This window comes from Crinia signifera, chromosome 5 (assembly GCF_055691185.1).
Source record: "Crinia signifera chromosome 5, ASM5569118v1, whole genome shotgun sequence".
NCBI lineage: Eukaryota > Metazoa > Chordata > Amphibia > Anura > Myobatrachidae > Crinia > Crinia signifera.
The window spans coordinates 99,267,612-99,411,790 of record NC_139221.1 but is presented as its reverse complement, the minus strand read 5'-3'; the positions used below and the strand labels follow the sequence as shown (position 1 = coordinate 99,411,790).

Below are 144,179 nucleotides of genomic sequence, written 5' to 3'. Positions count from 1 at the left end.
GTGAAAACGGGGGTCAGTCCCTGGCATTTTAATGCCGGGTAAAAGCCGTGTATTTCTCACTGGCAGTGAGAACACGGTATAAGAGGGAAGTCCAGGAACAGAGCAATGTGTCCCTCCTGGAGAGGGTCATGTTGGGAGGTATGATTAAAGTATGATTGCCATCACCTGCATTGAACAGGTTATTGATAAGAAAGGTGTTCAACACAGGTGATGGCAATCATAAATTAAGAGGGAAGCCCAGGAGCAGAGCATTGTGTCACTCCTGGAGAGGGTCCTGCTGGGAGGTATGCAAAGGGCAGTATGTGCTTGTTAAGTAATCAGATCTTGAGATCTTTTACAAACACAGGAAAGTGTGTATTTAACACAAATAATTAAATCTTAGCAGGAAAACTCAAATTTAAAAGAAAGTTAAATAATAGATTGTTAAAATCACAATAGCCTGTTAAACTTGTCTGCTGCATTGTATTGGAAATTCCAGAACATAAGGATTAAAGAAAAAAATACATCTTTCAGGTTGATCTGACCCTCTCATGTTTCTCATGATAAGCTGGATACACACCATGAAGTAATTGGGCTCCTTAGTCTAATCATTGCAACAACACCCAGGGTCAATTGGTTAAAAACCTGCTGAATGTGCTTAACTGATTTAGTCTGCTACACAACATTTGTCCACCCCAAACAGCAAATATCTTGTGTCGTGTTTGAGATCTGATTGATAAATGTAATTAAAACTAAATTTTTGGTACTCTTTACCTAGAAGGGCGCCAGCGATTGAAATCGCGGTCGTCGGGGGTAAAAATCGCGGTCATCGCGGGCATCGCGGGTAAATCGGGATGGCCGCGATGACCGCGATCACCGCGATTTTCCCATAGGGAACAATGTTAAAACGGCAGATTGACCGCGATTTTACTGTTAAATGCCTCAATGGACCCGATTTGGGGCCAAATAGGCCAAATTAACCCTTAAATGTCCCCCCAAATTTTTAACGCCACCCCACGATCCACGCCAACCCGAAGCGTGGCGAGCGCAGCGAGCCCGCGAGGGGCGGCGGTACGCGTCCTCCGACCTTTTCATGCCCTACTATCCACTAGGGCGTGGTGTGAGAATATAATAGTGTGGCGAGCGCAGCGAGCCACCGAGCCCGAAGCGTGGCGAGCGCAGCGAGCCCCGCGAGGGGACGCGGATACCTTCACAGGTAGACGCGTCCCCTCGCGGGCTTCACAGGTGTCCGCCTCGCCACGGACACCTGTGAAGCCCGCGAGGGGACGCGCATAACTGTGAAGGTATCCGCGTCCCCTCGCGGGGCTCGCTGCGCTCGCCACGCTTCGGGCTCGGTGGCTCGCTGCGCTCGCCACACTATTATATTCTCACACCACGCCCTAGTGGATAGTAGGGCATGAAAAGGTCGGAGGACGCGTACCGCCGCCCCTCGCGGGCTCGCTGCGCTCGCCACGCTTCGGGTTGGCATGGATCGTGGGGTGGCGTTAAAAATTTGGGGGGACATTTAAGGGTTAATGGGCTCTGTGGCCCATTTAACATTGATTCCTATGGCCAAATCGGGTGGATTGAGCCATTTAACAGTAAAATCGGGTCCATCGCGCCTTTTAACATTGATTCCTATGGGAAATCGGGAGCATCGCGTCGCGGGCATCGCGGGTACATTTATGGCCGGCCGCGACGCGACCGACACGATTTCCATGTTTAACATTGGTTTCAATGGGAAATCGCGGGCATCGCGTCGGTCGCGTCGCGGCCATACATAAATGTACCCGCGATGCCCGCGACGGGCGCCCTTCTAGGTAAAGAGTACCAAATTTTTTGATAATCCTATAGCATATCTCCCAACATGACCCACTCCATGAGGGACAGCATGCTCTATTCCTGGACTTCCTTCTTAATTTATGATGACCATCACCTGTGTTGAAACACCTTTTCTATCACTTTACCTGTTTAGGACAGGTGAAGGCAATCAGAAATTAAGAAGGAAATCCAGGAACAGACCATGGTGTCCCTCCTAGAGAGGGTCATTTTGGGAGGTATGCTATCGCAGCAGTGGCCAAACTGTGGCTCTTGAGCCTCATGTGGCTCTTTTCATAAATATATGTGGCCCCTGAACCCGTGGCACTGCTGCATGCCTTCTCTGACTGTGCACTACTTTGCTATGTGCGCGACGTGATGTCATGATGTCACATCGCGTGAGGAGCATGCTACACACAGCCTTATGGAGCGGGAACAGGGTCCACGAGGGGTGAGAGGCTCACAAAAATGGGGCATGGCCTTATGCCAGCTAGGCCACAACCCATTTAAAAATTGGGCATGGTCTTGTGGGAGCTAGGCCACACCCATTTTTTGGAAGGGATGCTCTCAGAATCATTTCAAAGCCATTTACGCAGTGAGTTTAGTCCAGAAAATGCTCAGCACCTCCCCCCAGCATCACTCACTTCAATCCCCACAGAGCCTTAAGGTGGCCATATACACGCAGATTTATCTGCAGATCTGTCTGGTTGGAACAAAAACATGGTTATGGATGAGAGCAAATGACAGTTGACCATTTTCTTGGAAATGCTGGAAAACTGTCACTCATCCATAACCATGTTTTTGTTCCAACCAGCCAGATCTGCAGATAAATCTTACTAGTGTATAGGCATCTTTAGAGTTCAGTGCAAACAGCTCTGCATCTCCCCCCTCCATCAGCCTCTGTTCCTTCATTGGCACTTCTAAGGCCACAACGCATACTGTATACAGTACAGTGCTATAGTGTAGTGTCATGAATACACAGCTACAGTACATCAGGTGTGAATGAGATGACAGGCCTGTGGAACAGTAGTCATAATGGCCTAGTGGTTAAGGCTACAGCATGCTGTGCTTGGGTTTGGATTCTATTTAGGAGCAACTCATTTTATGTAATTCCCAGTTGTTGTTTTTTTTTTGGGAGGGGGGACAATACAATTTGTACAGTATATACAGTATTTATATATGGCTTCCACTTTACTTGTGCACATAATTTGGGGTGTGAAAAAAGCTTGTTTAGCTTTAAACAAAATATAACTCATATACAGTTATATAGGCGATAAAATGACACCCCAGGAGCAGGGCTGATGCTAGGATGATGCAATGTCAACAAAAGAAGTGCCCCTTCAAATAATGCTCACAATGGTAGTGCCCTTTACACATATATTGCACACAGAAGTAGACACATAATGCCCACCGGAGAGGAGAGGGAGTGGTGGTGATGAAGTCCTTCAGTGCCTTCAGTAATGCTGACTAGCCTGCCGCTGCTGCCTGTCTGGACCGGGCTTACCTCTTGCTTACACATCCCCTCGCATGTGGCCCCATGAGTAACAAATCATTCATTGGTTGCTGATCATCAAATTATTTTTTTCCCGCCTGCAAATAAAAATCAGTCTAAACTGACTTTAATTTCTGCCAGAGATGGCCGAAAAGGGGGTGGGTGCTGATGTCATGTGATGTCAGCCAAGCGCCCCAAGCAGACATCGACCCCCCACGATCCCGGGGGAACGCCCAGCATTTTCAGGAGTACATGCTGCCACGCCCCTCTCCCTTGAACCCTCCTGCAGGCATCAGCAAATGTGTATGCACTTGCCGATGCTAACACTGCACACGGACCCTGCTTCCACAATATCACCAGGTACACACATAGGGGGTTATTCTACTTCAAACGGATCAATGTTTGGCTACTGCGCATGTGCATAATGTTGCGTGGGATGGCGGACCCGGATGTCGCCCATGGGAATGCGCAGTGTTTCATGGGCGTCCTCATGAAAATGGGAATTCGAGCATGATGCGGGGTGCCGGGGACAAATGACGTCAGCCGACCACCCTGTATTTGGCGGAATGGCCGCAAGTATAAGTCAGCCTCCAACTACTTATACTTGCGTTGCCTGAATAAATCATTAGATCATGGGTCCTCAAACTGCGGCCCTCCAGATGTTGTGAAACTACAAATCCCAGCATGCCTTGCCACAGTTTTGCTATAAGTGAGTGTTAAAACTGTGGCAAGGCATGCTGGGATTTGTAGTTTCACAACATCTGGAGGGCCGCAGTTTGAGGACCCATGCATTAGATGGTCGGCGGATGTGTCTTCATGACAGGGTGGTGGGGAAGATCCCTTGGGACTCTGTGAGCTGTGAGCTTCGCAGCTTACCGAGCAAGCAGAATCAGGGCCACTGTGTCATGTGTACCCTGCTACACTTTCATAACTTTATTTCATGCCACTTTCTGTGATTAAATACTTTTTACTTTTACATTACTTACTTTTACATACCTCAGACCAAAATCACCAACTACAGCCTAATCACTTTCCTCAGCCCCACGTCACCATCCTTTGTCACAGACCCTCATTACTTTCCTCTGTCCTCAGCACCTCATCAGCTTTTTGAGCACCTAGTAACCTTTTTACCCCTCATCACCATGCTCAGTCCTATCATCAGTCCAACATTCACATCCCCTTATTACCTTCCTCAGCACCTCAACACTATATTTAGCTGTAGTCCCTCATCTCCTTCCTCAGCCCTAAGCACCACTCTCAACCCTCATTACTTTCCTCAGTACCTCAGACCCTAGCTTAGTCCATCATCACCTTTATCAGCCTCTCATCGGCTTTTAGGCTGCCTCAATGACGTGTCTTTGCTCTGACGAGGATGATGTATGGTGAATGGACCTATGATGTTAACTGTAGGGTCACTCCTGGCAAGGGTCGCATCTGAGCCACCGGGAAGAGCTGAGCACTATACCATTGCTCCATATAAGTTCCATAGTAAGGAGTCTTGGGAACCCTGTTTGGTTAGTCTACCTCTTATGGTGGCCCTGCATGGGGGACCAAATTAATCCACATGCAATTAAGTATTTAGATTTATCTAAAAGCAAATACGTTTACAATATATGCTCAATATGTATATGTGACTTCAGTATGTATGTATGTATGTATGTATGTATGTATGTATGTATGTATGTATGTATGTATGTATGTAGTAATAGAGCTCTTGTAAAATGTTTTATAAATGTAATCACTGACATTTACAGCAGCAATATCACACATTCCTTCATGGAAATTAACAGACTTTAGAGCTGAAGTCTTAATCAGCTTTTCCTAACCAATAAATGTCTTATTTATAATGTTAAGCTGTTTAGCCACTTAAATTGTGAGGTATTTCACATTGTGGTGGATTTTAATCCTGTGTTTTATTCATTTTTATTTATCCTGATAAACCATCAGTATTTCATTTTTAGGTGTTGTTTTTTTTTAAGTACAGTATATTGCTCATAAAATCATAAATTAGAGCATTTACTGTATCAGAATATAGCAGTTTTCAAATATAATTATATTATTGTATGAGGGGGTACCCAACAGAAAGAGAAATTGTGTTTTAGAGGGTGGGACACTTGTGGTACAGGCATTCGCTGCTGGGGGAATGTTTGTGGAACCCGTCTGGTCCTTATGCATGCTGACTTTGTCGGGGAAGGTAGCGTTTTACTTCAGTGATCTTTTTGAATAAATCCTTTATCTACTTTTGTAATGGTTTATTTACACAAACAACGTGCTGATGTGAACTTTTATTTTCTTTTGCAAAAAAAAAAGGGCCGGAAACTGTTGTTATGTTTAGGGATGTGCACCGGGCACTTTTTGTGTTCCGTGAAACACGTTTTGGGTCTGTATCTTGGTCAGTGTTTTGGATCTGGATCTGTTCAAAAACACCACCATTTTCCTGTTTCTTGTTTTGTATATCATGTTTTGGGTTCTGTTTATTTTTTAAAAAGCATAAAAACTGCTAAAATTGCAGAATTTTTTTTATTTTGCTCCTACACTATTACTAATCTCAACATCATTAATTTCCACTCATTTCCAGTCTATTCTGAACACTGCACACCTCACAATATTGTTTTTAGCCACACAAGTAGGCAGCACAAACACGTGGCTCATCTAGGAGTGGCACTGCAGCAGCAGACAGGATGGCTGTTTGAAACACTAGGCCCCAAAAAGCACATAATGGCAAAAAAAGTGCAAGATGGAATAGTCCTTGGGCCCTCCCACCCACCCTTATGTTGCTTAAATAGGACATGCACACTTTAACAAACCAATCATTTCAGCAACAGGGTCTGCCACACGACTGTGGCTGAAATGATTGGTTTGTTTGGGCCCCACAAGAAAAGAAGCAAGTCACCTCTCCCTGCACAAACTGGCTCTATAGAGATAAGATGTCATCCTCATGCTTATCCAATTCATTTAGATGAAAATCATCTTCTCCACATTTTGCGGAAGCAATCTTCTACACTGCTCACTGACCAGGTTCCCCGCTGCACTAAAAACTCTTTCAGAGTACACACTGGAGGGGGGACAACTCAGGTAAAATAGGGTCAGTTTGACTTTGTACAAGGGCTTCCAAACTTCCTTTTTTGTCCTACCAGTACAGGTAAGGACTGTCTGACATGTCTACTTGGATGCTGTCACCAAAGTAATCCTCCACCACAGTGATGGGAAGGTCCGGCATCGCAACCACCAACACCCTTTGACTCTCCTTGGGGATTTGTAATAAAATGTCTTTAGGAGGGTGCGGTTGTTTGCAGTTGCTGCCGGCAGTATGTGCTGTGCTCGGTCCTGTGCCCGTAATGCATGGACATACAGTACAGTAGTAACTGTATACCAGCTTCTTAATGAAGAAGAATATCAAATTTACAACCATCAATGGATGCTTTTTGGGGGCGTGCCAATGAGTATTGATGCGAGCCGTACAATCACTTTAAGAAAAGTTAAGGATTTAGCAGCTCGGAAAGAAGTGCCTGGAACAAAAATCCTTTGGGCATACCATTCTGAAAGTGTAAACAAGAAGAATCGTCTGGTCCTTCAAGTGAATAGCCAGAAAATACAGCTAATGAAAGAGATAAAACCTTATCACAAGAGATCGTTGAAGATGCTGGGAAAACTGCTGGGGAAGTGAGAGAGCCTGATCTACGTGCACTGCATGGGATGCATGACAGTATCCTACAGGCCATTAAATGGGCAGTTGAGGATGAAGATGCAGACTATGTTGTGATAGACCAGTTTCAGCCTATGCTTGGTCCTGCAATTCGACATCTACAGAGCCAGAAAATCCTGAGCTTAGGTGCAGTGGGACTGAACTTGTGTCGCCATGGAAAGTTGTGCTGGCTGTAGGTGGCTACGAAAAGATGCGTTTATCTTTTGATGTACTACTCTTGGGGCCTGGAGTTTTCTGAAACGGGCTACAAATGGTGCTTAAAGACAAAAGCCTTCTAAATGTGGTCCATGACTGTCACTGGCTGGGGGATGTCTCGTCCCACCAATATGGGGTGGTTCTGCAATGTCTTTGATACACAGGTAGGAGTATACCTGTTCTTCATGGAAACCGGGGGCTTCCTTCCTAATCGTATATGTTCACTTAAGGAATGTTTGACTTGGCATCTCAACATGCCGTCTTCACAAGTTTCATTCCTGACTTACAAGCAAACTTTAATAAAGGATGACCCCAATATATGGCTATGGAAGTCTTACACCACTTGGCTCTGCACCTAGCACTGTTGGATGCCATGGTATTTAAGTACATATAGCCAAGGAGCAGCGGATGATTTGGGCCGCACTGAGAACTGCTCGGAGCTTCCAAAAGAAATTCAGCAACTTTGTGTTTTCTATCAAGTTAGGCAGACTTACAAGCTGACTTACAAGCAGTTTAATAAACGATAACCTGACTATATAGCTTGATCGTCCAATGTCTACACATTTGCTCAAAAAATTGGCTCTGGAAGTCTTACACTGGTTGGCTCTGTGCCTAGCACTGTTGGATGCCATTTTAGCTGATTTTACATCATTGGTTGATGGGTATTTAAATATGTATAGCCAAGTAGCAGCAGATGATTTGGGCATCACTGAGATCTGCTCCAAGCTTCCAAAAGAAATAGTTTTCCATCAAGTTAGGCGAGCGGAAGCAATACACAAATACATTGTCAATGGCCAAGGGTTTCTTACATGGGTCGAAAAGAGAAGCCAATGAATGGAATAGCTGCACTGCAGAGCTGCAAAGGAGCGGAACCTAGTGGCCATAATCCCCTTCCTTATTATATCCCCTTTAGTATATGCACTTGCACTTGAGTCAGGTGCATCCCCGCTCCTTTTCCTATGTCGTTGGTGGCTGTGTAGGCTTGAATGGCCTTTTGCTGCTCCTCCCTCCTCTGCAGCATATAGAGGGTGGAGTTCCAGCGTGTCACAACCTCTTGTTTGAGGTGATGGCAGGGCAGGTTGAGAAGTTTTTGCTGCCACTTCAGCCTTCGGCAGGCAGTGGCAGAATGGCAAAAGTTTCATGCCAAACACGTGGCTCATCTAGGAGTGGCACTGCAGCAGCAGACAGGATGGCTGTTTGAAACACTAGGCCCCAAAAAGCACATAATGGCAAAAAAAAGTGCAAGATGGAATAGTCCTTGGGCCCTCCCACCCACCCTTATGTTGCTTAAATAGGACATGCACACTTTAACAAACCAATCATTTCAGCGACAGGGTCTGCCACACGACTGTGGCTGAAATGATTGGTTTGTTTGGGCCCCACAAGAAAAGAAGCAAGTCACCTCTCCCTGCACAAACTGGCTCTATAGAGATAAGATGTCATCTTCATGCTTATCCAATTCATTTAGATGAAAATCATCTTCTCCACATTTTGCGGAAGCAATCTTCTACACTGCTCACTGACCAGGTTCCCCGCTGCACTAAAAACTCTTTCAGAGTACACACTGGAGGGGGGACAACTCAGGTAAAATAGGGTCAGTTTGACTTTGTACAAGGGCTTCCAAACTTCCTTTTTTGTCCTACCAGTACAGGTAAGGACTGTCTGACATGTCTACTTGGATGCTGTCACCAAAGAAATCCTCCACCACAGTGATGGGAAGGTCCGGCATCGCAACCACCAACACCCTTTGACTCTCCTTGGGGATTTGTAATAAAATGTCTTTAGGAGGGTGCGGTTGTTTGCAGTTGCTGCCGGCAGTATGTGCTGTGCTCGGTCCTGTGCCCGTAATGCATGGACATACAGTACAGTAGTAACTGTATACCAGCTTCTTAATGAAGAAGAATATCAAATTTACAACCATCAATGGATGCTTTTTGGGGGCGTGCCAATGAGTATTGATGCGAGCCATACAATCACTTTAAGAAAAGTTAAGGATTTAGCAGCTCGGAAAGAAGTGCCTGGAACAAAAATCCTTTGGGCATACCATTCTGAAAGTGTAAACAAGAAGAATCGTCTGGTCCTTCAAGTGAATAGCCAGAAAATACAGCTAATGAAAGAGATAAAACCTTATCACAAGAGATCGTTGAAGATGCTGGGAAAACTGCTGGGGAAGTGAGAGAGCCTGATCTACGTGCACTGCATGGGATGCATGACAGTATCCTACAGGCCATTAAATGGGCAGTTGAGGATGAAGATGCAGACTATGTTGTGATAGACCAGTTTCAGCCTATGCTTGGTCCTGCAATTCGACATCTACAGAGCCAGAAAATCCTGAGCTTAGGTGCAGTGGGACTGAACTTGTGTCGCCATGGAAAGTTGTGCTGGCTGTAGGTGGCTACGAAAAGATGCGTTTATCTTTTGATGTACTACTCTTGGGGCCTGGAGTTTTCTGAAACGGGCTACAAATGGTGCTTAAAGACAAAAGCATTCTAAATGTGGTCCATGACTGTCACTGGCTGGGGGATGTCTCGTCCCACCAATATGGGGTGGTTCTGCAATGTCTTTGATACACAGGTAGGAGTATACCTGTTCTTCATGGAAACTGGGGGCTTCCTTCCTAATCGTATATGTTCACTTAAGGAATGTTTGACTTGGCATCTCAACATGCCGTCTTCACAAGTTTCATTCCTGACTTACAAGCAAACTTTAATAAAGGATGACCCCAATATATGGCTATGGAAGTCTTACACCACTTGGCTCTGCACCTAGCACTGTTGGATGCCATGGTATTTAAGTACATATAGCCAAGGAGCAGCGGATGATTTGGGCCGCACTGAGAACTGCTCGGAGCTTCCAAAAGAAATTCAGCAACTTTGTGTTTTCTATCAAGTTAGGCAGACTTACAAGCTGACTTACAAGCAGTTTAATAAACGATAACCTGACTATATAGCTTGATCGTCCAATGTCTACACATTTGCTCAAAAAATTGGCTCTGGAAGTCTTACACTGGTTGGCTCTGTGCCTAGCACTGTTGGATGCCATTTTAGCTGATTTTACATCATTGGTTGATGGGTATTTAAATATGTATAGCCAAGTAGCAGCAGATGATTTGGGCATCACTGAGATCTGCTCCAAGCTTCCAAAAGAAATAGTTTTCCATCAAGTTAGGCGAGCGGAAGCAATACACAAATACATTGTCAATGGCCAAGGGTTTCTTACATGGGTCGAAAAGAGAAGCCAATGAATGGAATAGCTGCACTGCAGAGCTGCAAAGGAGCGGAACCTAGTGGCCATAATCCCCTTCCTTATTATATCCCCTTTAGTATATGCACTTGCACTTGAGTCAGGTGCATCCCCGCTCCTTTTCCTATGTCGTTGGTGGCTGTGTAGGCTTGAATGGCCTTTTGCTGCTCCTCCCTCCTCCGCAGCATATAGAGGGTGGAGTTCCAGCGTGTCACAACCTCTTGTTTGAGGTGATGGCAGGGCAGGTTGAGAAGTTTTTGCTGCCACTTCAGCCTTCGGCAGGCAGTGGCAGAATGGCAAAAGTGTCATGCCAAACACGTGGCTCATCTAGGAGTGGCACTGCAGCAGCAGACAGGATGGCTGTTTGAAACACTAGGCCCCAAAAAGCACATAATGGCAAAAAAAAGTGCAAGATGGAATAGTCCTTGGGCCCTCCCACCCACCCTTATGTTGCTTAAATAGGACATGCACACTTTAACAAACCAATCATTTCAGCGACAGGGTCTGCCACACGACTGTGGCTGAAATGATTGGTTTGTTTGGGCCCCACAAGAAAAGAAGCAAGTCACCTCTCCCTGCACAAACTGGCTCTATAGAGATAAGATGTCATCCTCATGCTTATCCAATTCATTTAGATGAAAATCATCTTCTCCACATTTTGCGGAAGCAATCTTCTACACTGCTCACTGACCAGGTTCCCCGCTGCACTAAAAACTCTTTCAGAGTACACACTGGAGGGGGGACAACTCAGGTAAAATAGGGTCAGTTTGACTTTGTACAAGGGCTTCCAAACTTCCTTTTTTGTCCTACCAGTACAGGTAAGGACTGTCTGACATGTCTACTTGGATGCTGTCACCAAAGTAATCCTCCACCACAGTGATGGGAAGGTCCGGCATCGCAACCACCAACACCCTTTGACTCTCCTTGGGGATTTGTAATAAAATGTCTTTAGGAGGGTGCGGTTGTTTGCAGTTGCTGCCGGCAGTATGTGCTGTGCTCGGTCCTGTGCCCGTAATGCATGGACATACAGTACAGTAGTAACTGTATACCAGCTTCTTAATGAAGAAGAATATCAAATTTACAACCATCAATGGATGCTTTTTGGGGGCGTGCCAATGAGTATTGATGCGAGCCGTACAATCACTTTAAGAAAAGTTAAGGATTTAGCAGCTCGGAAAGAAGTGCCTGGAACAAAAATCCTTTGGGCATACCATTCTGAAAGTGTAAACAAGAAGAATCGTCTGGTCCTTCAAGTGAATAGCCAGAAAATACAGCTAATGAAAGAGATAAAACCTTATCACAAGAGATCGTTGAAGATGCTGGGAAAACTGCTGGGGAAGTGAGAGAGCCTGATCTACGTGCACTGCATGGGATGCATGACAGTATCCTACAGGCCATTAAATGGGCAGTTGAGGATGAAGATGCAGACTATGTTGTGATAGACCAGTTTCAGCCTATGCTTGGTCCTGCAATTCGACATCTACAGAGCCAGAAAATCCTGAGCTTAGGTGCAGTGGGACTGAACTTGTGTCGCCATGGAAAGTTGTGCTGGCTGTAGGTGGCTACGAAAAGATGCGTTTATCTTTTGATGTACTACTCTTGGGGCCTGGAGTTTTCTGAAACGGGCTACAAATGGTGCTTAAAGACAAAAGCCTTCTAAATGTGGTCCATGACTGTCACTGGCTGGGGGATGTCTCGTCCCACCAATATGGGGTGGTTCTGCAATGTCTTTGATACACAGGTAGGAGTATACCTGTTCTTCATGGAAACCGGGGGCTTCCTTCCTAATCGTATATGTTCACTTAAGGAATGTTTGACTTGGCATCTCAACATGCCGTCTTCACAAGTTTCATTCCTGACTTACAAGCAAACTTTAATAAAGGATGACCCTAATATATGGCTATGGAAGTCTTACACCACTTGGCTCTGCACCTAGCACTGTTTGATGCCATGGTATTTAAGTACATATAGCCAAGGAGCAGCGGATGATTTGGGCCGCACTGAGAACTGCTCGGAGCTTCCAAAAGAAATTCAGCAACTTTGTGTTTTCTATCAAGTTAGGCAGACTTACAAGCTGACTTACAAGCAGTTTAATAAACGATAACCTGACTATATAGCTTGATCGTCCAATGTCTACACATTTGCTCAAAAAATTGGCTCTGGAAGTCTTACACTGGTTGGCTCTGTGCCTAGCACTGTTGGATGCCATTTTAGCTGATTTTACATCATTGGTTGATGGGTATTTAAATATGTATAGCCAAGTAGCAGCAGATGATTTGGGCATCACTGAGATCTGCTCCAAGCTTCCAAAAGAAATAGTTTTCCATCAAGTTAGGCGAGCGGAAGCAATACACAAATACATTGTCAATGGCCAAGGGTTTCTTACATGGGTCGAAAAGAGAAGCCAATGAATGGAATAGCTGCACTGCAGAGCTGCAAAGGAGCGGAACCTAGTGGCCATAATCCCCTTCCTTATTATATCCCCTTTAGTATATGCACTTGCACTTGAGTCAGGTGCATCCCCGCTCCTTTTCCTATGTCGTTGGTGGCTGTGTAGGCTTGAATGGCCTTTTGCTGCTCCTCCCTCCTCCGCAGCATATAGAGGGTGGAGTTCCAGCGTGTCACAACCTCTTGTTTGAGGTGATGGCAGGGCAGGTTGAGAAGTTTTTGCTGCCACTTCAGCCTTCGGCAGGCAGTGGCAGAATGGCAAAAGTGTCCAGCAATTTTGCGGGCCACCACTAGCATCTCCTGTATGCTCCTGTCACTTTTTAGGTTGTCTTCTGACGGCGTCTGGTTGTGTGATGCAGGGTGAGAGCGGCAGGCTCCTGGAATAATATTCGGAATATCTTCATCTGCATTACAGTGTCTGTGAATGTGACACAGTCATGTACATGTTATCTGTGTTTAAGGTACAGTGCTTCCATTAACAGGGCAGAATGGCTTCCCGGAGACACCTGGAACACCCTGTGATTCAGTAGCAGGACAGGTGTGAGAAGCAGCCACCATTTTTAATCTTTGTCTGGCACTTGTGATTTCAGTATATAGTGCAATATTTAGATTAGCGCAGGGTTCCATTAAAATAAAATTGGCCTTGCCTTAGTTTAAATCTGGGTCTGCTATTGTGATATGTCATTACCATCAGCAGCATCCTCCTCCTCATCAACTTCCTCCTCAGCACCAGCTACATCAATTTCCTCCTCCTGGTGTACAACATTGACAACTTCAACATCAGGAACTGGACTGTAGGTGATCCTTCCAGCATATTCAGTAATGGGAAGGTCAGGCTTCGCAACCACCAACACCCTTGGACTCTCCTTGGGGATTTGTGATACCGTGTCTTTTAGAAGGCTGAGTTGTTTGCTGTCTTTTTGTTGACAGCTTAACTCTTTTACAGGTTATGGATTTTGGTTAGTAACCTGCGCACTGAATCACAATGTGTTAGGTTAGCAGCCGCACTTAACGGATGACTGTCTCCGTTTTGTTCATACAATTTCTGGGTGGTTTTGTTGCACTCAACCTTGGTTTGATTGGTGATCTTTACCACATGGAGAGGCCCTTAGCCGTTCCTAGCCACTCCGTGTGGTAAATGGCATATTGGCAAGGTTACGTTTCTCCTCCAAGTATTTACATTAATTTTTTTCTTAAACGTACTCAACTTTGCCTTTGTGGATTTCACACGCCCACAAGGATGACATTAGGCATTGGCAGAAGACATTGATGGCATTTCATCATTATGTTCTATGTCTTCACTAGTGGCAGCCTCCATATTTTGGTTCTCCATTATCTTTCTGGAGAACAGCCACACAGCAGCAGAAACACAGAAAAATGTAAAAGGATTATTTACGTCAGTAACCCTTATACTGCAGCACCGATGTGCGGTGTGCACACAGGTGAGTTGAGACGTACTACCCTGGCCTGTCCCAGGGCCGGCAACAGAAATCTTGGGGCCCTGTACAATGATATTTCTGGGGCCCCCCACTTAATCCTAAATCCACACAATGCTCTTCTGCATGAGCCTCATTTAACCTTTCGCTGCTCCAGACCCTACTTTCAGGTGCGGACTTCTCTCATTCTCAGTCCTGCTGGCTTGGCTCCTGGCTGCTGCTTCCTGCTGGCTTCTGGCTGCTGCTGGCCTGTCACTTTCACAAAAGAACTCTGAGCACTATGAGCAGACAGGGCAAGTCTTTTGCAGAGTGCGGAACAGACGACCCACGTGTGTGCAGTAAAAGTACAGGAGCAAGAGACTGAGGCCACAGCACCAGTGGGGGGTACGGCTGTGCGCCTACGGCCTCCGACCATGCGCACACACAGAGTAGATGGCTCTGTGCGCTGAGTGGCAGGGTGCACACACAGTAGATGGCAGTGGCACACAGTGAGTAAGTCACACTCAGCCACACACAGATGGTGCACAGTAGACGGCCGGGCCCCAAAGGTCACTGACAGGCCAGCTAGTACAGGCAGTGGCCATGCCGGGGCATGGAAACTCTGGGGCCCTTCAGATCTCTGGGGCCCGTCACACTTTTCCCCCTTGATCCCCCTGTCGCCTGCCCTGGCCTGTCCCAGATAACAGTCACACAGCAGCAGACACAGAAAAATTGAAAAGGATTTTAAGGAATTTTAATGTGTTAATTACTGATATTTGTGGATATAGGCCCTTATTCTGGTTGACTCGCAAGGCTGCAAATTCGCAGCCTTGCAAATCCACCAAACCCAGCCCGGCGAATGCCCGGCCCATCGCAGCTTGTTTCCCCATGCACAGGCTGCGACTGGATGTTTAATATATACATCCATTTGCATGCTGCGGGGAACACCCACATCTTTTGATGGTCGCCGACCATCGAAAGATGTGGCACGCATATTAAAGTGAATTTCAAGTCACATGTGCGTGCACACTTGGACGGAAATGGACGGGCTGCTGACATCTGGTGATGTTAGCTGGCCGCCCCCCGCACCTGCGTCACGGCCTCATTACTCCCATGAAATGCTGGCTGTTCCCATATGGTAATGTTGCTGCATGGCGCCCCCAGCCTGCAGCAAGGGTGCATGCACCCGGCGAACATTCTGTTCACCGGGTGCACGCACCCTGCATCTGCCCATGAGCAGAAATGCGCATACGCAGACGCACCACATCGGTCCTCTGTGCAAATGCCCGAATAACCCCCATAGTGTTGCCTTAATAAAGTAACATTTGTGCACATAAGATGTTGTTTGATAAAAGCTGTTATTCAGTGCAGACAGCCCTCCATGGGGGAAATTTACTAAGCAAAATATGGTAGGAATTGGCATAATCGTATTCAGTCATATTCGTAGTTTTGTAATTTACTAATATGAAATAACGTTAGTATTTTGTATTTTATGACTGTAACAACCTGTCATATTCTTTTGAAATTTACTATCAAGTTGTATTTCAAAATACGAACGTATACAAGGCCTATTCTAGTGAAAGTTGTAAATAAATATTCCTTAAATTGTGTTACCAAATCAGACGAATCTCAAAAAACGACACCTTTGTAAATGATGCTCCGGAATAGGAATGTGTAAATGAAATACTCCATCGATATCAGTCGTATTCAGTTGTATACAAAGGGGGTTATTCTGGTTCATTCGCTTGGATGTGAATTTGCATCCTTGCGAGTAAACCAGATCCCGCCTTGCGAATAGTGTTACGCCGGCCCGCCATTCACAAGGCACCTACGTTCGCACTGGCTGCGAATGGATGTTTTACATAAACATCCATTCGCATGCCACTGGGACCCTCCCACATCTTTCGATGGTTGCCGAGCATCGAAAGATGTGGAAGGTGCATGCATACTTACATACATGAGCAACCTTACATATGCGTGTACGCTTGGGGCAAGTGGGTGGGCAGCTGACATCCGGTGATATGTACTTAGGGTTATGTACTTAGAATAGAGTGTTAGGTTAGGCTGCAAGGTATGGGGGTAAGGGTTAGACACTAGCGGGATGTGATAGGGTCAGGCTGTGGGGGAGTTTGGACTGCTATAATGGAGGGTCACAGGAGGAAAGTACATATACTTACCCAACCCCTATCGGGATTCTCTACATTGGGATACCGATGTTGGTATTCTTATTGCAGGCATCCTAACCACTGGTCATTAGTATGTATGCCTATTGTGTAGCCTTTTCATAAACTTTCCATTGACCCCATATGCTTTGCAACTGGTATTTTCCTTTACATTCATTGCAGTATGTTTATGCTCTCAGCCCAAAATACCAAAATGATTAAGAGATTTAACTTTGGCATTGGTACAATTTACTGAATTACTTCTGTTAATATGTAGTGCAAAGAGGTTTTGTTTTTTTGTTGCTGCTTTTGTTCAAACTCCAAAATACCAAACCTTGGGTCTGATTCAGACCTGACTGCTTATGTGAGAATTAGCAGTGGACTGCGAGGAGTAAGGCACAGCCCAGGCAGAAAACGCCCCTTTCTAAATTGCGAGACACTTGCGTATGGATTGCTAATCACTATCCACTCGCAAATCCATATATAATTCCAAAACCATTTTGATTTTTGAATTGCAGTCAAGTCTAAATGAGGCCCCTTATAAAAATTGGTTTATATGATTTTACATTAATATATTTAAGGCTGATTCAGAGGAATATTTACTATTGGTCCCAACTATTTCAAATCGAATAAAACAGTTTTATTCTAAAAAAAACACATTGACTAAAATGTAAAAATTAATATAGGGTTGCCAACCCTCGGGTCCTCCTCCCGGCCCCTCAGAAAGGGGTGCAACTCTTCCGCATTTCCCTCCATCTCCTGCGATCATGGCGTTTGAGCCCCACCCCCAACAGTGCAACGCCTGAAATACCGGCATTGAACTGCTTGTGGCGGGGCTAAAATTAAGCGTTCACTCTAGACACATCCCCCAATAGGGCAGCCCGTCAGTGGCCCCGCCCCCAAATTGGGCCTTTTCCCCTACCGGCGATGGCCCCGCCCCCTGCTTTAGTGATCTGGCTGTCCTCTCCCAGAGAGGGCAGCAAAAAAGTTGGCAACTATGAATATGAAAATGATCTGTAAGTAAATGTACGTTTCTGCCCATGAAATCCAAAGAATTGTCTTTTAATTGGACATAAGCCCTAAATCCCATGTGTTATCGCCGGTCCCGGTACCTGCTTTTCGGGGATTATGCTTTGTGCGCCTCAGGGCACAGGACAGGTATGTATCTGACCCTGCAAGCCAATCCTCCCTGCACATTATAACATCTCTCACCCTGTAACCCCCTTACCACCCACCAGAGCTGGCCTTATCCTATTTGATGCCCTAGGCAAAAATGTTGGCGCCCCCTAGCAGATGATACCACCACCAAACTTGTTAATTTCACTTGCGGAGACAATTGGCTGCCCTAGCCAGCGGTCCCCACTGATCACCAATGGCATAGGAGGCTGCTGCCCCTAGGAATAGGTGACACCCTAGGCAATTGCCTAGTATGCCTGTGCCTAGGGCCGGCTCTGGTGCCACCCACACTACTGTTGCTGCACACCGATCCTCGCACACACTATTGCAGCTACACTGCATGCCCCTCCCCACACACACTGCGCTACTACACTACACTTGACTTCTCTGGCATGTTCTTTCTTCACCCAGGAGTCAGCCCAGCAGAGTGAGCATCAGGAGCCCATGAGGGTCCCCAGTGGGGAAATATCTATCCTCCCTATGTAATCATTGCATAACTTTTATAACAATACTCATTTAACATAACATACACATACAGGTGGGGTTCTACACACTCCCCCGCTGAAGTTGCGTGTCCACAAGCAACACACAATTTCTCGTTGGACAACATTTAACAATGATATCTTAAAGGTAGAACCCCTTTAGTGGTTCTGGCGGACCTTCTCAATGCTTCAGGTTCGCATGCCCGAATTTCGCTTGGTTCTGTCACCGGATCGTACACCGGTTCTAAGGATGATGGTATGCAGGAATCGTTTCTCAACACAGCCTCATCATCTGAACACGTGGCAAGTTCAATAGGGGCAGGAGATGAGCGGACAGGGGAGGATATTAGCATACCACCCCCAGCAGGCCAAAACGTATTCATTATCTCCTGAAACAATCGAGCACTGTCTGTGGCTTCCGGGGGTTTCAAGTCTGTGACTTGTTCTGCTTGGTTCCCCTCGCTCTCTCCATGTTGAGAAACAGCTTTCTTAATTTGATTTCTGTGAACCGTGACTGCTAGCTTCTCCCCAATCTTAGTTATCTCATAAATGTCTTTCTCAGCTCTCGATATGTCCGTTACCAGGTATGGTTGTTGTTCCCAGTGGGAGTCTAGCTTACTGCGACGAACATTTTTTTGTCTCCAAACCATGTCCTGTAGCTTTAGAGGTTCGGCTTTGGCATGTTGATCGTAGTACTCGACTTGCTTTTGATGTTTGTGTTTAACTTGCTGCTCTACAATCCCATAGGCCGCTTGCAATCGCCGTTGATGATTTTTTACCCAGTCAGCATGTACAAAGTCTCGATATGTTTCCGTTGGGGGCACATTTAATTTCTCATCCGCTGGTAATCTTCCCTCACGACCAAACAGCAAGAAATAAGGAGTGAATCCGGTGGAACTGTGAACAGTGTTGTTATAGACGAATATTATTTCTGGTAACAAAGTCGGCCAATCCTTCCTTTCTACTTCGGGCAGGGTTCTTAGTATATTGATTAAGGTTCTATTCATTCTCTCCCTGACACCATTTCCTTGAGGATGGTATGCCGTAGTGTGGGTTTTCTAGCAACCGTATAAAATGCAGAGTTCGTGAAATAATTTCGACTCAAAGGCAGAGCCTTGATCTGTAAGAATTTGTTTCGGATAGCCATAAGGGCGCACAAAGGCTCTCCACAGTATTTCAGCGGTAGTCACAGCGGATAGATCTCTAACGGGCAACACTACTGCGAATTTGGAAAAGTGATCGACCATTGTTAGGGCATATTGGTATCCAGTCTTACTTGGCTCCAGCTTGACATGATCGATGGAGACCAATTCCAGAGGAAAATGACTGACAATCGGATGGAGTGGGGCCCTTTGATCGTGTGCAGGTTTTCTTTTTACGGCACAGCTGGAGCAACTCCCGCACCACTCTTCCACATCTTTTCTTAGATCGATCCAGTAAAATCGCTGGCGCACCGTACTTTCCAACTTGTCAATCCCCATATGACCGGACTGATCATGGTAAGCCCGCAATACAACGTCACCTTGTTGACAAGGTATGACAATCTGGTAAACATAATGATGTGTCTTTGGATTTATCACCGCACGCACTAGCAGTCCTTCCTTTACCAGCAGACGGTCTCTTTGCCTCCACAATTTTACAAGCTCGGGTTCAGCTTTCATTCGTTCTTCTTTTCCGAATGGGCTCGGAGAAGTCAACAATAACTTTAGTCTCTCCAGCACAGGACTTGCGGCTTGGATTCGTGCCCACTCAACATTCGGACCCGTCCAGCTCGGGGTGATCTCCCTTTTCCCTGCCTCTTTCCTCCGCTTTGTTGTTATCATTTGTTGTTTGGCAAAGAGGGCATGAAAGTTGGGCATCTCTATTTCCTCCCAAGCGTATCCTTCGTCAACAGAATTGCCTTTACTGTGTAGGCGGGAAAGCGCATCCGCATTACCGTTACTTCGACCACTCCTATATTTGATTGTAAATTGGTAATTGGCTAGTCTGGAACACCAACGCTGTTCAAGGGCTGAGGAAGCCAACGGGCGAAACGCGTACCCGCCACCGCCAGCCACACACGCCAGGTCCAATCTTCTGCTCAGCACTCAGCCAGTGTGAGCACACGCCGCACTATTCAGCCCCCGCATCTCGAACTGCTGTCCCCGGCTGGGGAACAACACGCGGACCCTGTCAGGTAACCACTGCCGCAGCTCAGCTGAGCGTGCGTGCACCTGACTCTACAGAGTCACATTCGGTGGGAGCCTACAGCTCCCCTCTATTTACTTCAGGGATTCACGCTGCAACAAACTATCGGCATTAGCACAACAGTTACAGCTGCATGTGGAGTCCTGTTATGTTGGAATCTCACTGTCAGAACAAATTCCATGTGATTCTTTCAACATTTTTATTAAGTTTTTCAATGTAAAACATTTCAAGGTAAAACATTTTCTGTACATTGCAATGTTTGTTTCACAAAACAATTCAGAATATTACAAAATAAAGCATAGCAATTATATGTAAAAAATAACTTTGAGTCTCAATCATTTCACTGACCATAACATGTTACAGAGATTTTCCAGTCCCTTATTCAAGTCTTTGTAGGGCCTATTATCTTGGATTGTCTAGGTCTCTGTATTAATCTCAACAATTCCAACTACCGCCATATATGTACCTTTTCTTTATACAATAACTATTGCTATATAAAAGAAACAAAAGTTTTACCTCTATCCTAACTAACCTTAACCCCGTAAACTCCCATCCCCCCTCCCATTCCCTCCCCCCTCTAGGACTCAGTGCATCTCAGTTATTTGACAATGATCTGAGTAGGTACCAAGATGTGCCTTCGAATACTTTCATGACGTGTTTCTGTGTGTCTTCTCCCAATGATCTTATGTAAGTTCCCCATTTTGCATAAAATTTCTTAACGCCCTCCTCCACCATTGGCAGTGTAGCTCTCCTATCAAAATATAGCAATTGTGTCAGTGCCACTTTCACGTCTTGCAAAAATGGAGGAGATGAACTGGTCCAGCTGCGCAAAATTACTTTCTTCGCAACTGTCACAATTATGGTCAAGAGAGGGAACAATTCAGTTTTTCGGCCAGGTATACTCCAATTGGAGAAGTTTGCGCAGAGCATTGCCAAAGGGTCTTTTGTAAGTTTTATTCCACATGTAGTATTAATATACATCATCACTTTATCCCAAAATTTCCTAATTTTCCCGCAGTCCCACATATGATGAAAGAATGTAGCATTAGAGCCCTTGCATTTGAGACACATTCCTAGTTCCCCGGGTACAAAGTACTTTCTCTGGGCTTGTGAGATGTACGCTCTGTGCAAAGTTTTTATGTGTACTTCCTGCAACACAGTGGAATGTAAGACTTTAAGTGTTTTTCCCATATGTTCATGAAGCGTTTCACCTGAAGTAACCCCTGGTATGTCTGTCTGCCACTTTGGTACCATAGCGGCCCAAACTGCCTCAGGTGAAGTCGGCAGGATTTCCCCATAAATATATTTTAGCCTATAGGGACCCGTGGAGCTCAGAGCAAACACTTGTTGAATCACATCTGGAGTTCCAGCCTCCAACATAGGACCCTTTTTAGATTGAATAAAGTGCCTGACCTGGAGAAACATGAAGAAATCTCTATTGGGTAGTGAGTATTTAGTTGCTATATCTTGAAATGAAAGGAGCTGTCCTCCAGGATCAAATACGTCTTTAACCGCCATTATACCCTGTCTTTTCCATCTGTCATATCCTAATTCTGTCATTCCTGGTTCAAAGCCTGGGTTTCCCCATAATGTATCATATTTTGTATTCTGATGGTTGCGGCCCAATTTTTTGTTAATGAATAGCCATGCGGAATATGTGTCTTTAAACAATATGTTTTCTAGTATTTGCTGTGGTATTTTAGTTCTAGGGACATGAAGCAGGCCTGCTAGTGAGTATGGTGAGACTATGTCTCCCTCTAGAGCCCTGTGTGTGTATGCATCAGATCCCTGAAGCCAATCTAGTATATACCTCATGTGAACTGCTTGACTGAAGGCCTGAACATTTGGTATTCCTAACCCCCCATCTGTTTTTTTAAGATATATTTTGTGCCTGGAAATGCGTGGTTTTTTTTCCCTGCCACAAGAAGGAGAAAAATATTTTATTAATTTTTTGTAAATCAGTTCTGGATAGCCTAATTGGTAGCATCTGAATGCTATATGAGAGTTTTGGGAATGCAGTAACCTGTATGACCACCGCCCTTCCCAGCAATCATATAGGTAGCGATTTCCAAATCCCCAGCAATCTCTCCAATTCCCCAATGATAGGTGAGTAGTTTAGTTTATATATATCACTAATATTGCCTGGGATATTTATGCTTAAATATTTAATGGCCTTAGTATTCAACTTAAAGGGGGCTATGACATGCCGCGGAATTTCTGCCACCTGGGGTCCTAATACTTGCAGTATTTCTGATTTATGGTAGTTTATCTTATAACCCGCAAAAGATCCAAATCCATTAATGCATGTCTTAATGGCCGGTAGGGATTCAGATAGCTGGGATACGAATAGCAGCATATCATCTGCGAAGAGGCTGACTTTTAATTCTGTGTTTCCCACTGTGATCCCCTTGAAACTCTGATTTGCCCTAAGTGCTATTGCCAGTGGTTCCAGGGCCAGTGCAAATAAAAGTGGGGATAACGGGCATCCCTGCCTCGTCCCCTTTTGAATGAGAAAAGGGAGCGAGATGTATCCATTGCATGCCACTTGTGTGTAGGGTGAGGTGTATAGGGAGCTTATCAGTTGAATAAAGGTCTGTGGGAATCCAAATCTAGTCAGAGTTTCGTACAGATGGTCCCAGGTGACCAGGTCAAACGCCTTTTCGGCGTCCATGGATATTATGACCCGGTCACCCGAGCCTCCCTCTTCCCTCAGCCTCTGGACCACCGCCAATAACTTGCGTACATTTACTACCGAATGTCGGCCGTGTATAAACCCGGTCTGATCTTCGGAAACAATTGTAGGCAGAATGTGCTTAATTCTCTCAGAGATAATTTTAGTTAACAACTTATAGTCGGTGTTCAACAACGAAATGGGCCTGTAAGACCCCGGTTCCTCCAGGTCTCTTTCCGGCTTCGGGAGCACCTTAATTACTGCAGAATTGAAATACAGCGGCAGTTGCTGTCCCGTGAGTATGGCATTAAAGACTGCAGTCAGGTTTTCACTTATCCTAGGCTTTAAAATCTTATAAAATTCCCCTGAGTAACCGTCTGGCCCAGGGGCTTTAAGGGGTTTTAACTTAGTTATTGCCTGTGCCACTTCTTCTGCTGTTATGGGTGTCATGATTCGTTCCGCCGCAGCTGTAGAGATCTGGGGCATGGAGACCGAGCTCCAAAATTTGTCTTTTTCCTCCTGATTTAATTCTCCCTGTGAGTAGAGTTTGGAATAGAATCCCCTCAAGACTTCAAGTATATCTGGCCCCCTGTGTACCCTATCCCCCCCGATGTATGCAAAGTTTTAATGTGTGCAGATGTCCTTGTGCCTCTTATCAAGTTGGACAACAGGCGTCCGTTTTTGTTACCGTGTCGGTAGAATTGGAAGTTAGTGTTATTTATACTTGACAGGGTCTAGGATTCCAGTAACGCATCAAACTGTGTCTTTGCCTGCATGTAATTATTTTTGTGTGTCATGGTAGGGGATGCACTGTAAGTGGCATAAGCAGAAGTCAATAGCTCTTGAGCCTTAAACAAGTCTGCCGTCCTGTCCTTGCGATATTTATTTACGTATGAGATAATTTCTCCTCTGAGTACTGCCTTGGCCGCTTGCCATTTCAACAGTGGATCTGCATTGTGCTCCCCATTATTATGTTGGTACTCCATCCACTTGGCCTCCAGGGCATCCCTGAACGTCTTTGACGATGCTAGGTACGAGGGGAACCGCCATTGGCGATGTTTCCCGACATCCAACTCCGTCTCTAGCAGTATCCATATCATGGAATGGTCCGATAAACATATCGGTTCCATTCCAGCTTCTAGTAGACGCCCACAGAGGCCAGTAGACAAAAGCATGTAGTCAATTCGTGACAGCGAACCATGAGCTGCAGAGATACAAGAATAATCTCTATCGGTTGGATGGAGTAATCTCCAGCTATCAACTACCTGCAGTTGTGATGAAATATCCCCTATGCCTATTGCAGGATTAGTGGGTTTTCGTTTGGGTTTAGAGGATCTATCTAGTGATGGTTTAGCTACTATATTAAAATCCCCCCTAAAATTAAGCGTGAGTCTGCATAAGGGTATAATTTTGTCAATATGTTAGCAAAGAATTTTTTAGAATAAGTATTGGGTGCGTATATATTACATATTATAAACTGCTCCCCCTGAATTGTCATTTCTACAAGAATATAGCGCCCCTCCGGGTCTTTAATGGTTTTGGTAACCTCCACCCCCAATGTCCTCCGCGACAATATCGCCACCCCCCTAGCCTTTGAATTGAAGGAAGCATATGCTTCGACCTTAAATCCCATTGCTCCCAGCTTTTCATGCTCACTATCCGTGAGATGCGTTTCCTGTAACAGGACAATGTCTGCTTTTTGCTTTTTAAGATATAACAGCAATTTCTTCCTCTTTATCGGGGAATTGATCCCTCCCACATTCCAAGAACACAATTTCACATTAGACATCATAACTTACTGTAAGAATATTCCCTACTAAAGATGCACTCGGCCCTGAGTCCCACCCCCCCGTCCCCCCCCTGAACAAACCACAGAAAAACACACCCGTAACTTTCCCATCCCTCCACCCCCCTCCCCCTAACCCCAAAAACTATCCCCTGAGAGTAAAATCGCTCTCATGCTGTGCAAATAGATTTTTACACCTCTAGCAGCGAGGGGCGAGTCCAAACATTGTGGCTCCTCCCTCCCCAACATCCTTCTAATGGCTATTGCCTTACCTCCGTCTATCGCTACGCTCCCTGGTTGACTAGATCCAACCAATCTCCCGGGTTGCGTAGTCGGGTCGGCACCCCTAGTATTAATACAGAATTTATAACATCTAATTCACGTTCCCCTTAATATCTTATGTAAACCTTACATAACTCATTCTTAACAGTTTCTACTTCTTAAAGTGCTTAAGTGCATACAAAGGCCTCAGGCTATGATGGTTCCATTTGGATTAACTTCTTGTAAATTACTGTTAAATATCAACCCCAAAAACCTTGTGGCTATAGCGTGGGCCACCTGTTTCGCGTATGTTTCTCACGGCTGAGCAGAGTCTGCATTCTCCATCCGGAGGTATGCCCTGGCATCAGCTGCTGTAGAAAAATCCTTGAAAGAATCCCCTTCAAACACCCTAAGGCGGGCGGGGTATAACAGGGCAAACTTCCTTTTATCCGCAATAAGCCTTGAGCAAATGCTGGTAAATTCTTTCCGCGCCCTGGTCACCTCCGCCGAATAGTCTTGAAATAAGTGCAGCTTGTGACCTTCCCACTGCAATGATTTTAGTTTACGCGAAGCTGTCCATAAAGTTTCCTTGTGCAAATAATTAAGGCATTTAAATATGGTGACTCTTGGTCCCACATTTGCCCCCTCCTTTTCAGGCCCTAGCCTATGGGCTCTTTCTATTACCATATCCATGCATTCTTGTTCTACTCCCAGCAGGGATGGCAGGGTGTTGCGAACAAAATGATGTAGTGCTGGGCCCCTGACCGTCTCTGGGAGTCCCACTAATCTGAGATTCGATCTCCTTGATCTATTTTCAAGGTCATCGACCTTATTGGTTAAAGCATATACAGATTTCTGCAGTTCAGCATTGTGGGTTTTCAGCTCTTGTACGTCGTGAAATGTTGCCCCAATCTGTACCTCATTCTGTGACACTCTCTGTGTAAGCTGTGTCATATGTCCTTTCAGGTCAGCAAAGCTTAGATTAAATGCCTCCGCTTGCTCCTTAAACATAGGTGCTATCGTTGCTTTGATAGCCTTCATCATCCCCTTGTATACCCCAGCGTCTATGTCTTCCTCCTCCCCACTGCCTGTGTCATGCACCAGACACTCAGGGGTGCTTTGATAGTCAGTGATAGGGGAGTGTGGGGTGCCCGGTACCTGCTTCTGTTGTGACTGATACTGGTACTGTTGCAGCTGAACGGGTGGCCGCTTCCCTTCTGTCAGGGTTTCATTAGGCTTGTGTTGCTGCTGGGGTCTCTGTCCGGGCGCTGTCTGCTTCTCAGCCTGGATCTTATCAGCCGGGGGAGAAGGTGCGGCCGCCATTTTGGGTGCCGGTGCCTGCGGCTTTGCTGAAGTGCGGCGGGTCTGGCGTTTAGGCATGGGAGGTAGAAACCTCTCCATGCACTTCACACTGGCTTCCTACGTGTTCCGCCGCTTGTGTGAGGCGTTGGGGACCGCGATCCAGCGAGTTAGGGGTGCCGCCCTCCTCGCCGTCCACGGAGCTCTCTCCTCACGCGGCCGTCCTGCCTGAAGCCGGAACCGGAAGTCCCAAATTCCATGTGATTAATGGTGTGGACCTATTTTACACTGCAGTTGAGATCTATTAACAGTTGTCCAAACCCCAGTGACACTGCAGTGTTCAAACGGACTTTGGATAACTTATAGATATAATCTAAATGTCTGTAGTTATTTCTTATCTCTGCGCAGTGTCCTGATATATATATATTGTTGATAGCATTTCTGATGTGTTGAAATCCCATTGTTAGGACCAATTTCGTGAGATTATATGTACTGATCTATTTTACACTGCAGCTGTGATTTATTAACAGTTGTCCAAGCCCCAGTTACACTATACAGTCCAAACGGAGCTTGGATAACTTAAGGATATAATTTTAATGTCTATAGCTATTTTTTCATCTCTGTGCAGCGTCCTGATTTATGTGTTTGTGAGCAATTAGCTCTATATATGCTCATTCTTTGTGGACAGATTCCACAGTACATAATATATGCATGTATAACCATTGGGCATTGTAACGGCAGGAGGATTTAAAGATACAGTGACCTAGACTCCTTTGAAAGTTTCACTGCAATCATCTGTGGATAAAAGGAGTAATCAGCTCTCCTAAGGCTTCAATTGTGTGGTTACAGTGGACATCAATGCAGGATATTTATATGTAGACTTACTGTAATCATTTGCAGATAATTAGAGCAATTAGCTCTCTAAAGGTTTGGTTTGTGTGGTTACAGTGGATACCAGTGCATGAGATACATGGGGTATAATCACTGGACACGACCACATGGTGTACCTGCAGGCCTTAGTGGGAGTGGCCAGCACCACTCTCACTACACCGCATTTCAATATCTCTGCAACAGAGTATATGTGCATAGAGATTCACTGTACCCATTTTAGATAAAATCCAGGAGCTGCAATAGATTATGAGATAATCCGCCATTATTTCCTATATAAGATTTAACCCATTTGAGGCGTATTGGGGTGAGGTCTACTTGTATAGAGGTTTGGACGTGAACAGGCGTACATCTGGACGTCCAGGGGATGTGACTTCATATTCCACTTAATATCCAAGCTTAATTAAAGTTCAGCATTTTCATGCTGGCTGTATGTGTCACCCACTCATCTTCCGTCTCTTTTTCTCTTAAAGCTTTCTATTCATGTCGGTAGGATGTCCATGTAATTGGGACTCTCTCATTAGAGATTCGATGCTTGCAGATCTCTGAAAGCAGAAGTGCCAACCCATGGTAAAACTGACAAACTGTCACTTACCCACCAATTTCATAACACTCTCTCATCCAATCAGCCCAGTGTACTGCAATACTGAAAAGCACCAGGGTGACTCACAGAGCTGTATTGGAAAGCAGAAGTGTATCCTATCATAACTCCCACGGTACAACCAACCAGGCACTCTCATTTGACACTAAGTCTAAGAGGTTACCTATATACCCCACCATAGGCCTGATATCAGCAGCACCCACAAGGGGCCGGTCTAGTAGCCATAGAGGAGACTCCTGGCGAACAAACTGGGTGGTAACTTAGACGGGTGATTGAACAGCAGATGCTTAGGAGCAACCGGTTGTTGGAGTACTTTTCACGGGTGACTATACATACCTTCTTCAGGTCTACCCACTGGGCTGGGTTACCTTCCTCTTCTAAATAATAGTGACAACAACCCAATGATATTACGACTGAAGAGCACAAGAGATTGACTGAGCGTGTGTGGCTGAGCAAACCGCTACTATATTTTTTGCCGAGGCAATTTGAAATAATATAAAATAACAAAATTGTTCTATAAAAATAAAAAAAATATATTTTTTTCAAAAAATAAACTTTAAATAACCAAAAATTAATAACCTGATTATTGTGAAAGGTCACACGAATTAGATGGTTACGTATGAGGACAAGCTAGAAGCCTAGCATGTCTTTAAATGTCTGTTGATGTCTTGTCCAAATGTTGTATGTGACCTTTGTTGTATTGAAGGTCAATGACCATGCATTAAATGGCCAATAAACAATGAATGCTCCTAACTTTTTAGAATAAGAAGCCAATAAAAGCTATGTTTTAATAAACTAATCATATCAAATTATTGAACAAAGAGTGCGCCCAAAAAGGCACATTTGTCCTTTTCTGTATGCCTCTTGCATACAACCTCCCCTTTACACAGTTACAAATACTGATATGTTGGGCGCACCACCAATCTAAGACTACCACTATACAACTGAGTAGTCCAGCATATTGGTTCTCCTAATGGTTCTAGTATATAAAAAATCTAATATGTATTAAGTCTGTGCGGATCCATACCTCTTCTTTTGTGCGCTGTTCAAGGGCTACCAGTTGAGCCGAGTTCAGATGGGCCACCGTGTTATTGTCCGTATAGGCTATAAAGGGAGTGGCAAGCAAATAGTCTTTAAACTTTTCAATAACGGCCCATACCAAAGCTAACAGTTCAAGCTTGAAGGCGCTGTAATTTGAATCATTTCTCTCAGTCCTCTTCAAGCTCCTACTGGCATATGCTATGATGCGCTCTTGTCCGAACTGCCGCTGAGATAAGACGGCGCCCAGTCCCAGATAACTGGCATCCGTGTATAATTGAAAAGGTTGGCTGTAATCTGGATAAGCCAGTATGGGGGTTTCAGTCATCATCCGTTTTAGCTGATCGAAGGCATTTTGTTCAGCCTCCATCCATGTCACACGCTTATTTTTATTTTGGTGATGTTTATCAATTACTCGAAGGAGGGAATGGATGGGGTTCACAACCTGGGCAAAGTTCCGTATGAATCGCCTATAGTAGCCGACAAAGCCTAGAAAGCTTCGAACTTCCCTCACAGTAGTCAGCACAGGCCAGTCTCTTATAATGGCAATCTTATCTGGATCCGGGACAACACCAGCGGCACTTACAATGTGGCCTAGGAATTTAACGTTCTCTTGTAACAGATGGCACTTGGATGGTTTGGCTTTCAAGCCGTATTCGGCTAATCGTTTGAACACCTCATCAAGGTGTTGTAGATGCGCATGATAAGTTTGAGAATAAATGATGATATCGACCAAATATATGAGTACCATATCAAAATTGCGGTGGCCCAGGCAATGTTCCATGGCACGTTGAAAGGTACTGGGAGCATTGCATAACCCGAAGGGCATGCGGTCGAATTCAAACAGCCCCATTGGGGTGGTGAAGGCTGTTTTTTCACGATCGGAGGGGTCCATCTGTATCTGCCAGTACCCCGAAGTCAGGTCTAGCGTCGAGAAGTACGTGGCAGCTTTCAGAGCAGTGAAAGATTCTTCGATGCGCGGCAAAGGGTAGGCATCTTTGTGAGTGATCTGATTTAACCTCAGATGTCCATCTTTTTTTCGAACCAAGACAATTGGTGCTGCCCATGGGCTATGACTTTCATGAATAACACCTGATGTTTTCATTTCTTCCAGCATTGTCCGTACAGGCTGGTATAGGGCTGGAGCTAAGGGGCGGTATCTTTTTTTAATGGGAGGTGCGTCACCCGTAGGGATACGATGATGGACGGTCTCTACTTTGCCAAAGTCAGCTTCATGTTGGCTAAAGGTGACAGCATTCTCCTTCACTACTTTTAAAACCCCCTCAATCAGTTCGATGGGAGTGTTTGTCTCTCCAATATGAATTTTCGTCCACCAATCAACGTCTGCTCCCTCTGTCAATTGGGTTTTCTCTTCCATCGTTGTATTCATATGTAGAATCTCGTAGATGTTTTGAAAATTTACCCACAGTAGCCTAGAGATAGTCTGACTTTTGGGTAAGCGGACAGCATGATCATGCGGGTTCATTATGCGGACGGGGACACGGCCATTTGTCACAGTCACCAAGGCCCTTGCAACTACTAGATCTTTCTGGTTTGTGGCACTGCACGGTTCCACCAGTGCATTGTACTCCCGCCCAGAGGGGCCACACTTCGCCTTCCCCCAGACGATAATCTCGGAGTTTGCTGGCACAATAACAGCTCTCTGATCAGTTATCCTCACTTTTCCCACATCTCCATTGGGATTAACAAAACGTTGTTGATTCTGCAAGACTTTGATGGTCTTTCGGATAGCCCTCTGCATCATCATAGTGCCATGAGACAACTCCTCTTTAAGTGCTTCGATCAGCTCATCGGGACAGTTTTGTAAACTCTGGAAACTGAAAAAGAGGAATCCAGCAGACTTAAATAAAATAACAATACATTTCTTAACAAAGTATCGGAATGTATGCTAAAACGATGTGGATACTTCACAGATTAGATATTACTAAAAATAGTGATCACTATTCTTGTGGCAATGGAATGGTCATGCTTAATCAGGATGAATATAACCATCGCCACGTTATGACTATGCAATAAATCTTCTATATATTTCTATATACTTAAACAAATATTTTCTTTTGTTCTATTACAGAATCTATTCTCTAACAAATACAGGTTAAATAATCCCACCCGAAATACACCCAACATCAAAGGTAAGTAACATATGGTCCAACGGGACCTTTCATTAGTCTCTCAAGTTCTACTCCCTACAGCTGTAACAGTTCTCTCCCTATCCTTTGCAGGGACTGTCAGCTAGTGTGTTTTATACAGTTTAGAAAAGTATATGTGAGCTTCACTGTGCACAGACTAGGTATTTGCCTTATTAATAACTTTTGGATCTGTTACCGTAGGAATAAATAGCGATTGGCTGTTCTCTTTCTGTCCTACTAGGAGTTAAGTCGTCTTCCTGATGATTGTCAAGTTAAGCTCTTCGTGCTATATATACGTTTGGAGGCGTCCCCTGATCCTATCTTATAGATCGGGTTTAGCCTCTCTGCTCTAACTGCACTGATCTGTTGTAGCTCTATCTATAAGAAAATCCAGGTAGAAGCAGTGTATGCTGTGCTAGCACTCTTAGGGGCGTCCCATGACCCACGGGTGGTCGGGTTTAGCCCTCCGGATCTGGCTGTGTTACTGCAACAATGTTGCTAGACCAATTTAGGAAGATATAGGGATTTTAACAGTTCCTTTAGTGGGCTTCCCCTGACCCTAGTGGTCGGGTTTAACCCTGCTCCAATAGGCTGGATACTGATGTGAGCGACTCGGGGTAGAGTTAACTACTGTCACTAGGTTTATTTAATAGTGCGCTATCCCTTCACTGGCATATCACTGCAGGGGGATCGTTATCTGCAATCCCTGTCAGTTTGACTGCACACTGATCTGGCTGGATGCTGCTGTTAGTTAGACGTGTGCTGGAGGGGGGGCGGACCTGGGCCTTGTAACCTCCCTTAGGGGCAAGACGTACACTCACCACTCCCGTTTTCACTGTCTCTCTCTCTAGGAGAAGCTAGACCACTCCTCCGAGTCGCCGCCTCCTTATGACAACTCCGTGGGAGGGTCTGTGTCGTAGCTGCTGCCCAAGTCGCCGCCGGATGTTCCCTTCGGTACCGGAGGCTGCCAGGACCTCCGTTGCCAGTCGCAGGACCTTTGGTGAGTAGCGTTCTCACTTATAAGTATTAGACGGCGCCGCTAAGTCAGAGCACCTATGCCGCGCTTCTGCTCAGCTGCCCGTCTCCTCGGATCTGCGCCACAGCCTTCAACTGCCGCGGGTAACCCTTTCTCTGTCCCGTGCCTGCGGCTGCTTTTCCTTCCACCGCGAGCCCTCTAACTTTATTGCGGGGACATTCAGCAACACCCGCTGCGTCCCCCATATCACATATTAACCACGGCAGCACATTAAAGAAAATACAATCTGGCACACCATGAGGGTCCCCGGTGGGGAAATATCTATCCTCCCTATGTAATCATTGCATAACTTTTATAACAATACTCATTTAACATAACATACACATACAGGTGGGGTTCTACACTAACTGCTGTGGGGCTCCTCTACATTTGGATATGTCATTTTAAAAGATTGCTCTCAGATGTAGCAGTACACACCCACGCTTCTAGGGGCCACGTTCACAATCTCTCCATATATGGAACTAGACACTCCCTTTGGGAGGAGCATGACACACCCCCTCCATGGGGCGCTGTGCAAAATTCTACTGCCAACTATAATCTCCCTGAAACTAGTTTTCAAAAGTAGGCAAGTATTCATGTACTAACATATGAGATTACTAATGCAAAGGGCAGTTCTCCCAATAAGAGCAGCCCTTTGCAATGGACCCAGGACTCCATCTGTGTTTGCGCTAACATAGGGATGTTGGAAGGAATCCAGCACAGCACAGGTGTGGAAATTACCCCATAGGCTTCTATGGGGTCTTAGTGCATATGGGAAACATGTCCAGAGTCTGAAAACTGATGTTTGGCTGCATTTTCCCATTAGTACATCCCAACTTCAGTGAGGAAAACTGTGGGAGAGACTTAATCGCTGGAGACACAAGAGGGTGAGGGTGTACCACACAGAATCCTGCCTTGGGCATCAAATTGATCAGGGCCAGCTCTCATACTGAACAGCATCTAGTGACCAACTTATTATTGGGCTAATACTGTAGGCACAGCTCAGCTGAAATTCATGAGCGTTGCTGCCTCCCAGTGTTCATTGAAGAAATTGCAATCCTTTATCTCCATGGACAAAGGGTGACATTCAATAGACTGTGATTTTTTTTTTTTGTGTGACTTCGGTCGAAATCGCATGTTTTCCCCAAATTCACAACTTTATGGAATGTGAATTGCAGCAAAAATTGCACTTTGACTTGTAGTTCCACAACAATACACAATAGTTACATCTAATTTTACACATTTATCAGCGCAAAGGCCACAGCCCAGGGCCATCGTGGACAGCCCCGGGCTTCAGCATGGGCCGGTAAATTCTGGAGGGGGGACCTCTTCATTGGGGAGGTCCCCACTTCCCCAGGATCACTGCCCATGCTGACCGGTCAGGGGGTGAATGCAGGGCCGGTGCAAGGCACCGGAGCGCCCCAGGCGAGTCGGGGTGGGGGCGCCCCGGTGCCGGGGTACCTGTTGCGCCGTCTAGGGAGCGGGCAGGGGGGTCCAGGCTGGCGTCTGACTGAAGCCAGCCCTGCAGTGGTGTCCTTGCCGCGCGGGTACCTCCTGTGACGCTGAGTATAAAGCTGGCGGCGGTGGGGGGTCCCTTCAGTGAATAAGAAATCACTAGCGCTATGCGGTGGCGCGGGAAGCGCTTCTGTTTTGAAAACACCGGCCGCACGGCGCACGCTGATTGGCTGAATCTCAGCCAATCAGCGTGCGCCGTGCGGCCAGTGTTTTCAAAACAGAAGCGCTTCCCGCGCCGCCACATAGCGCTAGTGATTTCTTACTCACTGAAGGGACCCCCCACCGCCGCCAGCTTAAGCTTTATACTCAGCGCCGCAGGAGGTACCCGCGTGGCAAGGACACCACTGCAGGCTTCTGTCAGAAGCCGGCAGGGACCCGCTTTGCACAGGGGGCAAGGGGCGAACTGCCGCCCTCCAGTGGCCGGCGCCCTAGGCAAATGCCTAGACCTGCCTAGTTGTGGCGCCGGCCCTGCGTGAATGCTTTGGCCAGGGGGACTTGTGGCATTACCCTGCTGGCTGGTTGGGGCCGGTTCTTGAAATACAGGGGACCCCTACTAGTTTTGTCCCCCGTATTTTGTGAACCAGGACAGGCCCTTGAGCCTGGTGCTGGTTTTATTAAATCAAGGGGTACCCTATTTGTTTTGCCCCATGATTTTATTAAACCAGGACCGACTTTAAACCCGGGGCTGGTTATGCTCATTAGGGATCCCGACTCCCAGGGGCTATTCTCCCTTGTGAGCATAGTGAGGTAACGGGTCTGCAGTGTGGCGAGCATGCAAGGGGCTTCTTTGCGCTCGCCCCTGTCAGAGCACTGGCAGTCAGGATACCGTCGAGACCCCCACTTTCGGAGGCACATACCACACCGATTCATACAGGATCTGACTTACGAGTATAACATTTTGCTCTTACGACCTGCAATTATTTTCTAATTCTTGTGAAGGAAAGGCGAGTAACTATACATTCTGAAACGTGTGATCTATCCCCATTCAAAATAATTACTGATTTCTGGATATAGATCAAACCAAGTGGGTAATGAAGTTTAAGAAGTGACTTTACATCAACAAAAAATGGATGATCTGTTAAAATATCCCCCAGCTCTGAGAAGTAATAAAGATCAAGACATAAATGAAATCTCCAATCTGGGTCCATCTCAACATACTGTAGACATGTAATCCTCAGAATGTACTATTATAGTACCAATCAGGCAATACTTTTATACTCAAGAAAAAGACAATCAGTGGCTTAGGGCAAATTTCCCTTGAAAATCTTTCTGGAAATTTACCTTGGCATCCCGGCAAAATTAGACTTACAGCCATTCTATTCTCTTACAGGCACTCTATTCCCAGGGACTATGGACCTGATTTAGTATTAGTTGTAGTTTTGCGAAGACTTGCAACACTACAACTTACAGTGCTAGCATACAGGAGGGGAAGGGGGAGGAGCTCAGCACAGCGCAACACAGGTCAAGATTACTCTGCCTCTTACCCGCCACTAACATGCAAATGCTCTGGAATAAAATAAAGCCATCCATCAGCAGCACATCATGGGTGCTTTTTTGCATCTGATTTCCCTTGAACTCCACCAGCAGCTCCCTGAGAGTACTTTTACATGCGATAAATCACATGCAATTTATTGCATGTGAAGAATGACACATCAAGAGCCAAGTTGGATGGAAGCCCTCCCGGGGAGCTGTCAGTGGAGTTCAAGAAAAATTGGGTCAGACCACTGTATGTGCAACTTTACTCAGGCTGCAGTTGCAGAGAGACATCGCAACCGATGGTCGGGATGTTCCTCTTAAACACATTTTTTAGCTAATGGACAAAATCAGGGGCCTTATTCAGACTTGAATGCCGGGCAAATTAGTTCTCAAAATGGGCATAACCATGCTGCACTGCAGGTGGGGCAGATGTAACCTGCAGAGAGTGTTAGATTTTGGTGGAGTGTGTTCACACAAAAATCTAAATTGCGGCGTAGAATTAAAGCAGCCAGTATTTACCCTGCACGGAAACAAAATAACTCACCCAAATCTAATGGGACATACACACGGGGCAATTCCAGGGTTATTTCCAAGCGATCTGACTAGAATGCTTAGAAATTAAGCACGGATCGCTCCACGTGTATACTCCCAGCGACATTGCATGTGTACCAGTGATGTGTGCTGAGCGATCTGTGCTAACCTACATCACTTAGCATGGGACTTCGGTTGCGCAGTGTGTATGCAGCATTACTCCCTCTGCACATGTTACATTTGCCCCACCAGCAGTGCAACATGATTTTGTGCATTTGCAACAAAAAAAAAAGTGCTTTGTGATCAGTGCGGATTAACCCCCTTAATACATTCCCCTGACTTGAGATCCGGCTTACATATGATTTGCATCCAAACACTCTGAGGTGATTGATGCTTGGCTTACTTCCAGACCACACCTCTAATGGTGTTTTGCCTTGTACAGCAATTGTATGTCATGATTCTGAACAGTATTAATCTCCCGCCTGTGGTGCTGCTTTACCTTGTGATGCTTCCAGCACATTCTGAGCTCTGTGTAATTGACAGAGTTGGCAGCCGTGTCAGCACCTGTGACTTGCTTACAGTATATTAATCCAGCTCCACAGAGCCCTCCCTGTCAGGGCATTAAGTCTTATGTATAAGTCACTACTTATGTTTAAGGAAAAATTGTTCCAAATATTCAAACTAGAATGGACCGAAACAACTCTTCATAAGGAAACCAATACAAAACTTTTGTTTGAAGTGTGGGAAAGTTTTATAGACACATTACCAGCGGAAACCAAAAGACAAAGACATAATAAATGCTTTCACACGACTCTCTGGTATGAGACCAGACTACTTTTACAAGATCCACCAATTGGTCATTAATAATGTAGGGGAGTCTCTCCGGACGCGCGTAGCCTTTCCCCTTTCCTCGAATTTTCTTTTCCATTTTGTTTAAATTCTTCCCTTTTCTCTCTCAAATGTTTGTGAATGTCCTGTTGTGCACTTTGGCATAAGGTTACCTCTGTCGGTACTTATATGTTAGTTGGACGCCCACTAAGCTATTTGCTTACTTTTACGTGTCCGCTTCGGGCTCGGTGGCTCGCTGCATTTGCCACACTATAGAAAATCAACTCCATGCCGACATGGATAGTGGGGGTATCAGCGTACTAACTAGAGTGGATGCCCAACTAACATATAAGTACCCCTCTGTCTTTTCTCTTCATAATAAAAAAAAACAAATAAAATGGAGTGAGGAACCGAAAGAGACAGACACATTAGAGTTTTTATCTGTACTCCTTTTTATTAAAGATTGTTATATAAGACCTAGATATATAAGAAATGTTTGATTATACATCTAGACAACTCTTATCTCTTACATGCTCATTATTTTACATTTATTATTGCTGATAATTCATAATTATTCAAACCCCCTTTCTCCTTTTGTTATTTTAGTTATAGACGTATTCACTACTGATTGTACGGAAAAAGAAAATGTATGCATTGTACACTGTTACTCAATGATACCTTTTATTATTATATTTCATTCTTTGCAATAAAAAACTATTTTGAAAAAAAAAAAAAGAAAAGTAAATCCCAGGTGTCTGGACCTGTGTGGTGTTTCCTGTTTATACTTCTATGACTTGCCCACAGTATTCTAGTGAGTACTTTGTAACACTACTATATGGACAATGGGGGTTATTCTAATTTCTGTGTGCACGTGGGGGCATAGGTCAGCCGTGGGGGGGCACAGCCCATTGGGAACGCCCCTGATAATAATGTTATTTATATAGCACTTTTCTCCAAAAGAAACAAAACAAAACAAGCTTATAAGTGGATGTCAGCTGCCCGTCCCTGGCACCGTGTCACAGGTTAATTACCCATAGTTTTCATGGGGACGCCAATGAAACGCTGGGTGTTCCCATGGGCGCGATCCGTGCCCGCCATCCCATGCTCGCACTACTCCATGCGAAGGACCGGCAGCTATTCAAGTCGCCGCGTCTGTTCGCGAATGGAACCTGCACATGCACCTAAATGCTTAGGCGCATGCGCAGTAGCAAAACATCGCTCCCCTGTGCAAATGCACTGGGGAGCGTACCAACCAGAATGACCTCCAATACGTTGGGAGGTATGAATATGCTACTGTGAGTGACCTGTGTTCCTGGTTTATTCACTTTGCTGGTTAATGGACTTTATGCTACAAGTGAGGTGTCTGCATAATACTAATGCCTTTATCATCTGCAATTATCACCATCATTTTGTCCTGGCATGTATGCCATGGTTAGTTGACCCTTCATGCCATACGTCTTTAGAAAAAGCATCTACTTACCAATTTCATATTTTCCACCATTATCAGATTTTAAGACTTTTAGCTTCTGACCAGTTTGCGTTTCCAATGGTCTCTTGTAATCTCTACTTATTACTCAGTATTTGCTTTGTCATTAGTGTGAAGTCTATGATGAATGATGTTACCATACCACCTGGGCCTAGGATCCATAGACTGATTTGGATCTGCAGAAACCTGTTTTTGTCTGTGAACGGGATACGGCCATTGGGTCACCAGCATGATGGTCAACAAGCATTAGGTCGACATGCATTTACTTCGACATGACTTAAGATCAACATGACTTAAGGTCGACATGGGTTAGGTCAACAGGGTCATTAGGTTGACATGGGTAAGGTCGACATGGTTTTTTTTTACAGTTTTTTGAGCCAACATGTGCCAACAGGCGGCATTTTATGCTCTACCATCCACTAGAGCGTGGTGGGAGAATAAAATAGTGTGCCGAACCTAGCATTCCGGAAAAAAAGAAAAAAAACAACCTTGTCGACTTTTTCAATGTCGACCTGGAGCCAGCTGGATTGGATGTAGGGTTGGGAATGGCTAAACTGGAGGCCAGGCTTGGATCAGCTGTACAAGAAACCAATCTGGAACTGGCAATATTTGATCCAGTATTATTTGGTCCAACACAGTAACGGAAGTAGTACTGCTGCAGGGTAGATCAGAAGCAATATCTGTATAAACCAGACTGGAACTAGAATTGATGGCGACAGTGATGCTATAGAGATGGTTTAAATCTGGGCTATTAAATGTAATGTAGCAGCCGAAGGAGACTTAACACAGAGTCTGTATATAGTGCTTAAACAATACGATTGACAGAAGCACTGGTGGCGGGTTCGAGGAGTGGGCGGCGGTGTAGTGTAGCGCTGTGCAGGAGAGCTGGCTGGCTGGTGGCGGGGGCAGAATTTGAAAAAACGATTTAAAATACTGGGCGGACCTCTGATTGGCTAAGGGAGAGCTCACTCATGCCTTTGACTGTACTTACAGACAGTCAAAGGTATGAGGGCCCTGCTCGCAAGCTTACAATAGGGAAATAGGCATTGATACACAAGGATAGATATTATTTATTGCATCAATTACACCAGAATGCAAAGGTTCCTGGTGTGCTGTGTGATACGGTGACCCAGCAGTTTGGCCAGTCAGAATGTGAAAAAGAAAGAGAGTGGATATGTGTGGAATGTACAGTGGGGATGTGATTAGATAGGAACGGTATATAAAGGTTAAGTAGCTGGTTCTGGAATTTGATAATCTTGTCTGAAGAGGTAAGTTTTCAGGGAAAGCTTGTAGGTTTGGAGACTGGACAGAGTGGGTGCAGCCTGAAGAAAGTCCTGCAATCAGGAATGGGAGCGAGTAATGAGTATGGATGAGAGACGCAGATCTTGTGAGGAGCATAAGATGCAGTCATGAACATGGATGTAGATTTTAGAATCAGATTCAAAAAGAGCTAATAACTTGAGAACACTGGAGAAACTTGTAATAAGTGAAGTGCAGCTGAAAGCAATATAATAGATGAAACAGGTAATATCTAGCTTGGATTACTAAATTTATATATTTCAGTTTGCATTCAGAGGCCTTGTGTCATACTAGGGCCTTCTGGGGTTTTTATTCCTGGTATACAAAGCAGTATTCATTGCACTTGGTTTAACTGGTATGCGTTCCTGGACCTGGAAGAGTATAGTCCTCATGATCTGTGATGATAACTAAAGCTGGGCACACACCTACAGATGTAAGCCAGCTCATCCAGGCAAGGGCTGGCAAAATTATCGCCAGCCCCCGCCTCCCGCTAGGGGTCATGTGCGCACGAAACGCTTGCGCACCCGGTGGCAACGGAGCTCCCCGACGACTGCCGCCTCCCCTGCCGATGGTCTCCCTCGCTGCCCCGACCCCTCCCCTAACCCTGCCCGTCTCCCTGAAGCGGAGATGGGCAGGTTGCCACTGCCCCGCCGATGAAAGACTGGGACGCGCGTGCGCGTGAGACGGACGTGCATCCGAGTTCAATGGAGTCCCTATCCGCTGGTGGGCCAAGAACAAAGTTGACAGGGGCTCCATCTGTACATTAGTCAGAAATAGACCCACATTGTGCAATATATGTATTCACAGAGTGCATATATCGTTTTATACAACTGCAAGCAAAAGGTTTGTAACATGTTAGTGAATACTAACTGAAAAAGGGATTTAAAAGTTTTAATGTATTAAAGTAAAAATGTTACATTCATAAAATTGCAATATTGGTTTTACAAAACCAATATATGTGTATGGACGCCAAGGGGTATATTTACCAAAGCTTTTAAAAATTTAAAGAGGTGATGTTGCCCATAGCAACCAATCAGATTCTGACATTTTTAGAATCTTTAGTAAATTTAACCCCCCCCCGGTGTCTCGAGGGTCAGGAGGCTGGGAGGTAACATCCATAGCAGCTCTTCTATTGCTTGCCATTGGTGCCTGCAGCAATAACCAGATGAATTATAACTTAAGAGAAGCAGAGAGGGAAAGGAAATGCATAATGTATTAAAAGCATATTGCATATTCCACTCCCATTGTGGTGTGGGCTGGTTGTCAACACATTGTTGTAGCCTTGTGCTGCCCAATTCTCTTTGCTCCAAAGTTAGGAGGTATGGGTAAAAAGAGCAGCTCTAATTCCCCATTCTGGTCACTGTAGTGCTCACCCTTGGTTCTCAATAAGTTGGTTCATTTTTACTTTCTTGGAATTTGACTTCGTCAACAGATCGTCATGTAATTTTGCCAACTCCAAGAAAAATGAGGCAAAGACTTTGGTCCCTTGGATGTAGTTGGATCTAAAAGAAAATATGAAAAATAAAAACATTACATTTTAAATGAATGCCATCTTCACCGTAGTAGATGCTCGCTGTCAGGGGTTCTGCTCATTATTAGCAAAATCACCCACCCAGTCCACCGCTGGGGCCTGCGGTCCTGGCAGCGGCCACTGTTCCCAACTGCCCCCTTCATATCTCATCCAAAATAGCCACCACATCCTCCATCATCCTTAATAATTGTCTCCTCTGATGCGATGGCCACTTTGGGAGATACATCTCTCCCATAGTTCTGCTGCTCTCTGCTTCACTGACAGCAACATGGTTGCTGGGACAGTTGTCTCCACAGTGTCCCCAGTGCCAACAAGCCAAATTTTACAACCATGGAAGTGCCAACCAAGTTTGGAGTGTGTATATTTATATATATATATATATATATATATATATATATATATATATATATATATATATATATATATACATACACATACATACATATATACTGTAAACTCAATTGACACTCACATGGTTGTAAAATGTAGCTTCAGGTGCACTGGTATATGTATGTAAAGCTCTAAAAGAACGCGGTACTCCAAAGGTTTTCAAATGCAAAATGGCTATGATTTAAACAGTCATCTTGTGTATTTGAAAGCCTTCTGAATTCCGTGTTCTTTTTGGAATTTTATATAAGTTGAACAGTTATACCATCAATGCAGCAGTGCCGGATGATGCTCTGACAGTGGGGATCCTGACAGTCAGTATCCCGACGGCCGGTGCTCCGACAGGGGGGATACCGACACACAGGCAATTCTCCCTTGTGGGGGTCAACGACCCCCATTGAGGGAGAATAGAACTTGTGGGCAAGCGTAGGCTTCTTTGCGCTCGCCCCCCTGTCAGAGCACCGGCAGTCGGGATCCCAACGTCGGGATACTGACTGTCAGGATCCCCACTGTCGGAGGCGCATACCACACCCCATTGCAGCAAGACAATGAATTACAGGGGAATGGATATTCTTTTGGGAAGATGAATTCCAATAAACACAGACCTTTGTTTGTTGATTAAACGGAAAGTAAAATATTATTCTCACCTGCTTATTTTCTCATTTTGGGAGTGCTCACCATCATCTGATCCACCTATCGGAAGCATCATTATCCTCTTTTTAGTTAGATCCTGAAATGTTCGGGCTAGTGGTATAGTCGAGCCTTCCCGAACCATGTCTGGTGTAACACCAAACACTGCAAAGAAAAAGTAAAACAACAGAGACAAAGGGTGAAATGTGATAGGATGAGAGAATCAGAAAGTGAGAGATCTGGTAAGAAATCTTCAATTTTTTAAAAGCGGCAATCATTTACACTGCAAAATCAGACTGGTTTGCAGTGTAAATGATTGCATCTTTAAAAAAAAAATAATGGAGATTTCTTACCAAATCTCTCACTTTCTGATTCTCTCATCCTATTACCTTTCACCCTATGTGTATTATACTATTAAGTCTTGTGGTCTAACTAAAACACCTTTAATAGATTAAAAGAGGAGGGGTCTTGGAATACACACCTCAGTCTTAAACATAATAATAAAAAGTGCTACCATGCTGAGACTTGTAGTACCATGCAGGAAAATAGGAAATGCAGGTGCACAATCTCAACAGGGAGATGCAAATATACCGCCATATGATTCTGTGAACTTGGCCACTGGTGTACGTATAACATGGCCGGAGTAGCCATGTGTAGCAAATGCCAGAAGGGTTGATGGCTCTGCCTCCAGGCTCTCTGCTTGGCTGGTATATATGAACATACCACAATACCACAATGCATGACTTGCAGCATGTCCATTTAAAGTGTGGCCATGCCCCATTTCTTATGCACGTAGAGAGGGATGCTGGAAGCGTGGCCATGCCCCCTTTCGTATGCACGTAGAGAGGGATGCTAGAAGTGTGGCCATGCCCCCTATCCTATGCGCGTAGAGAGGGATGCTGGGGCTGTACTTCAACCATAGCCGGTACCTATGGGGTCTATATAGTAAGCCTAAAAGGTGCCCATACACTAGTGCGATTTGGCACGATTTTGGACAATTTCGATGTATCGGGCCAATAAACCAAATCGCATGTGTTTGACAGCACAGAGAGGAGGAAATTCTCTAAAGCAGAAATGCAGTAAAAACCCCGTTATCTGGGTTTTTACCGCATTTCTGTATGCTCTGTCCCCCCTCCACAGTGTCAGCGCTGCGGAGGGAAGAAGCTGGTGATTCCCTGCAGAAGCCTATGGGCTTCTTATAGCAGCGGTGTATGAGGGAGCCGTCACGGATCCCTCCCAGCATGCCCTGCGCCATGCTCTGCACATGCGCAGATGGACTCCCGGATTCCAGACCAGGAAGTCCAGCGCCGGCGCCGCATCGCAAGGGACAGCTCTTATCGCAAGAGCTGTCCCTTGCGTTAATGATCGCATATGTTAGAGCATATGCGATCATTAAGAATGCGGGGGGCCAAACAGGGCTGCGGATGTTAGAACATCCCGCCCTCAATCTGATGCGCGATCCAGAGCACACTGCATTGGACCTAACAGATTTGAACATGCTGCACATAAAATTTATGTGGATCGCATTTGTCTGGTGCAAATTGGGCCTATTTTAATCACATCAAATAAATTGCATGCAATTTATCTGATGTACTTGACTGACATATTTCTGGACCCACCCACACACAGATAAATCTGTTGGTACATGCGATGTGCATTAGATAAATTGCATGCCATTTATCGGATTTAAATCGCTTGTGAAAAATGGCACATCAAGTGCCAAATCAGATGTGAGCCTCCAGGAGAGCTGCAGGGAAACTTCAAGTTCAGGTAAAGCGCACTAGTGTATGGGCACCTTTAGAAATAAAGTTGACACACATAAAGTATCAGCCAATCAGCTGCTAACGTTGATGTTACAGAGAGAGTAGATGTATTATCGGTTGTTATGGGGAGAAGTATCAGCACATGTTCTATGCGCCAATAACACTTCTCCATGTACAACTGTGCCGGAGTAAGTATGGTAAATGACAGGAGTGTTGCGGCACCTGCAGCTATTCATTTTGACAGCTGCAGGTGTAGTTGCTCTCTCTTGACAGTGGGGACAGCTCTGTGCCTGGCTGCGGCAAGTGTCAGCTCCAGGCTGCATGTGAGATCTTGGTTGAATAACTAGATCTCAGTTGATGTGCTGTGTGCTCTAGTGGAGCCCGCCTGGGTGGATACTGGCTGGTACTTTATATCCATCCACTTTATCTATCTCCAGTGGCATAAGTTCGTCCCAGTTGCCCGGAGGCAAGATAAATATTGGTGCACCCCCCCTTAACACACACATACACACCACCTTATATAAATATATGTATGCATGTATGTATGTTATGAATATTATGTTTAGAATAAAGAGAGTGTGGCATCTATGGTCCTGCTAGGAGGAGACAGCCATAGAAGTGATATAAATGGCTTTCAATTAACTGATTCAAACTCAAAGTGGAGGAGAGGTGCCCCCTTGGGAGCAGGAGCCCGGCGGCAGATGACTCCATTGCCTCCCAGAGTTCTGCCTCTGTCTGTCTCCAAGGCTTAGTACATAGACCCCCCCAGACACAAAGTGGCCATATGGCCCTGCATCAAGGTCTGCCTGAAGTCTCAGTGACACTGCCCCAGTACACTGTAATTGGGCCACTTTCTCATTATAATTAAACATTTTAACCCCTTCACGACATTTGACGTATATATACGTCATGGTCGGGAAGTACTTCCCGACCGTTGACGTATATATACGTCATGGCTTCAAACTGTCACTGCGTCTAGAGACGCAGTGACAGTTAGGTGATGTCTGCTGTCCCTGACAGCAGACATCCCCCCTCGCCGCCCGGGGGGGGCAGGGATGCCCCCACCGGACGGCGATCGCTGTGATTGGCTGTTCAAATCTGAACAGTCAATCACAGCGTTTCCTGTGTTACCGGCGGCTAAGCCGCTCGGTAACACAGAAAACGGTGGTGATCGGTGCAGCACCGATCACCACCGAGCGGCAGCACCCCCCTCCCACCCGCCGGGCACTCACCCGGCAGCAGCAGCAGCTCCCCCGGCTCCAACGCTACGTCCGGAGCGCACGCTGCGCTCCCCTCCTCCCCCCTCCCCCCCGCAGCAGCAGCAGCAGCAGCAGCAGCATCATGCTGCTGCTGAAAAAGTTAAAAATAAAATAAAATAAAAAAATAATGTGCAAATGTGTGTATATATATATATATATATACACACACACATATATATATATATATATGTGTGTGTATATATATGTATATATATGTATATATATATATATATATATATATATACACATATATATATATATATATATATATATATATATATATATGTGTGTGTGTGTGTGTGTGTGTGTGTGTGTGCGTATACCCCAACGATCGCCAGCCCCCCCCCCCCCTCCCACCCGGCAGCCCCCCTCCCTCCCACCCACCCGGCTGCCGCAGCGCCAGCACCCCTCCCACCCCCCCGCCAGCCGCAGCGCCAGCCCCCCTCCCAAAGCTGGTGACCAAAATGGGGTCACTTGTGGGGGGGTTCCACTGTATTGGTGCTTCGGGGGTCTTGCTAATGCGACATAGCACCCGCCATTCATTCCACCACCAAAAATCACTCCTTCCCTTCTGAGTCCTGCCATGCACCCAACTGGTATTTTTTGGTCACATGTGAGGCATTGCCGTACCCGGGAGAAATTGGGGCACAGATTTTGGGGTGCTTTGTCTCCTTCATTCCTTGTGAAAATTAAAAATTTTGAGCCAGAACTGCATTTTTGTGTAAATAATTAAATTTTTTTACACAAAAATGCAGATCTGGCTCAAAATTTTTCATTTTCACAAGGAATGAAGGAGACAAAGCACCCCAAAATCTGTGCCCCAATTTCTCCCGGGTACGGCAATGCCTCACATGTGACCAAAAAATACCAGTTGGGTGCATGGCAGGACTCAGAAGGGAAGGAGTGATTTTTGGATTTTGCAGCACAGATTCTGGTTGAATGACCCCCGAAACACCCATACAGTGGAACCCCCCCACAAGTGACCCCATTTTGCAAACTACACCCCTCAGGGAATTCATCTAGGGGTATAGAGTACATTTCAAACCCCCCGGGGTTTCACCAATTTTGATACAACTGAGCTGTGAAAATGAAAAATTATTTTTTTTCATTTTCACTGCCCAGTTGTACCACAATTGGTGAAACCCCTGGGGGTTTGAAATGTACACTATACCCCTAGATGAATTCCCTGAGGGGTGTAGTTTGCAAAATGGGGTCACTTGTGGGGGGGTTCCTAACTTTTAGCATCTTATGGTGCCTAGAAACCTACATGGTGCCTAAAAAATAATCTCATAAAAAGGAGTCTCCAAAATCAAGTAGGTGCTCCTTCTATTATGAAGCCTGTGGTTTGGTCACCGTGCACACTAGGGCCACATATAGGATATTTATGAAAAACAAAGAATTGGGGGAATCAATTTTTAGTCACATTTCTCTAGTAAAATGTACTGTGTTCCTTAGAAAAATGTATTAAAATTGAAAATCCGAAAAAAAAATGAAATTTTGAAATTTCACCTACACTTTGTTTTAATTCCTGTGAAACACCTAAAGGGTTAACAAACTTCCAAAATGCTGTTTTGAATACTGTGAGGGGTGCAGTTTTTGAAATGGCATCATTTATGGGGGTGTCTCACATACAAGTCCCTCAAAGTCACATCAGAACTGAACTGGTCCCTAAAAAAATCAGTGTTTGAAATTTTCTTGAAAATTTGAGAATTTGCTAGTCATATTTGAAGCCTCCTAGTGTCCAAAAAAATGAAAAGGGGGTGGAAATAATGATTGCAACATAAAGTAGACATATGGTCTTTGTTAGTTATTAACTATTTTGAGTGGTATGATTATTTGTCTCACAAGCAGAAAATGTGACATTTTGCATATTGCTAAATTTTCCATTTTTTCACGATATTTTGGTATTTTTCACAAAAAAACACAGACTGTATCGACCCAAATTTACCACTAACTTGAAGTACAATGTGTCACGAGAAAACAATCTCAAAATCACTGGGATAAGTAAAAGCAAAAAAAAGTTATCCCCACTTAAGTGAGACATGTCAGATTTGAAAAAAAGGGCTCTGTCATGAAGGCACAAACTGGCTCTGTCATGAAGGGGTTAAAAGTATTTTCAAGACCAGGGGAAAAAATGTGCTGCTATAAAGCTTCTATAAAAGGTACCAGAAGCTTTTTATGTAGAAAAAAAGCACTACTTTTAAATTAAACCTACTTTCATGTCATTAAACTATATAGAATACTTTAGGCAAACCTTTTCTTATAGAAATCTTAGCTGCTTCATACTGAGGATCATCAATATTTGCCACCCAAGGCATTGCTCCAATTTCCAGTGATACTTTGAGTTTGTTTGGGCTGTTTAATTTAGCAAACACTTCTTCAAGATGGTTCTTCACCTAAAAGACAAAAGTGCAGCCATGTTTTTTGCCAGAAGTGATGGTAAGTGCAGGTTGTTATTACAGAAGTACAAATAGTACAAATAGAGGCTACATTTTACATGAGAAGCTATACTAGAGGGGCAGTACATGGTACTGTGAAGTCAGTTGCCACTGTGTTATGTTTGTGTCTACTAGAATCTTCTCATGTTACTGTGTAGTTCTACAGCTGCTGTGAAACTACACATCCCAGCATGCCCTGCCAAAGTTTTAGCATGCCCTATTAACAAAACAGTGGCAGATTATTCTGAGATTTGTAGCTTCAAAGCAGCTGGAGCACCACATATTGCCAACCAATGTTCTAAAGTTTACATATACTAGTCACATCAATGTTGATAAGAAAGATTTCCTGCAAGTTTGATGCTTGAAGAAAGATGCTTATTTTGCAACAGCAGTCAATCAGTCTTCCAATGCTATGTGCAAAGCATATTTGAGTAATTACACTGCGCTTTAAAGGGATTGAAGACAAGAAAAAGAAAATGGCCAACAACTCAAAGCTACTGTAAAACTAGCAGTGGCTAGTTATTATCCTGGTACAGAATCCTAGATCCATGAACAGACAAGGTGACTAAATGCATTCTGCCATAATAAAATACTAGCATATAGTTATATAGGAGCATATGTACTTTATCACTCTCCAAGGCCTAGAGCATCTTCTCCTTACTGTTTTGTCATTTGTTTCTTCTTATTTACTGTATCACTGGTGCAAGTCACCTTCACATTAACTGTGTTAGTTACAGCAAGACAAATCCTTCCAGGGCGTAGGGAAGAAGTAGGTGCCAAATTTGCAATTGTTGCAGCTGGAATCCCAGAGAGCTGGGAGGGCAGTCAGCATTTTGTTATTCCCTCCCAGAAGCCGTGCTTTGCAGCAATAGAATAGACTACAGTGTCCTACTGTATCTCTATGTGGCCCCACCCTCTCATTACTGACAGTAGCAGCCTGGTTATGGTATAACCCTGACAGTCACGATTCTGACAATTGTTTATCTGATATCGGAATCCCGACTGTCAGGAGCCCGACAGGGGGGCGAGCAAATTCAAGCCACTTGGACCTACACAAGGGAAAATAGACCGCGTAAGTCGGGATTCCAACAGTCGGGTTCCTGACAGTCGGGATTCTGATGTTGGAGAAACGACCATCAGAATCCCAACTATCGGTGACTCATCCAGCACCCATCAGCCTTGGCAAGCCATACGTGATGTCTAAATCCTACTGTGTGGCTGCAACAGATGGAACTGATGAGGTCTCTTACAGGAGGAGACTGAGGGAGGTACTTAGGGAGTATTGTATATAAATTGAATTAATGATGTTAGGGCTAATTATTAATGAGGCTTATGTACAGGAGGTACTTATTGTAAAGGGGTTAATGACTAATTACAGTGGTTTTTTTTACAATGTTGCTGAAGTCGTTTTTGAAGAGGGGTTAAATATTGATAAAGGAATAAGAGTGTCAGGTGATTACAAATATTCTCTGTATTGTATGGTGGTCACTGTTGCTCTACTATTACTGTATTATATGGCAGTCACTGTTAATCTTTGTATTATATGGTAGTTATTGTAATTTATAGGTAAATTATGACTACTCTCTACTCAGTGGCGCCTCTATAATGGGTGCAGTGTGCGCAGTGCACACAGGCCCCTGAGTCCCAGGGGGGCTCATACCACGCATACTGCACCCATTTTCTAATACTTACCATCCGGAGACCCACGGTGGCGGAGGTGCGCTGCAGAAATAGCCAGAAATGGTGATCTCTGAATGCGGAATGGAGTCTGAGCACTCCAGTGTTCAGACTCCACAGTGCTACTCGATAGGGCTCTGATCAATATTGTGTAAAAGTTGAGCTGTTTTCAGCCTGCAAAGGGTACAGGTTCGGGTGCCACTGCCAGGATTCAAACATGGAGGGAACAGCACATTCCACCTTTTGCACACAATAGGATTGACCTTTTTGCCTCAGGTGACAGAAGGCTTACCCCTGGGTAGACTCACCTTGTAGCTGCAAGCTCCTTATATACAAACAAAGTAACCAGAGATTAGCTGGGGACAGCATTCATTTTTTTTTTCTTTCATTGAAGTTGGTATTAACATTTTTTCACATTTTACCACCGTGTCCTCTTTAGTGATCTCAAAGATTCACCCCTCCAGGTGTTATTTGTAAAGATGAGTAAAATATTTTGGAATCACCTACCAGCTTTTCCACAACAGGAATCTGCATATTTGGAGCTTGTCGGATTGAAAACTTTCCAATAACTTTTGATGGGATGACAGTTTTGGACCCAGTTCCAGAGAATGCTCCTTCTATTCCATGGATAGAAAGACAGGGATATCGCCACAAGTGCTGAAGGATTTCTTCCTGCGTGAGGGACAATATACCATTAGTCATGTGATCGCTTGGGTAAGCCACATTCAGGATCAGATGTAATAGCAACAAGAAGCTGAAGGTCCAGTAGTTTGTCCACGAATGGCTGTATTTTTAAAGCGGTAATCATTTGCAAAGCAAAAACAACCTGGATTTGGGATAGTAAATTATTGCCGCTTTAAAACAATGGTCATTCTCAGATAAACTACCGCACCTTATTACATTTACCCCCTGACAGCTTAATTGATGAGAAGAAATGAAGGAAACACTGTTCCCAATTGTCAGATTGAGTATTACACATTTACTGTAAAATAAGAATACAGTGTAAAACAATGGCAGTATGAAGAAGATCAAAATACATGTAGTATAAAATACAACAATCAAGCACAATATATAATCACAAAAGTGTGAGGTATAGATGCAAATTATTAGTAAAAGGCTGTTTAATAGACAGTAAAGGGCTACCAGTGGTCCACAGAAAGTCAATGTGGTATTCCATAGATTAATTAGCTGTTGCACTTATTCTCCCGTATGCATTTTGATGAGGCTATAATACATATTACTTATTAATGCAAGCTTCATGAATACATTGTATTTTGAGGATGTAAATGTGCTCAATATCTTCTCTTATTCAATGCATTGTGTTAGTTAGTGACTCATGCATATCAGTTACCTTGTACACTTGTCAATTGGGTAATGTAATCAAAACACTGCATAGAAATACCTTTGTTGTATAAAGCAGGGCGAACACCTAAAGATTTATCTGTCTAATCTGTCTGATGGAAAGAATAATCTTGTAATGTATAGGAACAAATAACAATCAACCATTTGCTCCGAAATAATAGAAAAAGACAATAGTTGTCCAGATTAATTGATTTAATCAATGTATCCAAACCAGTGGTTCCCAAACTCAGAAGTCATCAAGGACAGGGCCGGACTGGCCATCTGGCACTTCTGGCAAATGCCAGAGGGGCCGGAGGCAAGGTGGGCCGATTTCTTCTTTTAAGTTGAGGCTCCGCCTCCCAATCAGCGCACAGAGAGCACTGCTGGACTCGCGGCGGGTCCGGCGGCTCTCTGTGCACAGCTTAGGTCCAGGAGAGAGGGGGAATCACACGCCGCTATTCCCCTCTCTCCTGCAAGCCAGGAGAGGCAGCCCATGCATACGTTTGCCTGGCGCGTGCACGCGCGCAACAAAGGCCGCGTGCATGAACAAATGCCAGGGCCGATTCGGCGGCCCAGTCCGTTGCTGCTCAAGGACCCCTAGCAGGACACATATACATTACTCAATGACACATTTAAAAAAAGGCATTTTTATACTAGGGCATTAAGGGCCCACCTGGGGGGGGGGGATGTTTAAGAGTGTGGTCAGTCTCGTTTGGCTAACCATTAGGGAGTGCATGGTCTGGGCCCCTTGATAAATATATACAGTAACTTTTAATTGTGCATTCATGATAATGTACCAGATTTATAACAGAAATGGGACCCACCGGGGAGGGGGGAAGGGGTTCCCCTGTCAGCCTGTGGGCCAGTCCAAACAAGCCCACAAGTCAAGCTAATTATTTCACCTATGATTCTCTGAGGAGACATGAGCAGTGGTGGATCCCCCACTAGGCATGCAAGGCACATGCATAGGGTTGACACTTGCTGGGTGGCGCAGCACATCTTACTCACATGCAGAAGAGCCCTGCTCGTTCAATGGCCACATGAGGCCAGGTGATTCTTTTGTTTGTGGCTTATTTTTTATTTTGTAACTGTTGAAAGAGGTCAATGGTCAGTAGATAGATTGTGGTGGTGGAGGGGAAGTGAGGTTGGTACTACATTGGCATTCAGGTGTCCCCAACATGAAGGGGGCAGTGACATCATGGAGGGCGGTTGATAATGTTGTACCTAGACGTGGCCTGGCCACTAAATTCACCCCTAGTCATGTGGACACATTTTAGAACTTATTCCTTAAACTGATGGTATGTAATGTAGAGTTGGGCTGCCACAGAAATGTTCACAAAAAGGGATGAATATTACTCTATTATAATAAAAAAAAAAGCAAATGCAGAATGGCTTATTTCAGCCCATATATTAGGGCGGAGCGAAAAAACTGATATTGAGAAATTAAAAATCGGCTAGTGTGGGAAAGTTGTGACTTGACCTGAATAAGAAACGTGCAAAAATTTTGTGATCTGAGTCAACATCTTCTGTTCTGGCAAGACGCCTGAAGTTTCACTTTTTTGATGAAAATAACGAAAACTATGAAGATGCTCCGATCTAGTTAAAATTATGTCATGATGTCTTAGAGTGGTTTATTAATATACTTTAGCTTAGTAAAAGAGAGTACGAGTTCAGGGCAGCCGAGAGTATTGCTGGGCCCCGGTGTGGCCACCTCCCGCGCTTAGGCCATGCCCCCCAGGGCCGGAGCTACCACTAGGCAGCTGCCTAGGGCGCAGGCCACTAGAGGGCGCCCTATACTGTGATCATGAAAATTAAGTATTTTATTGCACTTATCCGGTCCTAGGAGAGCCTTCCCCTCAGCACATTCAAATGCTGTTTCCCAGGCCAGGCAGGGTGCAGGTACTGCAGGAAATTGCTGGGCTCAGCTTCCAGCAGCAGCCGGCAGTCGTGATGCTTGTGTCAGTGTCCCTGCTCTTCAAGCTGAAGTTCTGCTTCAGTGCTTCCTGCTGCTGCTCTTTACTCAGAGATCGTCTGGTAGCTCCGCCCCCTCCAGCACAATCTCCTAGAGACCATGCCAGACATACACAAAAGGTAACTGTATGCATATGAGGGAGGTGGCTGGGTGCAGGGTTGGTTTGACATGTGTGTTGGGGAAAGTGCAGGGCTGGGGGACATGTGTGTTGGGGAGAGTAGTGGGCTGGGGGACATGATGTGTGTTGGGGAAAGTGCAGGGCTGGGGGACATGATGTGTGTTGGGGAAAGTGCAGGGCTGGGGGACATGTGTGTTGGGGAAAGTGCAGGGCTGGGGGACATGTGTGTTGGGGAAAGTGCAGGGCTGGGGGACATGTGTGTTGGGGAAAGTGCAGGGCTGGGGGACATGTGTGTTGGGGAAAGTGCAGGGCTGGGGGACATGTGTGTTGGGGAAAGTTCAGGGCTGGGGGACATGTGTGTTGGGGAAAGTGCAGGGCTGGGGGACATGTGTGTTGGGGAAAGTGCAGGGCTGGGGGACATGTGTGTTGGGGAAGGTGCAGGGCTGGGGGACATGTGTGTTGGGGAAAGTGCAGGGCTGGGGGACATGTGTGTTGGGGAAAGTTCAGGGCTGGGGGACATGTGTGTTGGGGAAAGTGCAGGGCTGGGGGACATGTGTGTTGGGGAAAGTGCAGGGCTGGGGGACATGTGTGTTGGGGAAAGTAAGGGGGGGGGGGGGGGCGCAGTATTAGAAGTTTTGCCTAGGGTGCCAAACCTCCTTGCACCGGCGCTGATGCCCCCAAATCGTTTAGAGATGGGGGGGGGGGGGGGTGAAAGAAAACTCTAAAAACTCTAAACACAGCAGCAGCAGCAGCACACACCTGCAGCATGTGCTGTGCTGACAGCAGGCTCAGCATGAGCTCTCACGCTGTCAATGAGAAGCTAAGCCTGCTGTCACCACAGCACATGCTGTAGAAGTGTGTCCTGCTGTTGCGGCTGGGAGGGCCGGAGGGCGAAGGGAGGTGTCAGACCATTAAAATTACCCTACTATCCATTTAATCTGGGACACTCATGGAATACACGTTCTGCGGCTGATTAAAACAAGGAAAAAACAGGACTTAAATCAGCCAGCAACAGAAAATATGTAATTCAAATCATGAGTGTCCTCGGTTTAAATGGACATATAGTCTGGGTTCCTGCATACTCTTCAGTAGTGTATGTTTGTACCTGCAAAACATACACACATATGTGCGTTTCAGCAGGTCTGCAGGACTTTGTGTGTACACATGCTTACAATACTCAGTCTACAGCAATTCATTTATCACAAGTAATTGCAGAAGGAGGGATATTAGGATTGGGTAATTGTGCAACAGGGGTTATGCAAGGTCTGAAATAACAAAAGGGGGAAAGAGGGTAGATTAGAAAAGCAGACTCAGACATATTATGCTTGGTGAAAACATTTAAACTGAAGAAACATGCTGCAATTTAAGCAAACGACTCCAGTATCCCAGAACATTTGACCTATATTGAGAACAATGTTTAGGAGACCATATGATTTTTAACCACAAGTCTGGTTGGCAGATAAATCGGTGAAGGGGTCTGTGTCATCTACAGACCCAAACCTGATAGGACTGCGAAACCAGAGCGCCGAATGGCCGGATCTGTCCACAATGGCACATCACTGAAAACAGGTCCTGTCACTCAGAATTAATTCTGAAGGGTTATCCAGTGTGTGGCCAACATTATATGCAAGGATATATGTATATTTTGTGACCAGCTGTACAGCGCATTAAATGCCCCGTGTTTGTTTAGTGGCTCAGCCCAAAAAGTTATGACTTAATTAGTAAGACAGCAAAAGGTTATTATAATGAGGTGGAAGAAAAACAAAGTAGGAAAAGCAAGGGCGATGTTAATGGGTTATGTCTATGAAGATTTACAAAGACAGGTGAGATAAATCATTGTGACACTGGAATAACAATATAGGGGATTATTAATAAGACTGATGATGTGGAAGAGGTAAATACGATACTGATGGGAGAGGTCTGTTCACCTTTGAGTTGTACAAGAACGTGTTCACTTCCGTGTTGTTTTTATGTTCCTCCATATCAAATTCTATGCTTTCGTATAGTTTTCTCTCTTCTTCTGTTACTGGGGCAACGTCATCATAAATTCCAGGGATGAGAATGTGACCGGTAGTATCCACAAGGCTGGCTAAGTATGGAATATAAAGTGCAACATAACTCTGTAGGGTTCCCAATTGGTATTACGAGCGACATAAATAACAGATATCACTAGAATCACATGATAACATCAGATAACCATTTATTTAAAGTGGTCTTAAAATATAGAATATATAGGATATCCAGGATATTCACACAAGGTCGTCATGGTCTCAAGGTCAACATTCTGGATATGAAGAGATTTATAATGATGACATTTGACAGGTGCACTTTCACAGGTGCAATAGGGTGTCAGAATCACAAAATGAGAGATTTTGGGTGAGTTTTCTCTTTTTTAAAGCAGCAATCGTTTCCCCAGGATGATTTTGCCATGTAATGGATTACCATTTGACCCTCAGAATGTCAACATTGCAAATGTTAACACTCCTAAATTAGGCCAAGGCTGCAGATAGTGTTAGGCTATATCAACATGACCAACATCTGAAAATGTAAGTTGTCGACACTGCACACCATAACAATAGATTTAGACCTAATGCATAAATCGCATGTGATTTATCGATTGTAAAAAATGGCACAAGTGCTACATCGAATGAAGGACTCCCGAGGAGTTTCAAGGGAAAACTGGTCTCAGACAACTCGGACCAGTGTATGGGGCCTTAAAAACCATATGTGTGCTTTTAGCATAACTTGAAGGTGATGGCAATCAGCCATTCACTGTTTGGCTGCAGGCTACTGCCTGCCCACTATGATTATGTGTAAGTAACAATCAGATTGTTCAGGCAGTATTCCCTACCTGCCTCCCAGGAAGATCCATAGGGAAAAGTGCAAGTGCAGATGCCCCCTGGCCCAGAACGCCCCTGCTCAAAGGCCCCCTAGAATTGCTCAGTGGCCTTTATGTTAAGATACTCTCAGTCCCCAGTAGACAGGGGCAGTGGCACTCTACTGCACATATGCCATTCTCAGGGGAACAAAAGGCGCGTGTGCCATTTTCCTAGTGATTTCAGGACTACAAATGTGCAGATCTTTGCGAAAATGGACCATCTTTAATGGGCTCATTTATGTGTGGGGCCTCCTGGACCCAGGCACCCACGTACGCTCATGCCATCTCTCTCTTTTACAAAACAAGGTTGCAAAGTAGGTGTCATTAATCCCTTAGTAATTTGATTGATTCTGAACAATTTCTCTGAGTAACACTAACTACAATGGACTAAGGGGGTGATTCTGGTTGACTCAGTAAGCTGCGAAGATTGCATTGGTGGCCCGGCAAATGCACACACCCCCACCGCCAGTTTCCCTCGCAACCATGCAAAGGGATGTATCACGAAGACACATCACCTCACATGTGCCCGCAGCAGGGGAAATCAAATTCGCAAATATGTCAGTGGAGACTAATAGGCTGAAGTCATGTGATGTCAGCCGCCCACCCCTGGCACACCTTGTTCTGCCCACAATCCATTGGGAACACCCATGAAACTCTGGGTGTTCCCTAGATAAATATTTGCACATGCACAGTTAGCAGTGGCAGCAAAATAACATTTGGGCAGTTACAAATGAAAAGCCGACACATAGACAATTGTGCGGGCAATTTCTGGAGATGTTGGGGAACAGTTAACAATATTGCTGCATCCACATCGTGATCCCCAAATTGTAATGTATAGAGCATAAACATTGATCTTTTATAACGGTCATAGATTGATGCCCATCCCTTCCCTATGTGCACCTAGTAAATCGATTTCTCATTACACACAGGCGGCTCACTAATTACCATAAATGAGTAGTACATGGAAACGGTCTAGTTTGTAAAAAAACACATATCTTAAATGTCTATAACACACCACTAGAACATGCTATTGCAGATATAATAGACATAGCATATATCACCTAGTAGATATACTAGATCCCTCATAGATTCATGGATGATGCCTCCAAAAGTTCCCGAATGTAAGTCCTTCTTACCACTTTCCACCTAAGGAGAAATGAGGGAGGTATGAGACTTTTACATTGTTACATCATGAACCATTGTTTTGTATCCAAATTCCCCAATATGTCTTTCTGATTAATACTATTCTGCTGGTGTTTTTTTTTTTTTTTTTTTAAGACATACAGTAATGTTTCATAGTAAAAAGAAAAATAATGTTTTATTCCTTATAATATACACATTAGTCCTATATACCTATATGTGTCCACCCACAGCCCCTAGAGAATGTAAACTCTTACGAGTAGGACCCATTCTCCTTTTGTGGTCCGTATAGAATAATGTAGTTTGCGGACTGCACTTATGTGACGTCTGCTGACGTTTGTGGCCAGCCCTCCCAATGGCCAGGGAACCACAGGTTTTCTGCGACTCTTCCAGAAACCGCCGGCATTACACCCCCTCAATGCCCAGCACCTGTCAATAACTTTGCGAGCAGCCAGCTGTAAAGCGTACTGTGAGCATGCACGGTCTTTCGATAATAGACAAGGTTGCAAATTCACAGCCCCGTGTACAGTTCTGAATCGGTCCCATACTAATAAGCATTTCACAAAGGAGATGATCACATCCTCAGATGCAGACTCCATAGCCACTGCACTCTGTTACTATGGCAGGTATTACTGAATTTCAGGGCCTACTGGTGATCAGGGCTGGCATCAAAATTTGTGACAAAATGGCCAGGGCTCCCCTTGTCGAACCCCGGTGTGCCTGGTGACACCTCCGGTGTCCGCCGCACTGGCCGCATTACTCAACCTCTATAATGCATGTCTGGGCCCGGGACTGGAGCCCCCGCAGTTTCCCCTGATGGCTGCCCTGCTAGTAATCAGTTTATTGAGGTAAGTAGAAACTCTTGAAATATATAGACATTTTTATTCTATTCTTGGTGAGGGATGATTAAACACTATGGCTGAAGTACATGGTAGGAAAATTGCTTGCTCAGAGTGTTCTAGTCCATAGGTGTGGTGCGTGGATAGAAACCTTTTATTGTGAAGTAATCAGGAATTATATGAAGGTAACATGTTATGCTCTGTATTGCGGGTGGAATACAAATCTGTTCTGAAAATGTTTATGAAGGCCATTTTTGTGTTTATGGGCCTAATTTTGAACACACGCAAATTGTGCAGCTATCGAACAATTGCGCATGTGTACCGTACACAACGTGCATGCATGAGAGCGGAAATAGCGGCTGAAAATGCGTATGGATCATTAACGCAATGTGGCCGGAGCTGACTGACAGGAAGCTGGTGTTTGTGGGTGGAAACCGGACGTTTTCTGGGTGTGTCTGAAAAAACACAGGCGTACCAAGGCATTTTGAGGAGGGTCTGTGGCGTCAGCATTGACCACTTCCAGCCTGTCTCAGTCGCAGATTAGTGAAAGCCTCAGACATACTCACATCTGCACAGATGGCAAAGTTTATTTTCGGGAATTGCGACCGGATGTGAGAGAGGACTGCGATTCGCAATTCATTCGCAATTCTCTCACAATTTTGCAATTTGTGTCTTTTCTCTCTGTCTAGGCGTCAGCATTCTCCTCGCAGTCCACTGCAAACTCAGTGATTCCTGCTGGATTAGGCTCTATGAGGTCTAATCTTAATATAGACTCCAAAATGTACATTCTTTATTATTGCCATGATTTGGAATGCTTCTTCTGGGCTACTTATGAAGAGAGACAGACATAGGGATCAGCCCATCCTGGCAATGAGTAAAAAGCTGAGATTTTTGAAGGTTATTAACCCTCCCATAACATCAAGTTAAACATATGCACAGTATCGCAGCCAATTTTCCAAGTAGAAATTTGGCGATTTGGCCCCTCATAGTATTATGGACCTTATTCCAACCTGATCGCTCATGTGCAAAGTTACAGATGACTGCAAGTAATTAGCTGCCACCCAGACAGAAAGATAACCCGCCCTATGTAAGTTTGCTAATTAATTGTGAAAGTATCGGTATTCATGAACCATCTAATGAATTTTCCGGTCTGTGCAAATCCTGATTCTTCCACAACTCTGCATCACAGACAGGCTGATCATGGCTGCGCTGACATCACACCCTCTTATACTCTCAGAAAACAGCCAGTTATTAGCCCCAAACGCTGACTTCCTGTCAGTCATATTGTGAGGTGATTGTTATTAGATCCATTTTCTATTTATGTCACTTGCGCAGTCATTCGATCATTGAACGGATTGCGTGTTCACACATCAGCGATCAACTATGGTGGTGTTTTTTTCTGTCCCACTTCTTACATATCTGAACTACATTCCCTAGTGGGTACTCTCATCACCACAACAGAATGTATATTTACCTCAACAAAGAAGTATGCATTGCCTCGTGTTCCATATGTCAGGGCAGGTTTCCTGCTTAGCCACACATTATCAGATATGACAATATAATCCACATCAGAGAAGAAATGCTCCTGTGCTTTAATTAGTTCCTCAAAACCAGGTGAACCTGTTTCTTCTACACCTTCTATGATGAACTTTAGATTTACAGGGATATCCTAAGGAAAAGAAAAAAGAAAATAGATATGAAATAAACTGTACTTCTACTGCTTGGCTGTCATGGGGAAATGTTTCTTTCTAGAGTTGGTGTCAAAATGCACAATGCAGTATTTCTAATTGGTTCACTTACAGAATGAGACCGTCTGCTTCTTTGGGCATTACTATGCACAGAGGAAGAGTACACTATTCAGCACATGTGTAATTATGAATTGCCGATCTATATTCAAAGACCCCTAATATCTTATGTATTTGAATATACAGATATAGCCACGCTCATCTATCCTGTTGGTCCGCCATCCTGGGTTCCTAGTCCCGCCACGAGAAATGTCCCGTTATTTCGCACTAATGCGTACTATGGCGGTAGCATGTAATTGCACTGATTTGCAGATAGGTGGGCTCCCCACGGACCACAGACACAGACCCCAGGACACCAGACCACGGAGCCATGGATGGGCTCAAGATAGGTAAGTATCAGTATGTGTGGGCTATGTATGTAATAAAGCTTTATTTTTCATGCGTCAGTGTGCTTTTATTTAACTATTGGTTTTGCTGCGGAACTAAGAGTCGCAGGAAGCCCATTAATGGGCCACATGCTGGGACTTGTGGTTCTCCAAGTCCCAGAATGCGTTCCAGGCTTTCTGGGACTCATAGTTCCACAGCAAAACCCAATGGTTTTCTCTATTTTTACACCTTTAATCAGCCCGGGACCCACAGCCCAGGGGAAAGCACCAGGCTTTAGCCTGGGCAGGTAAGTTCTGGAGGGGGGGGACCCCTTCGTTGGGGGGGTGTCCCCACTCTCCCAGGACCCCTGCCCAGGCTGACTGGTCGGTAGGGTTAATGTTTTGGCTGCGGGACCTTATATAATAAATGTCCCCCGGCTGTGACATTACCCTGCTGGCTCTTTGGGCCTTGGGCTGTTTCTTTAAATACGGGGGACCCCTATTCATTTTGTCCCCTGTATTTTGGGAACCAGCTCCGGCCCTGGAGCTGGTTTTAAAAAATCAGCAGAGCCCTACGAAAAATTTTCCCTGATTTTTTAAAACCAGCCCTGTCTCTTTGAGCCTGGTGCTGGTTACAGCCGTGGGGGGACCCCACACCGTTTTTTTACACTGAAGCCTGCACGCATATGACTGAACCATGCAGGTTGCCAATACGAATTTGTAGTTTAAAATATCGAAAAAAATACGAATCAGTATGCCATTGGATAATACGAATCAGTCAAATATGACTGATTAGTAAATTATCTTATTCATTCGTATTAAGAATACGAATACGATTTTTTGTATTCTAATTCTTAGTAAATTTCCCCCTATGTGACTAGCAACACTATTACTGTAATCATTTGTACAAATTGGTGGGAATAGGTAACATATAATACAGGAGATGGTGATATATATATGTGTGTGTGTGAAACAGTTTATTTATAAGCAGCCAGCGGTGTAGCTAGGTGCCATGGTGCCCGGAGCAAGGGCATATTTTGCGCCCCCCCCCGGTAATGAATTGGGGGCGTGGCTAACGGAATCTGCCGCGCTATACAAGTCGCTGTAACGGAATCTGCTGCGCTATATAAGACGCTGTAACGGAATCTGCTGCGCTATATAAGACACTGTAACGGAATCTGCTGCGCTATATAAGACACTGTAACGGAATCTGCTGCGCTATATAATACACTGTAACGGAATCGGCTGCGATATATAAGACACTGTAACGGAATCTGCTGCGCTATATAAGACACTGTAACGGAATCTGCTGCGCTATATAAGACACTAACGGAATCTGCTGCGCTATATAAGACACTGTAACGGAATCTGCTGCGCTATATAAGACACTGTAACGGAATCTGCTGCGCTATATAAGAAACTGTAACGGAATCGGCTGCACTATATAAGACACTGTAACGGAATCTGCTGCGCTATATATAAGACACTGTAACGGAATCTGCTGCGCTATATAAGACGCTGTAACGGAATCTGCTGCGCTATATAAGTCGCTGTAACGGAATCTGCTGCGCTATATAAGGCGCTGTAACGGAATCTGCTGCGCTATATAAGACGCTGTAACGGAATCTGCTGCGCTATATAAGACACTAACGGAATCTGCTGCGCTATATAAGTCGCTGTAACGGAATCTGCTGCGCTATATAAGGCACTGTAACGGAATCTGCTACGCTGTAACGGAATCTGCTGCGCTATATAAGTCGCTGTAACGGAATCTGCTGCGCTATATAAGGCACTGTAACGGAATCTGCTGCGCTATATAAGACGCTGTAACGGAATCTGCTGCGCTATATAAGACACTAACGGAATCTGCTGCGCTATATGAGACGCTGTAACGGAATCTGCTGCGCTATATAAGACACTGTAACGGAATCTGCTGCGCTATATAAGACGCTGTAACGGAATCTGCTGCGCTATATAAGACGCTGTAACGGAATCTGCTGCGCTATATAAGACGCTGTAACGGAATCTGCTGCGCTATATAAGACACTAACGGAATCTGCTGCGCTATATAAGTCGCTGTAACGGAATCTGCTGCGCTATATAAGGCACTGTAACGGAATCTGCTGCGCTATATAAGACGCTGTAACGGAATCTGCTGCGCTATATAAGACGCTGTAACGGAATCTGCTGCGCTATATAAGACGCTGTAACGGAATCTGCTGCGCTATATAAGACACTGTAACGGAATCTGCTGCGCTATATAAGACACTAACGGAATCTGCTGCGCTATATAAGACACTGTAACGGAATCTGCTGCGCTATATAAGACACTGTAACGGAATCTGCTGCGCTATATAAGAAACTGTAACGGAATCGGCTGCACTATATAAGACACTGTAACGGAATCTGCTGCGCTATATATAAGACACTGTAACGGAATCTGCTGCGCTATATAAGACGCTGTAACGGAATCTGCTGCGCTATATAAGTCGCTGTAACGGAATCTGCTGCGCTATATAAGGCACTGTAACGGAATCTGCTGCGCTATATAAGACGCTGTAACGGAATCTGCTGCGCTATATAAGACACTAACGGAATCTGCTGCGCTATATAAGTCGCTGTAACGGAATCTGCTGCGCTATATAAGGCACTGTAACGGAATCTGCTACGCTGTAACGGAATCTGCTGCGCTATATAAGTCGCTGTAACGGAATCTGCTGCGCTATATAAGGCACTGTAACGGAATCTGCTGCGCTATATAAGACGCTGTAACGGAATCTGCTGCGCTATATAAGACACTAACGGAATCTGCTGCGCTATATAAGTCGCTGTAACGGAATCTGCTGCGCTATATAAGGCACTGTAACGGAATCTGCTGCGCTATATAAGACGCTGTAACGGAATCTGCTGCGCTATATAAGACACTAACGGAATCTGCTGCGCTATATAAGACGCTGTAACGGAATCTGCTGCGCTATATAAGACACTGTAACGGAATCTGCTGCGCTATATAAGACGCTGTAACGGAATCTGCTGCGCTATATAAGACGCTGTAACGGAATCTGCTGCGCTATATAAGACGCTGTAACGGAATCTGCTGCGCTATATAAGACACTAACGGAATCTGCTGCGCTATATAAGTCGCTGTAACGGAATCTGCTGCGCTATATAAGGCACTGTAACGAATCTGCTGCGCTATATAAGACGCTGTAACGGAATCTGCTGCGCTATATAAGACACTAACGGAATCTGCTGCGCTATATAAGACACTGTAACGGAATCTGCTGCGCTATATAAGACGCTGTAACGGAATCTGCTGCGCTATATAAGACACTAACGGAATCTGCTGCGCTATATAAGACACTGTAACTGAATCTGCTGCGCTATATAAGACACTGTAACGGAATCTGCTGCGCTATATAAGACGCTGTAACGGAATCTGCTGCGCTATATAAGACACTGCGCTATATAAGATGCTGACAGCTGTACATAAATATATATACAGATAAAGATATATACTGTACAACACAGCAGGGCGGCAGCAGAAGCCAGAGAGATTCACTTCCCCCCTCCCCCCCCCCTCCTCCCCTGGGCCCCACGAATCCCCCAAACCCCAAGTTTATTAACATCTTTAATTAGCTTAAAATGCACTGTCTGCAGGAGCCTATGATGAGTTGCAACTCACCATTAGGATCAGAATTAGGATGCTGCCACTGCTCCCCGTGAAAGGGGGGACTTCTACATCAAGGGTACATGTCTTCAAGCGCAGGGCGGGCAGCAGTAACGGGACCCGGCACAGCAGTGAGCTTCACTCATGGGGCAGCAGTGTCTGGAGTTTTTGGTGCTCCCTGCAGACCCCACTGGTGGTGGCTCCTCCACGGGGTCTCTGCCATACAACCACTGCTCCAGAGTTCCGGCCCCCAGAGACGTGATGACGTCCACCCGCAGGCGCTGCGTATTTCCTGTGCCCCCTGCACAGTGAGTGACAGGTGCGTGCGGGGCAGCAAGCCGGGCTTTCATTGGCGGCAGCGGTGATTGCTGGAGCCTGGCCAGCGGGGGGGTGGGGGGCGAGTCCACGGAGGTGGGGTGCGGTGTGAGTGCGGCTAATTGCCGCACCCACATTGTGATGCCACTGAGGCCCTGTATAGTACGATGCAGGGATCATTTGCGGGGGGGGGGGGGGCGGGCCGGAGGCGCCAATCGACCCCCGGAGCATGAGCTCCGGTGGCTCCGCCCTCCCTACGCCTCTGTAAGCAGCCCATAATATGATCAGATAGCCTATTATTTTGGAAGACCACCATAGTGCAACTACAATGATATAGTCATCTGGTACGGCATGGTTTTTGCATATGAAACACAAATAAATACTTAATCCATCAACTTCTCTCTTTCCTTAAAATATTTCACCAACTGCTCCCTATATAACAGAAAAATCTAAATGGTACTTATGTAATATCTGGACTCCCGTTTTTCTTATGAGACCTCGTCCCCTCGCGGGGCTCGCTGCGCTCACCACGCTTCGGGCGCGGTGGCTCGCTGCGCTCGCCACACTATATAAAATAAACTCCATGCGTAGTTGGATAGTAGGGGTATGAAAAAATGGGGTGCATTTAACATGGGAGTCCAGATAATACATAAGTACCATCTAAATTCTTAGTAATAAAAGTTACAGTATATTTAATGTGTGCATCAACAAATGACAACCCTCTTCTAAGTTTGGTTTTGTATGTTCCTTGGGCATTACTCTAGTACTACTAGATTACAAAGTAAGGAGATTTAGGGGTATATTCAATGCTCTTTAGCGAGCTGTGATGGTGAGCAGTGCCAATAGCCAAGTCAGTATTCAACTGACCCCCTGCACATGCCGTTTCCACTTCACTGGGTTTTTACAGCGAGGAGGAAACGGTATGTGCAGCTCCCTGCATTAGCCGCAAACCTCGCCATTTGGGGGAATCCTCGCTGTCCTCTGACACTCAGGATTCCTCCGGAACATTGAATAGGGTGAGCGGCCGGGGCAGGGGTTAAACAGTGAGGATGGCTTGTTTTCAGTGATCCTGGTGTAGATGTGTCTGTACTGGGCTGTGTGTGTGTGTGTGTGCGCATGTATATATGGCATGGTGTAGTAGTGTCTTTACGTATATATATGGCATGGTGTAGCAGTGTATGCACTGGGCTGTGTGTGTATATATGACATGGAGTAGTAGTGTCTGTACTGGACTGTGTGTGTGTGTATATGGCATGGTGTAATAGTGTCTAGACTGGGCTGTTTGTGTGTGTGTGTGTGTGTATAAATATATGGCATGGTGTAGTAGTGTCTGTACTGGGCTGTGTGTGTGTGTGTATAAATATATGGCATGGTGTAGTAGTATCTGTACTGGGCTGTTTGTGTGTGTGTGTGTGTGTGTGTGTGTGTGTGTGTGTGTATGTATGGCATGGTGTAGTAGTGTTTGTACTGTACTGGGCTGTTTGTGTGTGTGTGTGTGTGTGTGTGTGTGTGTATGTATGGCATGGCATGGTGTAGTTGTGTCTGTATTGAACTGGGCTGTTTGTGTGTGTGTGTATGGCATGGTGTAGTAGTGTCTGTACTGGGCTGTTTGTGTGTGTGTGTATATATGGCATGGTGTAATAGTGTCTGTACTGGGCTGTGTGTGTTTATAATATATGGCATGTTGTAGGAGTGTGTGTATGTGTGTGTGTTCACCTCTGAGGTGAAGTACCGCCAGTGACCAGTAGACCAAACTACTCAATTGTGGCTTTTAATTAATTAAATGGAAACGGGACAAAGGATCTACAGCAAAAAGATAGACAACCATTAGGTCGACACCATTAGTTCGACAAGCAAAAAGGTCGACATGCAAAAAGGTCGACATGCAAAAATGTCGACACTACCATTAGGTCGACATTGTCTAGGTCGACAGTCAAAAGGTCGACATGGGGGTTTTCACTGTTTTTAGACCCAAATGTCGACACAGTCGACATGGACACACTTTGAAGTGAACCGCAGCCCCTCGCATCGCTCGAGATGCTTCGGCACACTGTTTTATTCTCATACCTTGCCCTAGTGCATGGTAGGGCATGAAATACCGCCTGTCGGCACAAAAAACAGTGAAAAACCCCATGTCGACCTATTGACTGTCGACCTAATGGTAGTGTTGACCTTTTTACATGTCGAACTAATGGTGTCGACCTAATGGTTGTCTATCTTTTGCTGTAGACAAATAGTCCGGATACCAATTAAATATGTAACATTTTCACTTTTATATAATAGATGGGTGACAGATCTCAGCGTTCATAATTATTATCTGCGTTGTTTTACCTGTTTCAGGGCTATGTATGTGTCTATGGCATGTATCCAGGCTAACACAGGCCCTTTGTTGTCTGTTGCACCTCGTCCATACAGGTTTCCTTCAAATAATATGAATATATAGAATTAGAGGGGAGAGGATATCACATAGCAAAGACAAATGTTCATTAGTTTGGAGAACTGTCTTTCTGATCAATTTGATCAATTAAATGATCAAAGCCTTGGAGAGACCATGGATCCCTCCCAGCATTCCCCACTGCTGCTGGCATCATTCTGCGTATGCGCACAGGGACTCCTAGGTTGCTGACCTGGAAATCCAGTCATGGCCAGATTGAGTCCATGGGGGGCCAGGGTACCGAACAAAAGTGGTCCCTCACTCCCCTAGGCACCTCTGCTCCATGCCACAGCCCTTAACAGCTCTACCAGCAACAGGAGCCTCAGAGGGAGGGCCCTACACTACAGGGAGAGTGAAGACCCCACGAAGACTCCAGGCTGCTGAGGAGGGACGATTTCATGCTGCCGAGGGAGGGGTACAGCATGTCCAATGTCAGCGGCTGTGCGGCACCTCCCTCCTACCTCCTTTTGTACAGCAGGCACTCTCCAGCCTCTGCTCCGCTGCTACCAGGAGAGTTGCTGCTGGTGGAGGAGGCTAAGGAGGTTTGACAGGAGTGGAATAGCTCTGGCTAGAGGGCCCCTAAGGTTGGGGGGGGGGGCTGTGGGTACTAACCCCCTCCGCCATACAGTTTTGAGTCCTTTGCATTACTATTTGCATACGTTTCTGCATATGCATTTAGTATTAATGCGTTGCCCATGCGATGTGTGGCGGGATGCACTGGCGATGTTTAGTGCATCCCGCCGATAGCCAGTAGCATGGCTGTTAGGTGCGGAATGGCTGGTACTTTATCATTCTCCACTTTATTACTTTTCAATACATCTGGGCCCTGAGGTTGTGTACACGGTGCGATTCAGGGTCACTTTCTATACGATTTGTACTGAAACGCATTCGATGCTGATTTGATCCACATGCGCATCCCCGCTAGATCGGGATTGAATGGGCAAATAGACTGTGCACAAGAGACTGTATATTACAAGTCTGCACTATATAAAAATGTGTTTTGCTTGCTGTGCAATTCGATCCTCACCGAATTGGGATGGAATGGAAGAGAATTACACCGTGTGTACACACCTTTACAACTATACTTTGGTGACGTGAAAAAAACATTGACAAGGTACTGACCATTTACTTCAGTTAGTGTGAAGGGATCAGTTTTCCATCCATCCTCTTTTTTGGCAGGCTGAACATCCACATGTCCATAAAAGCAGACTGTTGCCTTAGTGGTGTCATTCCCTAGCTCAGCTAAGATTGCTGGAGGGAATTTGATTTGTTGCCCATCATATAGCTGCAGAAAAACATCCAGGTTAATATTTCAGAAGCCTAACCATTCAATTGCAAAGAATATCAACTGACGGGCATATCAAACACATGTATTGATGGTTGGGCATATATTTCTTTACCTGCACACATTAGGCACAACAATTGGTTGATCAGGTCATCTGGTCCACCAATTGTTGGTCAAACAATTCTTATGGAGGTTTTCCCAGCACACACTACCTGGAGGCATCTACCGTAGTTGTTTACGATCGCTTGAACCCATAAGAGTTCTCCCTTTTCAACATTGTTATAAGGTACAGTTGTATTATTTCCTGTTAGAGTGTATGAGTGCTCAAAACTATTTATTGACGATTAGAATCGTCTATAGGAGGAATCACTCCTGAATCATTGGTTTATCATGTGGCACACACTAAGGCCACTTGTTTGATTGTGTGATTTATTACCTCATATAACATCAAGTTACAATTACAATTTTACCCCTGATGAAGTCGTTGTAATGAAACGCGTTGGTCACTTGTACAACTGTAACACTGTTCTACTGAATATGAAGAATTTCATTCTGATAAAATTGAAGTGCAACAACCACACTTTTTTATGGACTTTCAATAAATGGACTATATTGTCACTCTATGTGTGTTTGTTTGAACACACACATAGGGGGTAATTCTAATTCACTCGGAAAGGCACAATCACTCTCTAATGGACATAACTATAAGCACTGCAGGTGGGGCTGATGTAACGTGCAGAGAGTCAGATTTGGGTGTTTTATTGTTTCTGTGCAGGGTAAATACTGACTGCTTTATTTTTACACTGCAATATAGATATCAGTTTGAAGTACACCCTCCACCCAAATCTAACTCTCTCTGCACGTTACATCAGCCCAACCTGCAGTGCATATGGTTTTGTCCATTAGAGAGTGATTGTGCCTTTTGAGTGAATCAGAATAACCCCCATAGTGACGTCATGCCGGTGACCCTGGCTGTAATCAATACAGCTTGTTATTAACAGACATCATGCACAATGCATGATGTCTGTTAATAACAAGCTGTATTGTTTACAGAGTAGCCCGGGAGCTGGGGTGGCCGGGATGACGTCACTTCTGGGTGACACACGGTCACATGACTGGAAGCTGGAGGAGTCCCTGAATGCCTGGACCTCACGCAGGCTGCACACCTCGGTACAGTAGAAGGGGAGGGGGTAAGTTTTACACTGTTTATTCATGCTATATATTGTGCACATTGTGTGTTGTGAAGTGTTAGTCCTGAGGGAGTGGATTCGGTCCACGAAACGTTGACAATAAATTGTGGAGTGCCTTCCTTTTGTTGGAGTTTGTATGAGAGGGTCTGTCACCCCTGAGAGTGGCACCTGGAGCAGGATCACTCCTGGTATACTGTACTGCCTGACAATGGGCCTAATAAAGGGGCCCGAAACATTGCAAATGCACCTTTGATTTTTGTGAAATTCTTTGAAGCAAGTGAGTGCCGGTATTCATCTATATACATGCTCTCCAGACAAAAGCAATAAAGCAAGTTCCGACTACTCGCATTATATTATATATTATTATTATATATATTATATATAAGGCCAGACGCTGAAGCGCTGAGATTGGCGAGAACTACCGGAGAGATCCGTGAGTGCACTGTGGAGGCCGGTGGCCGAGATATTTGCCAGTGTGGATATTGATATAAAATCTTGTGGTAATCAGTCCACTGCTGATGAAACCTGCGGTACGCAGATTGTACTTATGCTGCTGAGATTTTAGCATGATTTTAAAAGTATATAAAAAATTATAATGCACTATTAGGCGCCCTTTCTATCTTTTGTAGTGTGTTGTTGTGGGTCCTGCAGGAAAGAGGACGAAGAAAGGAGCAGCGGTCCATAGTCGGACAAGTGCTTTTAAAACCAAACAGTGGACTTGCCAGAAGGCGGACTTTTTAGCAGGTGTCAGCACACCTAATTTTGTATTGATATACAGTATATATATATATATATATATATATATATATACACACACACACGATAAGTGAGACATATGGCTCCCGGGATGAATATAGGGGTCAGGCAGACCCCTCTAAGAAGTGCCAGTCATTTTCATGTGCCTCAAGTGCCTAGTGGGAAATACACGATGGATAGCTCCTTTGTTATTATATGAGATATAACTAAAATGATACTAATATGCTGCATACATGCTGGACTAAAGGCCCATACACACTGGGGGACTTTGAGCTGAAAGCCGCCCAGTGTGTACGGGGTAGCGGTGAGTGCTGATGCGCGCTCCTGCATCAACACTGGCCCGGACACTCATCTGCTGGTAACACGGTCCTGCTATGGAAAGTCGTCCACCCACGGGGGGGGGCGCTTGTATCCAAAATGCGCGATCAGTGTGTATGGCGTGCACTGAGCGGTTTTCAGCCCAGCAATTTTCCCCATCATCTCTCACCATACACGCCGGGCAAAATCGCCCATTGTGAATGTATCTGAACACTTACCGTTTCAAAGCCCATATGTACAAGCTGCACAGAGGCTCCCAAAGTTTTAATCCTCTCTGCTGTCATTTCCACCATTCTGATCAATTCTGGACGAAATTGAGGGTCGCTGGAATCGCTTGGAACAGCCACCCAATCTTTAAGGTCCTGTACAAAAATGAAGCTAAATATGAACGATTAACAATCCAATAAACCGTATTCTATATACTTTACTCACATTTATCAGCAGATGAAAAAATGGTCTAGGTGAATTGGGAAAAATTCATGTAGTGTTTGGAAATTATTATATTGTAGAATAACTAATAAAAATAGAATGTATATATCTATGCAATAGAAGTATAAAAGCCCAGACTAGAAGGGCTGGTCACAGACTTGGGGGTTGAGATTGAGAACTGCACATAAGTGCAATAGAAGAATGAGTGGATCCCACAGTGACATCTACAGTAGCAAGCTCAACTCTACACTAATGACAAGGTGACACAGTAGTTATGGGAAATACATATATATATATATATATATATATATATATATATATATATATATATATATTATCAACAATTACTTCCTAATAATATTCCTGTCTAAAGAAATAAACATGAAGCCACAGTGGGGTGTGGACTATTATAGAGACGGGTTTATTTACTAAGATGGGAGTTTTATTGAAGATGTTGCTATGGGCAACCAATCAAATGATCTATTATCTTGTAGAAGGTGCTCAATAAATAAGAAGTAGATTCTGATTGACTTCTAGGGGCAGCAACCCATCTTCAGTAGAGCTCCCATCTTAGTATATAAACTCCACAAAATAGAGACTAGTCAAAAGGTCAACACCAAAAAGTTGACATGATAAAGATTGACAAAGGCATAGCGGTTGACACAGTCTTGCCGATGCGGGCGGGGGGGGGGGGGGGGGGAGCGGAGGTTATGCTGCAATATGGCCCTCATTATTTATTTAATTTCTATTTACCACAGAAAAGCCTGCACAGGACAGCTTGCACGGATCTAACTGGTGCATGCAGGCTTCAGCCTAATCTGGAGTATTTTCCAGTCATATTTCTGCTGAATTACCAGCCAAATTCAGCAGTGCGAATGTTGGTAAATGAGCACACCACCGTAGAACTCATGGTCATATACAGCCGAGTTCTATCAATGGTGTATTCATTTGTATACCAGAATTTGTCTGAGTGTGCCATATACTGTATAAGTACCAAATTTGTCTGATAATAAAATAGTTGATGCTAATTGGGTACGATCCAATGAGTATAGGTATTCGTGCATTCGTACCCATTTGATCTTAGTAAGTTTCCCGCAATGTGTTTAATGCAGATTTTCCCAGTAGCTCCTAATGAAAAAAATCCACATCAAGTGCAACCTCTGGCAAAAGGTAGTGCCAATAATACCGCTTTCAGACAGCGGCGGCCGAATAACCCAGCAATTACTAGGCTTTTCAAGTGCCGGGTTATTAGGTCGGCCGCTGTCAAACCCCCTTCACACAGGAGAGGAAATCTCTGCGTCTAAAATTTAGACCTGGAGATTTGCGCTATTACATGGGGTTTTCTTCTGTGTGAAAGGGTCGATCCGGATCTTAAAGTCCGGGTGTCCAACCCTGGTCTTTTGCAGGGTCGGACTCCCGAAGTTTAAGATCCAGATCAACCCTTTCACACAGAAAAAGGCCCCGGGAATTTGTTTTCTGTATGAAAGGGGCATTACCAAGTCAGTGTTGCCTACCTGACCCTCTCTCTATGAGGGAGAAAATGCTCTGTTCCTGGACTTCCCTGGTAATGTACTGTATGATTGCCATCACCTGTGGTGAAGCCTTTTTTTTATCAATTACCTAGCTCCCCACAGGTGATGGCAATCATACATGTCCAGGAACAGAGCATTTTCTCCCTGAAAGAGAGGGTCAGATAGGCAACCCTGTACTGAGAAACCTGCACTGAGCTTTGGCTGCAGGGTAAACCCTGAGGATAACTGAATCTGCCCCATAGGATGTGTTAGGCATTACCATTAAAAAAAGACACTTCTATTTTAAGAATAAGTTCTTTTCAGGTTCTTCCCTTACCTGAACAAAGTCATTTTGATGTACATCAATGTAACTGAAAAGAGCTTCTTCTAACTTCTCAGATGCATCAGCTCCAAACGGCAGCATGATTAACGGGATAATGAAGATCTGCAAATAAGTAAAAGCATGGGTGAAAATGCATAGGACAGGTACATTGTCTCTATGCTATTATGCAGGCTGTTAATACTAGATGCGTCACGTTAAGCAATTAGAACTTTGCTGTGTCTGCAAGATCAGCTGAAAACAATTCTTTGTTCCATCAGCCAGAGGATTGCATAATGTCAATAGCCCGTTGAGATTTACCACGGACAAGAAAACACAGGCTGCTTCCTTTCAGAGCTGATCAAAAAATGTTTCCTGTCACACATTCCAGTTTGTTATTTCGTATTCTGCATTTCACCAGTGTTTCTCTTTTTGTCAAGATAGAATATTGTAATAAATATGTAAATATCTGACTGGTTGCAGTGATTTAGATATGATGTAAGTAGTACATGTGCTCCATTGTTTTACATTTTAGAAAATAAATAACATTTGCATGATAAAGAATATAGTTATGGTCTGTTAGATGTATTCTTACCTCAAAAAAGCCTCTAAATGTATTTGAGGTATGTTCCTCCTAAGAGAGTCAGCTGGAACAATGTGCCACATTTCAAGGAATACATGTATATATATATCTAGTTAGACCTGTCTAACTGGATTTATGGGCAAAACAAATGAGTAATGCTGCAGTCCCCTGCAAATATCACTCTGATAACCTGTATGAGGACACATTGTTTTAATAATATGTGCCTTTAGTAGTTAACCAAAACTTTTTCACCATTTGTTACACGTCACATATCATGTAATAAAACAAATATAAGCCTTTGTAGGCCAGTGGTGATGAGAGAGATGGGGGGGGGGGGGGACTAATTACCCAGGCCGAGGTCTGATGGAGGGGCCCTTATTACCTGGCAGCAGAAGCAGCTTTTGTCAGTCCAGCATATGGTACTGTGTGCTGGGCTGCAGTGTGGACGGGGACTTGCTTAAAGTGCTATTTTTTTTCTGTATTTTATTCAAAGGATACATGTTATGCTTCCCACAATTAGGCCACTCCCCTGAAAAGTACCAGGGCCCAGACAGGCTCTCTACTGCCCTGCACTGGACAGGAGAGACCATATACTGTAAGTTCCCCACAGTGTTTTGTTTTGTCTTTTTATATGTTGATTGCAACCTTAACCTATGGCCGGGTAAACATTAGGACAGCGTGCAAGCAGGCTGATGGTCGAGCCCAATTCCCAATAAACAGGAACTCTAAATATTATCATATGTCCATCCATACCTTCCAACATGACCCTCTCCAGGAGGGACACATTGCTCTGTTTCTGAACTTCTCCCTTAATTAATGATTGCCATCACCTGTGTTGAATTACCTTTCTTATGAATTAACCTGTGTGAAACAGGTGATGGCAAGCATACATTATGAGGGAAGTCCAGAAACAGAGCAATGTGTCCCTCCTGGAGAGGGCCATGTTGGGAGGTATGTATTATTGCTATTTTTGTAGGCCAGCAGGTATATACAATGAACTAGCTGCAGTACCTGGCTCCACTCGGGATACATATAGACAGAGCATAATTGGCAACCTGTAATATCTTCTATCGTGAGATGCCTGGAGAGGAGACGCAACTTGCCACTGTGTCCTCGGGTAGGGGGTGGGGCTAATTCATGTACAGAACCCCAATGATCTGTGTTTTGATCTCATCCAGAATTTTCATAGGAACGCCCATAACGCGCTGGGAGTTCCCATGGGCACAACCCATGACTGCTGCCTGACACCCCCCCCCGTAACACTGCTGCGTGCAAAAAGGCTGGCGTATGGTCAATTTGCTGCACCCACTCGTACGTGCGCATAACAGTTTATGCGCATGCGCAGTTGCACAACATCGCTCGCCGGTGTGAACGCAGGGGCCAAAAATTCAAGTATGTTACAATGTGTTCTCACCAGCTGCTGCTTCTTTGTGTCGTCTTTCTTTGAATGATAACAAAAAATCTGCTTCCTTAGAATTTATTGCTGTAACTTTTTACTATGCTGACTATGACCCTGGGCTGAGAGTCCAGGCCATTTAGGACTGATAAATTAACACTTAACAGGAGAACTAGTAAAAATGTAAGTGTTCTCCACAGTGTCGGTTTACCGCTTGGGGGAGCAAGCCACAGTGGGGTCTATGTGGGCGCCAGCACCCGCTGGACGCACTGACATGCTGCTGCCTGCCACTGCCTGAGCACCGGAGGCAAGTCAGCCGCAGCGCGTGTGCGGCCATGGCAGATATACGAAAAATCCCCCCCACTGACTGTACACAGAGCCGGCTATTGGCTACTGTGTCCAGGATGGGCGGGCAGATGGGCTTGCTGGGGCGGCCTGGGATGTGTCAGAGCCAAGGGAATCCGCAGTGTCTGCTGGTTTCTCTTCCTCTATCGTGCTTCAGCTTCTCCGTTATGCGTGTGAGGTCATCACGTCACGTGCTGGGGAAACATGCTGGAGAGAAGCCTGGAGGATGGGGGGTGTGCACCACAAACTTTTTGGCAGGGGGGAGCAAAATTTATAGTTATGCCACTGGTAGATAGTTGTTGATACTGACACTAAAAAATGAGTGAAAAACTCATGTCTACCTTTTGGTGTGTCTACCTTTTTAATGTCAACATTTTGACCCTGTTGAATTTTTGATCCGATTGAGATATTGCAAGTCGACCATTTGAGGTAGACCCATTGACTGTCTATCTAATAATTCACACTGGTGCAGGCACAGATCGGGTACACACCTCTCCAGCAGTGCAGTACACCCTGGAATTCTACCAGAGTCTACTGCACTCGTGCCGTTCTCCCTGGGAACACGGGGCCCACGCCGTTTCCCCAGGGAAATCACCAGAAAATGGCCACGGCAGCCATTTTACCAGTGTTTTTTTTCTGCTTCACAGTAGCGACGGACTGATGGAGAGGGGAGTATATTTACATGGGTGCAGGGTGTACAATGCGTGGGCCCCCTAGACCCAAAACACAGACGCAGGGGCATCAAGAGTTATATTAACTTTATTTTTCTAATGCCGTCCTTTGAAATATATATACATAATGGAGCTGATTCAGACACATACGTCTCTCCCCAGCTGTATGCATACAAATACACTATCGTTCAAAAGTTTAGGGTCACCCACCCGGATCATTTAATGTTTTACATGAAAACTTACGTTTTTTTGGGTTGGGATAATTTGGCCGACCATAGAACGGTCGACAGTCATTAGATCAACCACTGAAGGTTGACAGGCCTTAGTCCGACATCCTCAAAAGGTCGTTATGGCTTTAGGTCGAGAGGGTCATTTCCCAAATTTCTCTTTATTCACAACTTATTATTCTAAGTTTTTGTTTTAATACATTTCAAACTCTCTCTGCACATGTTACATCTGCCCCCCCCCCCCCCCCCCTGCAGTGCACATGGTTTTGGCCATTAGAGATTTATATACACAAACACATTGATTACTGCAATAGTCTCCTCCCAAGAACAGACTCTCGCCACTGCAATCCATTCTAAAGGTGCGTACACACGGGGACGATTATAGCAAATATCGCTGGAAATATGTATTGCCAGTGATTGGAGTGTGCACCAGCGATAAATCACCGGGTGCGCGCTCCCGTTTTCAGCCCCTGAATGGTCGCAGGTCAGAGGAGCATGCTCCTCCGACCAGCGACTTCCACTGCCTCTTCTCCCGGCTGTGTAGATTTTCATCTGTGACCATCTTTAGTCGCAGATGAAAATGGGACACTGAGCAATATGATTGCTGAGCAATATATTGCTAGCAATATATTGCCAACGATCATATTGCCCCGTGTGTACGCACCTTCAATGCTGCTGCTAGTCTGATCTTCCTAGCAAGACACTCATCATCTGCTGATCCGCTCTGCCAGTCCCTCCATTGGTTACCTGTGTTTTACCGTATTCAATACAAAACCCTTCTGCTAGCATTTAAAGTTATTAACCATACTGCACCAGCTCATGGGCGAGATGTATCAAATGGAAAATGCGGTAAAACCCCGGTTTTACCGCATTTTCCTATGTATCAAAAATGATACCGCAGTGAAGGGTATCGCCACCTTTGGGTGGCGATACCCTATAGAAGCCTATGGGCTTCTTTTCGCCGCCACCGACGCAAACCCGCCGCCTTGCCGACCCCCCCTCTGGCTTACCTTCCTGAAGGGTTCTCCTGGACCCTGGAAGGTAAACCTCTCCTCCCCCTGGTGACGCAGCCGGACGTCCTTCTGGCTGCAGGGGGGAGGAGGAGGCGCCGGGGACAGCTTGCTTAGCTGTCCCCGGCGTGACGCCGCGTGAGGGATGCAGGAGCCGGCTGGGAGGTGACGGAGACCCCCCCGCACACCACATTCCAGGTATCGCGGGGGGCCTCCGTCACCGCACCGCGATGCCAGCCGCATATGTTAGTACATATGCGGCGGCATCGCGACGGGGGGGGGCGCGAAGGGCGGCAATGTATTTTAATACATCCCGCCCCATATCTCTTTACTTATCTCAAAATATCTCCCATCTCAACCACTCCGCTCTGCACAAGATCTGCGTCTCTCACCACCTCCCATTCACTATTACAGGACTTTCATCGGACTGCTCCCACCCTATGGAATGCCCTTCCACGCACAATTAGAATCTCCACTCGCCTCCAAACTTTCAAATGTTCCCTGAAAAATCACCTCTTCAGGCAAGCCTATCATATTTAAGTTCCATACACATAACACTCTGATGCACTTATGTATTGTACACACTATTACAGAAGATGGTGCTGTTATTCGTCAATGTTTCAGGGTGCTAAACCCCATCTTCAGAAGCATGACACACACACACACACACATATACATATAGCAAAGTTGATAAAGCCGCACACCAGTAATATAAATACTGTGTCCGATGCCCTTCAGGAAATCCATAAAGATTTCAATGTACAAGCACAGTTGGCGTCACTCATCACAACAGCACACAGCGGGTGTATATATATATCAACATTTTAAGGAATATTTTACTTTGTCTTCAGGTATGCTTTGTGCTTTTGTGATTTCCGAGTGACGCTGACTGTGCTTATATTAAATACTTACAATACATATATTAAATACTATATATATATATATAAAACCAGGAAGGAATGTGGATACTTACTATGAGGACTGAGAATGAGCAATGTGGTAGAGAGAGTTGCATCATGTTCCTGTCCCTTCTCATTCTGCTGTTCCAGTGGGATGTCTCCGGCAACCAGTCAATTACAGCAGTTTCCCCAGCTGCATGCACCTACTGTACTTGATCAGTATAGAAGTTAAGTCCTCAAAGCCTAATATTAGCAGAGGGACAATAAAAATAGATACATGGAAATGGAGACAAGGAGGAATACACATGGCATGAGGCTGGAAAGAGACAGCCACAAAATAGCTAGCTACAGTGGATAAGTACAATTGCACAATTATGAGGTTTTTAGCAACATAATACACACTGACAGTTGAAAATATAACCAGTTTAGGGGGTACTTTATTTATCTCTCACAATTTTATCTTTTTCCAAGCTGTGACCCCCCCCCCCCCCCCCCACACCACTTGTGAAACTCTCACAACAGATACAAATGCAACCGTGTATGTAATTGAGCAGCCAGTAGTGTGGCTATAAAACACAGGCAAACCGACAATCATAAATGAGATAATAAGCAATAAATTAGCTTGTGATATCTCTGTATAGTAAGTAATGTGACAACTAAACCTGCATTGAAATCCTTACCTAGATTATGATTCTCATGGTTTGTAAATGATGTATATTTATATCATATCTGTAATATACAGCGATTATATAGCCCTGATGATGAGTGATTCCTAGGCTGCTTATCCCTGCTCAGTGCCTCTATGTATTTAGGCAGCAGCAGCATGAGAGCTATTATTGCTGAATGTACTCATCCTGCAATGCATGTACAGTAGGCACATTCTCTATAGTAACCCAGCTGCGGGCTCCGGCAGGTCACTGGTGCAGCAGCATGTGCACACAGCTACTATGTATGGCCAGACTCAGGACGTGCTGGTGAGCCGATCACTATCGGGATGATGCCCGGACCGACCCTAATTTACATAATGTGAATGATGATGTAACGTGTTATCGTTATGTTACTTCCATTCCCGCATACTACCACACATGCAGCAGGAGCCGGACACAAGCACATCGCAGATCACTTACATAGTCGCCATGCTGGTGAGCAGTCCTCCTCAGCACTGTATGTTCCCCCAGCACTGCCTGTGTATGTTATATGCACGTTCCCCTGGTGAGGGAGAAGGTGCCGGACAGTCGTCCTCGCAGTAGGCTGTGATTGGCTGGCATGTGCTTCCTGCAGTCACACCACAGCGCGGCTACTGTACATGGAGGGTTTGTGTGGGTCACTGGTCAGAATTCTGCGTGTTCCTGCACGTTGCAGATAGTTGTGCATATCGCACATAGAGATTGTTTGTCCCCAGGCTGTCACAGGTTTTTGCAGCTGATAATATAAAGGCCTAATAAAGGTGCCCATACACTATGTGATTTTGGGCCGCTTTTGGCACTTTGGGCCGATAAATCGGGTGACATCGGCCCAAAATTCATGTGCGTGACATCCGATCTGATGCGTGGTGAGGAGCAGCAGGGTGGGCGGCGTGTGCTGGTTCTGCAGCAAGCAGTGCGGAGCAGCAGGGTGGGTGGCGTGTGCTGGTGCTGCACCGGGGCGGGCGACGGGTACTGAGCACTAGCGGCCCGGGTGTTCAGCAGGATGGACAGCGGCGGGTATTAGAATTGTAAAATAACCTGTCAAATGACTAGACAGCCACTCAGAAGGGAGGCCGCTTATTTGCTGAGAGTGCTCTCTCTCAGACAATCAGAGGCTGGACAGTCATTTGACAGGTAACTTTAAAATTCTAATACCCGCCGCTGCTGTCCTGATGAACACCTGCTAGCATTCAGCACCTGCCGCCATCCCCACTGCTTGTCACCGCCCAATGCAGCACCCGCCATCCTCCCCACTGCAGCTCACTGGTTACATTTGATAAATCAAAAAATGATTGGGGGTAGCAGCACTGGTGCCTGTGATAAAGTAAATTTCTATATAATATAACCAATAGATTGGACGGATTTCACATTAAAATTGAATACATTTAATATAGTACATGATGTGACCAATAATTAAAAAGACACAATACTGGTATATAGCTGGGAATACATGGGAAGTAAAGTCTCACACATGGGGAATACTGTGGCTGTCCGTTCCTTGGGTGGGGACAGATAACCCAGTTAGTGAAATAGGATTTTGTTACCGTCCACCTTAGCTGAAGGCCAGTGTGTCCTTGTATCTCCCAGGAGCTTCAAGAAAAAGCTGGATAGTTGTCCAAAGTGAGGGAGTCGTGTACCACAACTGTGGCCAATAGGGGCGGCGGAATTCCAGGTGCAATGTAGGTCCAACAGGGATTGAAGACCTCTGAGGCTGGTCCAGACCAGGCCAAAACATGTGAGTGTGGGCAGGATACCTGACGCGTTTCACTGTCTCAGCTGCTTTTTAAAAGTGGGCACACAGTGGCCCTCACTCTGGTTTACTTGGATGGGGCCAAATTCGGCTCTGCGCATGGTATATTATGCACATGTACAGACTCCTTTGTGAACAGCATCAGCGACTTGCAAGGATCGGGGCGGCCCAGGGGCAGACAGCGGCGGGACTGGGGTCGCCCATGGAAATGCCCAGTGTTTTATGGGCGTCCCCATGAAAATGCTGGGTGTTCCCATGGGTACTCGGCAGGCTGATGCCTGCCGGGGGTGGGTGGCTGATGTCACAGGACATCAGCCGCCTGTCCCGTCTTTGTCCTGGTGGGCGCAAATAAAAGTCAGTTTCCACTGACTTTTATTTGCAAAGGATGGACGCTCAGACGGGTGGCGTCTCTGATGCTCGGTAATATGTGATCCCCGAGCCAACCAGAATCACCCCATGTACTGTACACACACTCTAGTTTGGCCCTCAGAATAACAGTGCTGAAACGTTGAGCACATGATGTTGCTTTGAATTGTCTTTATTGATTTTGGAGTGCCGCTTGTTTTATCTATCTATCTAGTACAGTGATGTCAAACTCATGGCCCTCCAGCTGTTGTGGAACTACACATCCCAGCATGTCCTGCCACAGATTTTATATAATGGATTGCTAAAACTGTGGCAGGGCATGCTGAGATGTGTAGTTCCACAACAGCTGGAGGGCCATGAGTTTGAGACCACTGATCTAGTATATAGATTAGCTCAGTAGATACATATTGGGGTGCTGGATGACTGGCCAACGGCTGGAATCCCTATGGTCAGTAAACCGATGTCGAAATCCCAACTGCCCGACCCGTGAGGATCCCAACCAACAGGGGCTGTTCTTTCTCATGGGATCCACGACCCCCATAGAGCAGCGGTTCTCAAACTGTGAGTCCTGACCTTCTCAGCATGGGGTCACAAGTCCATGTTGCTGACCATCAGGCTGATGAGGCTGAATTGTCTGTTATATTAGACTCCTCCCATCATTTTCTGCCTCCACAATGCTGCCATGTACAGTATGTGCTGTCTGCTGACTACACATGTGATGTGATGACCTTCTGCAGTAACTTGCTGGGGTCCTGTAATTATTTGTATTGTCTGATGGAGTCCCAGAGCAAAATAGTTAAAGACCCCTGCCAAAGAGGCAGAATAGAACCTGTGGGGCTTTTGTGCTTTATACCTCTGTCTCAGTACCGACGTCCGGAATTCCGATGTCGGTATTCTGACCATCGAGATTATGACCGTCAGCCAGTCATACTAAACCCAGATATTATGTACTGTATATAATGTGTATCTATTTACTAGGACCAGGTATATGCCGATTCCTCTTAGTCTTCCCATGAGTCTATCCACCCCTCTCTTGCAAATCCTGCATTTGCCCCTGAACTCTGCCATCGGACCTCTTCTACATTATTTTCCGGTTGCACACTGATGTAACACTGGATACCCAACAGGAAAACCTCCCTCGTCACACCCAATAGAGGTGCTAAAATAAGTAGTTTTGGCCTCACTATTAAGGTCAGTTCAAAGTTTAAAACATCCTAAAACAGTATTTTTTAAATTTTATAATTTTCTTTTTATTCTGGTTTTTAGTATTATTTGAATCTTTTTGCTGGTTTTCTCCCCTAGTAGTTGTCTTGAAAATTAGACAAAACCATAGGAGGTAAGTATCTTGTCACAGGAAAGGTGCATCACTAATACTCCTTTTACACTGAAAAACCCAGGTTTTTGCCTCATGAACCCGGGTCAGCGTCGGTGTAAATGGTGCACAAAAAAAAAAAAAAAAAGGTAGTGGGACGGTGTAAATGGGTAACCCGTTCACTGCAATGGAAAGCCAGCGCTGGTAGATGCTCTCATATCCCAGCACTGGCCCAGGACCTGTGATGCCACCCAATCCCTGGCACTATGCCAGGTTGAGAGGCGATTGTAAAGGGGTCATAAACCGGGTTACAACCGGCTTGGACCCGGGTATAAATTCACGCATACTTCGATCTTGACTACCCTAAAAAAAAAAAAAAATGACCGTGAGCTTGTTGGATGGAGGTTCTAGCAGAACAGTTCTGCCATTCAGCTAAATTCGGTACTTCTTGAAAGGGGATGCCCATCCCCTTCCTAAAATTGTGCAGCTTTGAGAGGAATCTGAATTGGGTAATAAGTCATGTTAGCTATTAGGGTATATAGGGTATGTCTCTTTTTATATTAATGTATGTATCAATCTGCCATGTTCATACAGTATTTCATTAAGTTTGTTATTCTGCATAGCCTCCTATTGCCCAGAGGGATGGGCAGTTCTTCCGCCGCGGGTCCCCAGAGGAGGTCTTTCATATCTTGAGTGCTTAGGGATGACTGAGTCCTGAGACTGCCCCCAGCTTGGGCCTCTTATAGGACAAGCTTGCAATAGCTGCCGGCAAATCTTGGTCAATAATTTTTTAATGTATAATACAGAGCAAAAAAGTGTAATTTTACTTAAAAACTTAATAAAAGTTATTTTACAATAGGTTTTGCAAGATTGTGTCTTTTTTTATATAAAAGAAGGGGGAATAGGCTGTGAGGCTTAGCCAGGCCAATGAGACCACAATGGGTAACAATACAGTAGTTGGAGAGCTGAGAAAGCTATGCTCTATTCACTATAGAGCATGGGGAAAAGCGTTCAGTGTGCAGATAATAAAAATGAGGATGTTTATAAAATGATTATAATGGATGGATGCTTCTTATAGGTGGTCAAGAATTAGGTAGATCATCATTTTATTTGTATGTAATAAAGAGATACATGAAAGGCATTAATAATTTCATCATAACTGGGGGATAAACCAAAGTATATCTGCCGATACATCTTCAGAAAGAGGACCCAATGACAATTCCAAACAAAGAAGAAAAAAGAGGATGATAGAAAAACTGAGCCAGATACAAAGAAAGAAAAAAAAAATCAGACCAAATAAATAACAACAAATGAAATACTGTAAAACCAAAAATACAATATTAAATTCCTTAATACTGATTTGACTTATCTGGGTTGTGCCTGGGAATTTATTTATCTACCTATAATTGTCTCTGTTTTACATTTATGCATGTTTTACTTAGAAACATAGAATTCACAGAGAGGAAGAACCACTTGCCCATCTACTCTGCCCCAAACACATGTACACGCACACACTTACACACTAGGGGGCATTTGTGTTGGGAGCCAAATAATCTTTGTGTATTTTTTGATTATGAGAGGAAACCAGAGGACCCCCCAGAAACCGATGCTGGCACGAGGGGAACAAACTGCATGCAGTTAGTGCCATGTTGGAATCGGACCCATGACCTCAGTGCTGTAGCGATCTATGGGGTTGGTACATCCCGATGGTCAAAATCCTGACTGATGCTAGTAAATGTTTCTACGGGTTAGCGAAGAAACAAAAATGACTGTCGGGGCACTCTTCTTTGGAAAAAAAATTATATATTCCCTATATTAAATGAAAAATATATGGAGACATGACTTAACAGACTATCAATGTTCAGGACACGTGATTATTTCCAGCCAGGTTTGGGAGTGCAAATCACTATGAGGGTAGTAGATGGGATAGTTACTGGTGGCACTAAAAATGAACTTTTAATGTATATAATAAAATATCACTAAACAGATATAATTGACACAGAAAGAAAAAAAAAAAAAAAAAACCTGCCTTTTCCTATGGCTAAAACTATTAAAAATGGTCAGGTATTTATGGAAATTTGGAGAAGTATGGTGTAATACTAAATATCAGAATTTGCAGTTAGTAACTATTCTTCGGAACACTTGGATTTGGCTGCACTCCTGTGTTTTCCACATCAAGCAGAAGCAGTCATAAAAGCCATAAACCACATTGCCACTCTCAAATTGGCAATTAGAAGATTCACCAGTACAGTGTAGCTATATTAGCAGCTCATTAGATGTGAGTGATTTATCAGCTACCTAATTGGCAACTTATTGATCAGCCAACTGCTGGTGAAAAACACATAACATACGGATTCAGAGTCGTAGCAATGAACAGAGACCTTTAGTGCTATGAGAAGACAGCATTATAAAATATAGCACATCACCATACAAAACTATCCCTAAACTTTCAGTGCAAAACTATACTTTATTTGGTATTTTGTGATTAGAGTTGTTTTTCAATGTTTCTGACAATAAATACTTTTGGGAATGCTGTCTTTCCCTTTAATGATTTATTTGTGGCCACACTGATTTTTTTTTTTTTTTTATGTATATAGTTACACATTACTTTTTCTATAGTTACACATGTACTTTTTACATACAATTCATGCTATATACATTAGATTTGCAGTATATAGTCATTGCAGCCCTGTCTATCTGGGTTTCGATTTGTGCTGTCATGGCAGCGCGCATTGGGATTGCAAGGTAAAAAACCTGTGCGATCTGCATACAATTTTTACTATATAGTCAAAATCTCATGCTGGATTGTAGCATGTGTACACAGCATTATCAGGTATGATTCTTAAAACATACTTTATTTTAGTTATGGTGTGTACACACTTGTACAATGTGCATGAGATTTTGACTATATAGTCAAAATCTCATCTGGATCTCATGCAGATCGCACAGGTTTTAACCCTTGCGATCCCGATGCGCGCTCCCGTATCGCAGCCAGAAAGTCTTGGCTGCATAGACTATATAGTGCAGATCTGCACTATATAGTCTAAATTGTATGCAGATAGTCTAAATTGTAATATAGTCATGATTGTACACATCATTAGACTTGATCTATTAGATAGAAAATAATACAAATAATGGCATGGATTACACCAGTCTGCCAGTTAAGTTCCACTTGTATAGGCTGGAGTCTTGTTTCCACTTATTTTCAAGAGATGCAAAATTTCCTTTTGTAGGGCATAACTTTGTATTAAGATTTTTGTATAGCGGTGTAGTGCATCTCATCCCAAAAGTGATCCTATATTTACTTAAGATACTTGGTCTGTCACAGTATTACTCACCTGCTGTTCACTGCACTGCACCCACATCAGAAAGCAGCAGCCTGTAATGAACTATCCAGGTTTCACCAAGTTGTTGATGTAAGGAATATATTATTACATCATTATTGATTTCATGAAAAAATTAAAAAACACACAGGTGACTGTAGTGCTGGATAATCCTAGGGTCTGCCGTCTCATTACATTTGCAGGTTTCCCCGATATAGTAAAACCAATCCAATTGAAGCCTGTGCCGGTTGCAGTTTTTCCTAGGGAACCCTGCACTGTGTCTCCCACAGTACCAGTAGTCAGCCCAATATGTGCACTAATGGATGAACAGGTGTTCAACTTTTCCCAACACTGCAGGGATCCTTGCTGATAATTTACACCACCATCAGCATGGATCATTGTGGGTTATTCAGACCTGATCACTTACCAAGCCGATCAGTTAGCAAATGACTGCACATGCATCTAGGTCACAACACTAGGTCAAACAGCAACAAAAGTCAGCAAATTCTTTTTTTTTCCCCACAATCTGGCCATTTTAATTGACAGGAAGCCATAGTTTGTGGGTAGTAACTGGACGTTTTCTGCGAGTGTTTGGAAGATGCAGGCGTGTGTTCTCAGGGAAGCTGTGTAACATCAGCTCCAGCCTCAACCAGCCTGTATCACAGACTTGTTGAAGGGTCAGCATTATTAGCACACTAAAGCCCTGTACACACGGGGCAATATATCGCCAAGCGATATATCGCACGGTGTCCCGCTGATGAAAAAGAAACTGCCGGGGGAGCCTGGCAGTGGAAATCAGCTAGTCGCAGCGATCACTACAGCCAGAAAACAGGAGCGTGCACCCGGCGATTTATTGCCGGTGCACACTCCCATTGCTGGCAATATTGTCACCCAGCAACCATATTTCCAGCGATATTTGCTATAATCGTCCCCATGTGTACGCACCATTAGACTGGGGAAATCATTCAATGGTGAGTTGCAAATTGATTTTCAGCTCTGCAAACTATTAGCAAGCCATTCGCAGACTTGCACCGGGTGGAATTTGACTCTTTCAGGGCAGTGGCTATCTGAGCGCAGGTCACTGCAATTCCGCACAACACCAATTAAGACTGAAATCAGACCCATTGCTTTGGAATCATGCAAGACTGAAGAAATTCATATTACATTTGTTCAACAACAAGTCCACCGTAACAAAACAAAAAAAAGAATGCTAAAAGCTTTTACTTTTTTTTCCCCACAGCAGTGAATAAAAAAGCATATTTACTAACATGACATTTTAGATGCAAATTATGCAAGTAGACACTTCTTTGAGGAAAGCTGTTCACAATTGGCTGCTGTTATTCCTATCAAATTGCTCAACTACACCCACATTTAGTAATGAAGCTGTTTGCAAGCTACCCATTGGGATGAATGGGATCCAAAACTAATCTAAAACTAATAAAATCTATAGCATTCAAAAAGTACAGTAGGTGCTTATTGGTTTTCTGTTTGCGGCTCTAGACCAGGATGTGGGTGCTCTTTTATGCAGAGACCACATTTGTGCAAGTGAAACCAAGAAGAGCACTGCACATCCTCTTTTTACCATGATCATAGTGCTATGGAAAACTACTGAAAGACTGAAAAAACTATTTGGCTTATACTGTAATATATATGTTAAAATGTATCAGTTTCGTGGTTTAGAGATCTTAAAAATCATGGGTGGTCCTCCTTTATTAAGGTGGTAAGAAGCATTTGATTGCTGTAGATTTATTCTGTTGGTCCTGATGACTGTTTATGAACACTGAAACATTGACATGACTGTCTATATTTAGAATTTCAAACCTAAAATACAAAAACAGTGATTTGACGTCCCTTTTGTATTTTGCAGGTTGGGGCACCAAGGTAGACTCTGGGGCAGAATGCCTTTTAGGCTAGTATCTATCTATTTATATACACAAACACACACACACACACACACACACACACAAAAAAAGCACAAGTCTAGGGGGGAAAAAATTATTTTACCACGGTTGTCTTTACTGGGAATAGTAAAAACATAAGTGTGCATATATACAAAATGTAAGATACTAATTGGACTTGTGCAGTTACATTAGTATTGCCTTTTTCTTTTTAAGGAGATGACAAGTGGGGCATTAATCCAGTTTCGACACCTCATACAGGTATGCTCCCAGCAGTTTGATGCCCTGAATGTAGTTGAACCTGGAAAATAAACAAAAATAAAATTTCCAAGTTGTACATTTGCTGTCCCAGGCAAAAATTTTAGTTTTTCTTTTCCTACCAAGTCCATAAAAATGTATGTATATATATATATATATATATATATATATATATATATATATATATATATATATATATATATATATATATATATATATATATATATATATATTAACTATTAAACACCCCCCACCCTCCCAGCATGCTTTGCCGTAGTTTTAGCATTCCCTAATAGCAAAACTGTGGCAAGGCATAATGGGACTTGTAGTTTCACAACAGCTGGAGGACCATAGTTTGGACATGCCTATACTAGCACCTAGGAGGAGAGGTGTAGTGAGAGCCTGCTCATTTTTGTAGTTTTAGCTGGTCAAATAATCAGTGAGCGAGTTAGTTGGATTGATGGTCAACCTTTACGATCTGCCTAATGGTGTGTACACACAGGTGTGGTGGCCACGGATATCGATGGTTGTAGTAGAAATAGACTACTATTTCTACTTTCGATTCAGATGCTGCGAATCGGGATAAGATGCTGGCAAATAGTGCAATATGCACTAACTTGCTATTGAATTTGACTAAATATAAGCCTAGTTAAGAATCGATATCCAAAAATCGCACTGTGTCTACAGCTTAAATGATCATTTTTGTAACCAATGAAACAGACTAGCATGCAGCATTTTAAAAAGCACACACACACACACACACACATTTTCCACTGAGTAATGCATGTACAACACCTAAAGAGGTTTCACTCCAGTAGCCAGGGAGAGGAAAAAGCACACACGGCATTTGGAGCACACTGCCAGAAATGAGAAACCAGTGTACCACATTCCATTCTCATGGCATCACACAACTGTTAAACGTGCATCACATATGATGTGGTTACACCAATGGAGCCAGTGTGGAATAATAGGTTTGCAAGCATTTTTTTTTTTTTTTTTTAAAGTGACTGGCTCACATACTTTGTTGGCTTTCTTACAGTATACTATTTTGTAATTACGTTTATGAACAAAAAAACCCCCCAAAAAACAGCAATCTGCACTTTTCTGGAAGAAGGGTAAGCCAAAACAAGATTCTGATTTAGAATATTGTTTCATATCACAATAAAAATGCAAATAAAATCATGGACAATTATTACCTGTTAAGCTTTTCATTTTGCGAGTGTGCCCCATCGTCTGATGAGCCCACAGGCAGCAGCATGACATTCTTTCCAGTGGCCTCCTGGAATGTGAGAGTCACAGGAATGCTTCCACCTTCTCTGGTCAAATCTGGCTCAACATTAAAAACTGCAGAGAAAGTATACATTATGTAGTCTAACAGATTGAATAAAGAGATCACTGATGAAAGCAAGTCACAGAACCCACCAAATGTAGGATAGATGCTGGATGTTCTGCTCGCTGGAAGTGGGTACATGAACTCAAAAGCAGGGATCTTATTTCCTTTGTACGGCGCTGCGAAACACTTGTGGCGCCTTATAAATAAAATTATAATAATAATAATAATAATAATAATAATAATAATAATAATCTTATGCACTCTTCTCCCTCAGTAACCCTCCTATTTTGAATGCCCTTCCACTAGGTGTTAGGCCTTCATCCACACCCACACAAAGGTCAAGTCAGGGTTGCCTACCCTCCGACATTCAGCGGGAGGCTCCAGATTTCAGCATGAGCCTCCTGCTGCCCAGCAATCCCGCCCTCACCTCCCAGATTTTGTGGGGCCTCTATTTAAAATCAGGACTGCAACCACACTGCCAGCTCTGTGCACCTCCCAGGCATGGGCCAGGTGAGTGCTGTGTACTGGGGGAGTGGCTGTGTGTAATGTGGCACTTGTATTACTGTGGTGTTGTGTGTACTGAGTGGGGGCTGTATATGAGGGGAATGTGTACTTTATTTAGTGTTTGTGTCTGTCGAGGGGGGGGGGGGGGGTTATAATTTAATATAGGGTGGGCTGTATATAATGTAATATAAGGGGGCTGTATCTGTATAAAAAGCCGTGCAAACAGGTCTGAATTGGGCTAACTGTATAACTGTAATATGGTGCTGTGCGTAATATGGGGGGCGCGCGCTGTGTAATGTAGCTTGTTGCTGTGTGTACTGGGTGCAGCATCTCTTCCGTGCAGGGATGGAGGTAGTGCAGGCATGAAACCAGGGGCTGTCCACCTGCTAAGAATGGGGGGGAAACATGAGTTGCGGTGCTAGGACATGCCCTCTCCCAAAGGTCACACCCACCTGTCATGTAGCTCTGCCGCATCTTGGGTATGCCACGCTTTAGGTGCGGCAGGACAAAATTTAAAGCAAGCAAAAGTTGTGAGGTATGCTATAGTTTTCATCTGCCACAGCAGAGCACACCGCTGGGTGCAAGTAAATGGGTGGAGCTAGACACGCCCCTTTGGCCCAGACCACGATGTCCCCCTCTCAATGGCGCTAGCACCTGGAATCTCGCTGAAACTAGTTTTCAAAAGTAGGCAAGTATGACCTAGGTCCTGGCTTGGTTTGAAAGAGCCTGCCCAGATTGTGTATTATAGTCTGCAGCTTGAATGGGTGACCCAGGTATCTGTATCATACCAAAAGCTGCTACTGACAGGGTAGCAACAATATCAAGGTAAAATGTGTTCTTTAGTGAACTCAAATATACATCCAATCCCTCTCCCCCCAGTTCCAGCCAAATAAGAAAGTGGTGGTGTTTAGTGTGGGACCACTGCAGGGGAAAATGTAAAGCCACTTAATGTAAGACACATCACTTACTCTGTACTGTAGGTGCACTAGGCTACTGCATTATGCTGGGTATACACTAAACCAGTGGTTCTTAACCTCGGTCCTCAAGGACCCCCAACAGTGCACGTTTTCCAGGTCTCCTGGCAGGTGCACAGGTGCACTCATTAGTCACCGACACATTTTAAAAGATCACAGGTGGAGCTAATTATTTCCCCTTTGATTGTCTGCGGAGACCTGGAAAACTTGCACTGTTGGGGGTCCCTGAGGACTGAGGTGAGAGAACCACTGCACTAAACAATGTACCCAGCATGACATTTGGGGCAATGTAGCCTGGCATCAGCAAGTGCATACACACTAGCGGATGCTGGCTGCGATGGCGGAGATTGCTGGTGACGTGCATGAGCGACGGTGTACAAATTAGACAATTTGATTTTGTTGTTCCCAACCCATCAGAATTTGCAAAGTCATTGATGATATAGTCTACTGTGTAGATAATACACCATGCATACAGTCGTTTTCTTACCAGTTTTCATGGCTTTCCTTCCAGCAAGGTAATGAGGATGGTTGAAGTCGGACACCCAAGGCTTTCCTCCATGGCCCATTGTCACTTTAAACTTGTTTGGACTGCCCAAGGATTGAAATTGCTTTGTTAAGTAATCTTCTACCTTAAATAGAAGTAAAACAGGATATTGAGATTTGAAAGCAAATTTACAGTACGAAAGCAAAGACACAAAGGATCAAATTATCCTAGGGGGAAAAAGTTAAATAAATTGTAACTGCAAAAAGAAATTACATTTTAGCATTTTTATGTATTAATAATGGAAACAGACAATGTATACCGGACAAAGAATAGGTTAAGGCCCATACAGACTGGGCGACTGAGCTAAAAGCAGCTCAGTTTGGTTAAAAAAAAAAAAAAAAAAAAAAAAAGTGATTTCCCCAATCATCGCTGTCCATACATGCTGGGCAATAATTGCCCAGTGTGTATGCATCTTTGTATTTAAATAGCCAACACATTTTACAGGAAATTAGGCATCATTATATTGCTACGGAAAGAATTGGACATTTAAGTATAAAAAACATAAAATAACAGAGCAAATGGCCTCAATAACCCATTTTGTGGACTGGGATTAAGTTCATCTAGAAGTTGAGCGATTGCCAGGGTGGGATCAGGTACGGTTTTCTGGATTAAGATTTACAGCATTAACTAACATACTAAATATCTAATGTAAAGTTAAAAATACAGTATGGAAGATGATTTTTTGTTATATATAAACAATTGGGTTGCAGCTGTCAACCTCATGGTAGTCACATTTTACTTTACATAATACTGTGACATGCATTAGTATACTTTGCTATATAAACAATAGATTTTCTATTTGTAAAAATAAAATAAAAAAATTACTAAATGTCATAACTACCGGCCAACCAGTTCATATTAAAAGCATCAGGAAATGAAAAAATATTATTAAGGGTCTTATTTATGAATGAACTGATGAAACACTTTGAACTTGGTGAATATGCTAAATGGTGCGCCAGTTACTCATCTCCAACTGTTATGTGTTGGAAAAATTGCAGTTGGGAGCCAATTGACTGGAGCACCATTCATCATACACAATGAGTTTCATCACTCGTTGCTAAATGAGACCCTATGTATTTAAAAAAAAACACACACCCACCACAACCCCCAACTGATGTACTGCTATTTCTAGAATGTCTGCCAAGTGCTACCGGAGCAAAATTAAAGCCATCTCAACTTGTCTAAAGACCAGACGAGTACATGGTCAGCCATAGGACTGCTTCACATTCCTCTCAAAAGGTTTTCCAGTAGTTATATGGAGAGGCCACTTTTTTTTTTTTTTTTTTATTCAAATAGATTTACAAGCGCATATGATTTCACAGCCAAATGTTCTTGGGCCAGCTGCTCAGAAGAGGCTTTCCTGATGCACCAGCAATGAAGCCAAGTAGTGGGTCACAGTCACAATGCAGAGAATAAACATTGCTCAAATCACAAGTTGGCAGCACACAGTGAAAGCCTTCTGCATACAGCCAGCCATTCTATGCAAGAACAAAGGGGTAGATGTATGAAGCAGTGATAAGGGAGGAGACATGGCCCATGGCAACCAATCAACTGCTCAGTATAATTTATTATGCAAATTATACAGGTTACTTCAGTGCCGATTGGTTGCCATTAGCCACTTCTCACTGCTTCATACATCTACCCCAAAATTACACAAGTGCTCTATGTGTCACTAGCATTGCTTGCATCACAAATTACATATTTAAGTTTCCTTGTAAATTTAATTCAAATCATTTACTAGTTACTATTGGAGATGAAACATTCCAACCTGTTTCTTCACTTCTTCTGGATCCATATCTGGCACTAATCTTATGGAGAATTTGCCTATGACTTTTCTAGGGATAACCGTTTTCGCTCCTCCCGCGGAGAAGGCTCCCTCAATGCCATGAAGAGAGAGAGATGGGTATCGCCACCTGTTCATCAATATTTTATCCTGTAAAGCACAAAAAGGATATACGGATATTAAATCATGGACAAATAAAGCCGTTGTTCTTAGTTTCCATAGCAGCCCAGTACCTTTGTGTCGTGTAGGAGTTTGCTAGCACCAATATCTTTTGCAAAGTCCTCAAGATCAAAGTCAATTGCATCATAAATTGCTTTCTCGTCAATTGCGAGTGGGGCCACAGCTTCGTTTATTCCAGGAATGAGGATTTTTCCTTTTTTGTCAATTAAACTGCCTGGGGGAACACAATAAACACAACAAATCAAAATTTAGCAGTGAACAAAAAAGCGATTTTCTTTTAAAATGAAAGCAAACCATTGCATGTGCTTACAAAGCTTAAGTTACAATAGAGGGAACCATTATGAGGGGCAAATGGAAATACTACATAGACCCCTAGTAAATAACATACGTTCTTCTCAAGCCTAATGCCCCTATCTACTGTGCAGCAATGTTTGAGGACACACAACGCTCAGTGTCCAACACTGCTTATAAATCCATAGAGGATGCACGATTACAGCAGTGACTTGTTTTTTCCACACATGCTGACATAGGCCAACTCAGATGGCCTGGTAAATGCCATATCACACTAGTAAGCCTGCTCAAAGCAAATGCTTGTAGATGTATTTTCACTTGCTGCCAACAGATGGCAGTGTTTCGGAGTCACACAACACGAGATAGAGAGAATGTGTGTGTGTGTGTGTGTGTGTGTGTGTGTGTGTGTGTGTGTGTGTGTGTGTGTGTGTACACACACACACACACACACACACACAATGGGCCTCATTCTAGTTCATTCTTTCTGACAAAATCCTTCTTAGATGGACAAAACCATGTGCACTGCAGGTGGGGCAGATGTAACATGCAGAGAGAATTAGATTTGGGTGAGTTAGTGTTTCTGTGCATGGTAAATACTGGCCGCTTTATTTTTACACTGCAATATTGATCTCACTTTGTAGTAAAACTCCACCCGAATCTAATTCTCTCTGCACAAGTTACATCTGCCTCCCTGCAGTGCACATGTTTTTTTCCATCTAAGAAGGAATTTGTCAGAAAGAGTGAACCAAAAAAACCCCCAATGTCATTAGATATCAAGGATATATCGTTCATTGAACTTCCGGTAGGGCCGGTGATGGTCCCACGCATGTGGAACTTCCATCCCCAGCCCGGCGAAGGGACGAATCCATCACACGGCTGGAGAGGGTGGCCAGAGGACAAAGGTGAGGATTTTGAAGGGAGGAGGGAAGAAGATGGCCCCCACCATGGTAACGACGGTGGACGGAGGAAAGGGAGACGGAAGGCCCCGGATGCGAGCCCCCCGAAGACTAATGCAGCAGCCACCCTGCCTGGAGACCAGCAGCAGTGGAAGGATGTGGGCCCCCCCCATCGACTCCTGCCCCCAGCCTCACCGTCTCCCCCTCTCCTTGCCCGCTGGCTCTCCCCCCAGCCGCAGCTCCAGCCAGGGCCCCAAGATGGTCTGTTGAGCCCTTCTGCTGCTGCCCAGTGAGCAGCATGATCAAGATGGTGCCGCAAATGGCTGCCTAGGAACTGTGCCACTCAGCCTTATGTACCCCCCGTGTCTACCCAGTCTCATACATGGCATAGCAACCTATAACTGTACTGTCTCTGCCTAATTGTTAAGCATCTGGCTGTTGTGGGGACCAGTGGCGAGGTTGATGGCTGCCTGGGCGCTGTGCAGCTCGGCAGGTATGTGTTCTCCTGTGATAACTGTGCTCTCTCTGCTTATATTTTTACCTGCCTGGCTGTTGCAATGACCAGTGGCAATGCTGATTGCTGCCTAGGCGCTGTGAAGCACGGTGGGTATGTGTTCCCTGTGTGAAAACTCTCTATTTGTAGTGTTACTATCTCGCTGTTGCGGTGACCATTGGCGTTGCAGAAAATTGGCTGCCTAGGCGCTGTGCTGCTTGTTGAATATATGTTTTCTACATCTACAATCCCCAGGGTACATCTAGCGTATACCTGTATGTGTCATGTATATTTGTACTGTCACTGTTCAACTGTTACCTACCGGCTGTTGCACAGCAATCCAAATCAAATTCCTAGTACACGCAAGTATACCTGGCCAATAAAGCGGATTTAGATTAGATGCATCTTACACTTACCCATTAGAAAAATGAGATCAGTCATTGCCTCGTGAACAGAACCTCCATATACACCCGAGTGAAGATCTTTGCTGCTGCATTCAACCTAAAAGAGCAGATTTCCCGGTGTAAGCTATAATTAATAAATACGATATTCACATGCGTCCTACAATACCATCACCATAAATAGTATCCAGCAATATGACTATTACAGTGCTTTCTGCTCCCGTTTATTGCCAGTATTGATCCTCATGTAATGGGATAACTCATGCTCCCCCCATTCATTTATTAGTGGTATACCAAGTGTGCAGCTGCATTCTGGTCTCACAGCCATTTGTGAGCTGGTTGCAGTACACAGACAACTATTAGTTGCTAATAATACAGTCACTAATGAGAAGGTCTGGCTGACATCTGATCTTAAATGTAATCAATACTCGGAGAACTGCAGATTTATTATACACACTGGTGCTTTAGTTTGTTAAACAGCCCTATCCTATTGAAGGGACATTGTTAATAACTTGCCAATTTTTAAGCGGTTTTTCCATTTTATATTATGTTTGATGACAACAAGGAATCAAGCTAATACTTGTCTCAGTAGGCCTCAAAGCCCTCAGGAGTTTTCCTACCATCATCACCTAATGCAGATTTGTGAGCGTGTACTAAAAAAGTGCAGACAAGATTCTACCACACAGATTCTTAAAGAAGTATAGCAAACACTCATTACCTCAATGAAAAAATAGCAGATACCACGTAGCCCGTAGGTGATGCAAGGCTTGTTTTTCCCAAGCCAGTAGTTGTCAGAAATACAAACATAGTCCACATCCTTGAAAAATGTATCTTTTTTGGCAAAAATCAAGTCATCTAGGCCTTCTGACCCAGATTCCTCCATTCCTTCAAAGCAGAACTTAAGGTTGACAGGAAGTTCCTTGAAATAAAAAAGAGAAAAAGTAATTACAAAATTGTACTTTTTTAAACCTACTAGTACCAATTCAACCTCACGTAGCTTTCCTCCAAGTTTACAGTTATGTTTGGGTTATTAAAAAGGGGGGGGGAATGAATGAAGAATGCTTAGATTTCACAAAGTTCGGTACTTGTGTATTTTGGCGGCGCCCATCGCATACCATAAGGCATACAATGGTATGCGATATCGCGCGATGCTGTACAATGTCATACAATTTTAAAAATGTATGACATTGTTTAATCGCATTGTATGCCATGTACATTGTATAAGCACCCTAATGGGTGCTTACAATGTGAAATGCACCCCCACGCCGCCACCCCCCCCCCCCCCCCCCACTATAAACGTGAACCCGAAGAGTGACGAGCTCAGCAAGCCCGCGAGGGGCGGCGGTACGAGTCCTCCGACCTTTTCATACCCCCACTATCCACGTTGGCGTGGAGTTGAGAATAGAAAGTGTGGCGAGCGCAGCGAGCCCGAAGTGTGGCGAACCCCGCGAGGGGACTCCGATACCTGTGAAGGTATCCGCGTGCGCTCGCCACGCTTCGGGCTCGGTGGCTCGCCACACTTTCTATTCTCAACTACACGCCGACGTGGATAGTGGGGGTATGAAAAGGTCGGAGGACGCGTACCGCTGCGCTCGCCACGCTTCGGGTTCACGTTTATAGTGGGGGGGGGGGGTGGCGTGGGGGTGCATTTCACATTGTAAGCACCCATTAGGGTGCTTAAAAGCACCCTTTATGGTGCTTATACGATCTTTCATCGCATAGGGGGCAAAAATCGCGTCGCAATGCGATATAAACATCGCGCGATGCACATCGGGGGTGCCGCTATAATACACAAGTACCCAAAGTTCAATGCCATGTCTCTTTACAAGCTACAGCCAATGTAATGATTTGGAGCTAGTCCAATGTTGTCGGTCCAATAGTAGCATATTAATAATGACCTCTACCAGACATCAAGCAGTTTCATTGCATATAATAAAGGCAATAAGTCTTATAAAGATGCAATGGAAATACAGGAGAGACAAATAAAGGAGTCTACAAATGCAGAGCAACATGTGTAGAAGAGAGACTACCCATGTCATATTAGTCACTACCTTTATTCATGACGTGGTAAGTAACTGCCTCACCCGGCAGTACTGGAAATGGCCATCCCAATTTAGATCAGATCTGGCATCTTACATTTTTTAAAATTTGGCTTAAAACCGATTAACTGGACTGCAGTGTAAATAACAGGCTGGTACTTGTGGATTATCACGGCTCCCACTATATATGGCTCGCTATATATGGCATGCGATTGGATACGATGTTTGCCGTTTTTAACCATGCGTTTTTAACAGAAAAGCATCCAAATGCATTGAAATTAGTATAAAACATGTTCAATGGCCCCCAAATGTCATTTTTGAGGCTGTACCACCCCCACTATCAACGCGAACCCGAAGCGTGGCGAGCGCAGCGGTACGCGTCCTGCGACCTTTTCATACCCCCACTATCCACGTCGGCGTGGAGTTGAGTATAGAAAGTGTGGCGAGCGCACACTGCGCACACTGCGCTCGCCACACTTTCTATTCTCAACTCCACGCCGACGTGGATAGTCGGGGTATGAAAAGGTGGGAGCCGTGATTGTCCACAAGTACCAACAGGCTTTATGACATGTAAGACAGTGTTTAGTACGGACTACATACGCTGTAAACTGACAAAATTGGCCCGAAATCGTAATCTATATCTTGGGGATCAAAATTATTTGCATTATTGTGAACATCTCTACATCAAGCCAAGTGACCACTATTATCCTAATGTGTGGTCAAGCGGTGACTGTAATATAACCAGCGTGACCAAAACCAGAGGCGGCTGCAGCACTAAGGAGGGGGGGGGGGGGTGCGGCACTCCTTGGGTAGCCCTGTAGCTGCCTCTGTCCCCAAATATCCCAATTTTAGTAAAACCATAAAAAAAATTCCAACAGTTAAACTGCACTCAAGGCTTGCAGGATTAGTGGATAAGTGACACTTGCACTGCAATGAGCGAGTGTTAATAAATGTCCTTTAAAGTCAAAGTCTCTTCATTAACTAAATGTAGTATGTAGTCTCCAGAAAACGATCATTGATGTAGTTCCCATGTTGAAATCATGAAGTATGCAGTTGCACCACCTTAATTTCTTGAAGTGGAAAAGAAAGCAAATAGTGCAGCACCTTATTTATTTGCTTACAGTTTATTATATAGTGCATACATATTACACAGCGCTTTACAGAGTATAGTTGAACATTCACATCAGTCCTTGCCCCAGTGAAGCTTACAATCTAAATTCCCTGCCACATGTACACGCGCACACAGACATTCTAGGGTTAATTTTTGTTGGATGCCAATTGACCTACCAGTATATTTTTGGATTGTGGGAGGAAACCGGAGTAAACACACGCAAACACGGGGAGAATATACAAACTCCGCACAGTTAGGGCCATGGTGGATATTGAACCCATGACCTCAGCGCTGTGAGGCAGTAATGCTAACCATTACACCATCCGTGATGCCCCCTTCTTCACAAACCATTGCGTGTTGCGGCCGAATCAGGGGCTAGGTTTATTTTGCCCTGAATATATATAGCTAAACAGCTAGGAAACATTGGGCCTGATTCTGATGTATTAGCAAGTGCACCTGTGACCAACATGCTGCACTGCAGGTGGGGCAGATGTAAAATGTGCAGAGATTTAGATTTGAGAGAGAGGTGTGTTCAACCTCAAACCTAAACTGCAGTGTAAAAATAAAGTGGTCCAGTATTTGCAGGACACATGCAAAAGCAGCCTGTATTTACCCTGCATGAACACAAACAAAAACTTCTGTGCACAATTTGCATTGCAACATGGTTTGCCCACATTCAGTTACTTGCTCAGCTCACTGAACCGGTTTGCTTGGCCAGCGCACGCTGTATCCTTTCGTTTATAGCACACTTGTTATTTTACCTGCTTGGTTTGTTGATATGCTTCAATGCAGTTAAGCCATGCAAGAACGGGACCTTTGTCATCTGTTGAGCCTCTCCCGTACATCTTACCTAAACAAAGACAGGTCAATGATCGCCATAATTCAGTCACTGAAAGTCATCTTTATTTGCAGTAGAAATAACTGCATAACAGACTAGTTAAGCCTTTATCTTGGAGATATGTCATTTGTAGTGTCAGCATACTAAGTGCAACGTTATTGCTCACAAGTCATTTTTGTGGGTAAAATTGCTACATCGGCAGCTTTTATTGCCTACATAATGTATAAGCTTTCATAGGTCAAATTTGGTTTGGTAATACTTGCAGCTGCTCAGTAAAAACCAGGTTCAAAATCAGTTTAGATTCTATCCAAGGGGAATAAAAAGACCATAGGCAGATAATCTCTTGGTGAATGTGTCATGTTATACTCCACTCATTCATATTATCACCTGAGTCACAGTATCAGTACATGTTCCCATTGCATGGATGAAGTTGTGATGAAGGTGGGAGGGGGGGGGGACCAGTACTTAATGCCAGAATGTGCAGCCATAGTGTAACAGTGCTGGCAAACCTACTGTGTGGTGTGTAGACAACATATGTTAAAGGGGTTTATGTACTAATCCTTTGAGAGTGATCAAGTAGAGAGAGATAAACTACCAATCATCTCATGTGAGGTTTTTCAAACACAGCCTGTAACATGACAATTAGGTATGATTTGGCTAGTAGTCTATCACTTCACTTTATCACTATCCAAGGTTTAATACATCTGTCCCTAAATTGGTTATTGTTATTTATACATTCTAATAATGCAATTATATAACACTTGATTAAATGCAGCTTAAATGGGTTTAGTATGATATCCCCACTGTGAACTATTCGCCGATTGTCAAAATACCAACAAGGTCAAAACATAGACCAGTTTCTATTTTTTTGGAGTGTCTATATCAAAATAGGTCGACAAGGAAATGGTGTAGCTGTAACAGGTCTGCTAGCTATTCTAATCAAACTCTATCCCCACTTGGATCGTGAAGTAAGAACAAGGACATAAAAAAAAAAAAAAAAAAAAAAAGATTCAAATTCATGTAGACTTTTTTGAACGGTCAACATTTTAAATGTCGGTATTTTGACCATGTGCCGATGATTGTTGGGATCTTGACTACATCCCGATTGAACTACTGGTCAACCATTTGGTCTGTCACTTTGGAGACTAAAAGGGCATGCATCAGCTCCAAAACCCACATGTAACTAATTACCATTAATGTGCACGGAATGGGATTCTTAAAGGAGTCATATCAGTCTTGGCATACGCTGTACAGGGCCAAATTATTCACAAAGGTGATTGTGGAAACATCTACCAGCTAAATAGCATCAAACATGTACATTGCGTCAATAGGAGACTATACGCCTTCTGTCCAGGCATCAATAAATGGACAAGAAAAAACTTCAGAAGTTACAGTGCAAAGATCTATACAGTCTATGACTTAATCATTAAGCTAGCAAATCTGCTACTTGTTAGTATCTTGAGATAAAGTTATATGGCTTCAATAGTCCATTGGTCATGGGTAGATATCAAAGTGCACATTATATGGCTAGCTTTTACCTGCACTGTAAATAGATTACGGTAAGCAGTGCAATCATCTAACAATACATGATATGCAAGATCATTGTGGCATTTACAAAGAAAAAAAAGCACCAGGAAACCTTTACGCTTTCTCTTCACTACAAGAAGGTTGAACTGATAGAATTGAGAGGACCATCCATATTAAGCATGACTAGTGTCAAACGGTTCCCTCTATCCCACCAGAAGCGAAAGCCTTCCTCAGAGTCTTGCTTACTGGGAATGCCCAGGCAGCTGTCCAGCAACAACTTATCAATGAATTTAACTTTCACGTCTCTCATCTGCGAGATAGACATCAGCATTACAGGAGACTTGAGCAGCGCATTATGTGATACTGCAGAGATTTTCTAGATCAAAAAAAAAAAACTTGAATTATGAATGCTCATTGCACTGATCATTTTCTAGTTGTCACATAGCAAGGACCTCTTTACCTTCCAAGATTGGAGAGTAATTTGTCTCTAATCCTTTTAAAGGTGCCCATACATGGTGCGATGCTCGCTCCCGCGGGCATCGCACAGTACAAAAAGTATGTATCGCATTGCACACAAAACGGAAGGGATACGATCCAGCCCATAACTGATGCGATCATCGCACCGTGTATGGGCACTTTAAGTGAACCTAGACCATACCTCCCAACTTTTGAAGTTGGGAGGTCGGGACGTTCGCGCGGCGAAGCCGTGCGCGCTCCCGAAAAGGGGGCGTGGCCTCACGGGGTGACACGAACTCCAGCCACGCCCCGTTTTCGACGCTCGTCGGCGCTGAATAGACGCTGTGCGCATGCGCACAGCATCTATTGTCGCAAGCTGGGGGGGCTCCCAACTGTCCCCCCCCACCGCGGGACAATGGCGGCCCCGGGCGGGACGCGGGAACGTCCCCGAATATCGGGACGTTCCCGCGGTAAGCGTGACAGTTGGGAGGTATGCCAGACTCCCTACTTAATTTGAATGTGCAGGCAGTGGGGTAACACCATTAAAGAAATGGACTTTAGTTATGTGCAAAAGACACAGGAAAATAATAGGGCTATGCATGTCTTGTCCTTAATATATAGGATAGCCGAAAGAAACCCAATTAGTGAGCTTTAAAACAGGAGCACTCATTACGGATCTACTAAAACTATGTAACAAAAGTGACATCAGCCTCTTCTGTTTGAAGAAACAACATTATTGGCAGAGTTCTGTTATAAGTGGCAGAGACCGACTTCTCGAGGAATTGAAACTTTACATATACTAAGCTTCCCTTTGTGTGTCATTACACAAGCACTCTGAATAGGCTCTTGTACTTCTGTTTTGAAAACACATACACACAGAGCCATATTTAGAGTTCGGTTTTGGCAAGGTTCTAGCTGGATCTATTCCTATTTAGTTTGAGGGGGGGGGGGGGGGGGGATTAAAACGTGCGGCCTGTCATTCAGAGATCAGTGGATTATCAGACTTCTGAGTAAGCTCTATGGTTGTGCAGCATAGCCACAGGAAGTAAGATGCGAGAGCCATTGCAGGTGCACATGGGATTGCAGTCAGCAGCTGAGACACGCCTGTATTGTTGCCTTCAATTCCCATAACAGCCCACAAACAATCCTTTTACAAATACATCTTCTCTGCAGCCAAACCGTGACACATGCACACGAGGAGTCAGCCAATGGGCAATATTCCATGCAGCCGGCGAGGAGGGTTTGTACAGAGAAGACAAGCCATCCTCGCCGTCAAAGCCCCTCATCCTATTCAATGCAAGGGCCAAATCCTCGCCATGAGAGGACTACAATGCTCGCCACAAATGCAGCGAGTCTGCCATTTTAATGGCCATACTTGCCACAAAACCTCAGGGAACAGGCGAGGTGGAAACAGCGAGTGAAGGGGAGTGGGTTTAATACAGACGACGAGCTATCGCCACTTCTTGCCGTCAGTAGGTCGCCATCAGGGGCATTGAATACCCCTCAGTGCAGAAATGTAAACGCAGGATTTTATTTAGTTTCAGTAATGTTGCAGGCTGTATAGGTGGCTTTCTATATACAAGCCCTTACCAAGCTTGAATCATTACTTAGATCAGGTGTCTTCAACCCATGGCCCGCGGGCCACGAGTGGCCCGCAGAGCTGATCTCAGTGGCCCCCTGCCCGCCGGCCTGCCATGCACAGGATTATTTTTTTTTTTTTTTTTAAGTAAAAGAAAATGCTGCCGAGGGAGGCAGTGTAATGGAGTCCCCTTGGGTGCCGCCTACCCGATTTCCATTGGCTGCAGGCAGGGCAGAGGAGTGGATCCAGCGCGGCTGAGGGAGGAGGAGGCACGTCTGGTCACGAGCTGGGAAGTTGGGACCCGACGAAGCTGCGGGAGGAGGAGACGCAGCTGGCGGGAGCAGGGGACCCGGCACTGGAACTGCAGGAGGAGGCACAGCTGGCGGAGGGGACCCGGCGAAACTGCAGGAGGCGGCATGGATGGTGGAAGCAGGTGACCCGTCAAAGCTGCAGGATGAGGAGGTACATCTGGCCGGGAGCAGGGGACCTGGCAAAGCTGCAGGCATTACTGGGGGCATTGTGTGTGGGGCATTACTGGGGGCATTGTGTGTGACGGGCACTGCTGGGGCATTGTGTGTGAGGGGCACTGCTGGGGCATTGTGTGTGAGGGGCACTGCTGGGGCATTGTGTGTGAGGGGCACTGCTGGGGCATTAGGTGAGGGGCACTGCTGGGGCATCATATGTATAAGCAAAAGTACTGCTGGCATTATGGTCTGTGGCATAATGGGCATCAGTGTGGGGCATAATGTGCAATGGGCATAATTTTGTGTGGATTAATGTGTAATGGGCATCACGGTGTGGCATAATGTGTAATGGGCATTATGGTGTATGACATAATGTACAACAGGTATTACGGTGTGTGGCATAATGTCTAATGGACACTATGGTGTGATGCACAATGTGTAATGGGCATTACGGATAAACAGTGTAACGGTGTATATTGATTTAAGTAGCCTTTCATTGTTTGGGTTTGATCTGTGAGGCATACTATTTCACTGTGTGGGCCTTCATGTTTATATGTCATTGTGCAGCCTTCAGTCAACTTAAGCGTGTGAGGACAACGACCATTCCTGCGGTAACCAATGTCTGGTCATGCAGGTTGCAAAAGAGGTGTCAGGTAATTGTTTTCCTGCTAGTTCACACTCATTATAATTAGACCACGCCCCTTATAATTAGGTCACACCCGTTTTTGGGAGCGCGCCTACGGCGTGTGCAATTTATTTAATATCACATTATATATGGGGGGGGGGGCACATATTTTACTGTTTGCACTGGAACCCAAATTGGCTGCTGATAACTATTTGGGTATGTGTGTGTGTGTGTGTGTGTGTGTGGGATTATGTGCTGAGTATGGGCGGCTGTGCCAACTATCTATGAAGGACTGTGCTGACGTTATAGGGGAGCTGTGATTCTATGGGGCTGTCCAAAATTCCGTAGGCGATTTTAGTGGCCCTCGGGCTTCACTGGATTTTTTTAGGTGGCCCACGCTGTCTTAAAGGTTGAAGACCCCTGACTTAGATGGACTGTAAACTAGGATTTTTCCAACACCTATATGATGGGCAACAGCCTATCTCTGCAGTTATTACTCGCCTCATTGGTGCTTTAACTCCCAAAAATCATTCACCAGTATACACTATCCCACAAAACCATAACTGGAGGATAAGTGTTACATTCTTATGTAGGGTAGCATACATACACACACACACACTATTACAGACCCACAAGCTCTTGCCAAACTGTAACAGCACCTGCAAGAATATTTACTGGCTTACCATCTCGCTCTTCCAGCACAAAGGGTTCGCTGTCCCAACCATCGTCCAGGGCTGCCGGCTGTACATCCAGATGCCCATAAACACAAACAGTCTTCTTACCGGGATCGGAACCCAATTTCCCCAAAATAATGGGAGGAAGAGGGATTTCTGAGCCATCTGGGAGCTACAAGTGGAACCACATTTTCATATAAAAATAGGTTAGTTTTTTTTTTGTTATTACACAGTGATTTTTCAACTTTTTCCCTTAAAATATTCACCAGTTCACAGGAGATTTAGTTTAAGACCCACAATATACACTCAGCTGATTGCAGAGCTCAGTCATGAATACAACAAAAAAAATCCAAATGAAATGTAAGCGGAAATGTACAAAGGATACTGCACAGTATGACTCATAGCAATGAAGTCATGAGTTCGATCCCAACCGGCACTAATCATGTGAAATTTGTGAGTGGTACTCCGGTTTCCTCTCACAATCCAAAAATACTGGTAGGTTAACGGACTGCCGGCTAAAAAATTTAACCATAGTGTGTAAAAGGGAGACTAATTGCTTCACAAGCAAGGGGTATGGGTCATTGGGTTGACCAACTTAAGGTTGGTCAATAGTAATTTGAATGTGTACACAATGTGCCATGAATGTATATCAAATTCAATATCTAATGCAAAAGTACAGATCTAATGCCAAATCTAATAGAAAATCGAATCAAAAGCAAATCGGTGTGTGTACAGGGCTTTACACTAATTAAGACTACACATAACTGTAGCAACTATCGAGTCAACACGTACACACCAAGGTAGTGCTCTAGTGTACCTTTCCACTGTAGAGTGCAGAAAGGATTATAGAAGTTCATCGTGCAAAACCAAGGCACTGCATATGATCCAAAGACCATCTGGATGCAAACATCCAAATGGTTATAAGGAAAAACTAGAACAAAATGCAGTTTGGTCAGTGATGCCTCAATCTAATTTTTGCACCATCAATTGAAAGAATGTACATAGTTATTCAATTACAAATAACACTCTTATTTAGGTACAGATTTTGTGATGCAATGGGTTCCAAAATCAGTAATAGTAACAAGTGTAGTCTTATAACAGTACTCAGAAGATTTAGCTTTTTTATTACACTGGTCACCCATATCCAATATTCCATAAAATGTACTTTGCTCCACTAAAACCTTAACCAGAAGTCACCTTTTGTTTTCCAATGTCCACCAAATCGGCAGTGCCACCCAATCGCTCAATCTCCTTTGCAGCCACTTCCATCATCTTTTTAATTTCTCCTCTTTTCTCCGGCCAGGCTGATACACTTTGGATGGCGACCCATTCTGCCAGTCTCTGAGAAATGGGAACAATACGCACATTTGCATCAAAGCAAAGCAGAACAAAAAACACATCCAAGAGCAAATCTTGTTCTAACAAATAGTGCTCATTAAATCTCATAATTTGTGTATTGTTATCTAGCATGAAGTTCAAATATATAAAAAATTCAAGTTAATGGACAATTCAAGTTTTTTTGTTTTATAGCATTTTAATTGAGAAGACACTCTGATACACCGGGGCACTGGGATGTCTCACTGATGGCCCAAAAATGATGGGTAGCCCCACCATTCCGATTACAAATACTACCTGAAAACCACTATACAGTCAGAAGCCTTCCAGTACCAGATCACTAAGCCAAAGCTGTCCAAGATATAATGGACATCAGAAGTCCACCATCAAATCTGGTCTGGGTTCCCACCATCAAAAGCTTCTATGCAATGGTATAACCACTGCATCGAGAGATAGATAGATATTTTTTTTTTTTTAACATCTGATGGCCATCGCTTCCACAACATCCATTGGAGGCGGCCATAGGAAACCTGCCATTTAATAGTGAAAATACTATCATCAATAGATCAACAATGATTGATGTTCAACCATTTAAAGCAAAGGCTCATCCCTAGGCTGGGGGTATTTATTCCCACAGGAAATTTCAAGGTATGATATAGAAATGCAATAGGAGTGCCAGGGGTTTCCATCATATTAAAAGGAGTTGGTCACCAAAGTGGGTGATGGATCCTGCAGTCAGACGGGATTGGCTTGTTCCCTCATGGTATAATACAAGCAGGTGTTACGCCATCAAGTAATTAACTATACAGTATTTTAGGTTATTTCCTTGATGAGGCAACTCTGGATATATTATACTATGAGGGAATAAATTCTGCAAGTCATTTTCTCATATAAAAATCGCTTGAATGAAACTGAATGTAGATCAGTCTTCTTATACTGTTAACGATTGCCTTTTTTGCCTAAGTTTAATATGATTTTATAATAGATAGCATTATATATCCTACTTTTAACTCAAGTGCCTGTTTTAGGGGTATTATATATTAAAAGTGAAAGTTTGCCCAAGGAAATGCATTTTATGTTGTTTGCATGAAAATTACGCTTTGCATATACAACATTACATGTATCTTGGTGTTAAAACGTCACCTTTCCCATGCAATGTGAAAGAGGAATATCCCACGGGCAGCAGCTGCCCCTTGGGGTAATGTACTCTTTTACTGTACACTCATCTTACCCTCCCTTTTTCTATTTTTTTTTTTGTCTTATTTTAATTTTCTCTATTCTAATATTAAATCTTTGGAGAAAGATTTGTGACAGCACTAACTTATTATCGTTAGGTATTATGTTATTTTGCTAGCTTTTCTATCAGCCAATCATATTGTTTTGTGTACATGGTCTGCCATGTTGTTTCTAGGTACTCTCCTTTATATTTTACAGTATGATTATTTTGTAATGTATATGGGACAACGGTGTGAGTATACATTCAGCTGTATGTTTTTGTTGTGATTTGCCACTAATTTACAGTATTGTGTAGGATTTTCTTCTAAATAAAATTGGATTAAAAAACAAAAAGTAACTGGCACTAAAGCCTCATGCTGGGCAATAAAATGAGTGATATAACTTCTTTTAGACTTTGAGCAATCTCGCTCATTTTATTGCCCAGTGTGTATGCACCCAGTGACAGCCAATGCACAGGTCGTTAATGGACCCCTCCGGCGTATGTGCAGGTACAGACGAGGGAGCGGATAGTTAACAAGGGCCCACCGCCGTCGTTCATTGCCTACTTTGGCAATTGTGTATGCACTTGCCAATGCCAGCACTCCTCGGCCATAAATACTAGGTGTGTAAGCACCTGAAGAGTCACATTGTAAGGAAAGGGTTGTGTACATAGTCTTGTGCACTACAGCCAAATGTGCAGAGAACATTTATGCCAGAGTTTCAAATAGGAAGTCCTCAAGCCACCCCAACAGTCCAGGTTTTACGTATAGCCAAGCTTAGCTACAGGTAACTTACAGCTTAGTGCTTGAGTCAATTTGATTTATCCTTCTGTGCTAAGAGCCATGGATATACTTAAAACTTTGACTGTAATTCTGTAAGCAGAGATTTCTCATGGGAATGGAATAGAGACGGACATCAAAAAAGTCCACCATCAAATTTTTAATGCAATAACAACTAACCATCCCATTAAAAGTGTAACAGAAAATACTGTTGGATATGCACATGGGCAGACAAGAAAACAACATGTTGCTAATGTGCAAAGCCTCTGAGCATGTAGCAGATGCAACTGGGGGCAGCATCCACAAAAGCATTGACACACCACTGAATGTTTACCATCCTATGGAAGTAAACATTGAAATGTCACCATCTAATGGTAAAAACGCGATCATCGGTCAAAAAATAACAAACAAACCACATCAATGATTGGAAACAGCCCGATTCGATGTCCATCCCTAGAATGTAATAGAATCAGTTACTATACATTGTGGCAAGCATTATTGGGTGTTCTCCAAACAAAAGTCTGGTATCGTCACTTACACCCAGCAAGAATCATCATCACCACCACCTTCTGGCACATCTGCGCCTCAATGTCAATGTGGCGTTTGGGATCCATCTAGGATTTCTATCCCATGCCCCTCCCCAGCACCCCATCCCTACACACAGCAGAACCACTACAACACGTTTGTTATGTCACATAGCCAGTGACAAGTGCATAGAGCGAATAGACCCCGCAGACGTTATGGGATACGGCGGAAAGAATTCCGAATGCAGCATGGCAGGTGTTACCTTAACATAGAGATCCTGGTTGTTATCTACGTGCTGGAAGACGGACGTGAGCACGGACATGGTAAGCCCCTGGCGCTGAGTGCTGTATGTATGTAGCTGCGAGATCAAAGACAAGAGAGTAGAAGACCGCTACAGCTACGCTACCCGCCGTATATCACAGAAACTTCTGACTCACTGTACGGACGCTCCGCCCACAACCGGCACACATCACATGACCTGCCCTGGCAGTCAGCTGACTCTCCATCTCCTCTCATTCAGTCCTCCTGTCAGCAGGTGAGTGTCACATGACCTGCTGCTGCTGCTTGCCCAATGCCCAATTACTCACACTCTTTTCCAAAGTCGGTGTGCTGCTGCTGCTGCCCGTTGTCCGGGTGAGAGCTGCGTGGAAAGCAGCTAGCCTAAGCCACTGCCACAGTATATATTGTAAGGTGATGTGAATGTCTAAATATTCCTGTAAAGCGCTGTAGACTATGTGTGCCCTATATAAAGAAATAATCTGTGGAGAGACTGTCTAAACGGAATCGGTACATCTGTCAGAATGAACTTAGGTCTACAGTCATTAGGTCGACCCCACTAGGTCGACTGGCAGGAAGGTCGACATGACTTAAGGTCGAATTTGCATAAAGGTCGACATGAGGAAGGTCGACTGGTCATAAGGTCGACATGGGTTTTTCACTGTTTTTTATCCGAATGTCGACACAGTCGACATGGACACAGTTGGCAATGAGAATCTCGCAACATCGCTCCCTTCGCTCGCAATGCTTCGGGCACGGTGCCTCGCTGCGCTCGGCACACTATTTTATTCTCCCACCACGCCCTAGTGGATGGTAGGGCATGAAATACCGCCTGTCGGCACATGTCGGCTCAAAAAACAGTGAAAAACCCATGTCGACCTTATGACCAGTCGACCTTCCTCATGTCGACCTTTATGCAAATTCGACCTTAAGTCATGTCGACCTTGGCCCATGTCGACCTTAAGTCAGGTCGACCTTCCTGCCAGTCGACCTAGTGGGGTCGACCTAATGACTGTAGACCTAAGTTCATTCTAATAGATGACCGCTTCCCGTCTAAACACAGTATCAGTTATTAGTGCCTCACTAGGGAACACACATTGGGGGTCAGAGGTGAAGGCGTACATCCCAACAGTACTGATTTTTGCGAGACAATTTTTGGGACCTCCCAACATGAACCTCTCCAGGAGGGACACAATTCAAAGTCTGGTATCGTCACTTACACCCAGCAATTTGATTGCCATCACCTGGTTTGAACAGGTTAATTAACAAGAAAGGTGATGGTAATCATAAATTAAGAAGGAAGTCCAGGAGCAGAGCATTCTGTCCCTCCTGGAGAGGGTCATGTTGGAGGGTGCCGGACGTGGTCCCGACTGTCAAAACACTGACAGCCGGGTTCCCGACGGCCGTCTTCTATTTTCCCTCATGGGGGTCCACGACCCCCATAGAGGGAGAATAGAATAGGTGGCTCGCATAGCGAGCCACTGTGCCCGCAAGGGGCTTAGTTGCGCTCACCATGCTGTCTGGGTCTGGCCAGTCGGGATCCCGACTGTCGGACCCCTGTACCACACCCATGTTGGGTGGTATGCGCATACTTGCCTACCTGACCCTCTCCATGCGGGAGAAAATGCTCTGTTCCTGGACTTCCCTGGTAATGTATGATTGCTATCACCTGTGGTGAAACACCTTTACCTAGCTCCCCACAGGTGAGGGCAATCATACATTACCAGGGAAGTCCAGAAACAGAGCATTTTCTTCCGCATGGAGAGGGTCAGGTAGGCAAGCATGGGTATGCGTGTCCCACCGGTCCCACAGGGGAAAAGGGAGTTCAAGCAAGCTTTTACCAATATACAAGCGCGGCTTCCTTGCTTGTTCTTTTTGTTGTATAAAACCATAGAGGTCTGCTATAACCACTACTAAGCAGCTGCTCCTTGGAAATAAAGAAACAACTAATATCATGCGCCTAGTTCACCACTACGTTGGTAACCCCCTTTCTTGTTCCCTTTTCTCTCCAAAGTTGGTATGCAAGTGTCCCTCTTTCCCTCCCTCTTTCCAAGTTTCAGGTGAGCGTCACTGAAGTTGGTAGGTATGTGAATGTAGGCACAATGGGCGGGATGTACTAAGCCGAAAACCCCCGGTTTACCGCATTTTTATATGTACTAAAATCCTGCCTCAGGGCAGCCTATGGGCTTCTATCGCCGCCCAACGCCAACCCGCCGCCTCCGCCAACCCTCCTCTACCCCTTTCTCTGGCTTACCTTGCATCAGGTCCTCCTGGACCCGGAAGGTAAACCCTTCCTCCCCCTAGTAATGCAGCCGGATGTCCTTCTGGCTGCAGGGGGGAGGAGGAGGCGCCGGGGACAGCCTGCTTAGCTGTCCCCGGTGTGAGGGGAGCTGCAGGGAGGTGACCTATGCGTCTGGCATTGCGGTGCGATGACGGAGGCCCCCCGCGATACCTGTAATGTGGTGTGCGGGGGGTCTCTATCACCGCGATGCCAGACGCATATGTTAGTATATATGCCCTGGCATCACGGTGGCGAAGGGCAGAATTGGGATAGGAGTTCAATGACTTATCGGAACCCCACCAAACATGCAGGTTATTGGCTACATAGCCAAAATTGACTTGCATGCTTAGACACCGGGGCTGAAAGGTTAATGATGCGTAAGAGCTCGCATCGTTAACGGTATTGAGCATAGACACTACCCATATTTTTTAAATATATCGCTCATAAGGGCTTTTTAAGTTATTTTAAGTGTAATTTATTTGAGTGTAATGTTTACAGAAGCAACCCAAGCACCCATACCATGTCCATCTATATTCCTACTCCATGTAACTAATGGGGATTTCACCTGTACACCTGTGGGTCTGTATAACCATGGTTTTAGAGGTGACTGTATCAATCTGTTTCCTGCGTATTTTAAGGTGTGTACACACAGTTCAATTTTGGCTTACAATTATGACTATAAAGTCTAAACCGTATAGAAAGTTAGCAAAAATCACAGTGTGTCCTCTGCTTGTGATATCGATTTGTGGCTCGATGAGGCCGGTATTGCATGGACTGAGCAGGCAAGGCAATTTTGACTATATCGCTTGGAATTTATTTGCCCTAGTCAAAAAAGCGAATGAAGATAGCCAAAAATGCCTTTTACAGTCCTAGGTGTGATTAATCTAGATATTAATACAGAAGGATGACTTTTATAAATAGTCAAATCTGCATTGTCGAAAATGGCCGCTAAATTGTCGAATCTGCAGCTGTTATCCCCAATCAGTGTCCATTTTCACCGATCCACAGGTTTTTCGACCGTCAGAAAATTTCCAACAATCAGAAAGATTGTATAGGTTGCATGTAAATTCAACCTACTCTTGTCCAAAAGTGCCAATATTTTCAATTGTCTGAAATATCTGCACACATTGAATACCCCCCTTAATCTCTCTGCACATATTACATTTGCCCCACCTGCAGCACAACATGGTTTTTTTCATTAGAGAAAAAATGTGCTTTGCAATCCAGTCAGAATTAGGCTCTTTGTCCATAGATTTGCAAATATTGGTGTTGTAATTGGTTGCTTCATTTTAACGTTATGTGGCAAAATGTAAAGTACAAATGTGACGAGTTTGGTTTCGGCATAAAGCCTAATAAGATGCCAAAAATATTGAATGATAGGACAGACCCATAAACAATTGTATGTGCCTGCCTCTTTCTAAAGACATTTTGGGCGGGAATGGGTTTCAGAATTTCCCATTTGAAAACACTGATTCGGGGACAAATGTTTTTTTGGGGGAAATACATTCGGGAAGAGTTCAGTGTACATGCTAGCTTGTAAAACCTTTCCTGAAAACAAAAGTACTTTTAATAATACTGGTACAGGTTGAGTATCCCGTATCCAAAATGCTCGGGACCAGGAGAATTTTGGATAACGGATTATTCCGTATTTCGGAATATTTTAATATTTCAATGATGTATTTTGAAGTATCTTGCATGTATGCTGTATAAACACATAATATACACACAAATATATTTTATTACCACATAAAATACACACAAATATATTTTAATTGTTCAAAAAACAAGGTTTCAAAACGTGAAACAAAATGTGTGTACTAATGTGTGTACTATCTCAGCACTGAATTTGAATGCCAAGCAATCATTGTCTTGCACATATATAGTGCCAGTTACATATCATGTCCCCAGTGATGCTGTTACATATGTCCCCAGTGAGTTTTTAGCAAAAAAAAAATTTTTTTTCACTTTCTGGAATGTCCGTATTTCGGAATAATTCGGATAACGGATACTCGGATACGGGATACTCGACCTGTATAATTAATTGGAGGAAGTGGGTCAACCACCTAGACATGCCTCCCGTTATCTCAGCGTGATTTAAAATTTTTCTCAAATATGTCTAATGTATTGAGGTGGCTTTGTAATTAGGTACCAGATGAGTCAAAAAGTAGTCCAAGGATTTGTTCCAATCCCCTCTGAAAAACATGTCAGAACATGTGTGATTTTGTTTGTATAAATGGTAAAGAATGTGGGCTGACCATTGCATATTTAGAAGACATTTCAGGAAAAGGCTCAAATCATGTTGATCCCTGCCAATCCCACATAGTGAAGGGGTGAGCAGCTAGGCTGTCCAGAATCAGGAATCAGGGGTAAAAGTATGGGTGACATCCAACAGGGGGCGATCACATCGAAGCCCCTTGCAGGACCAGGGGCTTGCTGTGCTGGCCACAGGTTCTTCTTTCCCTCTATGGGGGTAATGGAGCCCCACAAGGGAGAATAGCCCCTGTAATTCACGATCCAGACTGTTGGACATTTACCAGTGGGTATTCCTTTGTCGGAAAATTGACCGCCGGAATATCGACTGTCGGGAGGTCATCCGGCGGTAGGGAGTGATATTGGTTTAATCTTGCCCTATTGCATAGGATACACCAAATTTCCCTGGGTATCCACAGCAGAGGATTTAAGTTTAAGGGGTCAGATATTTCTTGATCGCGTTGATGAAGAAAACATTTATTAATCAGGCCTATATTAGCTGACTTAGTGTATGCTTGTTTGTGGCACTTTCTGCAGTGACAGCTATTATGACATAGTTTGAAAATTTGCTTACACAGATTTGTGCACGAGAGTTTATTTTTAGCATAGTGGATGACCGCAAAATGTGTGTTTTGTGTCAAATTAATTTGTTCGTGGATTGTTAGATTGCAAAAGATGTTGGTTGGTCATGGGTTTTAAAAGGCACCTTTTACATTAAATTGCATAATTTTGGAACTGTAAATTCTGCAAATCACTGCTTTGTGAAACTCATAATACATGCATTGAAACCCAACTCCCTTCACTTCCTTTACCAATGACTTGTTTGCCCCTACAAGACTTTTTAGAAGGGTATTTTTAAAAAGTAAGTTGCAATGCGTTATAACAAACATAGGCCCTGATTCAGGATCACTCACTAAGCAGCGGTTGTTTGCTGCTTAGCGAGCGGCTTAATGCTGCCCACCTCCTGGCCGAAGCCCCCCCTGCCGCCGCCAAGTCCCCTCAGTACCAAGCGAGGGGATGTACGGGAGCACATCCCCTCACATGCGGCTGAATGGGAGAGAAATAATTCAATGGCCGGTGACTATTTAGACTATCAGTCCACCAAAGAGGGGGTGGGTGCTGACGTCATGTGCCGGGGCCAAAAAATTGCTCATCAAAAATTACATCCAGATCTTTTCACATTGAAAACATACAAAATCTCAAATGTCAGTGGCATAACGACCGAGGGTGTAGGGGTGTGCAGCTGCTATGGGGCCAGAGATGTTTCTAGGGCCACAGCTCCCCCTGCACCTAAAGATCAGTGCTCTCTGCTCCCCCTCCTCACCCCGGCCTGTCTTCAGCCACGGAGGATGAAGCTACACTCCCACAAACAACTGGCTGCTTTCCTGCAGTCCCGCGATTCGTGGACATTGAGGGGGCGTGGCCTAATGCCTTAGAGTGTCCAAACCCATAAGAGACCCCTGGCTGTGCCCCAATCAAGACTGCTGCAATGAGGTAATGCTTGCCCCCCTCTCTCTCTGCCTCCCCCTCTCTTTCGTCAGTCTCTCTCCCCTCCTCTCTCTTTTTCCGGCTGTCTTTTTCTGAAGCCATCTCCTTCCCCCTCTCTCTCTCTCTAATGCTGTCTCATCCCCCTGTCTCTGATGCTGTTTCCTCCCCTCTCTTTGACGCTGTCTCCTCCCTCCCTCCTTCAAGTTCTCCCTCAAAGCCCACTTCTTCCGACTAGCCTATCCCTCCTCCTCCTAACCTCTTTCGCTCCTCCTATCCTGCCTACCCTACCCCTCCATCCGTTCCTACTTATCCTATTGTTATTCATTCGTCCACCCACCTCCTTTTAGTCTGTTAACTCTTATGAGTAGGGCGCTCCTTCCTCACGTACTCACCCTACCTCTTTACCTCACCTGTCCTCCTGCCCTGTTCTTCCCTTCCTCTACTTCAACTTCAGTCTCCTCGACAATTTCGACACCTACTGCAGAACTGATGCTGATTTTAGTTCTACCAGCTATACCCCTATTTATACTGTATTTTATCAACACACCCTGTACGTTACCTTGTAATTTGTTATTTCTTTGCTATGTACGGCGCTGCGGACACTTTGTGGCGCCTTATAAATAAACAAACTACTACTACTACTGCTTGAGATTATTTATATTGAAAGTGCTTCATACAATGCTGATGATATATGGGTGAAATTTACTAAGATGTGTATTCTACTTCACATGTGATGTTGCTATACACTCAGATCCTGTCTACTATAGAGGGTGCTAAACAAATAAGAAGTAGATTCTGATTGGTTGCCCAAAGCAACATCACATGTGAAGTAGAATACACATCTTAGTAAATTTCCCCCATTGGCATATATTCAATGCCGTGGGCGAGCGGTGACTGCGAGCAGGACTTTTTGCTTGCAGTCACCGCTCACCCTGTCAGTATTCAACTGACCCCCCTCATACGCAAATTCCCCCTCGCTCCGTTTTTTGAGCGAGGGGGAATTTGTGTATGTGCCTCCAAAAGCTGCGAGAGCCGAGGCTAATTACAGAGAGTTTGCTGCACTAGCCTCGGCTCTCGCAGTTTAGGGGAATCCTCGCAGTTCTGTGACTGCGAGGATTCCCCCGGAACGTTGCATAGTGCGAGCGGCCGGCGCGGGGGTTAAACTGCGAGGATCACTGGTTTTCTGTGATCCTCGCAGTTTAACCCCCTCGCCGGCCGCTCGCACCGGCATTGAATACCTGCCATTGTGTCTTCAATTTATTCCATTGCTAACCAGAATTTTTTGGGATAAGTCCAGCTTGGTATTGTGACATACAGATATGCCCTGACACGTTGACTGGAACAATGATGTTGAGGAAGTAATAGGTATTCATATCTGTGTTTACAGAATGATATACAATATCTTTCTGGAATTTGGATTTTTCTGGGTAAAGGGTATTTGTGCAAAAAAAAAAGAAAGCTGAGTAAAAAAAAATGCCATACAGAGGTATGGGTTTGGACAGGGCCGCAACTGGGGTGGCGGTTGTAGATGTAGCGGGACCAAATTACTGCCTTGGGCCGGGTGACTAAAATACTACTTTCAGTCTGATTTAATCCGTGGTTTACGTGACAATTGAATCTTAAACACTGAACCTACATTCAGTTTCCTCTATTATGACTCCCCCTAATAAACCAAACTTAAGCATCCTTACATAATCATGTCATCCTGTCATATACCTTCAATGTCTGGCTGGAGCATGAAGGCCGCAACGGCAGGGCTGGTGCAAGGTTTTACAGCACCCTACTATACACGCCAATACCAAGTTAACAGAATATCAGGTGAACTTTAAAGTTGAACACCTGTCATTTGCATTGACTTAAACAAGGATGCCTCTCTAAGAGCCATCTTTATTTTTGTGTTAGTCAAACACTCCCCATATCCTGGAGCCCCTAGACAGCTGCCTAAGGGTGGAGCTTTCCTTGTCCACATGTGGAAAGCAGTGATAGGGGCCCACACTTTCTTTCCTAGGCCTTGTGTGGCAGCATCACTCACTCACCCTTAGTTATGGCCCTGGCATGCTCAGCAATATACTATAAATCTTTGTATATCATTTAATAGGATGCATTTTGTGATTTCTGGCGATAATTAGGCAACAAAATGGCGGTATCGCATTTTTTTGTGATTAATCGCCAATTTAATAGGGTGCGCTAAGTGCCGTAATTCACGCATTTTCTGCGATAAATCACACTTTCTCACTTGCTGGGAAAAATTTGCATTTTTATCGCATCCAGATGTTTTCCCATTCTAAAGTATACAAATCGCTTATTTAATGGCATGCGCAAACGGAAATCGCATTTTTGAGGTGTCTAAAAATCGCAATTTTTTCAGACCAGGTTCTGATGGGCGAATTGGCCCAGAAGCAACTTTTGTCAAGTACAGAAATGGTTAATTTGCTCACAGGTGTCCTCATTTCTATTCATAAACTGACCCTACATATACCCCCAACATCATTAAGGACACCTGTGAGGGTTTGAGAGATGGAGATTGTGCAGAGTGGTGTGGAGTTGGTTATTTGTGATTTTGACCATTTCGAGGAGCTGCGCAGGAGGAGGGAGGAAGCTGCGCGCCAGATCCAGGTACCCCGAGTACTGCGTTCTCACGTAGGTATCGTGCTAGGCTGTACCTGGACTCCCTCTCTGATCAACAGGTTGTGGGGATGTTTAGGCTAAACCGCAATAACCTGTTGGACTTATATGAGCAGGTGAGAGATGATTTGGATCCTTACGGGGGTGCCAACTATGCAGTGTCTGGACTGCAGAAATTAATGTTTGCCCTCTACTTCTTGGCCACAGGCTCCACTCAGTCTGTGACCTCATGGTCTTTGGGGGTCTAACAAGCCACTTTCTCTAAGCATTTCACTCAAGTGTTATTTGCTTTCAAGAAGTTGTGGCACACATACAGATTCCCACGTTGTGAGTCCGAGTGGCAGGACCTTAAGGTGGCTTTCTATCGGCTCTCAGCATTTCCAAACGTGCTGGGAGCCATAGATTGCACCCACATTGGGCTTTGGGACCCGCATGTGAGGGGACACGTCTATGTCAATAGGCGTGTGCGGCACTCTCTGAACGTGCAGGTGGTATGTGATGCTACCCTAAAAATTCTCAGTGTGGTTTCAGGCTACCCAGGGAACTGCCATGACGCCTATATTCTGCGGCACTCAGCCCTCTGGGACCGATTCCAGGACCAAAAAATGCCAGAGGGCTGGCTACTTGGTTAGTACATTAGAACATATACAAATGTGTCTGTTGTTTTACATCTAAAGTGGCACTGTAGTTTGTACTCCCCTCTGATATGTGCAATATATAGGCGGAAGCAGTCCCTCTCCTTTACCAGTTTTTTATGTATGTTGCTGTTGTCCCACTTCCTCATGTTACCCCAATGTACATATGTTACCATTTAATGCACTGGCCTCATCTTTTCTGTAAAGGTGATGCAGGATATGGGTGTCTTCAGTGGCTCATAACACCTCTGTGTTCCCCAGAAGGCCTTGCACAGCAGCGCTAGAACGAAGCACACTTTGACACTCGCAATGTTGTGGAACGCACCTTTGGGGTGCTGAAAAGTAATTTCAGGTGTTTGGACAGATCATCAGGTATACTGCTTTACCTCCCAGCAAAAGTAGTGATGATGATTGTCCAGGCTTGCTGCATGTTACACAACATAGCCCTTACCCAACCGTCTTATATTGAGGATGACAATGCAGCAGTCGTGCAGGAAGCTGAAACTACCTTGCCTACGGTAGTGAGGGGTACGCAGAGGGGGGATCTGATGCGTAGGGAGATCATCAGGCGCTACTTCTCAGGTAATTACATGTGTACACTATCCTACCATGTACCTTTGCTGTAAATGTGTTCACATACAATAAACCATTTACCATACATTATCATCAATATTTAGGGGAGTAGTCAGAGGCCTAGAGCAGAAGCTGCTTAACCTGAGGTATCCCTTGCTGACTACATGCTGGTAAGTACATTATTACAATGTTGTATGCCTATTGAAGTTATTAACAAACCCACAACATCAATTAACACCCAGGGCTATTTTTGTGCCGGAACGCCCCGGAACGCCGTTCCTGAAGCTCTTTTGCAAAATGACGTAATCAGGAACGGCGTTCCGGGACCTCCGCGGCCTGACCCACTGAAGTGCCGCTGCGTGTCCGGCCACCCGCCCGTCAGCTGCCCCTGGTATCCCCTGCACACAGTGAGACAGACGCTAGAAGTCATAGTTCACCTCTAGTGTCTGACAGGAAGCACAGCTCTGTGACTTCCTGGTAACGCTGCAGAGCTGTGCTTCCTGTCAGACGCTGGAAGTGAAAAATGACTTCTAGCGTCTGTCTCATTGTGTGCAGGGTAAGGCAGGGGCAGCAGCAGCAACTCATGGGCAGGTGGCCGGGCACATATTAACCCCTTGGCAACGAGCTAAAACCCCTGGCAACGGAAATTAACCCCCCTTGGCAACGAGCTAAAACCCCTGGCAAAAATGCTTTACCCCTTGGCAACATCCAATAAGCCCTGACAACGCATATTAACCCCTTGGCAATGAGCAAGAACCCCTGGCAATGGAAATTAAAATCCCCTTGGCAACGAGCATTAACCCCTGGCAAAAATTATTAACCCCTTGGCAACATCCAATAAGCCCTGGCAACGCATATTAACCCCTTGGCAATGAGCAAGAACCCCTGGCAATGGACATTAAACCCCCCCCCTTGGCAATGAGCAAGAACCCCTGGTAATGGACATTAAACCCCCCCCCCCTTGGCAACAAGCAAGAACCCCTGGCAACGGACATTAACCCCCTTTGGCACTGAGCATTAACCCCTGGTAACAAATATAAACCCCTTGGCAACAACCAATAACCCCTGGCAATGCATATTAACCCCTTGGCAACGAGCAAGAACCCCGGGCAATGGACATTAACTCCCCCCCCCCCTTGGCAACGAGCAAGAACCCCTGGCAACGGACATTAACCCCCTTGGCAACGAGCAAGAACCCGTGGCAATGCATACTAACCCCTTGGCAATGAGCAAGAACCCCTGGCAATGGACATTAACTCCCCCCCCCCCTTGGCAATGAGCAAGAACCCCTGGCAACGGACATTAACCCCCCTTGGCAACGAGCAAGAACCCCTGGCAATGCATATTAACCCTTGGTAATGGACATTAACAACCCTTGGAAACCGACATTAACCACCTTGGCAACAGAAATTAACCGCCTTGGCAACAAGCAGGTAATTTATAATTTATTAGAAGCCTTGCTGTGGGGGGCAACGTGGTGTGGCATAGTCAGTGTGTATCGATTTTTGTGTGACATCCCATTTTTTGGGACGGTCCTGCGGGAATTAGACACATGCATGTGCATGCGTCTAATCAGGCAGGCAGGGGGGCTGAAGGCATGGCCAGCAGTTCACACAGCACTGGCCATGCCCTCACAGCGACAAAACTGCGCCCCACGCACATACATATACGGTGTTCCTTTCTCCACTGCAAAAGTTGGGAGGTATGTATTAGGTGTGAGGGGCATTGCAATGTGTGGCATAATGTATCAGGGGCATTACAGTGTGCAGCATAGTATCATAGGCATTGTGGTGTGCTGCATCATGTTTCAGAGAAATGGCGGTGTGTAGCATAATGTGTTGGGCATTACAGTGTGCAGCATATTGTGCAGGGGCATTATGGTGTGCGGCATAGTATCAGGGGCATTGGTCAAATTTTAGTAGCTCTGAGTGTTTGTACATAAGGAATTCTTTGCTGCTGGTAATAGTGGGAGAAGAGGCTGGATGTGCTGCTAAATCTAACCGAACACCCCCTGCAGCCTACCTAACCTCCCTTCCCTCTGACAGCCGAACGAACCCTCTCCTCTCACAGCCACAACAATTGATGCCCCGGCCCTTTAGTAGCTCCACCCACATCACCGCCCACATCTGCCCCGCCCACAGTTCCTGAACCTATTTTCCTACAAAAATAGCACTGTTAACACCCATACCTGCACATTAGCATATAGCATTACAGCATTTAAGTGTTATCAAATATAAGAAACCACAGAGACATATGTATGGTAAATAACATCTTTACTAATTTACTTGAAAAAATAGTCTCCTTTTACTGGGCCAACATTTTGCATGGGAAAAAAAATACAATTTACAAGTGCTCAATAACAGCAATACACATTTGTTATATAACAAATGCCTGAGCACGTGCACATCCCCCCTTCGCCCCTGACCCCAGGCCACCCCTGGTTCGAACACTCCAACGTGGGGGTGAAGTGGGTGAGCCACTTACTGGTGTACTGGAGACACTACTAATAGTAGATGTAGCTGCCCCTATAGCTTGAGTTTGCCCTTGAACACTTTCACTAAGGCTGGCAATTTGACTATTGTGTTCATGTAGGGCCTGAGTCATTTCAGACATACTGTACGTGTCCAGGGTGGTAGCCATCCTGACTTGTGTGCCCACAGCAACACGGACACTGCTGGTCAATGTTTTAACTTGTTGAAACAAGTTTCTAATGTGGCCTTGAATATTTCCAATTTGATGGCTTTGCATGGACATGAATTCAATTTGCTTACTTTTAAATGTATGCAATGAGTGAGCAATCTGTTCAGGGGTAGATGGTGTGTGGGGTGATTGGGTGGGGGTTGGTTGGGTGTCACCACAGTTGATGCCTTTTCAGTCTGTGCTGTAGTGATGTTTTCTTCATCAGGTGAAAACAATTTGACGGGCTGGAGGATTATCTCCATATCTTCGTCAATCATTTACACTGATTGTGTGGGTTGTTGGACTAGTTGTGATGATCCTGTGGGAACAGAAAAATTGGTAAGTATTCAACCATAGCAGTGCATTATATTTGTACTTATTCATAATTAGAGTAATGGCTGCTTCTCATTACATTCATTTCTGTTGGTGTGTAGCAGCAGGAGATGAATGTAATGTAGGCTATTGTGCATGTAAGGCTATTGTGCATGTAAAATGGGTGTGTGTACTGTATGTGTAATGCTGTCACATTATTTTTGATTACCTGCAGCCATTTGCCTGGATCGCTGTGTTGCGGTAGCCCTTTGGGATGGATGATCTGCAAAGGAAATGATGGACAGGCGTTAGAGACCTTGCATGGACAGCATTTATTACCAGCATGTTTTTTTATGTTAAAAATAACCCCTAAGACTCACATGGGTGATGGTGACCCATCATTTATGTACATTAATGTGCTCTATTTTATTTTAAATTATTTAAACATATAATAACATTGCTTATGACTGAAAACTGGCAGGAATTCTGCTGTATGGAGGCGTTTCAGCTATGACATCATGACACCTATGTGTGGGCCCACAGCCATGTAAACCTTTAACAAAATATGATATACATTTGTCCTAACCCAGCAGGTGTGGAACTACATGGCCCAGCATCACCAACAATTTCAAACTATGAGCATGAAATTTCTCTAGGTTACCTTACTGGGATATATAGTTTCACAGCAGCACTATTGTTATATTTCCATTACACGAGAGCATTACAGTTATAAAACATTGCAATGTATGTTGTACATGAAATGTGGGCACACTTACCAGTTCGGGGTGGCGTTGGTGGCCTATCTGTGTCCACCACATGGAGCCCAGGAAGGACCTCTGGTGGGATGATACACTTTAACTTATTTTCGTAGGAGGTGTAGGACACAGGTTTGGGGCTTCCTCCTCCAGTCCGGCAAGCCTCTTTCACCTCAGTGGCCATTTTGGTCTTTAGTTGCCTTTTTATATCATTGAAACTATTTTTCACATTTCTCACTGTGCGTTTGTGGCTGCTGACTGCGTTCACGGCCCCTGTAATGGAGTCCCACATGGCCCTCTTCCCCTGTGCAGTGGTTCGGTTGTTATGTTTGCCCAGCAGCCGGTCATATACAGGGATAATAGCCCTGACTAGTGTGGCATTTTCCTCATATGAGAACCGGACCTTCCGGACACTTTGGATGTGTCCACTTTCTCCCTCCTCCTCCAGCTCCTCTGTGGCCATGTCCCCCTCGTCCTCCAGGGCAGTCTCACCCTCCTCCTCACCTCTATCTGCCATCCACCTCAGGCCAGTCGACCTCAGAGATGTGGCCCTTCTGCAGCTCCTCCTCTGACTGTGGTGAAGAGGTCCTGTGTTAGTGGATGGGATGGGGATGCAAGAGGCTCCTCCATCTCCTCCTGCTGTGCCTGCTCCTCCGAGGTCCGGGCTGGGCCAAGCCTTGCTATGGCAATGCTGCCTGCCACACTGCTGCCTCTCCCTCTCACAGTGCTGCCTCTCAGCATGCCTCTGCTGCATCTCCCCCTGGCTCCTCTGGCGCTGCTGCTGCCTGTGAGTGGGCCACTGCTGCCTCTGCCACCTGCACTCACTGCCACTCCTCTCCCAGACATCACTTCTCTCCTCTCCATGGTCCTTACTCCCTTTCAAAGGTTAAAATGGCGCCTGTGCCCCTTTATATTGGGGGTTTGATGCATAATGTAGGGGACTTAGGTGGGCCAATAGGTTAGGGTGTTATTTGGCATGCTGAGGCAGTGTTGTAGTTCGCACTCCGGTTAGCCCTAAACTCGCACATGACCGGCAGGGAAAATCGCACATTTATGTGTCATAAAATCGCATCACATCGCACCACATCGCATCTCTTTGCACTTCATCGCACTTTTTGGCCGCATTTTCGTGTCCCATCAAATATGCGGTTTACCAGGGAAAAAGGCAATTTCAAAAAGTGCGATGTGAGGCGATATGGTGCGATTTTAAAAAGTGCGAAAAACTTGCATTCCATTAAATATCACCCAATATTTTTTTTGTTTGTTTATGACATCTTTTATGTACATAGGAGCAACAGTGATTATGCAACCACATTTATATTAATTTCTATTTCTATTGATTTTTATGTGATGGTTATATCTAAATGGCATGACGTTAACTCCGCTCTCAGTATTTAGAATTTACTCACTGACATATTTTAACATTTCCACTGGTAGAGCTAATTACTTCACTTTTGATTCTGTGAGGAAACCAGAAAAACATTAACTGTAGGTAGCTCTCAAAGAATGGAGTTAGTTACCCCTGCATTATGTTGAAAGGTACAATAGGTTGACAACCCAGGGGTGAAATTGCTAGAGACAATGGATTAAGTTGCCGCTTGGTCCAGGACTTAAATGGAGCACCTCCACTCCATTGTCCCGGCCCAGGTCACCGGTGGTGCTGCTGTTCAATATGGATCATTTATCAGATCTTATTAGCCATCACCATGATTGTAAATGCTCAATGTGACAGTGCCCCAGCCTCCAAGTGCAGCTATACTCAGATGGGCAAATCCTGCCTCCCAGATGGGAAGGGGCATTTACATAAGAATGATGCCTCACAATAAGGGGTCCCTGAGGGCATGTGTCCCAGGCCCCACACCTTCCAGGGAACATCCTAGATTATTAGAAGAAGGGACAGAGAAGAAGATGGTAGTGTCCCAGGACTTATTCCTGCTTTGGGAGGATAAGTGATGGAGCTGCCTAAAGGTGCCCACACACTAGAAAGATCTGCGATCGTAAAAGATGTCAAGGCATAAATTAGCCTTGACATCTTTTGTCCGCCCTGGACAAAAGATTTCAGGCAAGCGCACATTTTACCAAAGATTTCTCTTAAGATCCAATGTGCTTTCCTATGGATCTTTTGTTAAATCTTCTGATCTTTCATGAGCATGTAAGATAAGAAGATTTAGGAAAAGATCAGCGGGAGCGCGCTTCCGATAAAGATCAGCTGATTTGCAGGGCGGTGGGCAGCGTCTCTAGTGCTGGCTAAGCTGCAAGCTTCGCAGCTTACCGAGCCAACCAGAATCACCCCCATAGTTTGCTCTACACAACCTGGCATAGTCTCACGGTCCAGAAGGCCCTATATGTATGATCTCTGTGGTAATAACACGTATGAAACGGGTTTTATCCTATTTAACCATTTTATAACTTAAATATGCATGTTAGACTAATCTAATGATTAAACAATTTAACATAATGGAACAATGGCCAAGTTTGTGCTAATTGTACTTTTAATAAAACTTCCATAATAGCTGTCCTCATTATAGTAATCATTACAAACTTGTGAAATTACAGTAAAATATCATTGTAATTGTTATACTATTGATTTGAAGATTAACTGCAGAAATAATAAATGTTCCCTCTGTCATTTTCTAAAGTAAAATTTTTAAATACATTATGAATATTGCTGGCAAAATGCTGTAAAAGAGCAACTTCCAGGCAGCAGGACCCTGGGGAAGTCAGATTCCCTGGGCATTAGGCCCAGGTCACTGTGCCCTAAATGAGGCAGCCCTCAGGCCCGTGCGAACCTGGGCATTCGTCCGGGACAATTTATAGTCACTGCACGCCTGCTCCATGAGCCGGTACATCATGCATAGCATAGGTTGATGTTTCCTGAAATAATGGCAGCACAATTTACCCATAGATTTCATAAGCTGCAGCTCCTGGTAAACACGTTCAATTGGTGCATGTTGTATGGTGCGGCCTAGGGCTGGCTCTACCATTGGGCAACTTTAGGCAGATGCCTCAGAGCTCCAGAATCTGGGAAGCACCAAGGAGGGTGTGTGTGTGTGTCTGTGTGTGTGTAGGGCATACTGTACCCTGGGCCCCCCTTGGTCAGGTGCCCCCACCCTGGCTGGAGCACCCTGACATCACTAGCTTTTCCTCTTATGCAGCAGCAAAACCTACCAGTTGGAATTCAAGTAGGACAATACACGGAATGGGTCATGTTGGGAGGTATACACAATCTAATATACGCCCACCCTTTCTACCTGGGCCCCCCTATTTTTTTTTAATTCAATAATTTTTTTATTGATTTTTCAATATATCAAACAAACAAACAATATTTCAAACAAACAAATAGGCAGACACATCAATATATACTTGGCATAAGTCTAAAGTACAAGCAGGTATTTGTAACATGTAGACAGTATTGAACAGAGATCCTGTAAAAGTTCTGAAAACGGAATTGCCCAAAGGAGCCATTCGGGCAGCTGACAATTATAGAAGAGTAGGAGTGTATGGGTGACCGTCTTAGCATAGTATAATATACAAAGTCGCTCAGCATAAATAGTTATGGATGTGATAACAGTATAGGATACTAACAGTGACATGTCAAGCTTAAAATAAAATGCACAAAACAAACCTCCCCTTAACCCCCCACCCTGTATAACCTACCCCAACACAGGCATACCTGGATACCTTAACGTCTTATCTCCCCCTATCCCAACACTCACCCACTATCTATCTAGACCACCCCTAATTACCCAAACATGGGGACAAAATACTAATGGTTCCAGACTGGGATGATCTGGCTCTCCCACCAGCGACGTGTAGAATAGAACACCAGTTTGTATTGGAATCCTTCAAATAAGCAGTTTGCATAATACACATAAGCAGACAGTGATATTCACTTAAAACAGGATGGATAAAATACAGTGACATATACATGAAAAAAACTTAACGAAAGCATTTAGAAAAGAATCCTCTCAATAGTTGACTATAATATGATATTAGTAGAGCATCAGTCTGGCCATCTGTGAACGTGGCTATATGAGATAACCAGAGTTCCAGTCCCAACCCCGTACCCTCCAGAGTAGATATCTCCACATGCAGCAGGATTGAGTGATGGAGGTTTTGATAGGGTCATCAGGATTAAAGGTGATATCGGTAGGAACATTGCAGCCTTCAGGTAGGATGTAGCTATAGAGTTGTAGTAAGCCTGCAACACTGGTAAAGTCATAAAAAAGAAGCAGGACATCATCACACATAAGTGCATGCTTAATGTGAAGTGGAGAGTCACCGCAGGTAGATATAGTAGACTTAACCCCATTCTGGAGTGTCGCAAGGGTGAGCATAGATTTAGGATTTACAGGAAACACTGGAGTGCCCTAATTTAAGGAAAAGTTGCCCTTTTGTCTTCCCCTGTCACAACATTATAAGAAGCAGAGGGAACCTTCATCTATATTTTCAAAACATAAAGTATATAGTGTACAGAAGTATAGGGAGGAGGTGTATCATCGTTGAGCCCTCCATCAGGTGTATCATCCTTAAGCCCTCCACCAGAGTTAGTTACAGGGGAAAAAGTATTCAAGTGTATCACCTCAAGCTGATTAAGGAGTCTCTGGGACGATGCCCAAATAGAATGAAGGATATGAGAAACACCCATGGCACGCTCAGTATGTCAGTCACTTACAGAGAAAACTGTTCCATGAGGCCTCAAAATGGCCATGGCCTCACCTCGCTCTCGGGGTGTCGCAGCCAAATGACAGGGGAATGCTCAGGAGAGTCTGGTACAAACCAGCAAATATCGCTGGCAGACTTCAGGGTAGTCCTGCAGCACGGCCGCACAGCAAGCAAGCAGGAGGGCAAAACTCATTCAGCCAAACGTCCCATGACAGCCTTCAGCACACACTGGAGCACCACAAGGACGGGACAGCCGTGGTCAATATCGGGCCGCAGATGGAGCTGGAGACCAGGGAAATCCAGCTGGATAGCCACAGCGGGTTCAGTAGATGTTACCTCAGCCGTAGTGCCGGTCTGAAAGAGGTATCGCCGCTTACAAAGGATTTATCAGGATGTTAGGTGGGAGAGCCAGCAGACGCGTCTGCTCCTGGTCACTCCAGGCCACGCCCCCAGGCCCCCTATCTTAAGTGCCCCAGACACACCTTAATCTGACCCTGGGGACGCCCCTGAGTCTGATATTCACAAAATTAAGGATGACTCAGAAAGCCATCGTTATTGAAGTTTATGCAAAAGGCAAGCATTGAATTGCTAAGACACCACCTCCGCACACACCTAACGTTCAGGAGAGTCAATACCAGTGTGAGGGTGGTGGTATCAGCAGCAAACTCAAGTTTTGCCTGATGCTTAAGAACCTTGTACCGGACCATATGCATAGCATACCCTACAACAATTATAGGCATGCCAATATATAGCAAGAAATCAGTATTCATTTTTCTCATGACTTTTTTCTCTCTCAAAGTTGGGGTGGTGGGGGGTGTGGAACATGGTGGATTTTTTTTGGGAAAAGTATTTAAAAATGTCAACCACAAAACTTTGATCATAGACTCCCTCCTGTTGAAATACAGCAGTTGACAAAAGGATGAAACGTGTTGAGAGTGATGACCTCACCCATCTTGCGATTGGGGCCAGTGGCTAGGTCTGTGTCAGGAACTCTCTGATTTTATCTATTATACAGTCAATGTTTATGTTTCATTAAATGGTGTTATTGTGTTACATTAATTTGTATTCACTCTATTTTTGTAATAAATACTGTACCTCCAGAGGAGAATCTCAAAGAGTCTGCCAACATTGGAGTCTAATATCATGGCCGGGATGTAATGGAAGCCCGGAAAAGTCACACAAAGTCGGACATTATAAAGACTTTTCCAGAACTCGGCCACTATAATGGGGTGCATCTTTAATGCTCCAAATGCAAATCAGATCCAACTTTATATAGAATGATTAGACCTGGGAGCATCTTGCTTTTTCAGACCAACTGGAATGTGTTATATAGTATAACAGTTACAGGCTGGGATGTAATGGGCGTCCAAGTTAGAAAGTCAGACACAAAATACTTTGATTTCTCTAAGCATCTTCATAGAGAACACATAGGACCTTATTCTGATCAGTTTGCTCCATTTGCATGGAGGACCGATGTTTTGCATCTGCGCATGGGCAGGTGCGTTTCTGGGCATGTGTAGACGCAGGGTGCGTGCACCCACGGCATGCAGCGGGCGGCGTCTGATGGACTCGCAGCCTTGCGAGTCAATCAGAATAAGGTCCAAAATGCATGGCTCCCTTCAGTGTTCACTGATCTTTTACTGCAGGGACCATCAGTGCTTCAGTGTAATCTGCAGAGTTCTTGGAGTCTTCTATGACCCCTGCTCAGTTGCCGATTTCATCAAACTGAACCCTCCCAGTCAATAAATCTTGCATATCTCCCAGCAGTTGAAACCCTGAAATTGGGAGCTCAAAAAGGGGACGGAGCTACTGGGTGGGCGTGGCTCGGTGTGGAGCCATTGTTTGGACGTGATTCCCTAGCAGCTGGGCAGCCCCGGCTCCCTCCATGCCCTTCCTCCCTCCTTCCTGCACTGAAGAGATTCAGCGATCACCGCTGTTCTGTACAGAGCAGAGCAGCAGTGATCTCTGGCTACCCCAAATGGGACACTGCCACTCGTGGAAGAGATAACGGTCTCCAAATAGCGGGACTTTTCCACTGTAATCAGGACAGTTGGGAGGTATGAACTTATATGCAAATTCTGGACCAGGTGATAATATAATATTCATGTAAACTCCATGCCAGTGACTATACACTGTATGTGTGCTGAGTGAGTTTATGGGGGAAATTTACTAAAAGAAATTTGTAAAAAATAGGTGTATTTGTATCGAGAAATACACTTATTTTTGACATTTACTATCCCGAAAATATGGCAATTCGTATTCGTATTGATAGCACATCAATACGACTACAAATTGCCATATTTTCGGGATAGTAAATGTCAAAAATAAGTGTATTTCTGTATACAAATACACCTAATTTTTTACAAATTGCCTTTAGTAAATGTCCCCCTATATATCATCAGCTGATGAGGAGACTGCAATGCTTTTGTAGGGTATAGAAAGCACCACTGACTCCTATCACGCTGACTCAATCCTTTGTACTATTAAGTGTGCCATCCTTTGCATTATATTTTCCTAAAGCAGCAGCCTGTAATTGACGCAGCTATCTAAAATGTACCCAATCCACAAACATTAGGCGCAAATTAAAAAATATAATAACAATTATGTGTTTTTTGTTGGATACCACTCCTTTCCAGCTATAGTTTCAAAGCGGGAACCTGATTTTCTGGGCAATTGTCTGTGTGGGTACTCTAATGATGTAAAAGCAACAAAATGCAACCAATGTGACGTGTATTGTTTATATCAAACTTAATTTTGTAATTTTGTGTATATTCTTTAATCTGATGGCGTACCAATCTCACACAACTTTGTGAAGCCAACACTCCTATCTCAGTTTCTTTTAATCATTGTCAGGGGAAGGTGATGTGAACTAATTCACAGACGTACCAAACTCTTTGTAGGTGATTTTTCCTTATCACAATAATGTGCTCGGATTTGCGATGCGAAGAATATAAAATAAAAAAAATTGTGTTATTACTTCTAATTTTTCTAATAAGTGTTTTTTTTTGTTTAAAGCCAAGGGGTTGTGAAATGGTTGGGCGTAAGGTCACTCACACAAACTGGGGTTAGATGTAAGCTTATAAAGGTATCTTTATCCTATATTCTACAAGGATTGGACCCTTCACCTCTGTAGAAGGCACTTTGGTAATTTGGATTTGCTGTACTGACTGTAGACTCTTGGGAATCAGGTGCCTGGTGATTGAGGTAATCAGCTCACTGTGGACACTTGTGAGCTGCCTTTCTAGTCTGTCTGATACCAGCACTCAGAGGTGGTCATATTTTGACTGTTCCTGGTGTTGGAGGAAGTTTTTCCAGCCTCTGTTTTGCACTTCAGCTCATGCCCTGGACTCCTGTTGATGTTCTGCACTGCTTCTGTACCGATCTGCATCCTGTGACTCTCCCTACAGCCGATGCCCTGCACTGCAGTCTATGTTTTGTTATCCAGCCTTTGCATTACCATACCCAGTATGTTGCTTGGTGAGCTCTGATACCTGTTCCTGTTTTGTACCTACTGTGTTTCCAGAATATATCCTGTGTTTTCAGTGGTCATTATTAAATATTCAGTATTCACCTGCAATCCTATTGTTCTGTGGATTTCTTGGAGTTCCAGGGATTAATCTCAACACTATTGAGTTATCTGAACTAAAAGTTGTATCCGATTTACTTCCAATCTTCCCGGCAGCTTTCTGGAAGTAATGCGATTACGATTTTGTATTTCAGTGGTTTTTTGACTTCTGATATGTTGCATCTGATTTATCGTTCTCAGATACATTTGATGCGATATACTGTACATAAAAGGACATTTTTAACAAGGTCAGATTTTTCTGGTGGGTTGGGCTAAAAGAACATATATAATCAGCAGCTATTTGAAACTCTGTTTTGTGATTAGTGAGGCTGGTTTGCACTTACCGAGCATTCCACATTGCAACTGTGCACTGCTTTGTGTGGCTTGTCTCAACAAAGTGTTTCAGTCACGGATCCCTATAGCTAAGAGCTCCTCCTAGCCTATGGCTTTCTGAAGGGGAGACATGACACAGCTCAGAAACAGAGGTCATGTCATGCTGGACAAAGGCCTGGCTGAAGAAGAGTAACACTCTCTCACATGTCTCTCCATACTGAAATTAAGCAGAATAACCCAGAGGACTATCGAAACTACCTGAGAATGGATGAGGTTACATTCCAGCAGTTACTGGCCCTGGGGACTCCCTATATTCAGAGGCAGGATACCAAGATGCAGAGGGCCATATTGCCTGAGGAGAGTCTGGTGACTAACTTGAGGTATCTGGCTACTGGATGTTCGTTTGACGTTCATGCCGGCTCTTTCTCAACTAGAATCATCATGACATAGTACCATAAGGTCGGCTGGTACACGTCATCTGTTTGAAGCTCTGTTAGGGTGCTTATACAATTTAATATCGTATATGGGTCAAAATCGCATCGCATGCCATCGGGTGTATGGCATGCGATGCAATAAAAAATCGGGTGACTAATTATCGTGGGCGCCGTCCTAGTACACAAGTACCAAATTTGATTTTAAAGAAGTGTGCGATCATTAACCATCAACAGTTTGGGACAGCAGAAAACAATGTGACACATTTGGGATGCCATGGCAGGTAATCAGAATGGGCATCCACAGGTTAGAGACACTTTGGGATAGCAGAAAACAATGTGACACATCAGGGGTGCAGTGGCAGTTAATAAGGATGGGCATCAAACCCACTTTGGGACAAGGAAGGCTGCACATGTGCTCTGAAGGGTATGGGTGGTAGATGACCATTGTGGATGCTACACAGTGTGATACATTGGTGGACAGTGTTTGCAAACATTTGCATAGGGTATGATGGATGCTGGTACCTACTTGCAATCCGATTTGTAATCCAATAAAATATAAATATATAAAAAACAGGCTGCCGGTGGGTTCTGCTGCTACATTGTTGCTGCTGGGCGTGTGGATGGGTCTGTCCAAGGTCGGAGTCAGTGGACTCATCTAAGCTGTTGTGTGCGATCGGATCAGAGGTGTAAAAATGCTGTCGGATGTGCCCATTTTTTGCCTCAGATTGCAATAAATATTCATGGCAGCCATGACTATCTTCAACTCCTATCTGAGCTGTGCCTTGGATCAGAGTCAGAGGAAAATGTATGTGATATGGCCACTTTTTATCTGATACCTCGTTTCAGCTCGGAATTGGATGAAAAATGTATGGGGGCCTTAAAATACTGTTAAAGAAACATGAAAAGAGTAGTGGATTTTTACTTACCTTCAAATACTATGAAATTGCACATGGAATTTAGAAACGGTCATAATTATATAATTTTAGTTTTTTTTTCCCTACAGTAATTCTCAAATACATTAATATTTTAAATACACATGTTCCAGATACCACAAAATTCCTCAAGAGGGAGTATTGCATCAGATTTCTTCCTGTTACCTAAGTATATGTCTCTTAACTACAGTAGATCTCCAGTAACCTTGATTTATTCTTTTTACTAAAAATGTTTTTTTGTTTATTAGACCATATTTTTTTTTTTTTTGTAAGACCATATTTTATAAAAAATAGATCAATAGGGTCATCTTACTTGACATTAGAAAATGCATATCCTGTCAGGGGCATTTAAGGAGAGGACCTATATGCAATCTCTGCTGCGGGCCCCCTTCTCTCTGACAGAAAATGGATTCTGGCCTTATGCAGAAACAAATCACTTGGAAACAGCCATGACGGCCATTTGTGAGGGATTTGTGTCTGCGGTGCAGAGAGGATGGTGAGGGACTTCTGAGGGGTAAGTATAATATATGCAGGGCCACTGGAGGGCATACTTGCCTACTTTTGAAAAACAGTTTCAGGGAGATTCCAGGTGCTGCATGCCCCCGACCTAATGCTACATCACCCACAGCATACTTACCATCAGGATACTGGATGTTGATATTCCGGCCCGGTTTCTTTGCTGGTGTCTGGATTCCGGCCCTGGTATTCAGGCTGCCAGTCAGGATTCCAGAGCTGGGATTTTGACAGCTTTCCCATACAGCCCCACATTACATTATACACAGCCCCCCATATTACACATCAGTATACACAGCCCCATATACATTACACATAGCCACCGTTTCTCATATTACACCCAGTAAACAGCACCAGAGTCCACTATAACTGCACACAGCCCCCCTCCACATATTCCACCCAGTATACATAGCACCATACTACAATATACACAGCCCCTCCATATTACACCCAGTATACATATATAGCACCATCCTACATCATACACAGCTCCCCCTTATGACACCTGGTATACATAGCCCATCCCCCCCCCCCCCCCATAAAACACCAAGTACACACAGCATCACTATAAAAAAATATACATTGCACTCCCCTCTTCTATCACATTACACACAGCCTTCAATCCCCTGTACATACAGCACTAACCCATCTTTGTTGATGATCCTTCCTGTGAAGTGCAGGTAGCAGGCCTGGGAGTGTGGTGGTGGAGGTAGGCAGCCTCAGCAAGCAGGAAGAGCAGGGCTGAGCTGGACAGGAAGGCTGATTCACGGAGGCTAGGGGGAGACAGTCTCAGCAGGCATGAAGAGCAGGGCTGGTTGAGCCCACTATCAGTGTGGTGGGGGCAGGCAGCCTCAGCAGGAAGAGCAGGGATGGTTGAGCTACTGCACGGAGCCCACTCTGTCAGTGTGGTGGGCGGGGCCAGGCTCACTGAAGGGAGCTCCCGGCAGCAGGCTCCTCACATTCATAATAATGCCCGGAAGCAGCTTCTCAGCACGCACAGTGACAGTCCCCGCTACCCACACAACCCTGCGGTGGCCGGCTGTGCTGTACATCTGCAAGCCCCGCATCTGTCCGGACGCGCGCATGCGCAATACGGACTTCAAAGCAGGGACCCTAAAAACCGGGAGAATGGGTAAGCTTTGCGGGGCAGCGGGAGGCTCAGGTAAAAGTCGGGAGCCTCCCGCTGATTGCGGGAGGGTAGGCAAGCCTGCTGGAGGGTGGTACTGGGCCGCCGAGGATAGAAGGAAGAAAGCAGCACCAGGCTACCAGGTCCCAGGATGGAATTAATCCCAGCAGGGAGCAGGTGAGCTGCATGCCAATAGCCCCCCGCCTCCCCGGCCCCCCCGACACTCGCCAACTGCCCGGCTTTAAGGCCCGCTGCCTACCCTGCTTGTCGTCAGTGGCAATCTTTGGCCGCCCGCACCCCCCTTCCCTGGAGCCCCCCCCCCCCACCAGCGACCCCATCCGCGACAGGCGCCCGCTGCCCCCCTGCTGGTGTTGCAGATTGCCCGCGCCACTGCACCCCCAGCGACCCCATTTGCGGCAGGCACCCGCTGTTCCTCTCCCCCCCTGCTGGTGTAGCAGAGACGCAATCTGCGGGAAGTACACCCGTACTTCACTTTGTTCAAATGAAGACAGGAGGCGGCTTCTCCTTAGGCAAGGAGTTTTATTTCTAGGGCAGCAGTCAGTAGTGCCTGGAGAGGGAGGGGAGAGGAGTGCAGCAGCAGTGCAGGCAGGAAAGTTGGGAGCTGGAGGAGTCCCTTCCTGAGAGTCAGTGTGCTGCTTGGCCAGCATGCTGTGCTGTCACAGATATGATCAGGTCAGCATTGACGGGGTTAAAGAGCTACGGAAAGACCGGTTGTGTGGTCTATTTGAATGTGCTGTCAGTCACTCGCTGTAGTCGCTGGTGTGTGAAGTACAGTGTAAGTAGCATTATTATGACCCGGCGTACCCATTTACACCACCCTCTACCCAGGTCCTAGCTTTGTTCTACCCAAGTCCTGACCTGGGTAGAAGTCCCATGTAAAGGGACACTACAGTAGGAGCAAGTTTCATCTTTGCTCCTTTGGCCATGGCTAGCCATGGCTATTCTATTGTTCTCAGCTGCAATACGTATTGTATTGCAGCTGAGAACAATAGAATAGCCATGGCTAGCCATGACCAAAGGAGCAAAGATGAAACTTGCTCCTACTGTACGTGTCCCATTTACACCGCCGCTGATCCGGTGCGGCAGTGTAATAGGGGTATAAGTCAGTTTATGTAGATAACTTGTAACCAAAATAGATAAATATGAACAGAGGTTTACCCCTGTACATATACCTTAAGCCCCCTTACACTTGTCCAACTTGTCTGAGGGACAAGTTGGACCTGATTGACTTGAGATTTATCCTATGTGCAGGAGGATCAATCTCTTGATTAGACCCAATGCACATGGGAACAGCATCAGACACATCCGATTTTGTCAGACAGGCACATCAGATTTTGCCAGATAAATTGGCCCAATCCATCTGAATTGGGTCAAATCTGACAAAATCTCACAAGTATAGCGCCACTCCTGCAGTCTTGGAAATCAAACTTTACTTTAAGTGAAACACAACGTTTCGGTGCTACAAAACCCCGTCTTCAAGGTATTGTTATACCTTGAAGAAGGGGTTTTGTAGCCCCGAAACGTCGTGTTTCACTTAAAGTAAAGTTTGTTTTCTAAGACCGCAGGAGTGCTTCTGCTTGTTTCTGTACCACAGTCTATCCATTGCGCCGGAGGGCACCCGCGGCAGCAGCTACCTGTATGCAAGGAGTGCCGGGCTGACACAGTTATTGTGTGTATATATATATATATATATATATCTATATATAGATATATATATAGATATATATATATATATTCAGTATACATTTTTAACATTATTACACAAGAATTAAAATGTAAAAATAAAGAATGTAAACATATACATACACTCCCTTGTGTTATTATCCAGTGTGATTGTCCCCAACTGAATGCAATTGGTATATGCTCTTCAATCAGCTCTCCTCATCACAGCCTCAATGATGGAATAATGCCATAGGTGGAGATATACCTGAGACCTGGATGAAACGTGTCTCTCTGAAGCCGGCAAGGATTCCCACAGCAGATAGCTCCAGCCACCCCACTCAGTGGTTGTTGCCTGTTGACAGACCGCTAATGCTGGAATGTGCAGGGAGCTAGCTGTCAGCATAGCCCAACAGCTGCCTAGCGTAGTTAGCATAGTGACTCCGCAGCAGCCCAACGGCTGCCTAGTGTAGTTAGCCTAGGGACTCCGCGGCAGCCCGGCTCTATCTCCGGTGTCCATAGCTCTGTCCCCGGCGTCCATGGCTCTGTCCACGTCTGTGACAGCTACCAGGTCTCTGGTAGCTTTCACAGACAGACCTCTGGATTGCTGACTCCTGCTGACTTTTGTATGGATATTGACCCTTGTTGTTAACTTCCTTGAAAAAGATCCTAAGAAGGATCGAAACGTCGGACCTTTTTTCTTGACAGCTTCACTTGGTATGTCAAAAGAATTTTTTCTTATCTTTGCTGGTTTTTTTTCATCTTTAAAATAAATAATACGTTTTTTTAAACACTTGCCAGACGAGTGCTCTTTTTCCCTAGTGGAAACTTAGACTGTATATGGCACACCACGGTGTGACCCTAGGGTACCCCTGTATTCTGTATTGTCTTCTGGCGAGTGCAGGTACTTCATTGTGTATATATATATATATATTATCCCCAATACTCCTCTCGCGTTTATATGCACAATAAAAATTGGAACAACTTTAAACAACTTTAAATTCCAATTGCGGCTGCTTAACCACCAGGTTTCCTGAGGGCTAGGAAACAAAACCCACAATATACTTCCCAAATGGTGGTATAGCACCTAGATCAAATGTCCATGTGTCACATCCATGTTCATAAAACCAAAAACGTTGGATTTCCAAGAGGTTCTTTATTCAACTCTTATATGGTTCAAACAATGTTCCAACGCGTTTCGTCTAATATAGACTTCATCAGGGGAAATAGTTCAAATTCTACAAATACAGACAATACTTCAATATATATATGGTGAAACATGGATTATCTTTATACAAAGTTGATAATATCATTAATATAATAAAAATTATGAAGATAAAATAGGATTAAAGAAAGAAAGTGAGTGGAGGTGAGAATGGTGAAGGAATGAATTAACTGTGTGGCTTTTAACATTATTTATTTCTTAATATATTAAATTGATTGTACACTATAGTGCTTTTTAACTTCCATACTATCATTTTAGTGATAAAGTGATTTTTAGTGATGGAATACCGGACTAATACCTTCCAATGACTATCCAGACGTGTTATACCTCGTCCTTAGAAGGTTAAAATAAATTTTCCTAAAAATTCCAATATTTAGAATTAAACATGTGGTATTACTCTTTAATTCTTATTTTTTACTTTTTACCATTATATAGTGATAGGGTGATTAGTGAAAGTGCACCAACCTGGAACTGGATCTGCTAACCGCCCTAATTCTCTAAGGGGATCCCAAGGTAGCTTTCCTCAGTGGGGATTAGAGTTGTAATGTGTAAGCCTATAATTAAGAGAGGCTTCTATTACCATCCCTGGAACTGTACCAGTGGTATACTTCTAAAAATAGTAAATTACATACCCAATTCTCTGAAAAAATTTTTTTATATATCTCCTAAGCATTCAGTGCTGGACCTAAGGATTGTGAATAAGTTTTCTTAGAATTATTTAATTTATTTGTGAACAATAAGTGAAAATTAATAATATATAGCACATACCAATTTTTTTAAGTGAAGACTTATACTGAATTATTATCCAATACAGATAGCACCAGATGAGTCCTAAAAACAATTCATACAGAGACATGTTTTCATTGTATAATAATTGATAGACTGATTAAAAAATTCTTAATAATAAAAGTCATATATGACACATGTAAATTTTACATAAAATTATATAAGTTCAACTATATAACATACTTCATATTGATAAAATATTTTTACTATTAACTTTAAAAAAAAAAAAAAACAGATGCAAATTAATGGACCAGGTATTAACAATAGGACCGGGTTTACATAGCAAGGATAAAGTCAATTTGGTGACTGAAAGAAGTGTCACACCTTACCTCCTAAATAAGCTCCTTCTCCTACAGGAAAATTCACCACAATGAGAGGTAAATTCCTGATCTGAATTTATAGCGGGAGGTGGATGATGTCACATCCTCCCATTACCCATGATGCCCTAGTGCAGCCCGGTGTCTAACATCTACCTAGGGGCCGTATCCCGGGTATTTAAGATGTTGTCTTAATAATATGCCGTAGTGCGCCACTGGTATGGGTTCAATATAGGGGTGGACCTCGATCCTTCCCCTATATTGTAGATGCCGAGTACGCTCCTACATTACCCGGACTTCTGTACTTCCGGCTTGCGTTTCAAACAAGCCGGAAGTGCATTCCACATGATAGCCCTGTGAATTTACAGATGCCTAGTACGCTCCCGCATAGCTCGGACTTCTAGACTTCCGGCTTGCGTTCCATACGCGCCGGGAGTGCGTTCCATACGGTGGCCATCTTTAATTGTATGCATCCCATATATTAGGTCGTATCTAAATGTACTATGCCTTACTACAGAATGTAGTTAATCCTTTTGGACATGATATATTGCTTTATTGGATAAGTTGAGATCCATACTATAGTGAATAGAATGGCTCCGTTATCCAGAAGTCTTAACTTCCGGTACTTACCTAGGGTACCCCTGTATTGTATTCTGGTGAGTGCGAGTGCAGGTACTTCATTGTGTATATATATATATATATATATAAAAGAGACAAAAGGGTGCCCAAAACCGCGCACAACAATTGTGTTGCAGCAACTCTGAGGATCCCCTGTTAGGCGGGACCCAGGTGGGTTTAGAAATGAAAAAGGTAAGAGTTCAGAGTGCGCTACCAGAAATTACACAATTTTTAAAATACAATATGATTTTAATATAAAAGCCTCATAGGCAACACGTAAAAGTACAGAAATACAACAGCTTTTTAATTGCAGCAAGTATCTGTTATTTCATTGGTATGTATATATATAAATATATATATATATACAGGGCCAGATTAAGGTCTGTGGGGCCCTGGACAACAAAAGTTGTGGGGCCCCCTCTTCTCACCCCCTCTCGCTGCCCATCAGAGTCAGAGCTGCTGCACAGGCACGGCCACTTCATGGCACCTGGGACACATGGTGATCAGGCGACGAGAGCAAGGTAGGTCCCCCGGAGACAGTGTGACAAGAGAGCAGGTCGCTGACTGTCCAGGTGCCGCAGGGACCCCCTGGCAGCCCTGCGCTGCCTGGACCCCACTGCCTACAAACCCACCCACCTGGAGTGTGGGGGACCCTGATGTGTGGGGCCCCAGGGCGACCACCCCTTGGTGGATCCACCACTAGTGTATATATATATATATATATATATATATACACACACACAGATAAAGATAAAGCGACATTCAGAGACACTGTGCTTGAAGTAAAGTCTGGACTGTTTACTTCATGTGTGGTCTACAACGTTTCGGAGCTCGACGGCTCCATCGTCAGGTTATAATGTGCATTATAACCTGACAACAGAGCCACCGAGCTCCGAAGATTGCCACTTTATCTTTATCTGTATCTAACTGACCCGAGCAAGTATTTTTTGCCTACACCCTAATCCTAAGCAGACCCCTTAATCATGCTCAATCTGTATATGTTTTATAATTATTGTATAAAATGCAAGGCAGTCTTTTCCACAAAACCATTGTTGGCAAGGGGATGGAAACAGAATCGATATATACAATAGTGGAGTGGTGCCCTGAGTATAAGAAAGTCATAGAAACATAGAATTTGACGGCAGATAAGAACCATTTGGCCCATCTAGTCTGCCCCTTTTTTACCCTTCAGGTAAACTCAACCCTTTTTAATCCTTATTTCTTTGTAAGGATATTCATATGCCTATCCCAAGCATGTTTAAATTGTTCTACTGTCTTAGCCTCTACCACCTCTGATGGGAGGCTATTCCACTTATCCACTACCCTTTCTGTGAAGTAATTCTTTCTAACATTTCCCCTGAACCTACCTCCCTCCAGTTTCAGTGCATGTCCTCGTGTTTTATTACTTGTTTTCCTTTGAAGAAAATTTCCCACCTGTACTATGTTAAAACCCTTGATATATTTGAAGATTTCTATCATGTCCCCCCTTTCCCTTCTCTGCTCCAAACTGTACATGTTAAGATCTTTTAGTCTATCCAGGTAAGTTTTGTGATGTAGGCCATGAACCATTTTAGTTGCCCTTCTTTGTACACTCTCCAATGTATTTATATCCTTCTGAAGATATGGTCTCCAGAACTGGACACAGTATTCCAGGTGAGGTCGTACCAATGACCTATAAAGTGGCATTATTACGTCTTTTTTTCTGCTACTGATTCCTCTCCCTATGCAACCAAGCATCTGACTAGCCTTCCTCATTGCTTTGTTACATTGCCTCCCTGCCTTTAAGTCACTTGAAATAGTGACTCCTAGATCTCTTTCCTCCTCAGTAGTTTCCATTATAGTACCCTTGATACTATATTGAGCCTTTGGGTTTTTGAGTCCCAAGTGCATAATTTTGCATTTTTTAGCATTAAACTGTAGTTGCCATTCTCTTGACCAATTCTCAAGTTTACTTAGATCATCAGTCATTTGATTTACCCCTCCTGGTGTGTCTACTCTGTTGCATATCTTTGTATCATCTGCAAAAAGGCATACTTTCCCTTCAATACCATTTGCAATGTCACTAACAAAGATATTAAAGAGCACTGGTCCAAGTACAGATCCCTGGGGTACTCCACTGGTAACATGTCCCTCCATAGAATGCACTCCATTTATGACAACTGTCTGTTTCCTATCCTGCAACCAGGTTCTTATCCATTTAATTGTTTTATAATCCAATCCCACACTTTCAAGTTTATTTAGCAGCCTGCGATGTGGGACAGTGTCAAATGCCTTACTAAAGTCTAGATATGCCACATCTACAGCCCCCCCTTCATCTAGTATTTTGGTCACGGAGTCAAAAAAGTCAATGAGACTTGTTTGGCACGATCTCCCTGCAGTAAAACCATGCTGTTTTGGATCCTGTAAGTTGTTTAATTTAAGATATTCCACTATTCTTTCTTTTAATAGTGTTTCCATTATTTTCCCTACTACTGATGTAAGGCTCACTGGTCTGTAGTTACTTGCTTCTTCTTTGCTTCCGCTTTTGTGCAGTGGAACTACATTTGCTTATCTCCAGTCCTCTGGAACTGCACCTGTATCTAGTGACTGGTTGAATAAATCTGTTAATGGCGCTACCAACACATCTTTTAGTTCTTTTAGTATCCTTGGATGCACTCCGTCTGGCCCCATTGATTTATCCACTTTCAGTCTTGAAAGTTCTGTTAGGACTTTCTCCCTAGTAAATGTACCTCCATCTACCTTATTTTTATGAATGTCCTTGCAACTTAACTGTGGTCCCTTCCCTTCTCCTTCTATAGTGAATACAGAGCAAAAGTAATTATTTAGATGATCTGCAATTGCCTTGTCTCCCTCCACCCAGGGCCGGATTAACAATGGGCCTGATGGAGCTACAGCTCCAGGCCCACTCTACAAATAGGCCCATTTTGTAGCTGAGGGCCAGGGCTTTCCAACGAGCCCAGCCCCGTGTCGCTAGCCCCCCGGGAACCAGAGATACCGCTAGGCAAACCTGGAATGTTGTCCAGTTCCCACTCTGGCATCACAGAAGCTCGAGGTTGATCTCAGTCGAACCCAAATCGCTGGGCCTTTAATCTGATACCTGGTCCATATGGGTACATTGGTTCTAGAGATATTGTGGGTAAACCAATTTTTTTTTTCATTTCTGAAATGTAATTTCATGGCTGTTCAGATTTCTCTGGAACCAAACGGCCCAGTTTCACGGGACCAAAATCATTCGAAGCCTACATGTAAATGGGTCAGTTGGTTCCAAAGATATAGCTGTTTGTTTAAAGGGGGGTGGCGGTGGTTTTCTCTCCCCCTCACACCAGAAAATGTAGGGATTAGGCTCGTGTAAAAGGGGCCAGTCCGAGAATGTCCCAGCATGATCCTGGGACCATATTCCCGGGTAAGTCCCTGCATTTTCTGGTGTGAAAGGGGTGTTATTTCAAATAGCCGGGACATGCAGTGCTCTGAATACAGCCGGGCAGCCCCCTGCTCTCTGCCCGGAGGTCAATCAGTGCCAGATTAAGCCTTCTGGGGACCCGGGGCACTTTAGACAGGGGGATCCCCTTGCACTTTCCATTACTGGCCACAAACTGCATGAGAGAATATTATACTGTCAAAACACAGAGTAAAGACAGTATAAACTTGATCAATGGGTAACTACTTACTCTGTAGGACTGTAGGAGATCTCACAGTGTCAGTGCTGCCTCTGATTAAAAACCCTCCCATGACTAGGCTGCTGCTGCTCCTCCATAGGCCTGATAAGCATGTAATGAGCTCCACCACTCAGAGCTCAGCATAAACCTCTCAGCCTCTGCCCTCTTGTGCAAAGTGTCATGGGGCTTAGTCAACTCCCAGTAATGCACTGCACACTTGTGCAATCAGTGTGCCTCAGCTCCCGATGCTCAGCACCATTAATTATTGTCACATTGTCAGATAGATGAAGCTGCAGCACTACCCCACTCCCATGCACAAACCTTTAGCAAAAATAATAATAATAATAATAATGTTTTTGTTAAAAATACATGCCAACCACAGGGGGCCCCTAGCTAGAGGGGGCCCATGGGTACTGACCCCTTTTGCCCCTGCTTTAATCTGGCCCTGCTGTCAATGGCTGTCATTTCTGCCCGGCTACCACAAACATGTATTCCCCCTTGGCAATGAGCATGTAATCCCACATGGCAATGAGCATGGAACCCCTGGCAATAAACATGGAACCCCTGGCAATGAACATGTAGGTAAGCAACACTTATGTAGCATCATTTTTAATAGGCATTATGGTGTTTGGCATAATACGTAATGGACATTATGGTGTGTGGCTTAACATGCAATGGGCATTATGGTGTAAATTTTTAATGCGCGCATTGGCAAACAATGTCCCTATTTATGAAGCATATTGTGCATTATTGCTCAATCTGTTTGGTATAGTGCAGGCATGTCCAAACTATGGCCCTCCAGCTGTTGTGAAACTACAAGTCCCACCATGCATTGCCACAGTTTTGCTATTAGGGAATGCTAAAACTATGTCAAGGCATGCTGGGATGTGTATTTTCACAACAGCAGGAGGGCCACTGTTTGGTTTGCCTGTTATAGTGTGCATTTTGGCTCAATCCATGTGGCAAAATGTGAATTTTGCCTTAATCTGTGTGGCATAACGTGAATTTTGACTCAATCTGTGTGCCATAGTGTGAATTTTGGCTCAATTGGTGTGAATTTTTGCTCATTCCATATGTCATAATGTGTAAGAGTCGAATACAGTATAAGGGGGTTACTATTGTGTTGCATGATTTGTATAAGGTGTGGTAAACTAAGGTGACCACATAAAAGGTGCTGAAATGTTGTCTACCAAGTTTCAGCTTTCAGTATTTTTTTTATGACTGGAGTGCCGCCTCACCCCGCAAGTATCTTAGGACATCGGCATCCTGCGGGTGCACATTTGGAGGGCACCCGCCAATATATCTCCCTGCATTTTTCCTATGCCAGCCCCCTGCCTTTTCCAGGCATATATAATTAGTTGAAAGCATTTACATAAATACAGACACACCCATGAGCAGACCACCCAACCAGAACACTGGTCACGTCCCCCACACTATTAGGTGCTGGCCACAACCCCTATTATTGTGCAAAATAGGCCCTTGATCATTTTCAGCTCCAGGCCCATTTAGACCTTAATCTGGCTCTGGCTCTGCCTCCACCAAATTCTCAGTGTCTGTCCGCAGTCTTATTATTCCTCCATTTGATTTTCTCCTTTCACTTATATACTTAAAAAAAGTTTTGTTTCCTTTATCTACCGACTAAGCCATTTTCTCCTCAGCTTGTGCCTTGGCACGCCTGATCACTTTCTTAGCCTCTTTGCGTCTGGCAAGATACACTTCTTTGTCATTATTATTTTGAGTCTGCTTGTATGTCCTAAAGGCCATCTTTTTTGCTTTTACACTAGTTGATACCTCTTTTGTAAACCACACTGGCTTCCTTTTCCTGGTACTTTTCTTAACCCTTTTGATACAAAGGTCCGTTGCCTTTAGTATTGCACTTTTTAATTTTCTCCACCTCTCCTGCACTCCTTTCAAGTTCATCCAATCCGCTAATGAGTCGCTTAAACATCTCCCCATTTTTGCAAAGTCAGCCTTCCTAAAATCCAACACCTTAGTTTTTGTGTGACTGGAGTTGGACCCTGCCTTGATAATAAACCATACTGCTTGATGATCACTGGATCCCAGGTTCTCACCCACATATATGTCTGATATCCTGTCACCATTTGTGAGTATTAAATCTAATATTGAGTCTTTGCGAGTAGGCTCCCTCACCAATTGCTTGAGAGAGGCTCCCTGTAGGGAATTTAGAAATTTGCCACTTGTAGATGATCTTGCAAAAGACTCCTCCCAATTCACATCAGGTAGATTAAAGTCTCCCATGATTATGACTTCTCCCTTTAAAGCCATTTTAGTGACATCAAGCAATAGGCTCTTGTCCAAATCCTGCCCCTGGCCTGGTGGCCTATAGATGACCCCAGTACGAATAATGTCCTTCTCCCCCATTTCTATGGTCACCCAAAGGGCCTCAGTTTGTTCTTCAATGTTTTGTATTAAAGTAGCATTTATGTTTTTCTTTACATACATTGCTACCCCTCCTCCGATTCTTCCCATTCTGTCCTTCCTAAATAAATTGTATCCTGGTATAGCTACGTCCCAGCCATGGTTCTCATTCCACCATGTCTCTGTGATAGCCACAATGTCTAGGTCATCCCTAGGCTTCTAGCGTTTTAGAAGTCCTTTTAGATGATTCTGTAAATGTCACAAATTATTGACATGAACGTGGGTAACACCCGACGCATTTTGTCCACTAAGGGACTTACATATTACATTAACTATCACATCGGAATGAATAGACAATATTTATTAATGAACAGTTTCTTACTGTATATAGCGCAGCAAATGCCGTTGCGCTTTACAACTAGTACAAAATACTGTTAACATAAACTATTCTCAAAATAGTTCTATAACAACTATAAGTCAGAACGGTACTAGAAACAGACTGTATGTATGCATGGTATTTACATAAAAATTGAAGCAAAGTTAATAAACAGGAAAAATACATTTTTGGTTACAAACGTGTCTTCAGGGAGGAAGTAAGGAAAAACTTTCTTCCAACTTAAATTCTTCTCCAACATTTTGGACCTGAACAATGTCTGCTGCAACTTCGTCTTCCACTTGTTTCCAAGACTCGGCTGAAGCACATGTGTTTTTGTAATAGAATAAATGAAGGTGGGGATTTCTAGAAAACATGGAAATAATGTATGTACAGTATATCATTTAGTGTGTTCAAGATTTATTCAGAATATGCATTGTACTGTATATATCATATGCATTTATTTATATATTAAGGCTTTTTTTTTCATTGAATAGACCAAGATCCCAGAAAGAAGGTTGCAGAGTAAGCAGGTCGACATTCTGTTTTCCTGGATCTGCTCACTAAAGATGTTTTGCTGAGGTCAGTGGGTGTTTTTTTTTACTTTTTGCTTTATGCCTTGTTAACACTTATATGTCTGTAGAGTGTTATGCTAAAGATTGTCATGTTGATTAAAACTTGCAATTGAATTTAGCTTGTTAAATTGCATTTTTTAATTAGACCATGATTCTTTCTGGATGCATTTCAAAGAGCAACTATTGACATCTGAGCTAGACAAGGAAGATAAAGTTGCTCAGTCTACTGAACAAATGAATGCATTAAGGAACTGAATGCTTCCTGTAAGATTAATGTGATTATTATAATCTTATTAGTTTCGGACAATATAATCTAAGGTAATCTAAGAATTGAATATTCTCTTTGGCATTATATGGTACAGTACATGGTAATAAACCATC

General features: G+C 44.3%; 3 protein-coding genes and 1 long non-coding RNA gene across 5 annotated transcripts in view; 1 reads left to right on the top strand and 3 right to left on the bottom strand.

Moving 5' to 3' along the window:
- LOC146080443 (uncharacterized) overlaps positions 1-30,666 on the bottom strand; it is a 53,303-nt gene extending 22,637 nt beyond the window's left edge. The window contains exon 1 of the mRNA XM_083187748.1: positions 28,837-30,666. Within this exon, the coding sequence (XP_083043874.1) occupies positions 28,837-30,615 (1,779 nt within the window). The 5' untranslated portion in view covers positions 30,616-30,666. The remainder of the gene's footprint in view (positions 1-28,836) is intronic.
- Positions 30,667-40,021: 9,355 nt separating this feature from the next.
- On the bottom strand, positions 40,022-77,894 carry LOC146080442 (beta-Ala-His dipeptidase-like). The gene is made up of 13 exons (XM_083187747.1): positions 77,716-77,894; positions 76,663-76,831; positions 71,476-71,583; positions 69,417-69,560; positions 66,772-66,934; positions 65,547-65,635; positions 58,595-58,789; positions 56,203-56,287; positions 54,192-54,352; positions 49,340-49,504; positions 46,972-47,113; positions 41,713-41,860; positions 40,022-40,649 (listed from the first exon to the last, which is right to left on the bottom strand). The coding sequence occupies exons 2-13, from the start codon at positions 76,723-76,725 to the stop codon at positions 40,517-40,519; spliced, it is 1,596 nt and encodes a 531-aa protein (XP_083043873.1). The 5' UTR covers positions 76,726-76,831; positions 77,716-77,894; the 3' UTR covers positions 40,022-40,516.
- An 8,126-nt stretch (positions 77,895-86,020) lies between these two features.
- LOC146080440 (cytosolic non-specific dipeptidase-like) lies at positions 86,021-107,213 on the bottom strand. Its single transcript, XM_083187746.1, has 11 exons — positions 107,010-107,213; positions 104,091-104,234; positions 102,903-103,065; positions 97,492-97,580; positions 94,299-94,499; positions 93,596-93,680; positions 91,553-91,713; positions 91,305-91,469; positions 89,480-89,621; positions 87,378-87,525; positions 86,021-86,224 (listed from the first exon to the last, which is right to left on the bottom strand). The coding sequence occupies exons 1-11, from the start codon at positions 107,067-107,069 to the stop codon at positions 86,158-86,160; spliced, it is 1,425 nt and encodes a 474-aa protein (XP_083043872.1). The 5' UTR covers positions 107,070-107,213; the 3' UTR covers positions 86,021-86,157.
- Positions 106,933-123,141, top strand: LOC146080441 (uncharacterized). 2 transcript variants are annotated; one of them, XR_014474880.1, is made up of 5 exons: positions 106,933-107,282; positions 116,564-116,884; positions 116,980-117,045; positions 119,781-119,893; positions 120,102-123,141. It is a non-coding gene; the product is annotated as an uncharacterized LOC146080441 (long non-coding RNA). The 2 variants fall into 2 exon arrangements; XR_014474879.1 differs by lacking the exon at positions 106,933-107,282 and having other exon boundaries at positions 114,304-116,884.
- The last annotated feature ends 21,038 nt before the right edge of the window (positions 123,142-144,179 follow it).

Coding starts and splice junctions, on each gene's coding strand:
- LOC146080440 (XM_083187746.1), bottom strand. CDS start 107,069: ATGTCCGTGCTCACGTCCGTCTTCCAGCACGTAGATAACAACCAGGAT. Junction 103,066..104,090: donor TGGACATTGGAAAACAAAAG/GTGACTTCTGGT, acceptor TTCCACTTGTAG/CTCCCAGATGGCTCAGAAAT. Junction 89,622..91,304: donor CAGAAGAAGTGAAGAAACAG/GTTGGAATGTTT, acceptor CTTCTATTTAAG/GTAGAAGATTACTTAACAAA.
- LOC146080442 (XM_083187747.1), bottom strand. CDS start 76,725: ATGAGAAGGGACAGGAACATGATGCAACTCTCTCTACCACATTGCTCA. Junction 71,584..76,662: donor GCTCATTCTCAGTCCTCATA/GTAAGTATCCAC, acceptor ACTTATTTGCAG/ATCTTCATTATCCCGTTAAT. Junction 47,114..49,339: donor TTCCTGTTGTGGAAAAGCTG/GTAGGTGATTCC, acceptor TTTGTCTTTTAG/GTGAAGAACCATCTTGAAGA.